The following is a 144,179-nucleotide window of genomic DNA, read 5'->3' on the forward strand; positions in this document are numbered from 1 at the left end:
TCAGGTAGTTTGCCTATTTCTTCTTCATTTATTTGGACTTCTGTGTTTCTAGTTTGTTCCTTCATTTGTGTAGTATTTCTCTGCCTTTTCATTATTTTTTTAAACTTATTGTGTTTGAGGTCTTCTTTTCCCAGGCTTCAAGGTTGAATTCTTTCTTCCTTTTGGTTTCTGCCCTCCTAAGTTTGGTCCAGCTTTCTATATTGTGAGGTTTGTGCTGAGTTTTTTTTTCCCTTCTCATGTGCAGGGCTGAGTGAGGTGGTAATCCTGTCTGTTGATGATTGGGTTTCTTTTTTTGTCCTATTTGCTGTTTGGATGAGGTGTCCTTCACTGGGTGTGACTGGTGGTTGGGTGATGCCAGGTCTTGTATTCAAGTGGTTTCCTTTGTGTGAGTTCTCACTATTTGATACTCCCTAGGGTTAGTTCTCTGGTAGTCTAGGGTCTTGGAGTCAGTGCTCCCACTCCAAAGGCTCAGGGCTTGATCTCTGGTCAGGAACAAAGATTCCACAAGTGGTTTGTTATTGGCATTAAGTGAGATTAAAACAAATACCCAAAATGAGAAACCAAAGATGAACCCCAGACAAATGGCAGTTACAAAATCAGGCAAATAATAATTAAAATAATGGAATATACACATATACATATACACCCATAAGCAAAATCAAAACAGTCCAACAAAAATAAAGTACAATAGATTGACCAGTGAACAAAGGAAACCAAAAATTATATCTACCAGTTAAGACAAACTAACTAAAGCACAAGTTAAAAAATGAAACTAATGCAATGTGCCATGTGGGGGATAAAGCAATGAAAACAAAACTAACGAACATGTTGAGAGGAGAGGAAATAAAGAAAAGAAAGAAGAGATATGCAAAGTTAAATAGAGGTAGATAAAGAAGATTTATATACATTAAAGATTAACTGCAAGGGGAAAAGAAAAGTAGGAAAAGCAAACAAATTGATAAATGTAGAAAAATATAATAATATGCTTAAAAATTTAAAAATTAAAATTTAAAAAAGGGAAAAAAAGAGAGGAAAACTCCACAAAACTGCAAAAGGCCAATGTAGAGGCAGAGGTTTATAGCAATGATATAAAGTGTGATTAAAAAAAAACCCTCAAAAGCTTAATTGTGTTTCATAGTGCCTATAAAATCGACAACTACAATAGAGGGGGGAGAAAAAGAAAAAGAAAAAAAATCTTAAAGAAACTGCAGAACAAGTCAAAATATAAGAATAGTAAATATTTTTCTTGAGTCACTGCTGTCAGTGTCCTTTCCCTTGCTGGGAGTCATAGTCCACCTCACCCCCCTAGGGTGCCTTCCAACACTGTGCTGGTCTCTGGACCTGTTGTGGGGCAGCTCAGACTCTAATCTGGTCCTACTCCTGTGTGTTCTTGCCTCCAATGTCCACAGCTATCAGAACTAGTGTGTTTTCTTTTGTGGGAGCTCTCAATGTCCTTTTATATATTCCATAGACACAGAGTCTGCCTAGTTGATCATGTGGATTTAATCTGCAGCTTGTACAGCTGGTGGGAAGGTTTTGGGTCTTCTTCCTTAGCCACACTGCCCCTGGGTTTCAATTGTGGTTTATTTCCACCTCTGCACATGGGTCGTCCACTTGGGTTTGTTCTTGAGGCTGCCCTGGGGGACTTAGGTCTGCCCCAGTGAGGGCCAGCTTCGGAGGTGGTGTACCTGCTTCGGTCACAGGGTTTCTGGAGGCACCAAGTACTCAGGATAGTTGGAAGTTAGGGCAGCAATAAATACAGTGCTCTAAAAGGGCACTTGTATTTATTACAAGGCAATGGCAACCCACTCCAGTACTCTTGTCTGGAAAATCCCATGGATGGAGGAACTTGGTGCATTGAAGTCCATGGGGTCACTAAGAGTTGGACACAACTGAGGAACTTCACTTTCACTTTTCACTTTCATGCATTGGAGAAGGAAATGGCAACCCACTCCAGGGTTCTTGCCTGGAGAATCCCAGGGACGGGGGAGCCTGGTGGGCTGCCGTCTCTGGGGTTGCACAGAGTCGGACACAACTGAAGTGACTTAGCAGCAGCAGCAGAAGGGTATGGCAACCAATTTTGGCCAGTACACTCCAACATTCTTGCCTGGACAACCCCCCTGACAGAGAAGCCTGGCAGTCCACAGTCCACAGGGTCACAGAGTTGGACACAACCGAAGCAACTCCATGTGCATAGATGCAAGATTTTTTCGCCTGTGACAGCTCTGCCCCAGTGAGGGTTGAGCAAGAAGGTGGCTCAGCTGCCTGGGTCACAGGGGCCATGGCGGCACCAAGTGTTCAGGGACACGGACTGCCTCCGCTGTAGGAGTTATGGCCCTATCAGAGTCTTTTCTGAGCCTCTTGTAGCTGGCGATCAGAAGACCTCTTTGGCTAGTCTTTCTCTGTAGCTCTGCCCATTCAGGCACTTAGTGATCTCCCTTGCCTGAGGTCCTACTCTGTAGTTCAGTGCATCAGTCACTTCGAGGAACACCCTGGATAGGGTCCGGCTCTGTAGTTCAGTGCAGTCAGAAGTTTGATGGGTCAGCCTCTCTATTGTTCAGCTTCCAGTGCTGGCGTGTGGGGAGAGAGAGGCTGTGTTGATGGCTCCAGCAGTATTGTCTTGCTTCCATGGCTGTCTGGCTTTCCTCCACAGGCACTTTCCACCACAGTTTCCTCCCTCATGTCTCCTAGGTCAGTCTTGCCACAGTCAACAGAAGCTCTTGCCCTGGAATTGCTCCACAATCCCGGAGCTCCAGCTTCCAGCTGCTGTGCCTTGTAGGGGACCTGCATCCCTGTCTGGGGTATGTATGGCTGTGGCAAGGACTGTCTGATTCTCATTCCATTTAGGCTGCCACAGATCAGCTGTTTCACTCTCAGCCTTAAATGTTTCTCCTCTGACTCAGACAATTGCCCCAATGTGGGGATTGGACCCCTGCTTCAGTTCCCCCACCCACCAAGGGAAGGTCCAGTCCTAGTAACACTCCTGTTTTTTCCCCCTAATTGTTTCATCCTACTGAGTTTTTGCATGGTTCTATTAGAAATACCAAGGGAAAATTTCATGCAAAGATGGGCTCAATAAAGGACAGAAATGGTATGGACCTAACAGAAGCAGAAGATATTAAGAAGAGGTGGCAAGAATACACAGAAGAACTGTACAAAAAAGATCTTCATGACCCAGATAATCACAGTGGTGTGATCACTCACCTAGAGCCAGACATCCTGGAATGTGAAGTCAAGTGGGCCTTAGGAAGCATCACTATGAACAAAGCTAGTGGAGGTGATGGAATTCCAGTTGAGCTATTTCAAATCCTGAAAGATGCTGTGAAAGTGCTGCACTCAATATGCCAGAAAATTTGGAAAACTCAGCAGTGGCCACAGGACTGGAAAAGGTCAGTTTTCATTCCAGTCCCTAAGAAAGGCAATCCCAAAGAATGCTCAAACTACGGCACAATTGCACTCATCTCACACGCTAGTAAAGTAATGCTCAAAATTCTCCAAACCAGGCTTCAGCAATACGTGAAACTGTGAACTTCCAGATGTTCAAGCTGGTTTTAGAAAAAGCAGAGGAACCAGAGATCAAATTGCCAATATCTGCTGGATCATCGAAAAAGCAAGAGCGTTCCAGAAAAGCATTTCTTTCTGCTTTATTGACTATGCCAAAGCCTTCGACTGTGTGGATCACAATAAACTGGAAAATTCCGAAAGAGGTGGGAATACCAGACCACCTGGCCTGCCTCTTGAGAAACCTGTATGCAGGTCAGGAAGCAACAGTTAAAACTGGACATGGAACAACAGACTGGTTCTAAATAGGAAAAGGAGTACTTCAAGGCTGTATATTGTCACCCTGCTTATTTAACTTACATGCAGAGTACATCATGAGAAACGCTGGGCTGGATGAAGCACAAGCTGGAATTAAGATTGCTGGGAGAAATATCAATAACCTCAGATATGCAGATGACACCACCGTTATGGCAGAAAGTGAAGAGGAACTAAAAAGCCTCTTGATGTGATGAAAGTGAAAGAGGAGAGTGAAAAAGTTGGCTTAAAGCTCAACATTCAGAAAACTAAGATCATGGCATCTGGTCCCATCACCTCATGGGAAATAGATGGGGAGACAGTGGAAACAGTGTCAGGCTTTATTTTTTTGGGCTCCAAAATCACTGCAGATGGTGACTGCAGCCATGAAATTAAAAGACGCTTACTCCTTGGAAGGAAAGTTATGACCAATCTAGATAGCATATTAAAAAGCAGAGACATTACTTTGCCAACAAAGGTCCATCTAGTCAAGGCTATGGTTTTTCCAGTGGTCATGTATGGATGTGAGAGTTGGACTGTGAAGAAAGCTGAGCACCAAAAAATTGATGCTTTTGAACTATGGTATTGGAGAAAACTCTTGAAAACCCCTTGGACTGCAAGGAGATCCAACCAGCCCATCTTAAAGGAGATTAGTCCTGGGTGTTCATTGGAAGGACTGATGCTGAAGCTGAAACTCCTGTACTTTGGCCACCTCATGAGAAGTGTTGACTCATTGGAAAAGACCCTGATGCTGGGAGGGATTGGGGGCAGGAGGAGAAGAGGATGACAGAGGATGAGATGGCTGGATGGCATCACCGACTCGATGGGCATGGGTTTGGGTAGACTCCGGGAGTTTGTGATGGACAGGGAGGCCTGGCATGCTGCGATTCATGGGGTTGCAAAGAGTCAGACACGACTGAGCGACTGAACTGAACTGAACTGATAAACTCTTTTTGAGTCATTGGGTACTCCTGTCTGCTCTCAGCTGGTGTTTTGCAAGCACTTCTGTGTCTGAATGTGTAGTCCTGATGTATCCATGGAGAGAGATGTACTCCATGTCCACCTACTCCTCTGCCATCTTGTTCTACACCGCAAATCAGATTTGAAGCAATTACTGACAGTTGCTTTAGCAGTTGTTCAAATAGTAAACTATTTTGTTCTTTGCACCACAGTGCCATTAGAAGTGAGTAGCTGTGCAAGTCTGAGTTGATCTACTGTGAGCATGGCTAAGAGTCTCTCAAGAAGAGTCCTAGAAGAGTGATTGGCTCAAATGATTGGCTCAGTAACCAGATCCCTAAATGAATATCCCTGTTTTAGCTGTAAGAAACTAGATACAGTTGGCCCTCCATATTAGCAGCTTCCACATCCAGGGATTCAACCAACTGCAGATCGAAAATATTTGAAAAAAAAAATTTCTAGAAAGTTCCAAAAAAGCAAAACTTGAATTTGCTGTACATAGGCAGCTATTTACATAGCATTTACATTGTATTAGCTATCATACATTATCTAGAGATGATTTTAAAGTACAGAGGAGAATATGCATAAATTTATGCAAATACTGTATGATTTTGTACAAGGGACTTGAGCATCCTCAGTTTAATAACCGTGGGGGAAGGGGGACAGTGGTCCTGGAACTAATCCTCTGAGGATACTGAGGGACAACTGTATGATCGTTTATGTGAGATCCTGAGTGAATTTCAAAATTCAGGAATTATCTTAATAACCATACAGCCTGCAAAACTCTCTTTTCATAATACCTAGCATTCTAATGTTTGACTGACTGTTAATGACAGTTATAGCTAACTTAGTAAAACACAATCTGAAACATATAGAAGCAAAGATCTGCTGACCACTGACAGCCAAATTATGTCATAATTAAGTAGTTAAGACTCTTATATTTCTACTTACCTGAATTATCAGAGTACTCCTGAATTATCCTGGTAAATGTCATTCCTATATTAGGCTCCTGAAATCTGTGTTTACAACCACTCTATACATGGATTGTCACTCAACTATTTTAACATCTTCACCACAGATGTAGAAGTCATGGCCTGATGGTCTGATCCCTCAGTGCCTGAGCCCTATTGAGCTTACATAATGTCTCTTTGCTTTCCTTAAGAAGGAAAACAGCCAATAAGATAAATATTTGCTTCAGAAACTCTTCAGACTCTCAATTTTTTTGAAATTAAGACCCCTTAAAAGAAACAAGGATAACTACAGCCCTTTAGAGAACACATTCTTATTGCTGGTTCCAGAAAGGAGAACCTCCTATGTCCTGGTGTGAACATTTCACTGCTTGCCTGAAGACACTCCCCTGGGTGAGACCATCACATGGAGGGTGTACGTACAAATGGACTGACCATGGTTAGTGCCGAAGGACTGCAGTGAAATGGTGGGGAGGGGGAGAAGAGAGATTTCAAGGAAAACAGGAGCTAGTTGACTCCAAGTTCTACCTTTCTCGTGGTATCTTGTATGCTTTCTCTTAGAAAGGACTATGGGAAATTTATTACAGTTAGTCTAAAGTTGCACTGCGTGACCAGGAGTCCAGTTTTCTAACCGTGGTCATCTTCTCAGTATGGAGAAGCCAGGCAGCTAGACTGTCATCATCCCATCTTTCAATGAGATGAGTCATCCCAGTCTCCTACTCTCCCATTCTTATGACTGGGAATCTCGCCGGCCTGAGGAGTCTGGAATCAGTGATCCGTTTCCTCTTTTTGTCATCTTAACTTCTGTTAGCCCACTTAGGAGTGAGTGTAAAGCATCCCAAGGCATACCTTTGCTGCTTAGTTTTCCGAGGTCCTTTTTTGTCTCCTTCCCAAAGCAGTCAGGTGATCAGGACTAGGCAGGCAGGGAATCATTCCACTTCCTTTATTGTCTGTATCTCAGGTTCAGCCCCTGAGTACAGTGGGGATATGCCTCTTTTCACCATCACTGTTCTGGGGTATGTTGAAGTGTTAATCACTCAGTCATGTCCGACTCTTTGTGACCCCATGGACTGTAGCCCACCAGGCTCCTCTGTCTGTGGAATTCTCCAGGCAAGAATACTGGAGTGGGTTGCCATTTCCTTCTCCAGGGGATCTTCTGAACCCAGGGATCAAACTCAGGTCTCCTGCATTGTAGGTGAATTCTTTACCATCTGAGCCATCTGGGGACTACTTTAATCAAATAGACAACATAATTTGTTCCTAGAAACTGTTCAGTTTATGGGGTTCTGTTCTCCACTGTCCATAGGAAAAAACAGCAAAACTCCTCCTTTACAAAAATATAAAACAATTATAGGATTTTAAGCCAATATATATTACAGTTATAGAATTTGCATGCAACTGTATGACCTAGCCTTGAACTCTAAATTATTCAAATTGAAAGCAAATTATTCAATTTACTGCTATTATGATGATCAAGATATTTAGAGCAGTCATTCTATACAGTCCTTTTTTCCTTGTTAAAAAACAAAATTCAGCTGCTGTTGTTCAGTTGCTCAGTCATATCCAACTCTTTGCAACCCCATGGACTGCAGCACTCCAGGCTTCCCTGTCCTTCACCATCTCCTGGAGTTTGCTCAAACTCATGTCCATGATTCAGTGATGCCATCCAATCATTTCATCCTCTGTCATCCCCTTCTCCTCTTGCCTTCAACCTTTCCCAGCATCAGGGCTTTTCCAATGAGTCCGTTTTTTGCATCAGATGGCCAAAGTGTTGGAGTTTCAGCTTCACAATCAGTCCTTCCAATGAATATTCAGGACTGACTTCCTCTAGGATGGACTGGTTGGATCTTCTTGCAGTCCAAGGGACTCTCAAGAGTCTTCTCCAACACCACAGTTTGAAAGCATCAATTCTTTGGCACTTAGCTTTCTTTATGGTCCAACTCTCATATCTGTACACGACTACTGGAAAAACCATAGCTTTGACTATATGGCTTTGTCAGGAAAGTAATGTCTTTGCTTTTTGTTCAGAGTCAGCTGAGTCAGTTTTAAAGATTAGGCTTTATTCAGTGACTCACAAGTCCAGCAGGATCCCATGTAGCAGATTGAAAGGAGCTCTGAAGAGCCATAGAAAATGGAAGCCTTTTACAGGTAGAAGGAGTCAGGTCAAGGAAGTTATTCTAAAAGAGACAGGATTGTTTCAGGCAAGGTCACCTTCCTCTGGGGCACAACAACGTTCTGTCAGTTGGATTACCTCACTAATGCTGACCAGGAAATTCCAAACTTGAAAGTAATACATGTACTTTTTTGACTAGTTAAGATTACCTACCTGGAAAAGGCTGAAACTAAAGTTAGGCTATATATTATATCTCAGGTGATGTGGGTTTAGCACAAGTGACTCCATTTTGGACCTCTTGTCTCTGTCTCTCTCTCTCTTTTTTAATATTTATTTGGCTGCACCATGTCTTAGCTGCGGCATGTGGGCTCCAGCTCCCTGAGCAGGGGCTGATCCCACTACCCCCTGCACTGGGAGCGTGGAGTCCCATCCTCTGGACCACCAGGGAAGTCCCTTGTCTTTTTTTAACACCCTGAAATTGGGGTTTTATGAATCTGCTGTCATATTTCCCACCTGTCTTTCTCATTTAATTTCTATAAACCATGACTATTATATTTAGTTTCAGAGACCAAATTTTAGACCCTTGATATTATATATTACACACTATATGTTATATATTCTTCTATCTTATATATTATAGATAATATATTTATAGCTAACCAAGAAAAATCATTCTTTCTATTGGTTTATATTTATGAAAGCTGTATGGTCATGATGTATCATATTTAGGTGTACCTTAGTTCAGGCAAATGTAGAGTTTTTAGTGGAGTTTTATAAATCAACATTTCCAATTACAGTCTCATATAAAATAACTATTTTTATGCTGGAGAGGGTGTGGAGAAAAGGGAACCCTCTTACACTGTTGGTGGGAATGCAAATTAGTACAGCCACTATGGAAAACAGTGTGGAGATTTCTTAAAAAGCTGGAAATAGAACTGCCATATGACCCAGCAATCCCACTTCTGGGTATACACACCGAGGAAACCAGATCTGAAAGAGACACGTGCACCCCAGTGTTCATCGCAACACTGTTTATAATAGCCAGGACATGGAAGCAACCTAGATGCCCATCAGCAGACGAATGGATAAGGAAGCTGTGGTACATATACACCATGGAATATTACTCAGCCATTAAAAAGAATTCATTTGAATCAGTTCTAATGAGATGGATGAAACTGGAGCCCATTATACAGAGTGAAGTAAGCCAGAAAGATAAAGACCATTACAGTATACTAACACATATATATGGAATTTAGAAAGATGGTAATGATAACCCAATATGCAAAACAGAAAAAGAGACACAGATGTATAGAACAGACTTGTGGACTCTGTGGGAGAAGGCGAGGGTGGGATGTTTCAAGAGAACAGCATCGAAACATGTATATTATCTAGGGTGAAACAGATCACCAGCCCAGGTTGGATGCATGAGACAAGTGCTCGGGCCTGGTGCACTGGGAAGACCCAGAGGGATGGGGTGGAGAGGGAGGTGGGAGGGGGGACTGGGATGGGGAATACATGTAAATCCATGGCTAATTCATTTCAATGTATGACAAAAACCACTGCAATGTTGTAAAGTAATTAGCCTCCAACTAATAAAAATAAATGGGGGAAAAAAAATAACTATTTTTAGTCACAAAATTTGAGATTTATTATTTCCCAAAGGTAAATATAATAATATAAAATAAGATAGAATATAGCTGTGCATTGAAATGTCAATTATCTGTTTAGTTCCATAAATGATGACTTGACAAAAAGATATGGCCTGGATACTCCTTGGCCCTTTTCAGTGTTATCTGTTACACTATATCAAAATATGAAGTCCTTTGTAAAACTTCTTCAAGCTTTTACAAGAGGAAAATTTTTTATTATAGACTTTATAATAAAGATGTGAATTGTAGCAACACAAATGATATGACACATTACTGCCACCAGAAGCCATTTGCAGGCTTCCTACTGAAGTTTCAAAGCTAATTTGAGAACCTAATACTGAAAGCTTGAAAACTAAGTTGGGACTGTTCATTAAAGAGGTTGGTATGCTATTCTTTCATCTAATCCATGCATGAGATATCTGTTGCTTTTGATCACACAAAATGGATAATTTTTTAAATGTCTATACTATTATGAATATATATGTTTCTATGCTTATAGGGTATAAAATTATTAATATATTTATGAAGTTCTTCATTAAAAAATTTTTTTGCATCAATTAGTTTACATAATTATGGTATATATTTGGAAATATTGACTTATTTTCTCTTCACTTAAAATTATTCCCCAAGTCTCCAGGAAACGGGCATGGGTATCTGCATATTGAATAGCTCCCAAGTGAACTTGAGAACCACTCTTAGAAGATGATCTATAAACTTGTATCAAAAAGTTCACTGTTGAGGCTCTTTTCTGACCATCTATTAAAAATTTTTTTTAACATTTTATTACCTCTCACTTTCTGTTGAATTTTGCATTTTACAACCTTTCATTTTTCTTAATGAGTAACCAGATCTTTTTTGCTTTTTTGACATGCTGCCTTTGTAATACAGCTTTGAAGACTTGAGTCTGTATTGTTTTTCTTTGCTCTTTCTGCTTTACATCATTTTAAATAGCTAAATGTCAGTGATAAATTGGAATATGCCTGTGATTTTGTATACACATGCTTTTTTTGGCTGTGGCTATTTTGCTTTGTATAAACATGCCATTTCTTTCATTTTAGATAATACAAGAAGACCCAATGCATTCTCCCTGGATGAGCAGCATATTACATGTATTTTGTGCAATTAGTGGTTTGTCAAGTGACCGAAGTTATGGTTCCCCAAGATACACTGCTGAAATATGAGGACATGCAGATGTCAAGTAACAACAAGACTGAACTTTCTCAGGAATATTTGGAGCTGTGCAAATGTTAAAAATTTAAAGATTTGTTATACACAGAGTGTTTTTTCCTGACACCAAAATTTTCATGCTTTCATACAGGGTGCTTACATATTTGTAAATATTTAAGTAACTTGAAAGTGCCTGGAAAATTGCACCACTGTGCTTAGTTTGTACTTTTTAGGTAAATCTATATACTGAGAAGTAGAGCTCAAAAACTTTAATTTGATTTGCTTAATTGTTACTTATGGCACTGTGTAAAATGGTATAATGGAACTCAATAAAAGGTAAAACTTCTTTGTAATTAGAAGTGAAGGAAATAATACTTTGAAATTACTGTTTTTCTTGACAGGAAGCTAAATTCATTATTATACTAATCCTTGGAGAAAAAATTGATAAAATTTTCACAAAACATGAATGCTTCCAACTGAGGAGATAATTTGAAACCTTGCCTTCCAATGGTCTAGACTGGGCTAAAGGAAACAAAAGCATTATGTGAAAAGGAAAATTTCACAAAGAAAGGATATATATCGAAATACAAGGCTTACCAATCCTTCAAATTTTGATCCAATGATGCTAGGTATTCCAGTCAGTGGTCTCTCTAACATACAAGACAAGGGATTCCTTTGTGGCCTATGTTTGCCTGGCAAGCAGTCTTTGTTGCCAAAGCTTCATTAGCTGAGGCTGTCCATAAAGCTAAACAAACATCTCTGAGATATGCAGTCACTATATACTATGCAACTTCAAAGAGTTAGCAGCAGAATCTGAGGGTAGGGATTTTGTAATGATGATTGTCTTCAGTTTACAAGGTTAATAAGGATTTTGATAGAACTTGATGATCACAGCATTTCTTGGGTCAGTATACATAACCACCACTTAGCAGCTGCTGGCTAAGGATTACATCTCTAACTGTGAAGAAACCTCAGATTAACTAAATAATTCAGGAGAAACCAAGATGTGAAGGACATTTTTAGCTTAAACTATCCATAAAATTTTGGCTGCCTTTCATGTAAACTTTAGTCCTAGATTCATTTTTCATATGTAGTTTAGCCTATTTTATAGACAAAAAAGGAAAAAACAGACACTGAAATATAAGTGGATTGCATGGAGCTTTGGCTTTTTATATACTCTGTGATTAAGTAAATCTTAGAGCTTATTATGCACCTGGCTTAGCCATTTTTCTTTACATGTCATTTTTAAGCTTTCAGGAGAGCACTAAATTACTTATGAAAGGTTAATTTTGTATTTTAATAAGGGGTTCAGAAATTCCAGAAGCAGTCTGTAATTTCTTAATATCTTGGAGTAACATAAAGAGTTAGTTTCACCTTTAAAACTATTATATGTGGCACATATATGTAAAAAAACTCACCCAGAGAGAGTGCTGCCTTTTGAGAATGAGGTGTATTGGGGAAACGAGTGTTCTTTTGTTAATAACCAGTCCCTATCTTATCCCTTAGCATGGCATTGTGCCCCGTGGGTCATTTTAAAAGGTATAACAAATGACCCCTGCCCTCAAGGAAGCTGCAGTCTAGTTGAGGAGGCAAGATAGACATGAAATTAAATAATACAAGAATTAACAATATAAGACAAGATAAGTTGTCTCTGAGGACTGCCAAATGAATGACACTGTTCATAACTCAGATCATATTCAAGGGATGAGAAACTGCTGTGAGTTTCAATGTTCAGGGATGACTTTATGGAGAAAAGTAAGCTTTGAACAGGCTTTCAAAGATGAGAAGCTATTCTAGGCAGGAGGACCATCACAAGCAAAGGTGCAGAAATAATTTGTAAAAGTTCAAGGGATGGTGAAAGAGGCCAGTTTTGTTCAAGGGAGTAATGGATTCTGCATCTAGAAAGAAAATTCACACCTAGATTTTGGAAGGCCTTTAATACCAGGATAATAGTATTTGGACTTTACTCGATAAACAGAAGGAAACCAGTCAAGGTTTTTGAATGGAGAGATTACTTGACTAAACATTATTTTTATAAATGTAATCCTTTATATTGCTGCCAGATGCCTTTGAGTCCAAGAGAGATGGACATATGGAAACCAGTTAGATAGTTATTGCAGTAATCTTAATTATGAATCCATAAGCCCATAGATGTGAACAAGAATGGAGAAGAAAGGATAAGTGCAAGAGATACTGTGTTGAAAGACTGGACATGATTCATTGATGGCCAAGGAGAAGAAAGGAAAAGTTAAAGACAATTTTGTGTCCTGTGGCCACAGGCCTCCAGGTCATGGCACAATTTCCCTAGGTTTTTTTCACCAGCTTCCAAACTTTCTGAGGGTAGAAAGGTATATAGAGAGAACACGGTAGGTTAGACTAGAGAAAGCCAGCTAAATATGCTTTGAAACACTGTGTATGTTAGGTATTACTGTTTATATAGTTTAAAGATTCCATGGCTGGTGCACTGGGATGACCCAGATGGGTGGAATGGGGAGGGAGGTGGGAGGAGGGCTCAGGGTGGGGAACACATGTAAACCCATGGCTGATTCATATCAATGTATGGCAAAAATCACTACAATATTGTAAAGTAGTTAGCCTCCAACTAAAATAAATAAATTAAAAAAAATAAAGATTTCATGAAGTGATCTGGCCTCTACGGATGAATTCATATCAAAGAATACATTTCTGGTATAATGATTATTTCTGCAATTAAGCTTGACTCCAGGTTTCCCTGGAAACTACTGTTTTGATAGTCTTTGAACAGCTTGTAAAATGGGAATAAAGTCACCATTAGTAGTATTAGTTTATCACGACAATGGTAACCGATAGAGAAAGTAAGCAATTCCATGCAGATTTTCTGAGTAACCAATGCACCAATGGCATCATGTCCATGATGTTATTGTTATTGTTACCATATTTATATGAATTGACTACATATATAAATACTGTAAATATCTTTTTAGGGAAATTTCTAAGGAAATCCACTAGACCAGTCAGGTATGACCTAAATCAAATCCCTTATGATTATACAGTGGAAGTGACAGATAGATTCAAGGGATTAGATCTGATAGAGTGCCTGAAGAACTACGGACAGAGGTTCATGACATTGTACAGGAGGCAGTGATCAAGATCATTCCCAAGAAAAAGAAATGCAAAAAGGCAAAGTGGTCCTCTGAGGTGGCCTCACAAATAGCTGAGAAAAGAAGAGAAGCTAAAGGCAAAGGAGAAGCAGAAGATACTAAGGAGAGGTGGCAAGAATACACAGAAGAAGTATACAAAAAAGATCTTAATGACCCAGATAACCATGATGGTGTGATCACTCACCTAGAGCCAGACATCTTGGAGTGCAAAGTCAAGTGGGCCCTTAGAAAGCATCACTAACAAACAAAGCTAGTGGAGGTGATGGAATTCCAGTTGAGCTATTTCAAATCCTAAAAGATGATGCTGTGAAAGTGCTACATTCAATATGCCAGCAAATTTGGAAAACTCAGCAGTGGCCACAGGACTGGAAAAGATCAGTTTTCATTCCAATCCCAAAGAAAGGCAATGCCAAAGAATGTTCAAACTACTGCACAATTGCACTCATCTCACATGCTAGCAAAGTAATGCTCAAAATTCTCCAAGTCAGGCTTCAACAGTATGTGAACTGTGAACTTCCAGATGTTCAAGCTGGATTTAGAAAAGGCAGAGGAACCAGAGATCAAACTGCCAACATTCATTGGATCATAGAAAAAGCAAGAGAATTCCAGGAAAACATACTTCTGTTTCATTGATTACACCAAAACCTTTGACTGTGTGGATCACAACAAGCTGTGGAAAATTCTTCAAGAGATGGGAATACCAGACCACCTGAATTGCCTTCTGAGAAATATGTATGTGGGTCAAGAAGCAACAGTTAGAACTGGACATGGAACAACAGACTGGTTCCAAATCGGGAAAGGAGTACGTCAAGGCTGTATATTGTCACCCTGCTTATTTAATTTATATGCAGAGTACATCATGTGAAATGCCAGACTGGATAGAGCACAATCTGGAATCAAGATTGCTGGAGAATTATCAATAACCTCAGATATGCAGATGATACCACCCTTTATGGCAGAAATCAAAGAACTAAATAGCCTCTTGATGAAAGTGAAAGAGGAGAGTGAAAAATTTGGCTTAAAACTCAACAATCAGAAAACTAAGATCATGGCATCTGGTCCCATCACTTCATGGCAAATAGATGGGGAAACAATGGAAACAGTGACAGACTTTATTTTCTTGGGCTCCAAAATCACTGTAGATGGTGACTGCAGCCATAAAATTAAAAGATGCTTGCTCCTTGGAAGAAAAGCTATGACCAACCTAGACAGCGTATTAAAAAACAGAGACATTATTTTGTCATCAAAGGTCCATTTAGCCAAAGCTTTCCAGTAGTCATATATGGATGTGAGAGTTGAACTGTTAAGAAAACTGAGCCCCGAAGAATTGATGCTTTTGAACTGTGGTGTTGGAGAAGACTTGAGAGTCCCTTGACTGCAAGGAGATCCAACCAGTCAATCCTAAAGGAAATCAGTCCTGAATATTCATTGGAAGGACTGATGCTGAAGCTGAAACTCCAATACTTTGGCCATCTGATGTGAAGACTGACTCATTGGAAAAGATCCTGATGCTGGGAAAGATTGAAGGCGAGAGGAGAAGGGGATGACAGAGGATGAAATGGTTGGATGGCATCACTGATTTGATGGACATGAGTTTGAGCAAACTCCGGGAGTTGGTGATGGACAGGGAAGCCTGGTGTGCTGCAATCCATGGGGTCGCAAAGAGTTGGACACAACTGAGCGACTGAACTGAATTGAAACATCTTTTTTAAAATGAAACAAAAAGCAGCAGTGGTAGCAACAGCCTTGGAACCGTGACCAACATATTGTAGAACTAGAGATGACTCACTAGTTAATTAACAAACTAAATAGGTCAGCATAATAAAAACCCAAGCCTTTGATTATAAATACAAGTTTATCTGAAATGCAGAACCTGAGCAATGTATGGGAATCATAGAAATTTCCAAACTCTTGAAAATCTTAGTAATGAGATATATGTTTCAGGCTTCTCATACACAAAATGGTGGGCTACCTTCAGTCTTATACTAACAGTACACTACTTCAGCTATCAAAACACAGGGAAAGGAGTAGAGTAAAAGATGATTAAGGGTGGGGAATGGGTTTATATCACAGGACTATTCCCCGTCCTGGGAATTGGCCAGTAAGAGTGCTTTGTTCATCTTGCTGCAGTGACAATGCTTTCTTTCTAGTCCCTAGCCACATAATGGTTACTCTAAGAAAAGTGTGTATGTATGTTTATCCAACTCTGGATTGACGTTGTGACTAAATTCTTCAAAGATTGTGCCTCTATGTATGACATCTTAAGACTTTTTCCAACATACTTTCTTGTCTTCTCTTTTCCTCTTTGTTAAGCTGTAATTTGTACACCATACAATTAACCCATTTAAAATGCACAATTCAGTGGGTTTTAGTACATTCGCAGTTGTGTGACTATCACCACAATTAATTTTAGAATATTTTCATCATTTCCAAGGGAAATCCCATACTCATAAGCGGTCACTCCCTATTGCCCACCAACCAGCCCCCAGCCCGTGACAATCAGTAATCAACTTTCTGTATCTATAGATTAATATTTTAGACATTTCATATAAATGGAATCACATACTGTATGACCTTTTGTGACTAGCTTCTTTCATTTAGCATGATGTTTTCAAGGTCCATCCATGTTGTAACTTGTATCAGAACTTCACTCCCTTTTATGGCTGGATAATAACTCTTTTTGTATGAATATGTCATATTTTGTTTTTTTTATCAGTTAATGAACATTTGGTTTATTTTTGCTTTTCGGCTATTGTTGATAATGTTGCTATGAACATTTGCCTACAAGTTTTTCTATGGATATGTTCATTTGTCTTGGGCATATACCTAGGAGTTGAATTACTGAGTCGTATGGTAACTATGTTTAAACTTTTGAAGAACTGCCAGACTGTTTTCCACAGTAATTGCACTACAAAGAGGAGAGTGTAAAAGTTGGCTTAAAGCTCAACATTCAGAAAACTAAGATCATGGCATCTGGTCCCATCACTTCATGGCAAATAGATGGGGAAACAGTGGAAACAGTGGCTGATTTTATTTTTCTGGGCTCCAAAATCACTGCAGATGGTGATTGCAGCCATGAAATTAAAAGACGCTTGCTCCTTGGAAGGAAAGTTATGACCAACCTAGACAGCATATTAAAAAGCAGAGACATCACTTTGCCAACAAACATCTGTCTAGTCAAGGCTATGGTTTTTCCAGTAGTCATGTATGGATGTGAGAGTTGGAGCCTATAAAGAAAGCTGAGCACTGAAGAATTGATGTTTTTGAACTGTGGTGTTGGAGAAGACTCTTGAGAGTCCCTTGGACTGCAAGGAGATCCAACCAGTCCATCCTAAAGGAAATCAGTCCTGAGTGTTCATTGGAGGGACTGATGTTGAAGCTGAAACTCCAATACTTTGGCCACTTGATGTGGAGAGCTGACTCATTTGAAAAGACCCTGATGCTGGGAAAGATTGAGGGCAGGAGGAGAAGGGGACAACAGAGGATGAGATGGTTTTGGCATCACTGACACAATGGACATGGGTTTGGGTGGAGTCTGGGAGTTAGTGCTGGACAAGGAGGCCTGGCTTGCTGCAGTTCATGGGGTCACAAAGTGTCGGACACGACTGAGTGACTGAACTGAACTGAACAGTCCCAGCAGCACTAAATAAGGATTTCTAATTTCCTCATATTCTCAACAACACTTGTTATTATCTGCCTCTTTGATTATACCTTCCTAGTAGGTGTGAAGTGATATCTCATTGTGATTTTTGATTTGCATTTCCCAGATGGTTAATGAAGTTGAGCATTGTTTCATGTGTTTGTTGACCACTCTTATACGTTCTTTGGAAATACGTCTATTCAGATTCTTAACCCATTTTTAAACACTGGTTTGTCTTCTGATCGTTGAGTTGCAAAAGTTCTATGTATGTTCTAGATGCAAGTTTCTTATCAGCAATGTGATTTCCATATATTTCTGTGGTTGACTTTTTACTTTTGTAATGGTGTTCTTTGAAACAGAAGTTTTTAATTTTGGTGTAGTCTAATTTTTCTATGTTTTCTTGTCATGTGTGCTTTGATGTTGTACCTATGAAGACATTGCATGATCCAAGGTCGTAGAGGTTTATACCTATATTTTCTTTGAGTTAAAAAATTTTTTTTAAATTTTACTACTTACCCATACTCTATTTACAAATTGCAGTTCTTCTTATGGTACATAAAATGTTTTCTGTAGTTCATCTCAGCTTTGTTCACACTGAAGTGAGTTGTTTTCTATGCTCAATTGCTGCTGCTGCCATTGATTTGTTTTCTTTCAGGATCAAGATGGGCACTTTCATATAAAATCTTGTTTTTAATTCCTTCTCTGGCAAGTCTTTCCTGGATTCTTAGCTTTGCATAATTATACCTACAATGGAACCAGCATCCTAAAGTCACCAAGATAAATCCTCCTACTCCAATGTCACATAATCTTCTATTTCTACCTTCCCATTCCCAGGGTCCTAAGGCTCCAGAGCAGCCGCCATGGGGACTATCAGCACCTCTGAGTTTTATAGTTTTAACTTTTACTTTTAGGTATTTGATTCATTACAAGCTGGATTTTGTATATGGTGTGAGAAAGGGGTTCAAATTCATTGTTTTGCATGTGGATATCCTGTTGTCTTTGTACCATTTGTTGAAAAGACATTTTCCCCCTTGAATTGTCTTGGTACTCTTTTCAAAAATCAATTGACCATAAATGTATGGTTTTATTCTGGGCTCTCAGTTCTATTCCATTGATCTATATGTCTGTCCTTATGCCAGTACTACATTGTCATGATTAATGTAGCTCTATAGTAAGTTTTAAAATTGGGAAGTGCAAGTCCTCCAGCTATGTTCTTTTTTAAGACTGTTTTGGATATTCTGGTCCCTTGCATTTCCATATGAATTTTAGATTCAGATTGTCAGTTTTTGCAAAAAAAAAAATATAGCTGAGATTTTGATAGGATTTGCTGTGAATCCATAATTTAATTTGGGGAGTATTGCCACTTTAACAATTTAAGTTTCAATTCAAGAACATAAGATGTTTTTCTGTTTAGTTTGGTTTTCTTTAATTTCTTCCAACTGTATTTTGTGGTTTTCAGTGTAGTATTTCTCTTCCTTTGCTAAATTTATTCCTTGGTATTTTATTCTTTTTAATGCTATTATAGAGGGAGTTTTAAAATTTCATTTTCCAGTTATTCTTTGCTAGTTTATAGAAATACAACTGACTTTTGTATATTGGCCTTGTATCCTGAAAACTTGCTGAGTGCATTTATTAGCTTTAATAGTTTATTTTTTTACTGATTCTTTAGTGTTTTCTATTTAATATTGTGTCATCTGGAAATAAAGAGAATTTTACTTCATCCTTTCTGATTTGATTCTTTTCATGTTCTCATTTGGCACTTGGCTAGGACTTCCAGTAGAAAGTTAAATAGCAGTGGTAAGAGCAAGACATTCTTGTCTTATTACTCATCTTTGGGAGAAAGCTTTCAAACTTTCACCTTTAGGTGTAGTTTTAGCTATGGGTTTTTCATAGATGCTTTTTATCAGGTTGAGGAAGTTCCCTTGCAACATGATTTGCATCTGTTTTCCGATTCAATCAGTTCCCCCAGTAATCTGTATGACGTATAGGGAAATAGATGACAAATGTACCCTATTAAGAAAGAGTACATTTCTTAATATTAATATGACATGACTGTATAACATATAGGGAAATGGATGACAAATGGTTAAGAAATGTACTCAAGATACACATCAAATTAGAAATGAAATCACAGCATCCTAATTCAGAGTCCAAACTGTTTTCAGCTATTACATACTATTTCCTACAGTCTCCTGCTGCAGCTTTGTACGGAGACCTAAAAAGTTTCCTCTCTTCCACTTTTTTACTAAGAAGGTAAGCCCTTTAAGGGTAGAGTCTCTTCTGATTTTTTGTCTCTGTTTCCCTGAAACATAAAAGCACCTGCCAAAGAATAAGCACTTGAGCAGTCTCAAGAAAGCCAGTTAAGATAAGCAGATCCTTCTAGAGCTTTTAGTATGGGCAAGGCAGTATGAATAATACCCCAGCCCTCAAAGAGATTGTGGTTGAGGAAGATAAGACATAGTCACATAAGGAGATATAAGAAGGTCTGATAATAGCAAATCAGTGGTCATGACAAGTGCTTGAATAGGCAGAGCTTTTTTAGATGTAGAACAAAAAAGGCTTCATGAAGGACGACAGCCTTGAAGGATGGGTAGGAACCAGCATATGTGTGTTAAGGAAGGACCTTAGGCAGTTTAGTTAAAAACTTCATTTTAACTATTATATGAATGCTGACCATTAGAACCAATCACTATAATAAGAGCCATGCAAAGGAAAAATAATAATAGAATACATATAAAAGCAGGTAACATTATCTTGTTCTTCTGACCCCCTTTTGCCTTAGACTCAAACTCAGTAAAGCAGGTTTTTATTTTTTTGTCAGAACATTTGCACTCTAATTGCTTTGTCCCCATGAAAAAATTTGAAGCCAACCTCAGTCAAATTCTGACCAAAAAGTCTTGTTCTTTGTGTATTGCAGCATTTTGTAATAATCACAGATTCTGTAGATCGCCTAGGGCTGAGAGTCTTACAGGCTCTGGACTTCTCATCTGGCATGCTGAGTGTGTGCCTCTGATAGGAAACCAAGGGAAGCTATCATATGAACTGTTGAGGGCTATAATCTGGGAATTGTTGACCATCTGTCACAATTTTTTGATCTACCATTGTAAGCCAGCTATATGGACGATCAAGGCTGTATTCAGTGGGTAGATACACAGGTGCATGCTAAGTCACTTCAGTGGTGTCCAACTCTGCGACCCCATGAACTGTAGCCTGCTAGGCTCCTTTGTCCATGGGATTCTCCAGGCAAGAATACTGGAGTGGTTGCCATCCCTTCCTCCAGGGGATCTTCCCAACCCAGGGATCCAACCCAAGTCTCTTGTGTCTCCTGCATTGCAGGCAGATTCTTTACCTACTGAGCCACCTGGGATATACAGGTAAGAGATTATAATTATAATCTAGTAGTTATTCCACGGGTGGCCTTTTTCTGTCATTAACTGAACTGGGTCTTCTGGATTCTGTATCCGTTTGAGAGAGGTAAGTAATAGTGCCTAGCACTGTTATATTTGGATGTTTGATACTGAGAAGCAAAAGCAGAGCTAATATAGACGTGGAGTTTTGTTCAGTGCAAAGCTGACCAGGTCCTATAGTGCTCATGCACTGAATATTTCATAATTCTTCCTTGCCAAAGTCAAGATTTGAAATGCTCCCAGAAGCACTGTAATATGAAGATAGTACTAGATCTTCCCTCCGTAGCCCAAACTAAATCTAGATACACAAACACACAAAACGAAAGAGGTTGAGTGAAGGGAAAGGGCTGAGCGGCCAGAATTATCCCTACCAGAACAAGTACAATGAAAGTGAAAGGCTTCTGGGAGGAAACTAGGCTTCACTTTGTTCCACCGGAACACCAAGTAGGTACAGGGTCAGCTGAATACAATTCAGGTCACATGCAAGAGAAATTATGTTCAAGGAGGTAATCGGGGATATTTACACAGAATGTTTTGTTTTTGAAAATAAGGTAATCCCAACACCACCACCACCACATCCTCCTTTGTTATGGAAAGTGAAAGTCACTCAGTCATGTCTGACTCTTTGCGACCCAATAGACTGTAGCCCACCAGGCTCCTCTGTCCATAGAGATTTTCCAGGCAAGAATACTGGAGTGGGTTGCCATGCCCTTCTCCAGGGGATCTTCCCTACCCAGGGATCGAACCAGGCTCTCCTGCATTGCAGGCAGACTCTTTACCTATCTGAGCCACCACGGAAGCCCACTGACAAAACATACAAAGATGCTGGCTGATAGCAATCAACACTGCCATACTGGCACAGGCTGACTGCATATGAACCCTGCCCTGTGTCTGTCTTCCTGAACAGTAGCCAGTTATTGATCGTTGTAGCTTCCGCACACATCTGAGCATCGACCATCTGTCCCTTATGCCCCCAAACTCTCGGGCCTCTCTGCTTACCTCCTCTGGCTTCCTTCCACTATCAGAATGACACAGAGGTGGTTTTCGGTTTGCGATTGAGCTGATATGAGTTACTCCCTCAGTATTTCCTCTCTAGAGAGTCTCTAAAGCCAAAGCCTCCTTCAGTTGAATTTAATGTATGTTTCTCATTTGGATTTCTCTTGTCAACGTTCACAGATAACTGGCTCTCTTAAAAAAGATGAAAATGTTTTCAGATTCCCTCCCCCATTTCCTACCCATTTCTCTGCAGCTATAGAAATCCTTTAGGGGAAAATTCGCCCAACCAATCTAGTTTAAAGACATTTCATCCTCACTTCGGGTGATGGACCTGGAGTGGAGGTCTACAGTCTCTGTGTCTAGCAGTCAAGTGCTGGTCCCTCCCTCCCTAGGAAGTCAGCTACCTCATCATCCCAACCCCTCTTCCAGGAGGTAGCAGAGTAGGGTGGGTATCTTACACTTCCTCTTTCCAGGAGGCCAGCAGGCCACCACATCTTTGTAATTGTGACAAGGTACACACACGCACCTCCATTGATTCAGGACTTTATTTTTATGTCTTTCAGTAGATAGTCTTCTCCACCTAATGCTTTTTTCCTTCAGGGCTAATATCTTAGAAGTCTTGGGTCTTATTAGAGGAATTAAACTGCTTTATACTTGGCAGCAGTAATAGAACTGAAATTGTTTGTCCAAGTTAGCAAGTTGGAGGCTCACTAGTAGTGAGAAAGACTTCACCAGGAAGTGGAAAGGACAGCTACAGGGATGGTTAGGCAGACCTTGAGCATCCTCAGATTCCTAAACATAGCCTGCCTGTAGACCAACTGCCAGGTTAGAAATGAGGGTCAGGCTGCCTGCTCCTGCTTGTGGTATGCAGGTATGTGTGTATATACCTTGACCTTCCCCACCATCACCCTGCTGGCCAACCTCACACATGCTCACTTCTTTGGTTATTCCTTTGTTCCCTGGTCCCTTAGATCTTAGAACAGTGGTTCTTAATTGGGATTTATCATTGGGCAGGATCAATGCCAAGACATTTGGCAATGGCTGGAGACATTTTAGGAAGTGGAGTAGAGACCTGGGGTGCTGCTCAACACCCTACTGTGCACAGGCAGCACCCCACAACAAAAATGTACCTGAGCTCTAAGGTCAGGAGTGCAGAGTACCACTACCACCTGCCTCACTGGACTCCTTCAAAGCTGCTCCACCGGCTGGTTCATCCTCAAGGACCCTTTTGCTGGTCATCCCATCAGTAAGTCCACTGGGAGCTGTTTCCTACTAGGGGTTTTTTACCCTCAACTGCAACTGTTACCCACTTGTGTTCCTGCATACTGGACTTTCCAGGTGGCGGTAGTGGTAAAGAACCCGCCTGCCAATGCAGGAGACGTAAGAGATGGGTTCGATCCCTGGGTCGGGAAGATCCCCTGGAAGAAGGCATGGCAACCCACTCCAGTTTTCTTGCCTGGAGAATCCCATGGACAGAGGAGCCTGGCAGGCTACAGTCTATAGGATCACAAAGAGTCAGACACAACTGAATGGACTTAGCATGCACACACACACGTACCTGCATATCACAAGCAGGAGCAGGCCTCCTGACCCTCATTTCTAATCTGCCACTTGGTCTACAGGTGGGCTTTGCATACACGAGCTCATTTTATACTAACTGCAACTTTGTGAGGCAATTACTAATATCACCCACCACCTTATGACTGGGGAAACTGAGGCACAGTGAAGCTAGATAAGTTGTTTGAGATCACACAATCAGTAAGTAGTGAGCTAGAATCTGAACCCAGGGAGTCTAGTGTAGAAATTCACACTCTGAACCACCACATGGAGATGAATCAAGGGAAAAAGAGGACAGATGCAGGAGAACAAAATGATGAAGAAGGAAGGAAGGAGGAAGAAAGCTTCAGTTCCCTGACATCGGAAGGCAGGTGCTAGATGGTACCCAGCCTCTTTTTCCAGGCCCTTGGATCACCCACTTCTATCTCTTTACCAAAGCTTCCTAAGTACATCGGACTTAGGCAAGAGTTCAAATCAATGAAATAAATGGTGTCCAGAGGAATCAATGTTTTCTTTCATTAAAAATTTTTTATTGGAGTACAGTTGCTTTATAATGTTTTGTCAGTTTCTGCTGTACAGCAAAGTGAATCAGCTACATGTATACATATATCCCCTCTTTTTTGGATTTCCTTCCCATTTAGGTCATCACAGACCTAAATCATCTGAGTAGACCTCTATCATCTGAGTAGAGTTCCCTGTGCTGTACAGTAGGTTCTCATTAGTTATACATATACATATACACATACATATATATAGTAGTGTATATGTGTCAATCCTAATGTTCCAAATTTATCCCTCCCCAACACCAGCTTCCCCCCAGTAACCATAAATTTGTTTTCTACATCTGTGACTCTATTTCTGTTTTGCAAATAAAGTTCATTTGTACCAATTTTTTTTAAGATTTCACATATAAGCAGTATCATATGATGTTTGTCTTACTTACTTCACTTACTATGATAATCTCTAGGTCCATTCATGTTGCTACAAATGGCATTATTTTCTTCTTTTTTATGGCTGAGTAACATTCTAATGTTATTTTTATATAGTGAAAAAAAAAAGCAATGGTTTTCCAAAGGAATCTGAATTCAGGAATAGAAAAATGCTACACTTTGGTTTTGCTTTTCACCTCTCTGCCAAAGCACAACCTAGGACAACAAAATCAAAAGATCCATTTATGTCCTCCCTCACCATATAGCTGTAATTTCAACAAGTGTGTGCATGTGTGCATGCCAAGTATCATCAGTCGTGTCAGATACTTTGCAACCCCATAGATTGTAGCCCACCAGGCTCCTCTGTCCATGGGATTCTCCAGGCAATAATACTGGAGTAGGTTGCTGTGCCCTCCTCCAGGAACTGAACCTGAGTCTCTTGCGTCTCATGCATTGCAGGTGGATTCTTTACCCACTGAGCCATCTGGGAAGCCCAGTTTAAACAAGAACAGGCCTTAAAATCCTAGGAAGACTGGAGACAAACTAAAGATCATTCCAATTCTCAAATAAATTCTCAAAAGCCCTCTCGTCTTCACCTTCACCTTGCCACATCTTTAGGGTTCTAAAAGAAATGACAGCTTTATGGCTAAAGTAAACACTGGCCCTGAGAACAAACCTGGAACTCTCAGCTCCTTACCCAAAGAGTGGGAAGAAGACTATGGGGTTTGCCGTGTTTACTTTGATAGGTAGAACCGGAAGGGTATCAATATTCCCCGGCTTGGCATCCAGCTCCAGCCTCTCTCCTAAGTTCTACAGCCTATACCCAGTTGCTTGCTGGGCTTCTCCTCTTGGAGACCCATGGGTACTTCAGGCTCACCATGCCCCCACCTGGCCTCCTGCTCTTTTCTGGACACCTGCTCCTCTTCTTGTGTTCTCCATCTCAGTGATGACAATATCTCCCATCCAGTTACCCAGGCCAGGAACCCATGAGCCACCTAGGTCAGCGTACATTTTCTGTAAAAAGCCAAATGGGAAATATTTGAAGCTTGGCCAGCCATACAGTCTCTGTCGCAACTAGTCAGCCTTGCTGTTGCAGAATGAAAACAGTCATTAGACAGCATGTAGCAATTGACTGGGCTGCGTTCCAATCAATCTTCAGTTAGGTGCACTAAAAAGTTTTCACATAATTTTCATAGGTTCCAAAATGATACATTCCTTTTGACTTTTTCCCAGCTATTTAAAAATGTAAAATCCATTCTTAGGTCGTGGGTCATACAGAAATAAACCGGCTGGATTTGGTCGGTCTAGAATCCTCATGCTCCTTCCTCCCCACGTCTAATCGGGCAAGTCCTACAGAACTCACTTCCTGAACACGTCTCGGATCTGCCCCACTTCTTCATCCATACGTACACCATGTGAGATCTTTGTCCATATCTACACCACTTGTCCACATGGCTTCCTGACATAGACAGTTAAACAAAATTGAAGACTGCAAAGAAATATCCTTTTTGACTATGGTAAGCAGAAGTACATGTCCCTCCCAGGTTAAGTTCCTCACAGTGTGAAGGATAAGCTAAAGAAGAGTTTGCTTCTTTCTACATCTGGCACTGCAGAAAAAAATCTGTTAATGACTGCCAGTGTTTCATGAGGTGGCCTGGGAAGAGTGGGGAAACGATGCTCTGTAATCTAGTCCATGTGAAAGGGACTATGAAGCAGAGAATGGGAGAGAGCTCCTGAGTACACGCTGGCTCTGTCTAACCTCAGGGACTGCCTGGCCAAGGTCGGGCCCTTATCTCCAGTGATCTTCAGACTGAGACACTCAGATCCGCTTTGGTTAGGGGCCATGACATCTTTAGGTGGCTAGAACTCAGCTAATCTGCCCAAGACAGCCGAAGCATTGCTCCTCAGTTCCTAGTCCTCTGTCCTGTCTACACTTTCAGCGAAGCATTGTAGAGCAGCAGTATTCTTCCCTGGAAAGGGGACCAGTGGCCAGACATCCCTGGAGTTCACCCTGTCTGTAGGATGACAGTCAACAAGTCCTGGTGGGAGCAAGAGACTTAGGCAAATCACTCTTTGATGTCACGCCTCCCGTGTGAAGAAAGGGGAAAGCCAATTCCATTTGGATTTTATTCATATGCTGGAATTTAAGAAATATTTTAGACTTTTTTTTCCATTTATTTTTATTAGTTGGAGGCTAATTACTTTACATCATTACAGTAGTTTTTGTTCATCGCAGCACTGTTTATAATAGCCAGGACATGGAAGCAACCCAGATGCCCATCAGCAGATGAATGGATGAGGAAGCTGTGGTACATATACACCATGGAATATTACTCAGCCATTAAAAAGAATTCATTTGAATCAGTTCTAATGAGATGGATGAAACTGGAGCCCATTATACAGAGTGAAGTAAGCCAGAAAGATAAAGACCATTACAGTATACTAACACATATATATGGACTTTAGAAAGATGGTAACGATAACCCTATATGCAAAACAGAAAAAGAAACTCAGATGTATAGATTTTTAAAAATATTATTGAAGTGTGATTGATTTCCAATTTTGTGTTAATTTCTGCTGTATAGTAAAGTGATTCAGTATACACACACACATGTATTTTTTCATATTCTTTTCCACACAGTTTACCATGGGATACTGAAAAAACTTTCTGTGCTATGCAGTAGGACCTTGTTGTTTATCCATGATATATATAATAGTTTGCATCTGCTAATCCCAAACTCCCAATCCTTCCCTCCCCCACCCCGCTCCCTCATGGCAACTGGAAATCTGTAAAAAAAACATTTTCAATTTCTTATTGTTTCTTTTTTTCTATGTTGCCAAGGATAGGATGATTAGAAGTAACTACATGTCTTTTTCCTTTCTATAAAAGTGAGCTACCAAGGCAAACTACTCCTTGAATGACACAAAACTCTGTTCCAAAACAAACACCTAAAAATGTTGTATAAAATACATCACACATAGGTATTTCACACTGTCTCCCCTCTCCTCAAACCTCCAGTTTCTTCTCTACCATGTCACTCTCAGCAAATGATCTTTCTTCTGATTTCACTGAAATATTAAGAGTCAGAAGAGGATGTCCCCATCTTCCCTACTGCCAATTCTCCCAAACTCTGTGCTGTCTTTCCTCCTGAACTCCCCCCATTTCATGGCCACGTATGTGCTGATGACTCCCACAGGCATGTCTCCAACCCAAATATCTCTAAACTTGCAAATGCTATGCCCAACTGTATCACCTCTCCCTTTGCATATCTCAAATTTAACCAGGTCTCTTGATTTCCATCCCCCAAGCCTGCTTGTCTCCCAGAATTCCTCATCTCTGTAAATGACATCACCACTCAATGTTTGCTCAGGCCAGAAACCTAAGACTTGGTTCTATCACCTCTCTCTGTCTCACACACACCTTGTCTTGATCCTTCAGCATATACTTTTGGCTGAACCTTCATAATATACCTGTAATTTTACCCTTTCTTGTCACCCCCATTCTGCTGTGCTGTGCTAAGTCACTTCAGTCATGTCTGACTCTTTGCAACCCAATAGACTGTAGCCAGCCAGGCTCCTCTGTCTGGGATTCTCCAGGCAGGAATACTGGAGTGGGTTGCCATGCCCTCCTCCAGGGGATCTTCCTGACCCAGGGATTGAACCAGGTCTCCTGTGTCTCCTACATTTGCAGGCAGATTCTTTACCACTGAGCCACTGGGGAAACCACGTCCATTACTACCATCCTAATCTGAGTGACTTTCATCTCCTGCCTGGCCAACCACAGTAGTCATCTCACTTACCTCCCCCCATCCACCGTGTACTACCTTAGAGTCTATTCATAACTCTACAACTGAAGTGGTCTTCATAAAACTTAAGGCAAGGTCTTCCCTGGTGGTCCAGTGGTTAATACTCCATTCTTCTGTTGGCAGGGGGCACGGGTTTGATCCCTGGTTGGGAAACTAAGATCCACATGCAGCGTGGTGAGGTCAAATAAATAAATAAAATGTCAGTCAGATCGTGGCATGCCCCTCTGTTCAAACCCTCCAGTGAATCTCTTCTCACTCCAATAAAAGCAAAAGCCTACTATGCTCTGGCTGATCTGGTGCTTTGGCATCTTTGGTGTACCGCTGATCTCTTTCTCTCTCTCCACTTTCTCACCATGCTCCAGCGACACACACCCTATTGTTGTTCCTTGAACATACAGTGTCCAATTCCACCTCAGGGCACTTGGTCTTACTTCTGCCTGAAATACTCTCACCCAAATGCTGGTCTTCCCTGAAATAATAACCACTCGCTCCACTCCCAGAAGTCCTCATCCCCTTAGTAAACATGCTTTACTTTTCTCCATCCCAATGCATACCCTCTGACATTACAGTATTTCATTTTCTGGTTTGCTTGTGGTCTGCCTCCCTCAATTAGAATGTAAGTTTCATGCAGGCAGGGCTTTTGTCTTCTTCACTGGTGTAAGTCCTGCTCAGAAAACAGTTTCTGGCTTCATAGTAGATGCTCAATAAATAATTATTGAATGACTGTCTGAAAGGCACAGTTGAGAGTACAAGAAAATAAGGTACCAGAAAGGATGAGAGAACTAAAAACTAGAGTGGTATATGGGCAACTTGTCATCTAATGGCTTGAGATTTGATCTCTGTGGCCAAGACTGTTAGCCCCCAATATACATTCTCCTGTGTATCTAAAACCAAACTCCTAATTTTCAGTTGGACACAGTCACCCAGAATAAAGACCACCATGACTAAATTCTGACCAATGGGATATGAAAGAAAGTGTCATTTGGAAGCTACTGAGAATCTTCCTTAAAAGATAGCTGCCATGTCCCTTTTTCTTGACCTCTTGCTCGTTTTTGCTGGCTGGAATGTAAAAGTGAAAGCTAGGGCCTTCTTGGACTATGAAGTGACCTGAGATACAGAGGCCACATAGACTAGAACAACAAGAGAGAAAGAGTTTGGGTCGCTGAAGACATGGTGAAGATAAACACTCTATGCCAGCGTGGACTGCCTTTCTCTGGACTGGTATATGAGACAATTTTCCTCTTATCAATGTCTCTATTATTTTGGAGTATCAGGTTCAGCTCACAACTGAACCTAATACTAACCAGTTCAATGTACATACAGAGAGAGGAGCCAAGGTTTTGGGACCAAGACCCTCATATTAAACATGGACCATTAATTAGTTATTCCCTCAGTGAAATGGAAAATTAGGGAAAAACATGTGTCCACTGGCAGAGGAGACTAAATGAAAGATTGCCTACCTAGGCCTGGGTTCTGTCCAGAAAAATAGAGTTCTTTTGGGGATTCATAACCACTAATAGGGAAGAATACTGGAGTGAATTGCCATTTCCTTCTCCAAGGGATCTTCCTGATCCAGGGATCAGATCCTCCCTCAAGTCTCCTACATTGGCAGGTGGATTCTTTACCACTGTCGCCACCTGGGAAGCCCCGCTAATAGGGAAGGATTTTTTAAAATAAGATACAAAAAGCACAACCCAAAGGGTGAAATGATAAATGTGAGTATATTAAATTAGAAAACATAATTCTGAATGACAAAAGACACCATGAATGAAGTTAAAGACATGCCGAAGAATACATAAGAAACAAAGGATTAGTGCAAGAAAATACAAAGAATCCTGTAAATCACTAAGAAAAAGGCAATCTAGTAGAACAATGGGAAAAAGACATGAAGAGGTACCTTACAGAAAACTTTTAATGACCAACAACAAATGAAAAGGTGCCCAACCCATATTGATTATCATACTGATTATGGATATGGTCATTAAAATAGTAACTCACCCTTACTCAGACCCTACTATGTGCCAGGCAAAATTCTATGTGCTTTCCATAAGATATCATTTCACATCCATCAAACTGGCAAAACTTTTAAAAGCACAGCACATATCAACTTTTGACAAGGATGTGAAGCAATGGCAAGTTCCTGGCACTGCTGGTGAGAATAGAAGTACTTTACAGAGAAATTTGGCAATATCTGGTCAAGTTGAAGATGGAAATATCTCTTCTAGATGGACATTTAGAGAAATCTATACATAAACTAGCAGCAGCAGCAGCAGCATACACATACCCAAGAATTTTCAGAGGAACCCCATTTGTAATAGGGAAAAAATGGAAAAGATATAAATGTCCTCCATCAAAAGAAAGGATAAATAAACATAGACACTTCTGGAATTCTCTACAAAATGGAAAATGAGCTAAAGCTACGTGTATCAACATGAAGGAGTCTCAGAAAGTGCTAAATGAAAAAGGTGTTTCAGAATGATACATGTACAGATTACCATTTGTATATAGTTTTTTTAACTTTTTATTTTGTATTGGGGTATAGTCAGTTAACAATGTTGTGACAGTTTCAGATGAACAGCAAAGGGACTCAGCCATATCTATACAAACTTCCCCCACCTGCCTCCAGCATCTAAGCTGCCACATAACACTGATCAGAGTTCTATGTGCTATACAGTAGGTCCTTGTTGGTTATCCATTTTAAATATAGCAGTGTGTACATGTCCATTCCAAACTCCCTAACTATCCCTTCCAACCACAAGTTCGTTCTCTGTGTATATATTTTCAAAATATGCAAAAACCCTATATTATTTATGAATACCCTCACTGTAGTAGTAGTATAAAAATACTCAAGATAAGGGCACTTCTAGGGAGAGACGGTGTCTGAGAGGCTGAGAAAAGTGTATACAGGGTGTCAACTCTGTAACGTTTTAATTCTTAAGAAAGGAAACTCAGGTACACTAGGCATAAGGTTACAGTTTATATTTACTTATTTTTTAAAGTGAACTTTTATTTACTAGTTGCTTTTATTTACTTAAAAGCTCCAGCCATACTTCTTATTATATTTCAAAATGTTTTAAAGTTTATTTATTGGGCTGAGCCTGGTCTTCATTGCGGCACAAGGAATCTTTTCCTTTCTTTCCTTTTAAGCTGTGCAATGTAGGATCCTCAGCTGTGGCATGTAGGATTTTTTAGTTGTAGCATTCAAACTTTTAGTTGCGGTATGTGGGATCTAATTCCCTGACCAGGGATCAAACCCTGAGCCCCCTGCATTGGAAGAGCAGAGTCCTAGTCACTGGACCACCAGGGAAGTTCCTAGGGTTACAGTTTAACAAAGCTAAGTAACGGGTATATGTGTGCTCAGCATGTTCAGTTCATTTCATTTCAGTTGCTCAGTCGTGTCCAGCTCTTTGTGACCCCATGGACTGTAGCATGCCAGGCCTCCCTGTCCATTCACCAACTCCCAGAGTTTACTCAAACTCATGTCCACTGAGTCGGTGATGCCATCCAACCACCTCATCCTCTGTCATCCCCTTCTCCTCCCACCTTCAATCTTTCCCAGCATCAGGGTCTTTTCCAATGAGTCAGTTCTTTGCATCAGATGGCCAAAATATTGGAGTTTCAGCTTCAGCATCAGTCCTTCCAATGAACATTCAGGACTGATCTCCTTTAGGATGGACTGGTTGGATCTCCTTGCAGTCCAAGAGACTCTCAAGAGTCTTCTCCAGCACCACAGTTCAAAGGCATCAATTCTTCAGTGCTCAGCTTTCTTCACAGTCCAACTCTCACATTCATACATGATTACTGGAAAAACCATAGCTTTGACTAGATGGACCTTTGTTGGCAAAGTAATGTCTCTGCTTTTTAATATGCTGTCTGGGTTGGTCATAACTTTTCTTCCAAGGAGTAAACGTTTTTTTATTTCATGGCTGCAATCACCATCTGCAGTGATTTTGGAGCCCCAAAAATAAAGTCTGCCATTGTTTCCATGGTTTCTTCATCTATTTGCCATGAAATGATGGGACCAGATGCCATGATCTTTGTTTTCTGAATGTTGAGCTTTAAGCCAACTTTTTCACTCTCCTCTCACTTTCGTCAAGAGGCTCTTTAGTTCTTCTTCACTTTCTGCCATAAGGACTCAGCATGTTAGTCTCTATATATTTCTGTGGGCTTGAAATATTAATAATAAAATATATAAAAAATAAAGGTAATCCAGTCATTTTGAGAAAAAATTAGAAAATGGCTAAAAAATGACATAATTGCATCATACAAAATGTTAGCATTTTAATCTAAGTTTTTTCTTTGAATTCTAATATTTATTGAGCCTGTACTTCATGCTCAGTTAGGATACGGGGCATTGTAGATGTCTTGAGCCAATAAAACTATGACATCCTGAATGACACCTGCCATATGTGTTGCCAAAATCTCCAGCATAGGGTTGCAGCTCTGTTAAGAAATGTAGGTTTACATTTTTGTAAATCTTTGAAATGTAGGTTTAAAACTTTTCACTGCCCAAATATTCAATATTCATCAAAGAGGTTACCCACAGTTTTCTGGAAATAATAGTAACTAATACTTTCATTGAGCATTTACTATGTGCGAGGATCTCTTCTAAGCACTTTATCTGTATTAACACATCTAATCCTCACAATAACTCTCTGAAGTAGGCACTGTTATTATCACAATCATCTCCATTTTCAACAGGAAGATGCTGAGGCACAGAGAAGTTAAGTAACTTGCACAAGGTCACACAGTTTGTAAATGATGGAGCCAATGAATATGAATCAGACCAGACAGTCTGGCTCCAGAGCCCTTGCTCTTAACCACTGTGAAATCTTATTTTCAGTATCACTAATTTTACAATAATAATGCTTTCAGTTTGTTGTGTGTGGCAAATGGACATGAGTCAATAATTGAACTCCAATGTGGCACTGCCTTAATTAATTTCATTTCATGTGTGTATGGCTTGTCTCCTTAATCAGAGAGAAAGCTTCTGAAAGGCAGACACCATGTTTTAAGACAATATTTTTTTTGTAGATCACTAGGTCATTCAATAGTGTTATTTGCCCACAGAAAATTTGCAGTAAATATTTACTGAATGATTGAAGGGAAATACAAGAAAATCTATGAACCTTTCCACATGGAGGCATAAAAGGTTAATTTCCTAGGTCAGTCAGGAAAGATATTCCTCAAGAGACTTTTCTATGATTTTGGTTTTTATTAATCTTTTTGTTAACAATTGAGATATAAAGTGAATTTAATGATTTTAATGCCATTGAGCTGTATGATCATCACCACAATCAAAACCTTATCATCACTCTGCCTCAAAAAACCCTGTGTCCATTAACACCACTTTGCAGCCTTTCCTCTTTTCTTCCCACATCTCCTCTCTGCCCTAGGCAAGCACTAAACTAGTTTCTGTCTCTAAGGACTTGCATCTTCCAGACATCTTTCAATACGTGTTTTCTTGTGACTAACTTCTCTCACTTGGCTTAATATTTTTAAGGTGGTTGTTGTTCAGTTGCTCAGTTGTGTCCAACTCTTTGTGACCCCATGGATTGCAGCATGCCAGACTTCCCCGTACTTCACAGTCTCCAGGAGATAGCTCAAACTCATGTCCATTGAGTCGGTGATGCCATCCAATCATCTCATCCTCTCTCGTCCCCTTCTCCTTCTGCCCTCAAGACTCAGGAACAGAGTCTTTTCCAGTTAGTGGGCTCTTCACATGAGGTGGTCAAAGTATTGGAGTTTCAGTTTCAGCATCAGTCCTTCCAATGAATATCCCTACAATGTACTATTATTTGGCAATAAAAAGGAATGACTCACTATTTTATGCAACCAACTTACTAACGTATTGCAAGATTCCAGACATATTTATACTTGGTTTTAAAAATAGTATTTGGTAGTAAAATATTCATAGCACAAATTTTTTCCATTTTAAGTGTACAGTTCAGTGACATTAAGAATATTCACATTGCTGTACAACCATCACCAATATCCATCTTCAGAACTTTTTCATCATCCCAATCTGAAATACTGTGTGCATTAAGTAATAGCTCCCCACTCTTCCCTCCCCTCCAGCCTCTGGCAACCACCACTGTTCTTTCTGTTTCTAGAATCTGACTCTTCTAGATAACTCAGATAAGAGGAATAATACAGTATTTGTCCATTCGTTACTGGCTTATTTCATTTAGCATAAAGTCTTCAGTGCTCATCATTGTTTTAGCATGGTCAGAATTTCCTTCCTTTTTAAGACTGAATAATATTCCACTACATTTTCATAATCCAGCCATCCGTCAAGGGATGTTTAGGCTGCTTCCATGTTTCAGCTGTTGTGAAAAATGCTGGTATGAACATGGATGTACAAATGCCTGTTAAAGTCACTGCTTTCAATTCTTTTAGATATATATCTGGAAGTAGAATGTGTGGATCATGTGACAACCCTGTTTAACTTTTTGAGGAACTGCCAGACTTTTCACAGTAGCCAGTTTTCCACAGTAGCTGCATCATTTTATATTCCTACCAGCAGTGACTCAGCATTCTGATTTCTCTAGATCCTCATCAAAACATGTTGTTTTCCTTTCTTTTTAAAATAATAGTCATCCTGATGAATGGGAAGTGGTACCTCATTGTGGTTAGGATTTGCATTTCCCTAATGATTATACCATATTTTTCCTAAGCTATATTATCCAAGAACTACCTTACGAGATTGAAAAAAAAACTGTATACAAAACAAATAATCCCCACACACATTACTAAATTTACTTCTTTGAAGTCAAGTATATCCCTTACTGAGGAAAGTAAATTGCATGAATATGGTAGTTCCTGGGATGGACACTTGTCATAGGTTAATCTTCCCAGGAAGTGAACTCTGAGGTAGTTCAGAGTGCAGGCTGTTAAGGAAGGAGTGCCCTTGGGATGAACACCTGTGGGAGATGGGGAAACAAAGTTGAACTGTGGTTCCCAAAATTTTTAAGAGTTTAAAGCAGTTCTGCATACACACCAAGGAAACCAGATCTGAAAGAGACACGTGCACCCCAATGTTCATCGCAGCACTGTTTATAATAGCCAGGACATGGAAGCAACCCAGATGCCCATCAGCAGACGAATGGATGAGGAAGCTGTGGTACATATACACCATGGAATATTACTCAGCCATTAAAAAGAATTCATTTGAATCAGTTCTAATGAGATGGATGAAATTGGAGCCCATTATACAGAGCGAAGTAAGCCAGAAAGATAAAGACCATTACAGTATACTAACACATATATATGGAATTTAGAAAGATGGTAACGATAACCCTATATGCAAAACAGAAAAAGAGACACAGATGTATAGAACAGACTTTTGGACTCTGGGAGAAGGCGAGGGTGGGATGTTTCAAGAGAACAGCATCGAAACATGTATATTATCTAGGGTGAAACAGATCACCAGCCCAGGTTGGATGCATGAGACAAGTGCTCGGGCCTGGTGCACTGGGAAGACCCAGAGGGATCGGGTGGAGAGGGAGGTGGGAGGGGGGATCAGGATGGGGAATACATGTAAATCCATGGCTAATTCATGTCAATGTATGACAAAAACCACTACAATATTGTAAAATAATTAGCCTCCAACTAATAAAAATAAATGAAAAAAAAAAAGAGTTTAAAGCAGTTCTGAGATCAAAAAATTTGAGAGCCATAGGCCTAGAACATATTAGGGGAGGTAAAACGCCCTCAGAGTCACTTCAAATCAAATTCTTACCTGACTACTAAAACTGAAAGACCCAGGACTTCCCTGGTGGTTCAGTGGTTAAGATTCCATGCTCCCAATACAGGGGCTCTGGGTTCGATCCTGGGTCAGGGAACTAGATCTTTCATGCTGCAACTAAAATAACAAGAAAAACTGCATGCCACAATGAAGGTCAAAGATCCCAAGTGCTGCAACTAAAACTTGATGCAGCCAAAAATATAATTCTAATACCCACTCTCCCATTTCCTCCCTCTCTCTCCTCTATTCCCTTTCCTACTTTTTCCTAAAACTCTCTCACGTTTCTAGGTGTATTTCACTCGGCACCAGGTCTCCGGCACATATTTTGGGGTTTTATTGTTTTTGGCTGCACTGGGTCTTCATTGCAACATGTAGATTTAGTTGCCTAAGGGCACATAGGATCTTGGTTCCCCAACCAGGGATGGAACCCATGTTCCCTGCATTGGAAGGAAGATTCTTAACCACTGGACCACCAGGGGAGTCCCCTCCACCATATGTTTATCTCACCACCTTCCCCATATCTTTCCTGTGGATTTCAAGAAATTAAACTGCTCCTATTTTCCACACTGGCAGAAGCATTCACTTTGGTGAAGACAGTTATAATACATTATATATAGTTTGTATTTTTAGAACTTCTAGAATGGCAGAGAGGCCTTTTGTTATTGTACATGCCAACAAGGATGTATAGCATCTCATTCACATTGTAAGCTGATATTGCAATTTTGGAACAAATTTCAAAAAATACTGACAGCATCTATTTAACGTTTACTATGAAGAATAAAAGTATATACAAAATTGCTATCAAGAGATTATGAGATGATTTGAGAGAATAGTATTGAAACATGTACATTACCATATGTAAAATAGATGACCAGTGCAAATTCGATGCATGAAGCAGGGCACCCAAAGCTGGTGCTCTGGGACAACCCAGAGGGATAGGGTGGGGAGGGAGGTGGGAAGGGGGTTCAGGATTTGGGGGGACATGCAATACCTATGGCCGATTCATGTCGATGTGTGGCAAAACCCATCACAGTACAGTATTGTAATTATGCTTCAATTAAGATAAATTAATTTTAAAAAGAGATTAGACTCTCATATTTGTGTGAAGCCCATTCAAAATACAGATGTTCAACACCTCAGTTTATTTCAATCCAAGCACAGAAACCACCAGAGAACAGAAAAACACCTAAAACTCCACCAAGTTCCAATGTTCCCCTAGTGATATAATCTCATTTGAAAGAATGTCATGCTACACAGGACATAGAAAAACCGAAGACATGAAATAAGTGGGGTGAGGAATCGTCATGGCAATCAAATACCAGGTAAGAAGAAGCCTTTCTTTTTGGTCTGGGGAGATTTTGTTTTTTGGAAACATAATGTGTTATTTTCTCCAGGCATCACACATGTGCACATGCACACACACAAAGTACGTAGCTTGCTAAATTTAGCTGCAGTTCTGTCACAACAATGATGACAAAATTTTCTTCTGACCACAATGTGTTTGAGTACAAATGGTTCCTCTTTCCAGGCTCTGCTTAGTACATATACAAATTCCTAGTATGGTGACACCCACACTCTCACAGCAGGACAACATCTTGAGAGCAGACAGCCAGGATCCAGCCATCCTCTCTAGGAAGAGACACAAGGAATTAAACTGTTTCCTAGCTGGTGGGTTCTGCGGCCTTATAACCATTTCACAGAAACTGATAATCGCAGCTGATTCAGTTTAACTGTGGCCAGCCTAGAATGACATGCAAATGAAGCCCTGTGTTGGGGGGGGACCTCCATCACCTTGTGGAATGGGAATCAGTCAAGGTGCCACTGTCTTCTCCCGCACCTACTGTGCCACAGAGCCACAGCACACAGACTGTTCCCCAAAGGGCTTCACCACGGAGCTGCCTTAGGGATTGAAGACTGAGCAGAAACAGGAAATCAAATGGCTGGAAAGGAGAAATGAAAGAAAAGGGACTGAAAACAAATGGGATATTGTCAGCAGAAAGGAGAACAACAGAAGCAGAACCGCAAGATACAAGGGAACACTAAAGATGAAAGAGTCCTAAAACTTCTAATAATAGTTCCCATTTAGGAGTGCTCACTCTGTGTTAGGCACTGGATAAGCATTTCATGTGAGTTTGTTCATCTCATTCAATACTGATAAGAAACACTGTGGTATGCATATTTTACAAAAAATAAAACATGCTCTTGCAATGAAGAGCCCCCCAGCCACACACATTTAAAAGAAATCAAAAGAGAAGGTGATAAAAAGAAACAGAAAAATTGGCACAAATGGAAAGCACAAAACCAGATGGTAGAAATAAGTTTAAACATATTAGAACTAAACTCTACAGTTAAAAGACAATGATTGCCAATAGGATAGAAAAGAAAGAAATTTGCACTCTATGCTGTTTCCAAGAGCACATCTAAAACATAGTAGCAGAAACAGGTGAGTAAGGATGTGTGGAAACATACAAGGTACACACTACTAACCAAAAGAAAGCTTATGGAGTTAGACCAATATTAGTCAAAACAGACCCTGAGGCCAATAACATTCACAGATTAATGAAACCTACTTCATAGTGATTAATGACTTGGCTGTCTATGTGCTTAATCCATCAGTCATATCCAGTTGTTTGTGACCTTTTGGACTGTAGCCCACCAGGCTCCTCTGTCCATGGGATTCTCCAGGCAAGAATACTGGAGTGAGTTGCCATGCCCTCCTCCAGGGGATCTTCCCAACCCAGGGACTAAACCCATGAATCTGCATTGGCAGGCAGATTCTTTATCACTAAGCTAATGGGGAAGCCCTCGATGGTTCACTATGAAGCTATAACAGTTCTAGATTTGCATGCTGCTGATGAAATAGCTTCAAAAATACATCTTTGTAAAGCAAAAACGAACAGAATTATAAGGAGAGCTTGATAGATCCACGATCAGAGTATCATAGTGGGAGATTTTAACATGTCTCAATGACTGACGGGTTCAATAAGAAAACAAAAAACTCAGCAAGGGCATGGATTTGACCAACACGACCCATAAACTTGATATAATGTAATCACACAGAACACTGGGCTCCATAATTGGAGAATTGTTCCTCAAACACTCATGGGACATTTACAAATATCAACTATGCATTGTATCATAAAGCAAACCTAATCAAATCTGCAAGGCTTGGTACCATCCTGGGAAGTGAGGATGCAACGGAGTTAAGTGTTGGCCTTGGCTTCTGTGACTTAGAAGTGGGGAGGCTGGCCCAGAGAGCCCAAGGCCACGGCCCGGCACCAGGAATGCGACCCACAACGTGGTCTAGCTGCAGTCATGCTGCTTTAAGTAGCAGAGAGTCAGAAAGAGCAATCCAGGTAGGGAGCTGTGGGTGATATGGTGTCATTTCATTGGGGAACTAAACCAAGATAGGTGTTGCTGCTCCCCTGCCCTCCCCCAAGCCTGGTGTTTTCCAAGTGAATAGTGAGACTTCCATTCCTTTCTTGCTGAAGCAAATGTCCAACAGCCTGATAAGCAAAGTGACCTCTAAGTTCAGTTCAGTTTAGTCACTCATTCGTGTCTGACTCTTTGTGACCCCATGGACTGCAGCATGCCAGGCTTCCCTGTCCATCACCAACTCCTGGAGCCTACTCAAACTCACGTCCATTGAGTCAGTGATGCCATCCAACCATCTCATCCTCTCTTGTCCCCTTCTCCTCCCACCTTCAATCTTTCCCAGCATCAGGGTCTTTTCAAATGAGTCAGTTCTTCGCATCAGGTGGCCAAAGCATTGGAGTTTCAGCTTCAACATCAGTCCTTCCAATGAATATTCAGGACTGATTTCCTTTAGGATGGACTGGTTGGATCTCCTTGCAGTTCAAGGGACTCTCAAGAGTCTTCTCCAGCACCACAGTTCAAAAGCATCAATTCTTCAGCACTCAGCTTTCTTTATATAGTCCAACTCTCACATCCATACATGACTACTGGAAAAACCATAGCTTTGACTACATGGACTTTGTCAGCAAAGTAATGTCTCTGCTTTTTAATATGCCATCTAGGTTGGTCATAGCTTTTCTTCCAAGGAGCAAGCCTCTTTTAATTTCATGGCTACAGTCACCATCTGCAGTGATTTTGGAGCCCAAGAATAATAAAGTCTGTCACTGTTTCCATTGTTTTCCCATCTATTTGCCATGAAGTGATGGGACGGGATGCCATGATCTTCATTTTCTTAATGTTGAGTTTTAAGCCAACTTTTTCACTCTCTTCTTTCACTTTCATAAAGAGGCTCTTTAGTTCTTTGCTTTCTGCCATAAGGGTGGTGTCATCTGCATATCTGAGGTTATTGATATTTCTCCCAGCAATCTTGATTCCAGCTTGTGCTTCATCCAGCCCAGCATTTCTCATGATGTACTCTGCATATAAGTTAAATAAGCAGGGTGACAATATACAGCCTTGAGGTACTCCTTTCCCGATTTGGAACCAGTCTGTTGTTCTGTGTCCAGTTCTAACTGTTGCTTCCTGACCTGCATACAGATTTCTCAGGAGGCAGGTCAGGTGGTCTGGTATTCTCATCTCTTGAAGAATTTTTCACAGTTTGTTGTGATTCACACAAAGACTTTGGCATAGCCAATAAAGCAGAAGTAGATGTTTTTCTGCCACTCTCTCACATTTTTTGATGATCCAAGGGATGTTTGTAATTTGATCTCTGGTTTCTCTGCCTTGTCTAAATCCAGCTTGAACATCTGGAAGTTCACGGTTCATGTATTGTGAAAGCCTGGCTTGGAGAATTTTGACCATTACGTTATTAGCGTGTGAGATGAATGCAATTGTGTGGTAGTTTGAACATTCTTTGGCATTGCCTTTCTTTGGGATTGAAATGAAAACTGACCTTTTCCAGTCCTGTGGCCACTGCTGAGTTTTCCAAATTTGCTGGCATATTGAGTGCAGCACTTTCACAGCATCATCTTTTAGGATTTGAAATAGCTTAACTGGAATTCCATCACCTCCACTAGCTTTGTTGATTGTGATGCTTCCCAAGGCCCACTTGACTTCGAATTCCAAGATGTGGTTCTAGGTGAGTGATCACACCATTGTGGTTATCTGGGTCATGAAGATCTTTTTTGTATAGTTTTTCTATGTATTCTTGCCACCTCTTAATATCTTTTGCTTCTGTTAGGTCCATATCATTTCTGTCCTTTATTGTGCCCATCTTTGCATAAAATGTTCCCTTGGTATCTCTAATTTTCTTGAAGAGATCTCTAGTCTTTCCCATTCTATTGTTTTCCTCTATTTCTTTGCATTGATCACTGAGGAAGGCTTTCTTATCTCTCCTTGCTATTCTTTGGAACTCTGCATTCAGATGGGTATATCTTTCCTTTTCTCCTTTGCCTTTTCCTTCTCTTCTTTGGAAGTGCAAATTGGCACATTGATGCCCAGAGCAGTATCACAGCTTTGCAAAGAGCCCCCTCCTCAGAGAAACACCTTGGATAGAGGGGATGGAGAAGAGGCAGAAGGGATTGGAGATTTTGGTGTTCAGATGTAAATAGCAACTGCCCTACACATTCTAGACAAACAATGGAGACTTTTCAGGGCCAAAAGCTGCAGGAAACTAACATGCAAATGATGCATTTGCATCTTTAAAGTGAAGAGTCCTGAGTCCTGCTGTACCAGCACAGATGGAGTTGTTGAAGACTTGATGGTGTGTACAGACTGGTCCTGCCTGGGTCAGGGAAGGGGACAGGACCTGAATAGGGCTTACCTGCAGGGTGGAGAGTGCAGTGAGAAGGTGGCAGGGGTCCTGCCTAAGACCTGGGCTAGTGGCTGCAATGACAGCACCCCAACCTGAGCCCAAAAGAGAAACCCTGGACTAACAATGAGGCACAGAATCCCTGAGAAAAGAAGAGAAAAGCTGAGAGAAAAAATAGCTGAGAAAAGAAGAGAAGCTAAAGGCAAAGGAGAAAAGGAAAGATATACTATTTGAATGCAGAGTTCCAAAGAATAACAAGGAGAGATAAGAAAGCCTTCTTCAGTGATCAATGCAAAGAAATAGAGGAAAACAATAGAATGGGAAAGACTAGAGGTCTCTTCAAGAAAATTAGAGATACCAAGGGAACATTTCATGCAAACATGGGCAAAATAAAGGACAGAAATGGCATGGACCTAACAGAAGCAGAAAATATTAAGAAGAGGTGGCAACAATACACAGAAGAACTATACAAAAAAGATCTTCATGACCCAGATAATTGCAATGGTGTGATCACTCACCTGGAGCCAGACATCCTGGAGTGCGAAGTCAAGTGGGCCTTAGGAAGCATCACAATGAACAAAGCTAGTGGAGGTGATGAAATTCCAGTTGAGCTATTTCAAATCCTAAAAGATGATGCTGTGAAAGTGCTGCACTCAATATGCCAGCAAATTTGGAAAACTCAGAGGTGGCCACAGGACTGGAAAAGTTCAGTTTTCATTTCAATCCCAAAGAAAGGCAATGCCAAAGAATATTCAAAGTACCACACAATTGCATTCATCTCACACGCTAGTAACATAATGGTCAAAATTCTCCAAGCCAGGCTTTCACAGTACGTGAACCGTGAACTTCCAGATGTTCAAGCTGGATTTAGAAAAGGCAGAGGAACCAGAGATCAAGTTATCAACATCCATTGGATCTTCGAAAATTCAAGAGAATTCCAGAAGAACGTCTACTTCTGCTTTATTGATCATGCCAAAGTCTTTGACTGTGTAGATCACAACAAACTGAAAAATTCTTCAAGAGATGGAAATACCAGACCATCTTACCTGCCTCCTGAGAAATCTGTATTCAGGTCAAGAAGCAACAGTTAGAACCAGACATGGAACAACAGATTGGTTCCAAATTGGGAAAGGAGTACATCAAGGCTGTATATTGTCACCCTGCTTATTTAACTTATATGCAGAGTACATCATGAGAAATGCTGGACTGGATAAAGCACAAGCTGGAATCAAGATTGCCAGGAGAAATATCAATAACTTCAGATATGCAGATGACATCACCCTTATGGCAGAAAATGAAGAAGAACTAAAGAGCCTCTTGATGAAAGTGAAAGAGGAGAGTGAAAAAGCTGGATTAAAACTCAACATTCAAAAAACGAAGATCATGGCATCCAGTCCCATCACTTCATTGCAAATAGATGAGAAAACAATGGAAACATTGAGAAACTTTATTTTTTGTGGTCCAAAATGACTGCAGATGTTGACTACTGCCATGAAATTAAAAGAAGCTTGCTCTTTGGATGAAAAGCTTTTGAAACCTTTTACCTCAGATTGGGACTTGTACCCACATGGCTGGGACTTGAACCCAGCCAAAACCCTGCTTGGGACTTGAACCCATGTGGCTGGGACTCAAACCCAGCCAAAACCCACAGTACCTGGTTTCAGGACCTAATGAAACTCAGGTTCTTGATGTCTCATCACAGAAAGAATTCAGTGAGAGACAAAGTGATAGGTAAGAAGTGGATTTATTCAGATTCAGAGAGAAGCACACTCCACAGACAGAGTGTGGGCCATTGCAGAGGGTGAATGCGGCCACCAGGAAATGTGGCATGGTCACAAGGGAGAACAGTGTGGAGAGTCCTTAAAAAACTGGAAATAGAACTGCCATACAACCCAGCAATCCCACTGCTGGGCATACACACCAAGGAAACCAGATCTGAAAGAGACACATGTACCCCAATGTTCATCGCAGCACTGTTTACAATAGACAGGACATGGAAGCAACCTAGATGTCCATAGGCAGATGAATGGGTAAGAAAGCTGTGGTACATATACACAATGCAATATTACTCAGCTATTAAAAAGAATGCATTTGAATCAGTTCTAATGAGGTGGATGAAACTGGAGCCTATTATACAGAGTGAAGTAAGTCATAAAGAGAAAATATCGTATAATACTGCTTATATGTGGAATCTAAAAAATAAAAGGCTACAAATGAACTTATCTACAAAAAAAGAGTTACAGAGATGGTTACTGGGAGGTAAGGAAGAGGGGGATAAAATTGAAAATTGGGATTGACAAATATACACTACTACATATAAAATAGACAACTAATAAGGACCTACTGTATAGCACAGGGAACTCTACTCAATACTCTGTAATGGCCTATATGGGAAACAGAATCTAAAAAGAGTGGATATATGTACATGTATAACTGATTCACTTTGCTGTACACCTGAAACTAATACAACATTGTAAATTACAACCCAATAAAAAATTTTTAAAGAGTCAATTTAATCACTACTGTCAAGTGTAAAGACATAGAGATCAATGGATTTCAGGATATTGATGAAGACACTGCTCAGCACCTTGCTACTCTGCCTAGGGTTAAATTCAGAGGATCCCATCACAGTCCTCTTGTGTCAACAGCATTGCCTTGAGTGCACCCCCTGCAACATTTCTAGATGGAAAGTACTTTCTGAAGAGCAAAGAACCTATGAGTTAATTAAACCCAGACTGATCAGGTTACATCCATCTTTATAGTCTCCATGGTGCCACACTGTGTCTTCCCTCTAGCCACCACAAATAAACTTAGAACTTAAGTAAGATTATTGTGCTTGCATGCTATACACACGGCTTCCAGAGAAGCCCCTGGTTGTTGTCCCTTCCAATCAGATTGCTGGCCCTAAGCTCCTTCTAGGTGGAAATCCTGGAATCACCCTGAACAGTCTCTGGCTTCCAGAAACCTGAAGCCAGTGGGAAAAATGGACATGCCTACAATCCTCTGTATTGTTTTCTACAGTAGAGGAATTTGTCAAGTGCCATGGGTACTCAGGGGCTTTCCAAGTGATGCTAGTGGTAAAGAACCCGCCTGCCAAAGCAAGAGATGCAGGAGAAGAGGGTTTGATCCCTGGGTTGGGAAGATCCCCTGGAGGAGTGCGTGGCAACCCACTCCAGTATTCCTGCCTGGAGAATCCCATGGACAGAAGAGCCTGGTGGGCTGCAGTCCAGTGGGTTGCAAAGAGTCAGACACGACTGAAGTGACTTAGTGCACAGCACACACACACACACACACACACACACACATGACCTATAAGGGTGAGGCAATAAGGACCTGAACAGAACAGCACAGGTGAGGATGGGAGGAGAGTAGATCTGAGAGGTGGTTTCCCATCTAAGTGTTCTGGTTGAGTTGCTCAGTCGTGTCCGACTCTTTGTGACTCCACGGACTGCAGCACGCCAGGCTTCCCTGTCCTTCACCAACTCCTGGAGCTTGCTCAAACTCATGCCCATTGAGTCAGTGATGCCATCCAACCATCTCATCTTCTGTCGTCCCCTTCTCCTCCTGCCTTCAATCTTTCCCAGCATCAGGGTCTTTTCCAATGAGTCAGCTCTTCACATCAGGTGGCCAAAGTATTGGAGCTTCAGCTTCAGCATCAGTCCTTCCAGTGAATATTCAGGACTGATTTCCTTTAGGATTGATTGCATTTAAGTGACTGCATGGCTAATCGGTGGAATGGGCAAACTATATACACTGGATCCAGGGAAGGGAGGTGTCAAGGATAAGTTTTAGCATTCATGTCTCACTGATTTTTAGTGGGCAGGGGGATGGTAGCTGGCTAAGGATAAAGTTCAAAAGGTAACAGAGTATCCTAGCTCAGAATTTCTCAACTATTGTCTTTTTGCACTGGGAAAGTCTACTGTGGGTGATGGTCCTATGCCCACTAGATGCTGGTAGTACACGCCCCCACACTTCAAGTCATGTCCTCCCAAAATATCTCCAGACCATGCTGCCAAACGTCCCCTGCAGAGGCAAAATTGCCCCTGTTTGGGAACCACTGCTCTAGTGACAGGAGGGAAGTTCCCTGTTTGCTATTTCCCTTTTTGCTTCACATCAAAGTGGTGATGAGGGTCTGTGCTGGCTTTGTTTAATAAAATGTAGAAGACCGTTTGTGAGATCTTTGCCCAAGGAGCCAGAATTCTTGGTTAAGCCCTTGGTATGTGCTGGGGTCTTGTCCTTTATGAGCTTTGGAGGTGGCGTCTAACTGGCTGGAAGGAGATTTGACGGTGGAAAGAAGGATATCATTCTCTCCTCCCAGATATTTTCTTGTGCCCTTTTCTAGGGCTTCCCTGGTCGTAGCAGTAAAGAATCCACCTGCCAATGCAGGAGATGCAGGTTTGATCCCTAGGTTGGGAAGATCCCATGGAGAAGGAGATGGCAACCCACTCCAGTATTCTTGCCTGGGAAATCCCATAGACAGAGGCGCCTGGAGGGTTACAGTACAAGGGGTCACAAAGAGTTGGGCATGAGTTAGTGAGTGGCCAACAAGTCCTTTTCTAACTCCACTTACAGAAAAGAAGAAAACCCTAGGGAGAAGGGTAAAGATCAAGAAAGCCAACTGGATGCACCAGTCAGCCCAGAACTCCAGCCCCACCCAGTCAGAGCAAAAAGAGCTGTGATTGGGAGTCTCACACCCAAGTCATTAGGGCTCAATGGATTAAAGGTTAAAGCTCAACTTGATGTTGACTCATCAGGACCTTGATTACACAAAACCAAAATGAGAACTCTGTGTTTATTGCAGTCCCTGGAAAGTCTTCCTTTTGTCTTCATCTTCTTGCAGACCCAGGCAGTGGCCTAACTCAATCCAATATGGTCTTTGAATAAATGTACACAGAGATTACAAATAAGAGTTTGATGCTGAAGAAACAGCCTTCCTAACCCTTGCCTAGCCCTACCAAAAAGTTCTTTTTTCAAATGTTGCTTGATGTTTAGGATCTAGAGGAAATGAAACTGACTTATATATAAGACTCTTACTCAGGACAGCAAGCCAGGACTACCTTGGCAGTGCCACTGCCTGGGGTTTTTTTTTTTTTTTTACTTACAGTGCTCACATTTTCAGGGCCTTTTCTGGAGGCTAATGACAAGTCATGATCTTATTTTCCAATCATTTGCTGCCATTACTGCTCATTTCATTAAGTACTCGCTCAGTCTATGCGAGACAGTGCCCACGGTGGCACTCAGCCAGTCTCCAGGGACTCCTGTTCCAACTGGAGACTTCTTTAAAGGCAGAAAATATAATCATTTTGGAAACATTATTATAAACTTATTTATGTTATGTCATAAATGTATAATGTTTATAGCAAAAGTCAACAAGTCTATCTGTGTGGTGATGGGGGAGGGGGTTCTTACATTAGAGGGTGACTGGCATATTTGTGGGGGGATTTAGAAATAATAGTAATGTCTCAGTTCTGCTGGTTTTGATAGTTTACATAGTGTTTTCATAAACATTATTTTATACAGTACGCACGCAAGGGCTTCCCAGGTAGCTCAGTGGTTAAAAAAAAAACCACCTGTCAATGCAGGAGACACGGGTTCAGTCCCTGAGTCGGGAAGATCCCCTGGAGAAGGGCATGGCAACCCACTCCAGTATTCTTGCCTGGGAAATCCTATGGACAGAGGAGCCTGGCAGGTTACAGTCCATGGGGTCCCAAGAGTCAGACACAACTTAGCTACTAAACAACAACAACAAAAATATACTGGCAAGAATTTATTCTGAAAATTGAACCACAAGACTCAATATCTCAAGATTCAGAGCAGGCAGGCCTGCCTTCTGGAAGACTCTCCTGCCTCTGCTCTCCCATAAGTTGTCCCTTCTTTGTGTCCCACAGTTCCCTGTTCTTGCCCTTATGATCTCCCCTCACAATGGCTGCAACTTTCTGTTGGCAGGGCCTGCTTTTAATGACTGTCTACCTCAGTTTACTGAACTTGAGGGTCTTAATACCAAGAGTGAGGCCATTGTTTTGGATAGGTTAAACATTCCCATGTCCTTTGAGTAGACTCTTCATGTGTGCTAAGTCACTTCAGTCCTGTCTTACTCTTTGCTGCCATTTTCCAGGCAAGAACACTGGAGTGGGTTGCCATGCCCTCCTCCAGGGGATCTTCCCAACCCAGGGATCAAACCCATGTCTCTTGTCTCCTGCATTGGCAGGCAGGTTCTTTACCACTAGCGCCACCTGGGAAGCCCCTGTGTAGACTCTAGGTGTACTATCAGTATTTTTATTGCTATACTTTTTGCAACAGACTTTAGGTGTGTAAATTGGCTTAATTCAACCAAAATACATCCCATTTAGTGGGTCTCATCATCCATCCAGACAAGACTCTTTTTTGTTTTTGTTTTTTGGCAGGGTGGGGGGAGCTTCCCAGGTGGCTCAGTGGTAAAGAATCCTGCTGCCAATGCAGGAGATGTGGGTTCAATCCCTGGGTCAGGAAGATCCCCTGGAGAAGAAAATGGCAACCCACTCCAGTATTCTTGCCTGGAAAATTCCATGGACAGAGGAGCCTGGCTGGCTACAGTCCATGGGGTCACAGAGTTGAACACAACTAAGCACATAGCACATAATGACAAAATAATCCCCTCTCAATGGTGTCCATGACCTTATCCCAGACAACTGTGCATATGTTTGTTACCTTATGTGGCAAAAGTGACTTTGCAAGTGTGATTAAATCAATGATTTTCAAAAATTAATTTTTATTGACATATAGTTGATTTACAATGCTGTGTTAGTTTCTACTATACAGCAAAGTGAATCAGTTATACATATACATATATCCACTCTTTTAGATTCTTTTCCCATATAGGTCATTACAGAGTATTGAGTAGAGTTCCCTGTGCTATACAGTAGGTTCTTATTAATATAAATCAAGGATTTTGAGATAGGAAGATGATCATGGATTATCTAGTAGGTCTATTTTTTCCCTTTTACACTAAAGATATTTTGTACACAAACTTTAAAAGATTACACTCAATTTACAGTTATATTGGCTATATTCCTCGTGTTGTAGAATACATCCTTGCTACCTATCTAACACCCAGTAGTTTGTACCTTCCATTCCCCTATCCCAACCACTAGCTTCTCTATATCTGGTGGGTCCAATCAAATCACAAGGATTTTTTTAAATGAAAAAGGAAGGCAGGAGGGTCAGAGTCAGAGAAAGAGATGTGACAAGGGAAGCAGAGGTCTGAGTGGTGCAGGAACCAGTCAAGGAATGTAGGCAGTCTCTAGAAGCTGGAAAAGGCAGGGAAATAGATTCACCCACAAAACCTCTCAAAACCTCCAGAAGTGAACACAGGTCTGCCTACAGCTTGATTTTAGTACAATGAGACTTCTGACCTACAGAATTCTAATATGAAAATAATAAATCTGGGTGGTTTAAAGCCACTAAATTTGCGATAATTTGTTACAGCAGCCACAGGAAAACTAAAGGGTTCTTCCTCCATCGTCATCATCCTTAATCCTCACAATCATCCACTTCCAACCTATTCAGTGCATATTTTTCCAGCTCACCTTCCATCTCCCAATATATATCTATGAAAAAGAAGTGTGTAGAAAGTTGGCTGTGAGTTTTGAAAAATCCAAGTACATAGTATGGTACTCTGTTGTGCTCAAACGCTCAGTCCTGTCTGACTCTGCGACCCCATGAACTGTAGCCCGCCAGGCTTCTCTGTCCATGGAATTCTCCAGGCAAGAATACTGGAGTGGGTTGCCATGCCCTCCTCCAGAGGATCTTCCCACCCAGGGATCGAACCTGGGTCTCCTGCATCACAGAGAGATTCTTACCAACTGAGCCACCTGGGAAGCCCAGTATGGCACTGTCTCTCATATTTAAAATTTAGCTTTTTTCTTTCTTTCTATGTTCAACTTAGCATTATGTATCACCAGCATTCAAATATACCTTCCATCAAATATACCTTCACATAACGCGCTCCCACCAAGGGCCCTCTTTGGTCTTCCAAGCGCACCGTGTGAAGTCGGGCCTGGGATTTCTAACCCTGGACTCAGAGTTTAGGAAACAAGGGCTCAGAGGCCAACGATTGCACTCTGAGACTCCAGAAGTCCAGGTCAAGTCTCCTTCCCGGAGGCCGCCCTGCCCTGCCCGGGTGATCGGCTGGGCATGTCCGAGGTTCCTCTGGGCTGCCCACCGTTCGCACCGAGCCCGGCGGTGCCGGGGCCGGGCCGCGACGAGGTCGGGGCCGCTCTGCCTGGCCGGCGATCGAACTCCCGGGGCGCGACGGAGGCTCGGCTGCCGCGGGGCCAGGTGTCGCGCCTCGGAAGCCGCTGCTGGAGCCGCGGGCGCCCCGCCCCTCCGCCGGCGCTGGCCCCGGGGTTACCTGCGGCCGGTGGGCGGGGCGGCCCTTCCCGTCTGCGCCGGCCCCCCCCAGCCTCCAGGGCGGCGGAGCCGGGAAGTGGGAGAGGGAGCGAAAGAGGCGGAGACTGCGGAGGCTGCAGCCCGGCCGGGCTCCGAGCGAGGGGCTGCATGGAGCGGCCGGCGCGGCTCTGCTGGCTGTGGGCGCTGCTGCTCTACGCCGGCCGTGGCGGCGTGGCTGCGCCCGCGGGTGAGTACGGTCCCCCGGCCGGGGCAGCGGGAATCGCGGCCGAGAGGCCCGCCGGGGCGCCTGGGGCCGAGGGCCGCGGCGGGAGTCGGGGTCGAGGGCCCTCTTCGGGACAACCCGCGGCCGCGGCAGCAGGCGCCTCCCGCGCCCGGCTCGACCTTGGGGGACCCGGGGCGACCGGGCTTTCCCGGATCCCGGGCGGCGGGGGCGGCGGGGCGGGAGGACGACGGCTTGTCGCCGCACTTCCTAACTTGGCCGTCGGGCAGCGCCGAGGAGCCTGGCGCCAAGGCCTGGGGCCCGAAAGGAGTTCGCGGGGTCGGCGGCGGGAGTGTCGCCCGTGGCCCGGAGAGGGGATGAGGGGCCGGGAGCCCGCGGGGACGGCGACCAAGGTCCGGGAAAGCGGGTGACGCACCAAGGCTCCTTGCGCGGCGGGTCCAGCGAGGTGGCGGCAGTCGAAGGGAACCTCTGAAGCGCTTAGTCCCTGTAGGCAAAGGACGTGTCTCCTCTGTCGTACAAGAAATCCATGGGAAATCCAGAGCACCATCCGCGTGGATGCCTTTTTCTTTAGTAACCTTTATATTTTGGAATAATTTTCGATTTACAGAAAAGTTGCACAGATGCGAGTTCTCATATACTCCTCACCTGGTGCGGCCATTTAAATTAATCAACCAGAGTTACTGTGAAAACTTGGAGGGGGGGGCACTAATGAATTCCTGAGGGACAGATTTTGGCCTGAGCGACCTTCTGGACCTTTTTTTGGTGACGATAGTAGCTCCAGAGTTGATAGGTTTTATTGTCACGTTGACACAAACACCCACAGTTTGTTTATTGCTTTTTCAACCGGTGCTTTGGGCTTTGAAATCCAAGTTGAAATGTTGATTAGGAAACTTGGATGCCCTCTATTGATTCAGTCAACAAAACGTATGCAGACTCTGTGTGCCCTGTGCCAGGCAGTGTTCTAGGGGCAGAGAATACAGTGGTGAGCAAAACAGATCAAGTCCTTGCCCTTTGGAGCTGGTATGCTATTGGTAGAGTCGGAATAAGGGGGGAAAAGTAAAATATAAAGTATGTTAGAGGGCAATAAGTGCTATGGAGAAAAACAAAGCAGTCCAGGGGTTTGCCATTGTAAATAGGGTGGACTACGTAGACTGCCACTGAAAAGGCGGCATTTGAGTAGAGACTTGAGGGAAGTTTGTAGTTTGCCAGTCATTCATTCAAGTGCCTGCCTTCTTTAGTACTGAGCCAGGTTTTGTGCATTGGCTTAGAGCCGTAGAGTTTATTGTGTAATCGTTGTGCCCCCCATGCTCCTAGTTCACTTGGGGGGGGGGATCTGATTTCCATAATCATGGGGCAGCTACAGTCCAGAGAAGGGAGGAGGGTCACCCATCCCCTTGGTTGTTGTCATTTAGTTACTTGGTCACGTCCGACTCTTTTGCGACCCCATGGACTGTAGCTCTCTAGGCCCCTCTGTCCATAGGATTTCCCAGGCAAGAATATTGGGGTGGGTTGCCATTTCCTTCTCCAGGGGATCTTCCCGACCCAGGGATCAAATCCACATCTCCTGCATTGCATTGTACTGCAGGCGGGTTCTTTACCGCTGAGCCAGCAGGGAAGCCACCCATCTCCTTTGTCTCCTGATTTTCACAGTGCTACTCCAGTCCCCTCCCTCCTCCAGACTCCCTCTCCCACACGCCTCACACCTGGAACAACAAACAGCTGACTCTAGCTAATACTGGCAATCCCCAACTTAATCAATTTTGTCACAGAGGTTCATTGGCGACTTAGTTACTTAGAAATACAGAAACTTTTTCCCATTGGAAATATTGATACAATTGCATTAAGATATGGTGGGGGGAAAAAAAGCAAAACAAAACAGGGGACTCGACTATTATAATGGTCTGACCTTTCCCAGCTGTGGGACTTCAGGACTGGTCATTTCCCTCCCTTATGCAACAGGGTTCTCTGTGAAAGGAGATTGAACTCTCTAAGTTTTAAGGACTCCTTCAGCTCTAATCTTTTGAGTGTTTATAAAAATGATTAGGTTACCAGCTTAGTTTTAGTCTGTTTAGATTGGTAAGCCCACATTTTGGCATTCTTAATAACAACTAGCATTTATATAGTGTTTACTCTATGCTGGGCAGTGTTCAAGTTTTCCACTTGACCTATTTTATCTTTCCACAGAACCTCTCCTGTTGGTGCTGTTACCATTCTTGTTTTGTATAGGAGGAAACTGAGGCACAGGAAGGCCCAGAGGCTTGCTCAGAGTCTCGTAGGTGGTAGACTGTAGGAGGGAGCTAGGCTTCTGACCCCAGCAGTTGCTTCCAGAGACCATGCCCCTAACCGCTGCATTCAGTGCCTCTCTCTGCAGAAATGAGGGGAGTCCTTGGCTGGGAGGGGAGCTGGGCCTCTCTCAGAGCAGCAGGGCAGGACTGGTGGGCATTCACGCAAGTATGTACAGGCCGTTGGTAAAAAGCGAATGATCATGTATTGGAGACTTGCTTAATGACTGCCAGACTGTGTAGTCCAAACAATAAGTACCATAGGCATTCAGAAGAGGGGAAGCTGAGGGCTGGGAATTCTGAGGAAGAAATAAAATTTGACCTAGACTTTTAGGGTGGGTGACATTTGAGTTGGTGGAGGAGAAGTTATTCCCAGTTCAGGAGGAGAGCAGGAGCAGAGGCCCAGAAGTAATGGTGGTGGTGCCGCTGTGGGCTCAATGAGGAGTCCGGCTTGGCAGGAGGGTGCATTGGCCAAACCAGTCAAGGCAGAAGGGCTTCATTTGCCCTTGAAGCTGAGTTGGGGTGCAGAGGGAGGGAAATGACACTGAAAGGGAGGTCAACAGGGAGATTTGACTGAGTGTGGGGCTGGGGGGTGCTCACCAGAGTGCAAAGCTCTGCAGGAATCTAGGATTGGAGGTGGCCCCTAGAAAAAGATGGGTCATGCACATCTTCTGTCCAGGCCCGGGCCTTACTGCTGTGTGTTTGCCTGCCTCACGAGACCCAGCAGAGCACCTGAGTATGATCAGGATAATTAAGAGAGGTATTGCAAGGAAAGCACTGAAAGAGGTTGATGATTAAGATGTAAAGGAAGGAGATGGATGACTCACGTATGACGCGTGATTTCCTTGACTTTTCCCGACACATGCATGCTTCTGCCAGCTCCTGTGACTGAATGAGAGAGAGCACAAGCTTTGAGTTAAGCCTTATTATTAGAGACAGCATTGATCGTATTCATTCGGAATTAGAATGGGATCTTGCACTAAATGACCATACAGACTCACTTGAGGTTTGAAGTTTAATCAAGGGTAGTTAACTTGAGTCCCCCTGGCCTTCCCACTCCCTTTTCCGGTCAGTGATCAACCCTTAAGAAATGGTTGGAATTAGGTGCCTAAGAAAAGTTTATCAGGCAGATAAGCTTGTTCTGTCTCTAAGGCCATGGGCAGATATCAATTCCATAGAAAACCAAAGCAACTGTTCAGAACTGTTGATCTCTTCAAAAAGAAAGCACATAGCACGTATTTACATAGCCCTTGTTCTGTGCCAGGCACTGTTTGGGGCTTTTCACCTGTAGTAACTCATTTAATCTTCATAATAACCATTTTCTTTGGTTATAATTATCATCTTCATGTTATAGATGCAGAGAGAGGCAGAGAGGTTGGCTAACTTGCTGGCTAGTAAGTAACAGAGCTGGCATCTGAGTTCAGGCAGCCTGGCTCCATAGTCTGTGCTCTTAATCACTATACTATGCTGAAATGAAATGTCTTAAGATGAAGAGCTGTTAGAGAGCTTTACAAGAAGCACAGTCTCCACTTGTTTATGAATTTGTCTGGATGTATTATACCCACATACATGTATTCAGATACGTTTAAACATTTGCAGATTGTATTTAAACTTTCTGTGAGTGTGTGTTTTAAAGTATAGGAAGTAGAAGAATCTCAAGAGAAATGGAAGGAATTATTAGGGGAAAAAAGGATGGCAGAGAGCCACAAGTACCCTAAAATGCAAACGAGTTAGAGAGTCTGACTAAAGGATGTGTGTTTGTGTCTGTGTGTTAATTGCTCAGCCGTGTCCTACTCTTTGCGACCCCATGGACTGTAGCCCCCCAAGCTCCTCTGTCCATGGAATTCTTCAGACAAGAATACTGGAGTCAGTTGTCATTCCCTTCCCCAGGGGATCTTCCTGAGCCAGGGATCTACTTCAGAACAAATGGGCAAAAAAGAAATCCATTTGAGAGATGGGAAATAGGGGAGGCTAATAATGTTCTATTAAAACACCAAGGTTAAAAGATAGATTTTAAAAAGTCTTAAACTACCTTGAAAATTGGGGTATGATTTAAAGCGAACCATAAATAGGTAATATTTTTATTGTGAGGGCTTTAATTTCTGTGTGGGAGTGGGAGGTGGGTGAGAAGGCAATAACTATGTCAGGAAGGGCTGAACCAGCTCTCCTGGACTTTTGGTGCAGTGCGTTTCTGGAAACTGCACAGTAAGGGAGATAATCCTAAAGTAGAGTGTGGTCTCCAGTAGGAACAAAGTTTTCATTAAAGGCTGTATACCTGATAAACTATTTGTCTTCAAAAATATCATTGATGTGATGTCAGAAAGGCCAAAATGGAATAACTGTATATTAAGTCCTAACTTAAATCCTAACTTTTAATCACTTAAAATCTTAACTTAAACTCATTGTTGCCTGAGCCATTGGTGCCCCCTGGCACCATCTGGGTTTTAATGCAGTGCAGTAGGAACTCCCTGCTTCTACAAGGACTTGGCCTGCTATGGGCTGCCCCTCCCCACAGCTGGGGCCCTTGGTCTACCTTTCAGAAATGCTAATGGTAGTTGAGTCAGGAATGGTGGGCCGAATATTGAGAATTCAGGGCCGGTGCAGGCCGCCGTGTAGAAAACTGATTTTGGGGGGAATCACAACTACATAGTGCCTGTCAGGTTGACGTTTTGGGACAGATGGCATTTTTTTGTTCAGTTAAAAAGGAAGGTAATGCTGTAAATATTGCATATCATGTAAGAGGCCCAGAGTACTCCAAAGTGTTGGCATAGAGTATAAAATATAACTACCTATTGATAAGTTAATATAGCTGTAGTTCTTAAGTAATTAATAATGATTAAGTTTCCATTAGTTTAAATAATTGAGTTTTGGAATAATTTGAGGCTTATAGAAAAGTTGCAAAGATAGTACAGAGAAGCCCTTATCCAGTCTCTGGGGGTTGATTTTGGTAGTCCTGGCCTCAGGAGAAGTTCTCAGGAAAGTTTGAAATGATATTTCCTTTCCCTCTCTGTTTCCTTCCCTGCATTTGGCAGAAGCATGAAAACTCCTTTCCCTGGTCTTAGAGCTGAGTCCAAAATAAGAGTCAGTAAATACTTGGTGGAAACAGTGGTGGGTTTTCTCCAAATGAAACGCATTTTTCAAGACATTGGTTCACTGTTTCTCCTCTTCTCTTCCCTCTTCAGATTCGCCAGAGCTACAGTTCCAGCTGTTTAGTGTCAGACCTCAGGGGAGCAACCAGGGCTGTTAAATCTCTCTCTCAGTACTTCTTTGGAATAGTCATTAAAAAACAATTACCAGGTCACGTTAGCAAGCACAGTTAAAGATGAGCTGCTTCAACACATTCATAGAACTGCTGAGAGGGAAGTGTCTATATCGAGTGCCCTTTGGTGAGCGTGTAGGGGACCCCAAATACCCACAGGAGGAAAAGTTGGATGTTTAAGAATATACTGTCCTCTGGGTTTACCCTATGGCAGGTGATGTGGCATGGGAGCCACACTTCCTGGGTTTGCATCTCAGCTCTGTCATTTACCAGCCATGGGATATGGGGCAAGTGACTCAAAGCCCTTGTCTCGGTCGCCTCATCTTTACAAGCTGATAGTCCCTGTCTCCTAAGGTTGTGAGGACTGAGCAGATTTATTTGTGGAGAGTACTTAGGATACTACCTGGGTCAGTAAATGTTAGCTCTCATTAACTCAGTTTTATGTTTCCTGGCCTCTGGGACTTGGAGGAAAAATGAAATGAACCATTGAAAACACTGGCTGCTGTTGATAAATGTGTTTCCTGTGCTTGATTTGAACAGAATCTCAGCCACCTGTGACAAATTTGAGTGTTTCTGTTGAAAACCTCTGCACCATCATATGGACATGGAATCCTCCTGAGGGAGCCAGTCCGAATTGTAGTCTAAAGTATTTCAGTCATTTTGGCAACAACCAGGATAAGGTAAGTTTTCTGGAACAGATCACACTGATAAGGTAAAGTGAACAACTGTGAGTTGGAGCTAAGAATGAGCCACATTCTAACTTCAAAGTGGGGTTTTTACTTTGAGTTGTGTCCAATTTTTTTAACTGGGAAAATTATGGAAACAACTATGTCCAAAACTGAACATCAGAAAATATTTGCTAATCAAATACAATTGAGGTTATTACTGTCTTAGGAAATATTAGGTATCATTGTCTAGTAGGCACTCCATAAATAATTAATTATGTTAAAATTGGTTCCTATAGGCACTCCATGAATAATTAAATATGTTAAAATTGGTTTCTGTGTTGCTGCCTGAAGCATTGTATTTATATAAGACTCTCAGTATCTCAGGGAATTTTCTCATTTACCATCTCATTAATCACATGCACAGGTAGATATGCAAGATCTATGTGATGCCAAAGAAAATGGCCATATGGAAAGTGAAAAAAATAAGATGTCCATGAAAGGTGGGATTGGCTAGAAGATTCCCTGATGTTTGAGGAAAAATGAGAGAAACTTTCAGCTTTTCCCAGTCAGATGTGCAACCGATTTCAGTGAATTTTTGTTAACAAGATTTCGGATTCTTTTTGATAATCGTATTTAATTTAATTTAATCGTATTTAAGGCTCTTAAGAGCCTTATTGGTTTGTAGCCCCTTATAATTGACAGGTTCCTCAAAGCATCATATTTTCTGTTCAGAACTGTTTTATACCTGTATACACTCTTTGGTTTCTGCATCTGCAGACTCAACCAACTGCAGGTGGAAAATATTCAGAAAAAAAAATCCCAGAAAGTTCCAGAAAGCAAAACTTGAATTTGCCACATGCTGGCAACTATTTACATAGCACTTACATTTTATTAGGTATTATAAGTCATCCAGAGATGATTTAAGTATAGGAGAGGATGGGCAGAGGTCATATGCAAACACTAGGCCATTTTAAATAAAGGACTTGAACGTCCACACATTTTGGTGTCCACAGGAGGCCCTGGAACCAATGCCCCTCCCATGTAAGAGGGGTGACTATCTTCTTTCAGTGTGTGGGTGGGGAAGATAGAGGATGTTTGGGGTTGAATTTGCCCAGGATTTTGAGGAGGCCAATGAGAAGTTGTTATTAATGACAGTACTTCGGCTCAGTGAACTGTGGAATCATCATGTCCAGGCAGTTTGGTGGCAGGAAGAGTCTGGAGAACTAGTTAGTGCACCATGCAGCTAGCTCAGTGGCCTGGGGTAAAGTCCTTAACCTCTCTGAGCCTTCATTTCCTTGTGTGTAAACTGTGGCTTTACACTTCTCTGGCTTGCTAGGACACCAAAACTAATGAATGGGAAAGCTTAATGAAGTGAGGATGAAATGGGCTCTCCTTCCGGAGGGGAATTTGCTAATCTGCCTTCCCACAGAGGTGTTAATTGTAGTTTAGATGTCGATTGATAAGAGGCTGGTCAGTTCCAAGTATTTGCCTTTTAAGAGAGGTCCTCCAAATGCGGAAGCCAGTGAAACTCTGGTAGACCAGTTCCCCTTTTCACACTGTTGGCTTCCTCTTGTTCCTAAGGATGGGCCTTAGACAGTTGGAGTCTTAGTGACAGCTTCTGGTAGTTCAGCCTTGAGAAATTACAGGAAAGACCCTTTTTAGTGTGTCACCTAAGTAATCTAACTGAAACCCCCAGGAGAGATCACCATCTTTCTAACAGGGCCTTGTTCATTAGCCTGTCAGCCATGCTCAAGGATCAGTCAGCTAAATATGCTGATATGCCAGCCTAGAAATGGGGCTGACTCCTCAGTATAGTTACAGAAAGTTAGACATAAAAGTAACTTTAGGAAGCAGTAGAATCAGAATTGGGTTGGAAATTTTGTCTCTTCCCCTTTCAAGTCTTGTGGCCTTAGGCAGGCAAGTCATTTAACTTCTCTGAGCCTGAGCCTCCATTTTCTTGTTTGTAAAATGCTGGGGGGTGGGGGAAGTCTAGTAAAAATACTTACTTCATATGAATGGTGTACATTTATGAAAGGAGATAATGTTTGTGATATACCTGGTACAGAGTTAGTGTTCAGTAATTGTTAGCTTTTATTATGAATACTGTTAGATCGGATCATGTAAAATTGTTTCTTTTATAGGTCATATGTATGGTTCAACCAGTATTATTGTTTAATATTGGTCCCTCCCTTTTGCTCCCAAAGAAACCTATAAAGGGTGGCCTCTGCCTAAGGCCTACTCATTTATTGCAGGCATTTGCAGCATTGAAGGATACCAATGTCAGGATTGTGATAAACACAGATTATCCCTTCCAATCAGTGATGGGGGATTTCCTGTCTGGTCCTTTTGAAGTTTACAATCCTGAGTCTGAGAATCAATGGCAGGAGAGATTTTCTTCCCCTCTCTCTGTACTTTGAATATAGCATTAACGTTGTGAGACTACACTGGGATGTATATATTGTTATTGTTTAGTCACTAAGTCATGTCTGACTCTTGCAACCCCATGGACTGTAGCCTGCCAGGCTCCTCTGTCCATGGGATTTCTCAGGCAAGAATACTGGAGTGGGTTGCCATTTTCTTTCTCCAGGGGATCTTCCTGACTCAGGGACTGAACCCACATCTCCTGCTTGGCAGGTGGATTCTTTACCACTGAGCCACCAGGGAAGGCCCATGGGGTGTATATATGCTTTGAAGCATATTGATGCAGTGGCATTATAATAGCATGTATGTGTTATGGTGTTTTTGTGACCATCTAATGGTCCCAGATTGCTAAATGAGGTAAATCATTGAGGTCATTTTCAGTCTTCAGATTGGAGAAACATTAAGATGAGACATAGAGAATCGTAGATAATTTTTTTTTTAAATAGAAGACTAGTTCAAGTGGCTGCCCTCCACCAGTGTTTTAGCGATATCTAATCTGGCAATTAGAAGGATCTGGCCTCAGATTTTAGATTTCTTTCATCACCAAGAGACAGGTGAGTCTCACTCGGTGAATAAATTAAAAGGCTGTTGTTCTGTCTAGGAATCCGAAGAGGCTAAAGGTCAAGCTGACCCCCCTTTCCTTCTGAGAAAGGATTAGGAAAGCTGCAACCTAGCCAAATGAACATTGGTCTTGAGGGGGAGGGATCGGCTCAGGACTCTGGCCTTGATTTCTGATAAATTTTCAAAGCCCAGACTCTCTGAGGGGTGGAGCATAATGTCATAGAGCAGCAGCTACCAGTAGAATGAGTCACCAGAGCCGAAAGTCACGTGGGAGCCATCAGACACACTTCATCAAGATCTGCTGGGAGGGATTTGGTTCCTGGTCTGATAGAGAGAGGCACACTTGACTTGGCAGTCATTGACAACTGGGATTCCTACTTTATTCATGCCATTTTAGTATTATTTGCTTTGAGCTTCAGAAGAGAATATTTTTTTAAGTATTTTATCTTTTCCCCTACCATGTCTTTTCTAAGTTATTTTGTTATTCATATGCCCAAAACAAAAGATTCAGATTTAGGTACTAAAGTATGTTTTTAATTTAAGAAATTCTATTTATTAAAAATATTTGTGTAATAAAACTCCCCAGCCCACTCACTGGAACAATATCTAGTATAATAAGAGAACTGAGATTTTTCATTGATGATTCTCACTGATGGCATTTGACCATACATTTTCCCCTGGGTGTCCTCAAAGGGCAAACTCAAAGAATTATCAAGGATTCTTGGTCAGGGCGGCTCCTTCAGGGGTATATTTTTTGCTCTGTAAAATAGTGTGGCTGGTGCACAGAGCTTCCTGTGCATTCAGAGCTTCCCTGCCATCATCACCAAAAACCCTGAGACTGGTCGTCAGCTTCACAGGTTGAGAAACCTCATTTCCTCAGCACACATTCATCAATCCAGGGTCAGTTCCTTACTTCATCATGGGAACAATAATGCCAAAACATTCTCAAGAGTCTTTTGAGAAACCTCATTTCCTCAGCATGCATTCATCAATCCAGGACCAGTTCCTTACTTCACCATGAGAACAATAATGGTGAAACAGTCTCGAGAGGCTTTTGTTGGCACAGCTGGTATGTTCCATCCCTGTAGGCAGCAACTATATGGAAAGCCAAATGATAAGTAGGTTCCTTGGCAAGGAGTCAGGAATTTGTTGTGAAAATGTCCTTGGCTCAGAATAGCTGGAAGCACCACTGAGGGTAGGCATGGCTTTGCTGCTGGGACAAACCTACTCAATGTTCATGGACCAAATCACTTTTTCTCCCCATCACAATTTTGTTTGCAGACATTTTTTTTCTTTTCTTCCAGGGCTGACCAACGAACTCCTCTTTTAGAGTGCTGTCTTGCTTAGTCCTTAGAGCTATTCAGTGTCATAAAGTCTTGTTTTTTTTCCCTGTGCCTTTGCTATGGTTTGTTGATTGATGATTGGCTGGCTACCTCTCAGAGGACATCCTTGGGTCCTCATTTTGAGAGTCTCTCACAGTTGCCTTCATGCTCAGCTGCTGGCAGGCGTGTGAAATGGCAGAGTAGCCCCTTTAGAGTGGTAGATAGAGGTAACACTGACAAAATTTCCCCTTCATGGCTCTCAGCACGTATATAAAAGGAAATGCTGTCTCCAACTTGAGTCAGAAACTATTACAAAACAGGAAGCGCCTTGGAACTCTGATTAAAAGCAGCTCCGTTCTTAATAATTCCAACTCTGTCACCTTGGAAAATGTGAATTTCCTGAAGAGTCCTTCAATCTCATTATTCTAAATCATAACAAGATTTGTGATTTTTATCTGTAGGCTGTCTATAAGTTGGCTTTCTGTGATTCCACGAAGCTTACCTTTCAGAATAAGAATGTGCTGCACTCAGTGCATATAACGTCAGCCCTTATCATTCCTATGTTTATGTGAGATTGTCAAAATGGTCAGTGCAGAAAGATGTTTGGTGAAAAGTCATTCCTCAGCCCTCAGGTTCCCCTTATTTACTTCCTCTCCTCAGAGGTGACCAGAGTTGCCGGATTCTTAGACCAGTTCATTTGACCTTAGTCTTGATGTTACACTGCGTCTACTTGGAATTGAATTTTGATAATCTCACTGGGTTTCCTTTGAGATTGCTCTTAGACAGTTGACATGTTAGCATGGTAGGTTTATAGAAAATGTCATGATGTTTATACATGAAAATTCGAGGAACTGTCTTTTATTTCTACCAGGGTTTCTCAGTGGTGGCATTACTGCCATTTGATGCAGGATAATTCTTTGTTGTGGGAGGAGGGAAGGCTGTCCTATGCCTTGTAGAGGGTTTAGCAGCATCCTTGGCTTCTGCCCACTAGATGCCAGTAGCAGTTCACTCTGCCCCCTGACCCCCCCCCCCCCACCAGTTATGGCAACTAACCATGTTTCTAGACATCAATAAATGTCATCAAGGGGTGGGAGAACAGAATCACCCCCAGTTGAGAATCACTGAACTGCATACCATTTGCTAACTTTTCATTTTCTTTACACATTTCAGCATGCAAATGTTTTATTACATAAATGTATTTCTGTGCATTGGCTACAGCAATACCAAATTTCTTTACCTTAGAAAATTGCTCCAGAAACTCATCGTTCAAAAGAAGTGCCCCTGAATGAGAGGATCTGTCTGCAGGTGGGGTCCCAGTGCAGCACCAATGAAAGTGAAAAGCCCAGCATTTTGGTGGAAAAGTGTATCTCTCCCCCTGAAGGTAACAACTGAAAGCACTATCTCTTGGCATTTAGAGAATACATCCAAATTATCTACCTGCTTATGTTCAGTGTTCATTAATTCTTTCCATTTTCAAACACTTAAGTCTAATAAGTGTCAGGCACTTGTACTAGATGCTGACAACACACTGATAACTGTGAGATGCTCACAGACAACTTGAATGACCATGCCTGGTAGTTATAGAGTACTGAATAATTTGGAAAGTAATACACAATGGCACACCCTCACACGCACACACACACACGCCTTTCCCCTGAATCGAGCTTTTTAAGCTTATTCTGTGAAATGACGAAGGTGTGTATTATTATCCTGATTCATTTTATGAGGAAGAAGGAAACTGAGTGAGTTGCTGTAGATCTTCAGATCCTAGGTCCAGTGCCTTAAAAAAATAACAAAAATATTATTCAGTGTGGGTAAGAGGCTGGGATCATGGTTTATAACAACTTAACCTCCCCTATTCTCATTTCCCAAGGAGTTTAATAATCTGAATAAAGCCTAAACTGTATTATGACCAAAAAGTGATTGGTGATGCCAAAAATTGTATTATGACAAAAAGTAGCCTTTTAAGGATCACGAGAGATAGCAGGTGTGAATTTTAAACAAAGGCGTTTAATTTAGAGATGTTATATCTTAACTTAAAAGGCTTTCTAAACAGAGAGATTTCAGATCAATAAGATTTTCTGGCTCCAAAGACCATAACACACAATAGGCAGTGACTAATAGTTATATTTTGCTTACCTTTCCCTAAATTGCTTCAAGAGGAATGTTTTTTTAATTTTTAAAACAAGATGTGTCAATATTGCTCAAATGATAGGAAGGTAAATTATAACTCAGTAAACGTATTTTTTTGTAACGACAAGTAGATCTAATGGTTGTTTATGTTTTCACATTCATTTGGGAAACTTCATAGTCATTTCCTATGATTGAAATATTGTTTGACCTTTAAACTCTGTCTCCAGTTAGGAGTACAAGAGTTAGGGTCCCTTGATAGTAAAGATGTCTTCTTAATCTGAGATGAGAGAGAAAGTTGTGAGCAAATTAGATTTGGGTTTTCTCCCTCCTGGGTGCCTTCTGGGTCAAATGGGAGTGAGAGGTTAGGGGTCAGTTTTCTGGAAAAGTACCCTGAAGCACCCTCATCACCCCCCAGCCTCAGAGTGATTGGCTAGCTGGCACTACAAGGAGAGGACAGTCGTAAACTCTTGGCTGGATGTTCTAGGTGATCCTGAGTCTGCTGTTACTGAGCTCCAATGCATTTGGCACAACCTAAGGTACATGAAGTGCACTTGGCTCCCTGGAAGGAATACAAGTCCTGACACTAACTACACTCTATCCTACTGGTGAGTATGGACAGTACACTTACTGCAGAGGAACCGACTGTGATTGCATTGGGATCCTTTGGAAGTAACGTAGTTAAAACATAAACAGAATACCCTATTCCTTTCTACAGTTTGCTCCAATGAAAAATGCATCTGCTTTTGGTGTGTCATTTAAAAAAAACACCTTAAAAAATAATTATAGATCCCATCTACCCTTTACCCAGTTGCTTCCAATGGTAACATCTCATATATAGGGTACAGTATTAAAACCAGAAAATTGACATTGGTACAGTCAATCCACTGACCTTATTCCAATTTCACCAGTGTTCCATCCAGTCATTTGGATGTGTGTGTAGTTCTATGCAGTTTTATCATATGCAAAGATGCAGAACAGTTCCATTACCACAAGGATCCCTCTAGTTGCCTTTTTATTTATTTTTTAAAATCAGTTAATCAGTTTGGCTGCACCTGGTCTTAGTGGCTACATGAGAGATCTTTAGTTGTGGTATGTGGGATCTAGTTCCCTGACCAGAGATTGAACCCAGGCCCCCTGCATTGGGAGTGAGGAGTCTTAGCCACTGGACTACCAGGGAGGTCCCAAGTTGCCCTTTTATAGCTACACCCACCTCTTTCCTGCACCCCCTCTCCCCACACTCTTCTCCCCCAAGTCTCTAACCTCTGGCAACCACTCATCTGTTCTCCATCTATAACTTTGTCATTTTAAGAATGTAACAGGAACAGAATCATACAAAATATATTCATAACTGTCAGAGGCTGACTATATTTTTCAGTCTCTGCATAATACTCTGGAGATCCATCCAAGCTGTTGTATATATCAATAGTCCATTCCTTGTTCTTGCTGAGTGGTGTTCTATGATATGGATATATCAGTTTGTTTAACCTTTTATTCACTAAAGGATATCTCAGTTATTTTCAATTTTTTTGCAAGTATGAAGAAAGCTGCTATAAATATTCACATTCGGGTTTTTATGTGAATATCACTTTTCAGTTCTCTGGAACAAATGCCTTAGGGTGTAATTGCTGGATCATATGGTAATTGCATATTTAGTTTTATTAAAAAACTGCCAAATTATTTTCTAGAGTAACTATATTGTTCTACATTCTCACCAGCAATGTATGAGTGATTGGTATTTCTCTTTCAAAAGGAAAATTATATCATCCCCAGAGTTTAAAAAGTAGTTTAGTGCCCCAGACAATAACTTGTATTTCCTATGTGTGACTGTATCTACAAAATTTGTTAACTTTCTAAATTAATCTTTCATTATTTCCTTTCCTTTGGAGCCTGGAACTGAATAACAACAGAACAGGGAAGAAAGAACCAGGTTAATCAACTGAATTTAGTAAAGCCTGATCATACATAGTGGGTAAAGCTCTGAATGGTGAGCAGAGATAAGAAACCTGTCTCTTTACTCCTGGAGCTTCAGTGTAGAGGTGACAGCGCTGGACACAGTTGTTTATATAGAAAGAAGAGTGCACAATGGAGGCTTGCAGAAGTGTAGACAGGCTCTGTGAGAAGTGAGGGTGGAGCTTGGCATGGTGGTGGAGCGAGGTGAGAGGCATTGCTGAAGGGATGGGCTGCCCAGATGGGGAAGTGTCTCTGAGGCTGGAGGCTGGTGCTGAGGCAGAATGGTCTCAGGACTGGGAGTATTTAGTTTATGTGATTCTAGGTAGGGAAGCAGGAGGTCTGATGTTGGCAGAGTGCCCTGCACGTGGCCTTGTTCCCCCCTCTATTGTTCATTCAGACTGTTTCTGAGAGAGTGGTGTATGGAGGGCCACATCTAGAACTTCTGAAGTTATAGGATGAGCAGGGCCTTTATCCTGGATTGTCCATTTTGCCCAATGACTGGATGAAAAGTATGAATATTTTTGGTATGTGACAACCCTCGTGGCTCTATCATGGAGTAGGACACCAAAAAAATCACGTGAATTTTTTTTAACAGAAACCTCCCAGGTGGCCTGGGGGTTGGCATTCCCTCTCTTCCCCTGTCCCCAGAGATGCTCCCAGGCAAGCTGAGGGGCACTGTGGGTGAAGGCAGACAGCATTGAATTCACGTGGTTCAGTCTGGAGTCCCCTTGACTCCCCAGTACAGATCATTCTCATGTGAGGTTTGCAGTTTCACTCGCCTGCTGGTGGTACCTGTTGCTTCTCCTTTAAGCCCTTCAGTGGTTCCTGGCGCCTGTGGTCTAAAGTCCAAACTCATCAGCAGGAGCAACAAAGCCTTTTATGCTGGCTCTCCTAACTGGCTCTGTCGCCTCAGTGTCATCCTGCACCCACCACCCAGCCCACACTGAACTTCTTTCAGTTCCTCAAACTCACTCTTCAGACACTCAAACAGAAGAGTGGCATACAGACCCAGCATTCAGGCAAAATAGCAGAAGCACTCTGCATGCCCTTGTGGCCCAGGCCTCGCCTGTTCACCTGGACACTTCTAACTTGTCCTTCTTATCTCAGCTCAGGCATCTCTTCCCCTCCAGAAAGCCTTCCTTGACCTCTCTAGCCTAGGTACGTGTAGTCTTCTACACATGTACCTAGGTAGTCTTCTCTCTAGCCCAGTTGTCGTGTACCATGGTACCTTGTACTTTCCTGTGTCATAATACTCAGCACATTGTGTTGTCATTTCCTGTTTACTTAGTGGTCACCCTCTCCAGGCTGCCGTCTCCCTTGAGAGCAGGGGCTGTGTCTTATCCCTGCCCCCCACCCCATGCCTGATACATGGGAGGTGCTCTGTGAATAGGTTTTTGAACGTTTGGTAGTATCCAAAGTTAGACAACATTCAGGATTGGGGTGAGGACTTAGGGGGCAAGGTTAAGCAACTCAGGAGCATTATAATTCAGGAATAAAAAGAAAGAAAGATAGAATAGATCTGCCTCCCCAAGAACTAAGCCTTTAAAGAAGCAGCCTGGCCCTGGTGATATTTTGGTGAAGTCTGGAGAGAGCTGTGACTATAGTTTGAAGTCTTATAACTTGTAGGATCCCTGAGTTTATTATGCTATTAATTCCCCTTGGTTTTCCTAGAGTTGTAGTTGGTAAAATCACAGGGAAAACCTTCAAAGAATCTATCTTTAGCAGGGGCAGGGAAAGGAAGGGAAGAAGTCTTAAAACTTTATCTCAGTCCACGGCAGATTGTGCAGGAAAGTAACCCAAATATAGAAATTAGGGTAGCTCTGGATAGCCTAGCTCTTGGAGTTCTTAGTAGACAAATTTAGGGAAGCGCCTTGGAGCATGTGTTGTTATTTAGTCGCTCAGCTGTGTGTGACTCTTTTGCAACCCCATGGACTGTAGCCCATCAGGCTTCTCTGCCCATGAGGTTCTCCCAGGCAAGAATACTGGAGTGGGTTGCCATTTCCTCCTCTAGGAGAACTTCCAGACCCAGAAATCAAACCCACATCTCCTGCGAGTCCTCATTAGTTATCTGTTTTATATATAGTAGCATGTTGTGCTCAGTCACTCAGTTGTGTTTGACTCCCTATGGCCCCACTGACTGTAGCCTGCCAGTCTCCTTTGTACATGGAACTTTTTAGGCAAGAATAGTGGAGTAGGTTGACATTTCCTCTTCCAGGGGATCTTCCTGACCCAGGGATCAAATCTGCATTTCCTCCATTGGCAGGAAAGCCCCAACTTGGGGCATATACCAGCACAAAATCAATCTTAGTGCAGATTATAAAACTAGCATCCCCTCTGGATGAACAAATTATCAAAAACTGGCCCAACCAAATAAGAAGGCATTCTTCTTCCTCTGGGCTGAAGTGTTCAGTCAGTACTTACCAAAGCTGACCGCAATGGTGCTTGGGCTGGTTGGCTGGCTTTCAGCCCTTAGCTCCTGCTGTGGTGCAGGGATAAGCTACAATCATGGGATAGCATCCATCCCAAGAGAGTGGGGGTTTGCTGGTACGCAATGGTGGGGGGAATGCAACAGGGACACCAGTTCTTGTTATGCACATTCCTGAGTTGGTCATTAGCATGGATTCTTCCTATAACATGGACCTGTACTGTCCAATACAAGAGCCACTAGTCACACATGACTGTGTTTACATTTTAATTTAAATTAATTAAAATTAAATTAAAACTTAAGTTGCTCAGTCTTACTAGCCAATTTCACATATGGCTAGTGGCTCCTGTACCAAACAGCACAAACTTCCATAATCTCAGAAAATTATATTGGACAGGCTGGTATAAATTCTGTATCTTTTGCCCTTACCACCTTATTCTCTTTTCTGGAGCCATACTGCTTGGGTTCAAATCCTGACTCTCTTTCATACTAGCAGCGTGATTTGGGGCAAGGCACTTCTCTCAGCCTCAGTTTTGTAATCTGTAAAATGGGAGTAGTAACAATAGTGCTGCCTCTTAAGGATGTTTTGAGGGCTGTTATACGAAGAGTGTTTGGAATTGGCCTAATTGCTAACATCTGTAGAGTTATCATGCAATACATGAAGCCCCAGGGCGACGACTTCCAGTCCTTCAGGGATAGTCTGGCATTGAAGGGATCCTGACCTTAATAGCTACAGACTAGCCAAGCCAATGAATTTTAGGGAATTTCTTAACAAACTTATCATCTTTAGAGTGCAGGAAATAGTCTTTAATTTGTCCATTTCCTCCTTCTGTCCTCAGGGTGATTGTGTGGATTTCAGTGTGTGGTTTTTAACAGGAAGCACTCAAATGCCTCCTATCTAATCTTTCACAAGATTTCAGAAATTTTCTCTTCAAAATCAGTATTTTCCCTTTTGTTATGGTTTATAAAATACAACAAAAGATTTTTTAAAAATTTCTTATCTGGAGTCCATGAGAATATGTGAAATACTCAGGGTACAATGAAAAAGGAATCTCAAGGTTACTCATTAGAGGAGTTCCTTTCATTATTGAAAAAAAATAACTTTCTACATAGTTCTCTTTAGTTATGTAACAATAATGTCATAAGTTTCTTCAGTTTCTATTTCTGTGAGGGTGCAAAACATTTCAGGCCTGTCTAATCTAAGAACTAGTCATGGCTGTAACTTAGTTTTTTAAAAACTGTTTTCATTCATGAACCACAGGGGCCAACAACTAGGAGAAAAAATTTATATACTATCTCTTAAAGGACAAGGTCACTTTCTATATTGAAACATTTCTTTAAACAGCCTTTGAAGAAGTAAATACTTTAGATATGAATTAAAAAATTTTTTTTGTTTTCATTTTTTTAAAATGACATTTTTTAAAGCAGTTCTAGGTTTACAACAAAATTGAAAGGAAGGTACAGAGATTTTCCATATACCCACTGTTCCTACAGTTAATAGCTTCCCCCATTATCAATATCCCTCACCAATAGTATATTTGTTACAACTGATGAAGCTACACTGATATACATCATCACCACCAAAATTCTATATAGTCTATATTAGGGGCACACTCTTGGTCTTCTACATTTTATGGGTTTGGACAAATGTATGACATATATCCATTGTTATAATTACCATGCAGAGTACTCTCATTGCCCTAAAAATCCTCTGTGTTCCACTAATTCATCTCTCCTCTACCCCAATCCCTGGCAACCATTGATTTGTTTATTCTCCTAGCTTTGTCTTTTCCAGAATTTCGTCTGGTTGGAATCAGACAGTATGTAACATTTTCAGATGGGTTTTTTTCACTTAGTAATACACATGTAACATTCCTCCATATCTTTTCATGGCTTGATGGGTCATTTCTTGTTTAGTGCCTAATAATATTCCACTGTCTGGATGTATCACAGTTTATTTATCCATTTAGCGACTAAAGGACATTTTGATTGCTTCCAAGCTTTGGCAATGATGAATAAAGCCGCTTTAAACTTTTGTATGCTAGTTTTTGTGTAGATGTAAGGTCTCAATTTCTTTTGGTAAATACCAGAGAGCACAATTACTAATCATATGGTAGGGACATTTTTGGTTTTTAAGAAACTGTCTTCCAAAGTGGCTGTACCATTCTGTATTCCCACCAGCAATAAGCGAGAGTTCCTATTGCTTCACACCCTCATCAGCATTTGATATTGCCGATGTCTGGATTATGGGCATTCTGACCAGTGTGTAGTGGTATCTTGTTGCTTTCATTTGCATTTCTCTGACGACATGTGCTTATTTGCCATCTGTATGTCTTTGGTAGAGTGTCTCTGAAGATCTTTGGCTCATTTTTTAGTTGAGTATTTTGCTCTATTGTTCAGTTTTAAGAGTTCTTTGTATATTTTGGCTAACAGTTCTTTATCAGATGTGTCTTTTGCAAGTATTTTCTCTCCTGCTCCTCCAGTGTTTTGCTTCTTTTCTTATTCTCTTGACATTATCTTTTGCAGAAGTTTTTAACTTTAATGAAATTCAGCTTATCAGTTATTTCTTTTAAAGATCATGCCTTGGATGTGGTATCTAAAAAGTCATCACCATACCCAAGATTGTCTAGGTTTTCTCCTAGGAGGTTTATAGTTTTGCACTTTACATTTAGATCTGTGATCCACTGTGAGTTTAGTTTTGTGAAGAATATAAGGTCTGTGACTAGATTCTTTTTTTTTTTTGCATGTGAATGTCCAGTTGTTCCAGCACCATTTGTTGAAAAGACTGTCTTTGCTCCATTGTATTGCCTTTGCTCCTTTGTCAAAGATCAACTGACTGTATTTATGGGAAAGATATGCTTTTTATAAGACTGGATTTGTAGCACAGTCCCCTGGAGAACTGCTGTCAAAATGCTTATCTTAGTCCCTGGGCAAACCTTCTAAGTAGGATTCTCTGGGAGAGGGGTGGAGGGACCTGCATTTTTCAAATGACCACAGATGATTCTAAAGTAAACAAATCAAGGGTTTGGGACTCTTTCCTCTTAGTTCATTTTCTAAATTGTCTTCCTTTTCTGCAGAACATTTGTACATCTCCCTTGTGACTGATGATGTAAGGCTTAACTCTGTGTCTTCTGCTAGTTACTATAAAACAGAATCCTTTGATAACCTAAACAAAAAGTATAATGAGCACATTCTGTCTGCCTGTACTGTGCTGGATGACCATTGGGGAAAGGTCTATGTAGAGGTTTTTGGAAATGAGAAAGAAGATATCAGAATTTAGAGCCACACAGTAGAGTAAGACACTTAGAACGACCTCGTGCTATGGAACATTGATCTGGCAGTGGTTCAGTTCAGGTCAGTTCAGCTGCTCAGTCGTGTCCGGCTCTTTGTAACCCCATGGACTGTAGCACGCCAGGCTTCCCTGTCCTTCACCATCTCCCAGAGTTTGCTCAAACTCATGTCCATCAAGTCGGTGATGCCATCCAACCATCTCATCCTCTGTCATCCTCTTCTCCTCCTGCCTTCAATCTTTCCCAGCATCAGGGTCTTTTCCAATGAGTCAGTTCTTCGCATCAGGTGGCCAAAGTATTGGAGCTTCAGCTTCAGCATCAGCATCAGTCCTTCCAATGAATATTCAGGATTGATTTCCTTTAGGATGGACTGGTTTGATCTCCCTGCAGTCCAAGGGACTCTCAAGAGTCTTTTCCAACACCACAGTTCAGAAGCTTCAATTCTTCCATGCTCAGCTTTCTTTATGGTCCAACTCTCACATCCATACATGAGTACTGGAAAAACTGTAGCTTTGACTAGATGGACCTTTGTTGGCAAAGTAATATCTCTGCTTTTTAATATGCTATCTAGGTTGGTCATAGCTTTTCTTCCAAGGAGCAAGCGTCTTTTAATTTCATGGCTGAAGTCACCATCTGCAGTGATTTTGGAGCCCAAGCAAAGAAGTTTCTCACTGTCTCCACTGTTTCCCCATCTATTTGCCATGAAGTGATGGGACCAGATGCCATGATCTTTGTTTTTTGAATGTTGAGTTTTAAGCCAGCTTTTTCACTCTCCTCTTTCACTTTCATCAAGAGGCTCTTTAGTTCCTCTTTACTTTCTGCCATAAGGGTGGTGTCATCTGCATATCTGAAGTTATTGCTATTTCTCCCGGCAATCTTGACTCCAGCTTGTGCTTCATCCAGCCCAGCATTTCACATGATGTACTCTGCATATAAGTTAAATAAGCAGGGTGACAATATACAGCCTTGATGTACTCCATTTCCCAATTTGGAACCAGTCCATTGTTCCATGTCTGGTTCTAACTGTTGCTTCTTGACCTGCATACAGATTTCTCAGGAGGCAGGTCAGGTGGTCTGGTATTCCCATCTCTTTAAGAATTTTCCAGTTTGTTGTGATCCACACAGTCAAAGGCTTTGGCATAGTCAGTAAAGCAGAAGTAGATTTTTCTGGAACTCTCTTGCTTTTTCGATGATCCAACGGATGTTTGCAATTTGATCTCTGGTTCCTCTGCCTTTTCTAAATCCAGCTTGAACATCTGGAAGTTCTTGATTCATGTACTGTTGAAGCCTGGCTTGAAGAATTTTGAGCATTACTTTGCTAGTGTGTGAAATGAGTGCAATTGTGCAGTAGTTTGAACATTCTTTGGCATTGCCTTTCTTTGGAATTGGAATGAAACTGACCTTTTCCAGTCCTGTGGCCACTGCTGAGTTTTCCAAATTTGCTGGCATATTGAGTGTAGCACTTTCATAGCATCATCTTTTAGGATTTGAAATAACTCAACTGGAATTCCATCACCTCCACTAGCTTTGTTCATAGTGATGCTTCCTAAGGCCCACTTGACTTCACATTCTAGGATGTCTGGCTCTGGGTGAGTGATCACACCATTGTGGTTATCTGGGTCATGAAGATCATTTTTGTATAGTTCTTCTGTGTATTCTTGCCACCTCTTCTTAATATCTTCTGCTTCTGTTAGGTCCACATAATTTTTGTCCTTTATTTTGACCATCTTTACATGAAATGTTCCCTTGGTATCTCTTATTTTCTTGAAGAGATCTCTAGTCTTCCCCATTCTATTGTTTTCCTCTATTTCTTTGTATTGATCACTGAAGATGGCTTTTTTATCTCTTCTTGCTATTATTTGGAACTCTGCGTTCAGTTGGGTATATCTTTCCTCTTTACCTTTGCCTTTAGCTTCTCTTCTTTTCTCAGCTTGTAAGGCCTCCTCAGACAGTCATTTTGCCTTTCCTTTTCTTCAGAATGATCTTGATCACTGCCTCCTGTACAATGTCACAAACCTCCGTCCATAGTTCTTCAGGCACTCTATCAGATCTAATTCCTTGAATCTATTTGTCACTTCTGCTGTATAATCGTAAGGAATTTGATTTAGGTCATACCTGAATGGTCTAGTGGTTTTCCCTACTTTCTTCAATTTAAGTCTGAATTTTGCAATAAGGAGTTCATGATCTGAGCCACAGTCAGCTCCTGGTCTTGTTTTTACTGACTGTATAGAGCTTCTCCATCTTTGACTGCAAAGAATATAATCAGTCTGATTTTGGTATTGACCATCTGGTGATGTCCATGTGCAGAGTCATCTCTTGTGTTGTTGGAAGACAGTGTTTGCTATGACCAGTGTGTTCTCTTGGCAAAACTCTGTTAACCTTTGCCCTGCTTCATTTTGTATTCCAAGGCCAAACTTACCTGTTATTTCCAGTATCTCTTGTCTTCCTACTTTTGCATTCCAGTCTGCTATGATGAAAAAGGACATCTTTTTTGGGTGTTAGTTCTAGAAGGTCTTGTAGGTCATCATAGAACTGTTCAACTTCAGCTTCTTTGGCATTAGTGGTTGGGGCATAGACTTGGATTACTGTGATATTGAGTGGTTTGCCTTGGAAATGAACAGAAATCATTTTGCTTTTCTGGGATTGCATCCAAGTATTGCATTTCACAACTCTTTTGTTGACTGTGAGGGCTACTCCATTTCTTCTAAGGAATTCTTGCCCACAATAGTAGATATAATGGTCATCTGAATTAAATTTGCCCGTTCTGGGTCCATTTTAGTTCACTCATTCCTAGTATGTTGATATTCTCTCTTATTGTTTGACTACTTCCAATTTACCTTGATTCATGGATCTAACATTCCAGGTTCCTATGCAATGTTGTTCTTTACAGCATCAGACTTTACTTCCATCACCAGTCACATCCACAACTGGGGTTGTTTTCGCTTTGGCTCTGTCTCTTCATTCTTTCTGAAGCTATTTCTCTCTACTCTTCTCATAGCATATTGGGCACCTACTGACCTGGGAAATTCATCTTTCAGTGTCATATCTTTTTGCCTTTTCATACTGTTCATGTGGTTCTCAAGGCAAGAATACTGAAGTGGTTTGCCATTTCCTTCTTCAGTGGAGGATGTTTTGTAAGAACTGTCCACCATGACCTGTCCGTCTTGGGTGGCAGCAGGCCACTGTCGACCCACGCCTCTGCTAGAGACTCCTGGACACTCACAGGCAAGTCTGGCTTAGTCTCTTGTGGGGACACTGCTCCTTTCTCCTGGCTCCTTGTGTGCACAAGGTTTTGTTTGTGCCCTCCAAGAGTCTGTTTCCCCAGTCCTGTGGAAGTTCTGTAATCAAATCCCACTGGCCTCCAAAGTCAAATTCCCTTCTCCAGTGGACCACGTTTTGTCAGAACTCTCCACCATGACCCATCCGTCTTGGGTGGCCCTACACAGCATGGCTCATAGTTTCATTGAGTTAGACAAGACTGTGATCCATGTGATCAGTTTGGTTAGTTTTCTGTGATTGTGGTTTTCATTCTGTCTGCCCTCTGATAGATAAGGATTGTGGTTAAAGGACACTAATAATGTCAGAGAGCTCAATCTGGAGAAGACATGAAGCCTCAAGTGATTAGGGCATGAAATAGGGTGAGGGGAATATCATAGAGAATCCCAGAGGGTTTGCAAAGAAAGAAGTAACTGAATTTGGTGATAAGATATAAAAAAGGGGGGAGGGGTGATTTCAGAGGCTCTAATCTAATCAAGGAGCCCAGAGAAAATGAGCTCTGGCTGATGGCAATTGGGATGGTTGGAAGAAAAGGCAGTTTGTCCAGGAAGAGGGGGCATCTGTCTTGGCTGTTGAATTTGAGGCAAGAATGGAACTCTAAAGTGGAGCAGTTAGAAATCTGGGACTGGCTCCAAGGCAGTAGGTCAGGATTAGGAATCCTCAGTGAAGAAATTCTAGTTGAGGAGTGGAAGTGATAAATGGGCGAGTGGATGAGGGAGTAAGAAATAGAGAGGAACACACAGAGGGCTGAAGACTGGATGTGAATTCTCTGAGGATAGAAGAAAGGAAAGGAACAAGCCAAGAGAACAAGGAAGGAGCAGACAGAGGGACTAGGGAAACTTGGAATTGAGCAGATAAGGCATTTTCAGGAAGCATAAAATTTCTCATCCTGGCCTTGTACCATTTCCCATACAGAAGAGGAAAAAGAGTCAGGACTCCTGTGGTTTCCGTAGCTATTGAAAATACCATATTCATGAAAAAGGAACATTCATTTTTTCCTCAAATGTGAAATGGAGCCGTATTATAAAATAGGGCTTTAAAAAAAAGCTACCCTGCCAGATTGCAAATATGGCTTTTCATGGACATCTTTAATCATTTGAAAACAAACAGACATCTGTATTTGTTTCTTGCATATGTAGTTAAAAAATAATGCAGAAGGTTATCTCGTTTTATCTTGTAGGCACAGAAGCCTAGGAAAAACTCTTCAGTGTGAAAACATCTACAGAGAAGGCCAGCACATTGCTTGTTCCTTTGATCTGACTAAAGTGAAGGATTCCAGTTTTGAACAGCACAGCGTCCAAGTAATGGTTAAAGACAATGCAGGAAAAATCAGACCATCCTACAATATAGTGCCTTTAACTTCTCATGGTAAGTTTTAGAAGTACTTCACGACAGTGTGGATCAAAGTATTATGTCATCAATACGAATGATAAAAAATGATGATTTTGGTTTGAAGATCTTCCCAGAAAAAAGGGACTATATTCATGTATCTTTTTCTTTGTTCCTTGTTAAAAGTAGCAAGCTTGTAAATTCTCATATTTATTGTGCACATGTGCCACATGCTTTATCCATGTTTACTTATGCATATGCTGAGCCTTAGAGCAAGCAGTTAGTTATAGAACTGAGATTGGGACTCAGGCTCTCTGACATTTTTTTTAAACAATTTTAAATGTTTAGTTATTTATTTGACTTCACTGGGTCTTTGTCGAGGCATGTGGAATCTTTGATGTTCATTGTGGCAGACAGGATCTTTAGTTACAGCATGTGGGATCTAGTTCCCCGACCAGGGATCAAACCCAGGCCCCCTGCATTGAGAGCACAGAGTCTTAGCCACTGGACCACCAGGGACGTCCCTCTCTGACTCTTAAGATCTGTTCTCTTTTACTTACACTCCAGAGGATGCTGCTGCAGAATAAATGTGATTTAATATAGTTCCTGAATAACCTGTCTCTGTTTAACAACAACAAAAAGCTTAGACTAGAGATGGAGTGATCAGGAGTGATATTCAAACTATCTAACATTCTGAATAACCCAGGCACAGATCAATGAGAACAACCAGTGCAGCCGAGTTTCAGTCCATTACTAAGAGCCCTCAACTTGAAAACAAAGTACCCGCTTAAGGTCTTAGCTTCGTCACTTGGGATATGGCATATACACTCTAATTTCCTCTTCATTTATAAAAGGGGATACACAGTCCCTCTTGAACTCAGAGGATTGTTGTAAGGTCTGAATGATGTGACATGTATAAAAGCATTTTGTAAATCTCTAAAGCAGAGTTGTATGTTCTTAGTCACTCAGTCATGTCTGACTCTTTTGCGACCCTATGGACTGTAGCCCACCAGGCTCCTCTGTCCATGGGATTCTCCAGGCAAGAATACTGGAGTGGGTTGCCATGCCCTCCTCCAGGGGATCTTCCCAACCCAGGGATCGAACCCAGGTCTCCCACATTGCAGGCAGATTCTTTACTGCCTGAGCCACCAGGGAAGCCACATTATATTTATTTATTTGCTGTAGTATCCCAACAGGGAGCTCCGATTCTAGCTAAAGTGGTACACAGAAAATTTACAAGAAAATAATCATGAATTGACAAAGGTTCCCAAGTCTGTGAGCAGAACACTATTTACTGCCCTTTCAGACAGTTATGGAAGTGAATTCTAATAGTGCACCCAAGGCAGCTTAGTTTGTAAGCCAGGGGAGTGAGGTTGAGGCAACTTGCCAAATGGGATCATTTGAAGCAAAACCCTTCTTTCTCCTCCCCTTTGCTTGGAAGCTTGTCCTTGATGGACCTTTTAAAGCTCATTTTGCTGCTCTTCTACCTAGAGATGAGTGGTGATGTAAGAGATGAGTGGGAGATTCTTGTTAGCTAGAAGGGGATGTTGTGAAGTTGTTTTCTGTTAATTATCCACTCTCTTTTGTTGCTTGGTCTTAAGCATAGTTGACTCCTGAAAAACTGAATTGACTAGGCCAATTTCTTTTTTAATTTCTTTTAAATCATGATTATAATTATATAACATTAAATATGCCATCTTAACCATTTTCAAGTGTACAGTTCAGTAGTGTTAAATATATTCACATTGTTGTGCAGTAGATCTCTAGAACTCTCTCATTTTGTAAAACTGAAACTTCATGCCCATGAAATACTAATTCTCCTTCCCCCACCCCTCCCCCTTCCCCCAGCCCCTGGTAACCACCTTCCTACTTTCTGTTTCTATGACTTTGACTCCTTTAGATACCTCTTATAAGTGGAATCATACAGTATTGGTCCTTTTGTAATGGACTTATTTCATTAGCATCATGTCCTCAAAGTTCATCTCTGTTGTATAGTCGCTCAGTCATGTCCGACTCTTTGCGACCCTATGGGCTATAGCCCGCCAGGCTCCTCTGTCCACGGGATTTTCTAGGCAAGAATACTTGAGTGGGTTGCCATGCCCTCCTCCAGGGGATCTTCCCAGTCCAGGGATCGAACCCACATCTCCTATGTCTCCTGCATTGGCAGGTGGGTTCTTTACTACTGCACCACCTGGGAAGCCCTTCATCCCTGTTGTAATCTATGACAAAACTGTGCTGATGTTTTCATTGTGGTCTTTGATTGGCATAAATGAGTGCTGGCTGGGGGAACCCCTTGTACCTGATGCCCCTCAGTACATCAGGAAGAGTCACATCTGGACCCAAGCACTTCTTTACCCCACCCTCTTGTTGTAGCTAAATGTCTGGATTATACCCCAGCCATGCCCTAACCAGATGCAGGTCAGAATCTGCGTCATCTGCCAGCCCCAAAGATGTTCCTTAGATCTGTTTTACTAGGCAGTTTAAGCTTCCTATAGGGGACTTCCCTTCTGGTCCAGTGATCAGGACTCTGTGCTCCCATTGCAGGGGACCCAGGTTCAATCCTTGATCGGGGAAATAAGATCCTGCATACTGTGGGGTGTGGCCAAAAACACGAAAAAGAAACAAAGGAAAAAAAAGCTTCCTACATTAATTGTGATTAATCAGAAATTCTAGAACTGTATGTCTGATCATGTAAGGCCATTAAAAGCATCAGACCTGTTTTGATTTACCTTTGTGACCTTCATTGTCTCTACACATAAGTGCTGTGTTGTGTTTAGTCGCTCAGTCCTGTCCAATTCTTTGCGACCCCATGGACTGTAGTCTGCCAGGCTCCTCTGTCCATAGGGATTCCCCAGGCAAGAATACTAGAGTGCGTTGCCATGCCCTCCTCTAGGAGGTTTTCTCAACCCAGAGATCGAACCCAGGTCTCCCACATTGCAGGTGGATTCTTTACCATCTGAGCCACAGGGAAGCCCAAGAATACTGGAGTGGGTAGCCTATTCCTTCTCCAGGGGAACTTCCCAACCCAGAAATCGAACCGGGCTGTCCGGCACTGCAGGTGGATTCTTGACCAGCTGAGCTATTAGGGAAGCCCATATGTGTATCTCATCAAAATTAACTCTGAAAATTAATTTGTATTGTTCTGTTTCTGTTTTTCAGTGAAACCTGATCCTCCACATATTAAAAATCTCTCCTTCCAAAATGGTGACTTATACGTGCAGTGGAAAAATCCACAGAATTTTCAAAGCAAATGCTTGTCTTATGAAGTAGAAGTCAATAACAGCCACGCTGAGACACATGATATTTTCTATGTAAGTTTTTTTTTAGATAGTTGTTATTTAGAATTTTTTCTTGCATTTCTTACAGTGTAATAAATTGAAATATCAATGAAAAGTAGCTCATAGATTTGTCACCTGATGATGATGGTTTCTCTGAAATAGCGTGTGGTGGAAGGTTTGACAGTTTATGGTAGTATGCTTACAAGAATTCAGTCATTCATTAATTCATTTGCTGAAAAGTTTTTTATTACATGTCTATCATGTACTACCAGGCACTATTTTATGTTCATGTGACACCTGATAAAAAAAATTTTTGCCCATGAAGCTTACCTACTAGAAAATAAGTGCATAAATGAGCAAACTAATTTTAGAGAATGAATGCTATGCAGAAATTCAAGTGGGGTGATGGCAAGGCCTGAGGGAATATTAGGTAGGGTAGGTATCCACAGTGATGAGATTTGAGATGAGACTGGAACTATGAGCAGGAGCTAGTCATTTGATGATCTGGAGGTGGAGGGGACAGCATGGTCAAAGACTCAGGCAGGAATGAGCTTGGCATGTGTGAGAAATAGGAGACTGGCATGACCAAAACATAGTAGGAAGAGGTGTCTGAGCCTAGAGCCGTGATCAGATTATGTAGCTACTTAGAGGCTCCTGTATGGTCGTTCAGTTTTTTTTGGAGCTTGTAGCAACTAGAGTAGTCAATACTGAGTAGTTAGTATTTTTTGGATCATGTACATTTATGCTGTTTGGAATCTAATATAAAACATGCTGATAAGAGGTCCCTGTGGAGTAGGAAATGGCAACCCACTCCAGTAATCTTGGCAACCCACTCCAGGAAATTCCATGGACAGAGGAGCCTGGCAGTCCATGGGGTCACAAGGAGTTGGACTCCACTGAGCGACTGAGCATACACGCATGCATTGGAGCACTGGGCCTAACAGGGTGTGGCATAACCTCAGGGCCCAGTTGCATTGTTATGCTTTAGAACAGAGATCTCAAACTCAGGCCTCAGACATTTTTGTTTGGACCACAAAACAAAGTGGGGTTTTGTTTGCTTGTATATTACATTTGAATTTTCTGCCCAGATTGAAAACTGTGGTACCTGAGGGTGTAATTGCTATAAGGTGGTGCCTTAGGACCACAGGGACTGTGCCACTCACTTGTGTTACCTGCCTGGGCCCTGTGTCCATTTGAGTTTGAGAGATTAGAAACCATGGGCTTTTACAGGAGTCCTGCAGCTCACATGTGGGAAGATCCCTTGGTTCACTTGTTTTAGCTCATCATGGGAATTTCGAAAACTAAAGTATTTTATTTACTAAAATAAGCCGCTGTTGACAGGCTGTAACTCTGGAGGGAGCGACCATGTCCCCAGCTGAGCAGAGCTCTTCTGGGCATTTGCAAATAAAAGCGTTTGCTGAAGCAGAATAATCATTCTTCATCCCAGAAATCAGGGTCCCCAAATAATGCCACAAAAGGAAAAAGCAAAGGGCTTCCAAGCGGGGAGGGGGTGAGGCTTGAATTTACAACTAAGTGAGTTATCAGAAAGCCGAATATGCTTGACTATTCCAGCCTTGACTGCTCTCTTCTGTCTGAAATCCAGAGACACATGCCACTTGTATTACTCACTTGGCACTAAATGATGTCCTGCTAGTTACCCATGATCTTGACTAAAAATATAAACTCCTGTAACGGGGAGGAATTAGGTGGTATTTAGTTTGTACTGTTCTGGCTACTAATACCAACTAATATGTATTAAGCAATTGCTGTGTATTAGCTATTTTAATTGGAGAAGGAAATGGCAACCCACTCCAGTATTCTTGCCTAGAGAATCCTGTGGACAGAGGAGCCTGGTGGGCTGCTGTCCATAGGGTTGCACAGAGTCGGACATGACTGAAGCGACTTAGCATGCATGCATGCATTGGAGAAGGAAATGGCAACCCACTCCAGTATTCTTGCCTGGAGAATCCCAGGGATGGAGGAGCCTGGTGGGCTGCCGTCTGTGGGGTCGCACAGAGTCGGACATGACTGAAGTGACTTAGCAGCAGCAGCAGCAGCAGCAACAATAGCAGCTATTTTAATAAGTACTTTATCTGAGTTGTCTCATTTAGTCCTCACAATGACCCCAAGGATCTAGGCCTGTTACAGATGAGAAAACTTCAGTCTCAAAGGTTATTCCTAAGGTCACATTTCTAGTAAGGGATAGAGTCCAAGATTTCAGCAAAAGTCTAACTCCAAAGCTTTTATTCTTAAACCCCTGGGGACTACCTCAATACTTCCTCTTGCTAGTAATAGCCATCACTTATTGCTCATGATGTATTACAAATACAGTCTTCTATGTACTTCTTATATAGTTGCTCATAGCAATCCATGAAATCGGTTCCTTTTTAACCTATGTTTTAGTGAGAAACTAAGGCTCAGAGAGGTTAAGTAACTTGCTACAGGCCACACAGCTTATTAAGTATGACTTCAGAGGTTGGTCTCCATGTATTGCATTTTAACCAAGAACTCTGGGTATAAGACCATGTGTACAGTTGTCACTTAATAAATTCTAATTGAATTGTTACCTTTAAAAAAAAACTTTTTTTTAATTTAATTTAATTTTTTTTTCCATTTATTTTTATTAGTTGGAGGCTAATTACTTTACATCATTACAGTAGTTTGTGTCATACATTGAAATGAATTAGCCATGGATTTACATGTATTCCCCATCCCAGTCCCTCCTCCCACCTCCCTCTCCACCCGATCCCTCTGGGTCTTCCCAGTGCACCAGGTCCGAGCCATTAAAAAAAAAACTTCTGAACTGAAGAGAGCACATATACTGTGGAATTTATCCATCAAAACCAGAACTGTAGTCAATTTGGAATTAACTCTGTTTATACACTTGAGTTTAATGTTCTCTCTCTTAGCAGATGTTCACCAGCTGCTCCATCCCCTGGATTGTCATCAGCTTTTTGTGTGCTCACTGATTTTGAGCTCAGCTGGTTAGACCCTTTCTTGGTTCTTCTTGCAAGACTTTTTGAGGAGCTATTTGGCCTGGTGTTCTAGTTAAGAGGGGGAAGTAGGCTGGAGCATGAACTGATGCCATCCATGGCTCTGGGTCAGGGTTGCTTATGACAGAATCATAAAGCATGAAGTGACTTGTCTTTGGGCATGCCCATCCCCGCCAGCTCTACACTTGGTGATCTGCGTCCTTGTTTCCCTTTTCTCACGGAAGTATCTGAGCAGCTGATAAACTACACAAGGAGATTTACATTTGAACACGAGCCCAGAACCATCAATTTACACAATAATTTGCTGACTTTGGAATATATACATCAGGGAGATGGTCCAGGGGAGGGGGGTACATCAGCCTGCAGCCTGGTCCCTCAAGGGGTAGTTGCCATTTGTGATTCCCCAGCAGGCCTCTGACTCCATATAGCCAACACTGGGGTACAGTAACCCCTGAGTAGCTTTTTCTCTGACCTTATATGAAGTATTGATAGGATGGCTCATCATCATTCAGTTGGCCTTTCACTCTTCACAAATGCTGGTAGGAATCATTCAGTGAATGACATTGAATGCCCAAAATCATAGCATGTGTTCTGGTCTTTGTCCCATGTTTAAACATCTCTGATAGAAGTTGACTATTTTTTCCATCTGTACTGAGGTATGATTGGCAAGTAGAAATTATATGTATTTAGGTTGTACAATATTATTTTAAGGTATATAAGGTTATAATAATCATATACATTATGAGATGATTATCACAATCAAATTAACACATTCATCACCTCACAGACTTAGCTTTTTTTGTGGTGCGAAAACAAGATCTCTCAGCGAATTTCAGGTATGCAGTACAGTATTATTAACTGTAATCATCATGTGAAAGTCACTCACTCATGTCCAGCTCTTTGCAACCCCATGGACTATATAGTCCATGGAATTCTCCAGGTCAGAATACTAGAGTGGGTAGCCTTTCCCTTTCCAGGGGATCTTCCCAACCCAGGGATTGAACCCAGGTCTCCTGCACTGAAGGTGGATTCTTCACCAGCTGAGCCACAAGGGAAGCCCAAGAATACTGAAGTGGGTAGCCTATTCCTTCTCCAGTGGATCTTCCCAACCCAGGAATCAAATCAGGGATCTCCTGCATTGCAGGGAGATTCCTTACCAACTGAACTATCAGAAAAGCCCCATTAAATCCCCAGAATTCTTAACTGAAAATTTGTACCCCTGACCAACATCTTTCCATTTTCCCCACTCGCCAGCCTCTGGCAATTACCATGCTGCCCTGCGCCTCAGTAAATTTGACTTATTTGAATTCCACATAAAAGTGAGATCATGTAGTATTTGTCTTTCTGCCTAACTTATTTCACTTAGCATAGTGCCCTGAAGTTTCTTCCATGTTGTCACAAATGGCAGGATTTCCTTGGGGTTGCTAGATCATATGATAGTTCTATTTTTAATTTTTTTAAGGAACCTCCATACTGTTCCAAAGTGACTGCGCTGGTTTATATTCCCATCAACGGTGCAGGAGGGTTTCCTTTTCTCTACACCCTCTCCAGCATTTGTTATCTCTTATCTTTTTGACGACAGCCATTCTGTTATTGGCAGTGTAAGATGATTGTGATTTTGATGTATATTTTGCTAATGATTAGTGTATATTTTATACACTAGTGTATATTAGTGTATAATAGTGTATATTAGTGATGTTGAACGTCTTTTCATGGACCTGTTGCCAAAAGTAGACTATTGAAATGAAGCAAGAGACTTTCATGTGTTGATTTTGAAATATCTGCATTTTAGGAATTGATTATTCTCTTTACATCATACAACAAGTGACTTAAATTGTGTAGAGGAGAAATTTGCATTTTCTTTTCTTTTCTCTAACTCAGTCATTTAAAAACAATAATTTTGTTTAACTTTTTTATTTTTGGCTGTGCTGGGTCTTTGTTGCTGCATGGGCTTTTCTCTAGTTGCAGCAAGCAGGGGCTACTCTTTCTTGTGGTGTGCAGGCTTCTCATTGCTGTGGCTTCTCTTGTTGCGGAGCATGGGCGTTAGGGCACAAGGGCTTCAATAGTTGTGGCACATAGGCTCAGTAGTTGCAGTTCCTGGGCTCTAGAGCACAGACTCAATAGTTGTGGCTCATGGGCTTAGTTGCACCCCAGCATGTGGGATCTTCTTGCACCAGGGATTGAACCTGTGTCTCCTGCATTGACAGGTGGATTCTTTACCACTGAACCACCAGGCAAGTCCTAACTCAGTCATTTTTTGATATATTATTGAGCTTCCCAGGTAGTGCTAGTGGTAAAGAATCTGCCTCCCAATGCAGGAGATGCAGTTTCGACTCCTGGGTCAGGAAGATCCCCTGGAGAAAGAAATGGCAACCCACTCCAGTATTCTTGCCTGGAGAATCCCATGGACAGAGGAGCCTGGTTGGCTACAGTCCATGGGGTTGCAAAGAGTCAGACATGACTGAGCATCTGAGCACATATTCTCAACAAGGGAGCATAATATTTTTAAACTATGTATTGCTATGTAGTATACTATAGAAAAATTGCAGAAGTCATTATGGACAGCTCAGTGATTCTTCACAAATGATTTGTCAGTTACAAAGTCAGCTCCCCATAAACTCAATCATAACCTCTTTTGGTCACTGCTTTCTCAAAGAGCAATTATTATCTGGACTTCTAATCCCACTAGTGCCACCTGAGAAGCCCTTTATTGGGGTATAGCCAATTAACAATGTTGTGATAGTTTCAGGTGCACAGCAAGGGACTCAGCCATACATACACATGTATCCATTCTCCCCCAAACTCCCCTCCCATCCAGGCTGCCACATAACATTGAGCAGAGTTCCCTGTGCTGTGCAGTAGGTCCTTCCTTGTTGGTTATCCATTTTAAGTGTAACACTGTATACTCGTACATCCCAAACTTCCTAACTGTCCCTTCCCCCTATCCTTCCCCCTGCTAACCATAAGTTCATCCTCTAAGTCTGTGAGTCTGTTTCATAAATAAATTCATTTGTATCATTTTTTTTTTTAATTTTTATTTTTAATCGAAAGATTATTACTTTACAATGTTGTGTTGGTTTCTGCCATACAAAAACGTGAATCAGGTATAAGTGTACATATATCCCCTCATTTCTTTTTTTTTATTTTTTTATCCCCTCATTTCTTTTTGGATTCCACACAAAAGGGGTATCCTATGATATTTCCTTTCCCTGTCTGACTTACTTCACTCAGTATGACAATCCTAGCACCATTTATTTTTTAAAAAACCTCCCTTTTTCCCACTATACCTGGTCTTCTGTTAATGGTATAAAAGAAAACTTGTTAAAATGGTTAAATGATATAAAATGTGGTCTTTAATTTCTTTTGAATTTATGTATTTTTTTATATTTTCGAGGTTGAAGAGGCCAAATGTCAGAATACAGAATTTAAAGGAAACCTAGAGGTCAGTAAATTCAACTTGAGCTATTTGGACTTAAACTCATATGGTAATTGGTGATGAGGCAGGGTAAGCATATCCTAAATTTGAACTGCTTTGAGGAAAACAAACTACTTTGTTCTGTGGATTATTGCTAATTTTCTTTTACAAGAGTTAAAGTCAGATAATTTGCATTGCAATACAAAATCTTCGTCATATACAGAACTTGGCAGATAATTATATTTAGGATTCAGAAGCAGAGAAAGAGAATAAACTGGTAATATTCCTTGTGTTTTTATCTTGTATCTAAGGGTACAATTTGTTTCATGATTCCCGGTATTCGTTCTGATGCTTTGAACACAGTCAGAATAAGAGTCAAAACAAATAAGTTATGCTATGAAGATGACAAACTCTGGAGTAATTGGAGCCAAGCGATGAGTATAGGTAAGAGAATGGGATTTTTCATTAAAATTTAAACCATTGATGCATGGAAACTAAATTGAGGCAGAAAACATTATGGGAAAGGACTGTTCTTCATTCTTGACATCAGCCAGAGAACACTTACAATTGAAATGTACTTTCTGTTTAATTATTATCAAATCACTCAGAGTTAATTTACATTATGCAGCTCATTGAAAATTTGCCATCCAAATGATGTTATTCTCTCTTCTGTCCTGTTTCCATCTTTGTGAACAGCCTAAACAAAACTACAGAAGGCAGGCATGATTAAATCTGCAGATTGTGCAGTGCTAGAGGACTATCCTATGTGCTGGTAACAGAATCAAGAGTACAACAATGACCTTGATGACATTTTATAGAAATAAACCTGTATCTGGGCTTCCCTGATAGCTCAGTTGGTAAAGAATCCACCTGCAATGCAGGAGACCCTGGTTTGATTCCTGGGTTCAGGAAGATCCCCTGGAGAAGGGATAGGCTACCCACTCCAGTATTCTTGGGCTTCCCTTGTGGCTCAGCTGGTAAAGAATCTGCCTGCAATGTGGGAGACCTGGGTTTAATCCCTGGGTTGGGAAGATCCCCTGGAAAAGGGAAAGGCTACCCACTCCAGTATTCTGGCCTAGAGAATTCCATGGACTGTATAGTCCATGGGGTCACAAAGAATTGGACGTGACTGAGTGACTTTCACACTTTCAGGTTTGAAAAAAAATCAGCCTCACTTATTAATTGAGAGACTGTACAAGCTATGTGCTAGAATCAAGTATAGGAGTGGAAAGACATGTGCCTTATGGATACGTGTATTGTGGGGTGGGAGCTAGGGTTTTATTAGATGGTAAGCTCAAAGTGACTCAACATCAGATCCTTAAATGTCCCCCAAAGACATATATAGTCATGGGCAGCAGTGATAGTACAGCACCCAGAATAAGGGAATGCTGCAGCGTGTGGCACAATGTCCTGGCTACATCAGAAGTGTGCAGCATACCATCCTGGGCACCACATTGTAAGAGGTGCATTAGGAGACTGGAATTTTTCCTTGAAAGCATAATCAGGATGTTGAAGAATGTTAAAATTTTGGGAGGCACATTTAATGAAGTAAGCCTAGGGAGTCACGATTGCTGAATTCTAATATTTGAGGTAGTGTCAAGTAGAAGAGAGAATAGGCTGTCTTTTTTTTTGTGGCTCTATGGGGCAAAACAGGACCAACTTAAGAACTTCCTAACAGCTACCTAACAATAAGAGAAACAGGCTATTGAAGTAATCAACCCTTTTAATTGAGAGATTGAACAAGCTATATGCCAGGCTACATTATATTATTGCATAAGAAATTATGTCTTAAAAACAGATATTCACTATCTCACAATTTCCATGGCTCAGGAATCTGGGCACAACTTTGCTAGGTACCTGTGGCTCAAGTTCTCTCATAAGGTTCCAGTCAAGCTGTTGACTGGGACTGTGGTTCCATCTGAAGGCTTGACTGGGGCTGGAGAATCCACTTTCAAGATCACTTATATGGTCATTGGAAATCCTCATTTTCACACTGGCTGCTGGATGGAGGCTTTAGGAGGTTTCATTTTGTACCTCCAAAAGGAGGTTGTCATTCAAGTTGCCATTCCTTGTACCTATGAACATGACCTTATTTGGAAATAGAATTTTTACAGATATAATCAAGTTAAGAAGAGGCCATAAGGGCTGAGTGAAGAGTGAAAAGTGAAAGTGTTAGTCGCTCAGTTGTGTCTGACTCTTATGTGTGACCCCATGGACTGTAGCCCGCCAGGCTCCTCTGTCCATGGAATTCTCCAGGCAGGTCTTCTCAGTTCATGGAATTCTCCATGCAAGAATACTGGAGTGAATTGCCATTCCCTCTCTCCAGAGGATCTTCCCCACCCAGGGATCAAACCCAGGTCTCCTGCCTTGCAGGCAGATTCTTCACTATCTGAGCCACCAGGGAAGCCCTTAAGGGCTGAGTGAAAAGTGAAAGTGAGATCGATCAGTTGTGTCTGACTCTTTACGACCCTGTGGACTGTATCCCACCAGGCTCCTCTGTTCATGGGATTTCCCAGGCAAGAATACTGGAGTGGGCAGCCATTTCCTTCTCCAGGGGATCTTCCCGACCCAGGGATCAAACCCAGGTCTCCCACACTGCAGGCAGATGCTTTAACCTCTGAGCCACCAGGGAAGCCCTCCAATGACTAGTATCCTTATCAAAAGAAGAGAGAATATACGGAAACAGAGAAGGCCATGTGAAGATGAAGGCAGAGATTTGGAGTGGTGCAGCTACAAGCCAAGGAATGCTAAGGATTCTTGAAAGCCACCAGGAGCTAGGATTTTGGCCTTCTGGCCACCAGAGCTATGAGAGAATATATTTCTATTGTTTTGAGTCAACCAGTGTATGGTGATTTTTTACAGCAGCTCTAGGAAACTAATATGGAGGTCTCTCAGTCCCTTGCCACTTGAACCTCCCCACAGGGCTACCTCATAACATGGCAGCTGGCTTCCCCAAGTGAGTGGTCCAAGCAAGAAAGAGCATATTAGAGAACACCCAATATGAGAACCGCAGCCCTTTATAACCTCGTCTCAGAGGGACATTCCAAGGGTCATTTAGAGTCATCTTAGAGGCTGCCTAACACAATGCTTAGGCCCTCATGATGTTTTCCAGATGTTCATGCCCTCATGGAAAAGATGAGCATATAAATAGACATATGTCATTCTAAGTGTTAGGTGTAGCAAGGCAGTTAATGAAAGGCTTTGGAATTGGACAGTGCTGGGTTTTAGGCTTGACTCCATTACTTATTAAACCCTCTGGACAAGCCATTAAACCTTTCTCAGCCTTATACTTCTCATCTGTATAAATGGGAAATAATATTATCTATCTCTAGAACTTCCCTGGTGGCTCAGCAGTAAAGAATTCGCCTGCCAGTACAGGAGATATGAGTTTGATCCCTGGATTGGGAAGATCCCCTGGAGGAAGAAATGGCAACCCACTCCAGTGTTCTTGCCTGGAGAATTCCTTGGACAGAGGAGCCTGGTGGGCTGCAGTCCATGGGGTCGCAGAAGAGTCAGACACGACTTAGCGACTAAAGCAATGACAACAATAATGCTAAGCAACCAATAAAACAAGATAGTGTTAATGAGATGACATATTTTAAAAATATAACTTCTTTGTTAATAGTGTCTAAAACCAATTAAGATATCCTGGTTTCAGATAATCCTTAAAGTGCTTATTTATCCATGGAATTTTAGGCACCAGAGCAGGACTTCCCCCCAACCCCACTATTAACAAAAGACAAGATAATTGAAGAATTTAGGGGAATATGTTGGTGTAGAGGGCAGAAATAGCTGTAATCTCATTAGTCTAATATAACAAGATTGCTTAGTTTATTTCTCAAAAGGTTTATTTCTCATGTCTTTCTGTTTGCTTTCCATTTTCCAGGTCAGAAGGCCAATCTGACATTTTACATAACCACATTACTCATCATTCCAGTCATCGTTGCAGCCGCAGTCATTGTCCTTCTGCTGTATCTGAAAAGGTAAGGCAGCTGCTCAGGCAGGCCTGACACTTTCTGCTAGCCTGGCTGCTATGGTTATTATTCTTTGTGGGTGTGTTTGATGTCTGCCCAGTGTGTTGGCAGCATTTTGGCTATACCTGGTTTTTGGTAGGATGGCGTGGTAAGTATTACTGTGCCCGCTTTCTGGTGAGGAAAGTCTTGGTCTTCCAAGGTGCTGCTCAGGCAGTGCTCTGTTTGTACATTTTTAGAATGTTGATAAGACTTATGTTCACTCAACTCTCTAAAATACCTAATTTGTCAACCGTTAGTTGCTAGTTCATAAGTTTTAGAAATGGAGATCATTAGCAATTAAATGACTTATCTAATGTGAAGGCAAAATGGGTTGCTACTTAACACTACAGGATAAAGTACTTCAAGGTCTAAGACATGATACTCATTCTTGGAGAATTTTTTACTTTCTTGATTTCATCATAGGGACTAGTCTGGTGCTATTATTTGCTCTTTCAGGAAAATACCTAAAGTTGGAATAAGTTTACTAAGCTGGTTCTAGAATCAATATTTTATCATTATTTCAGTATTCTTTAAACATGCATGTGTTGAGTGCCCATTTATGTGCCAGCTCAGTTCAGTTCAGTTGCTCAGTCATGTCCGACTCCTTGCGACCCCATGGACTGCAGCATGCCAGGCTTCCCTGTCCATCACCAACTCCCAGAGCTTGCTTAAACTCATGTCCATTGAGTTGGTGATACCATCCAACCATCTCATCCTCTGTCATCCCCTTCTCCTCCTGCCTTCAATCTTTCCCAACATCAGGGTCTTTTCCAATGAGTCAGTTCTTCACATCAGGTGGCCAAAGTATTAGAGTTTCAGCTTCAGCATCAGTCCTTCCAATGAATATTCAGGACTGATTTCCTTTAGGATAGACTGGTTTGATCTCCTTGCAGTCCAAGGGACTCTCAAGAGTCTTCTCCAGCACCACAGTTCAAAAGCATCAATTCTTCGGTGCTCAGCTTTCTTTATAGTCCAACTCTCACATTCATACATGACTACTGGAAAAACCATAGCTTTGATTAGATGGACCTTTGTCGGCATTATGTGCCAGGCACTGTTATAATTGCTAGAGTTGTGGTGCTGAACAGGACAAAGTCCCTACCTATGAGTTCACATAGTGAGTAGTAAAGTTATGGAGTTGGGCTGGGGAGAAAGGCTAGGAAGTGATATGAGGCTAATCTTACATGGAATGCCAGGGAAGGCCTCTCTGAGAAAGTGACATTTGAAGACAGACTTAAAGGAGTGAGCCAGTCAGATATTCAAAGAAAGAACATTCTAGGCCAAAAGAACAGCAAGTGCAAAGGTCCTGAGGCTAGAATCAGCTTAGTGTGTCTTGTTAGAGGAGAGCATACAAGGCGGGAGAACAAGAGGATATGAGGCAGGAGAGGCTGGCAAGACCAGATCATGTAGGCTGTGGCATGGAATTGAGTTGTTATCCTAAGCGTGATGGGAAAATATTAGAGAGTTTTAAGCAGGAGAGGGATGTGATTGGATTGACTGTCATAAAGGATCATTGTATTGCTGAGTGAAGACTTGACTTGGCAAGAGTAAAAGCAGGTAGACCAGTTAAGAAACATTGTAGTGTTTGGGTGGAAAGATGAGAGTAGTGTAGGCCAGGAGGTTTGCAATGAAGGTAGTAAGAAATATTCTGATGTGGGATGTATTTTGAAGATGAAATTAATAATAGCACTTGCTGATGGCTGCTTGTTTTTGGAGGTGTAAGAGTAATTGAGGATTCAAGGGATAACTCTTAGATTCTTGGCTTCAGCAACTGAGTGAATATTGCAGCGTTTTACTGAGATGGGAAAGATTGGGAGGAGATCTGGCTTTAGGGAAAAGGTGAGGACTTCAGTTTTGAACATGGTAAGTTTGAGATGCCTATTAAATATCCAGATAGAGATGCTGAATCATTACCTGTATACATGAATCTGGAGTTTAAAGAAGAGGTTTGGACCAGAGTTAGAAATTTGGGAGTCCTCAGCATATAAATAGATTTAAAGCCCTTAAGACCAGAAGAGAGTGCTTATAAAGTGAGGGAGATAAAGAGGACAAAACACTGAACTCTAGGACACATCAATATTTAGAGACCTAGGAGATGAGGTAGGTCTACCAGAGGGTACTGTTGGATTGGCCAAAAAGGCCGTTCAGGTTTTTCCACACCATCTTACAGAAAAACCTGAATGCACTTTTGGGCCAGTGTAATACTATCAGATGCAAAAACAGAATTCAGACAAAATGGTAATTCAAAAAGATACATGCACCCCTATGTTCATAGCAGCACTATTTACAATAGCCAAGACATGGAGACAACCTAAATGTCCATTGACAGAGGAATGGATAAGAAGATGTGGTATATTTATACAGTGGAATATTATTCAGCTATTAAACAATGAAATAATGCCATTTGCAGTAACATTGATGCAATGGGAGATTATCATACTAAGTAAGTCAGAAAGAGAAAGACAAATGTCATATGATATCACTTATATGTGGAATCTAAAATATGACACAAATGAACTTATTTATGAAACAGAAACAGAATCATAGACATAGAGAATAGACTGATGGTTGCAAGGGGGAGGGGTGTGGGGAAGGGATGGATTGGGAATTTGGGATTAGCAGATGCAAACTATTATGTATAGAATGGACAAACAACAAGGTCCTATTATAATAGTACAGGGAACTATATTCAGTATCCTGTGGTAAACCATAGTGGAAAAGAATATACATTTATGTGTATAAGTCACTTTGCTGTACAGAACTAATTAACACAACATTGTAACTCAATTACACTTCAATTAGAAAAATTGAAAAAAAAATTAAAATAGAGAGAAGATAAATTAGAAAAAGAAAAGAAAAATTAAAGAGGAATGTCCCCTGTTCTCAGAAGAATTTTTTTTAAATTATAAATAACAGGCTCCCATCTGATCTGTGATAAAGTAAAACACCATTTAAATGATAGGGTATAACACACACACAGACCCCCACACACAATTATAAGTATGTGAGGTGATGGATATGTTAATTACCTTGATTATGATGATCTTTTCACAATGTACACCTACATAAAACTCACTTTGCACACCTCAAATTTATACAATTTTTGTGTGTCAAATATACCTCAATAAAGCTAGAAAAAAATTTAAATGATAGATTATAAGGAGTCTGCTACTGATGGGTCCTTTGCTTTACCCACACTTGATATTCTTGAGACATTGATTTCTCAGCCTGCTTTAGAAATTTCTTCACAACTGCATTATCACTAAAGATGACTTGTGTACCATGTCTTTTGTCTAAGCCCTCTTTTACTATGGCTGTATTTAAGAGGAACATTTCTTTGGACTGGAAGATTTGATCAGAAATGTCCCTGTTTTCTTAAAGGCTCAAGATCATTATATTCCCTCCAATTCCTGATCCTGGCAAGATTTTTAAAGAAATGTTTGGAGACCAGAATGATGATACCCTGGTAAGTTCTGACTCAGTGGGGTGTAAAATTGATTTTTTGAGGGGAGGCTATGGGATTAAAAATTTTTTTTGGTAAAACATATATAACATAAATTTTACCACTTTAACCAGTTTTAAGTATACAGGTCAATGACATTAAGTACATTTACAATGTTGTTGAACCATCCTCAACCATCCTCACTATTTCCAGAGTGTTATCATCATCCTAAACAGAAACTGTACCCATTAAACAATAATTCTCCATTCCCCTCAACCCCTGGTAACCTCTGTTCTGCTTTCTATCTTTATGAAGTTGCCTAGTCTAGGTACCTCATATAAATGGAATCCTACAATATTTGGCCTTTTGTGTCTGACTTCTTTCCCTTACAAAATGTTTTCAAGATTCATCCATGTTGTAGCATGGGTCAGAATTTCATTTCAAAATTGGTTATTTTAAAGTATATTTTGTCTAAAAGATTAAAGATCTGATTTAAAATGTTGTATCTCAGGCCAAACATACCATTTAAGAAATCCCCAGAATACTTCATCCAGCTCGTATCGCTGGGCTTCATTCTCTCTCTGGGGAAGAGAATGTATTTGATCCAAACATGCAGGGGGAGGAGCCTCCTTTAAGAAACTAAACCAATAGGTAGGTCTTCTGACTCTTGGATAATCTTTCAAATTTCATTTGGGGAAATACAAACATAAAATAAGCAGTCAAAGGGCTTCCCTGGTGGCTCCGTGGATAAAGAATCTGCCTGCAATGCAGGAGACACAGGAGATGCAGGTTTGATCCCTGGGTCAGGAAGATCCCCTGGAGGAGGAAATGGCAACCCACTCCATTATTCTTGCCTGGAGAATCCCATGGACAGAGGGGCCTGGTGAGCTACAGTCCATGGGGTCGCAAAGAGTCAGACATGACTGAGCTACTGAGTACACATGCATGCAAACAGTTGAAATAGATTTTATTCATGCTATTGCCTGGAAGGCTGGCCTCAGAAGACATGGAACTAGAGCAACCTCTCACCCCCCGAACTGTTAAGAGTTATGTGGCTACAGACATTCCTGCTGGAATTTGTGGCTGGGAAAGCTAAGACCTTGTGGGAACAACAGAGTTTGTGGTTTCTCTGATAACTATATTCACCCAAATAAGATAATAAAGACACTAAATAAAATAAATATCAATATTATTGTATATATCTTAAAGTAATCATTTCAGGCATAAGACACTTAATTCGGGGAAATAGTAGAGCATAGTAGATAATAGCCTGTGCTCTGGAGTCAGATTGTCTGGATTTGGATCTCTGCTCTGTCATGTACCATCTATTTGACCTTTGGTAACTTCCTTAACCTCCCTGTGTCTCAGTTTTCTCACTTATAAAGTGAAGGTAATAATACGTGGCACTAGTGGTAAAGAACCTGCCTGCCAGTGCAGGAGACATAAGAGATGTGGGTTCGATCCCTGGGTTGGGAAGATCCCCTGGAGGAGGACATGGCAACCCACTCCAGTATTCTTGCCTGGAGAATTCCATGGACAGAGGAGCCTGGCAGGCTACAGTCCATGGAGCTGCAAAGAGTCGGACATGACTGAAGCAACTTAGCATGCATAATGTTGTTATGTGGATTAAATTAATACATAGAAATTCCTTAGTGTGCCTGGCAGTTACTTTATAGGTGCTTAGTAAATATTAGTGCTTGGGGCTTCCCAGGTGACTCAGTGGTAAAAGAATCTGCCTGCAATGCAGGAGACCTGGCTTCAATCCCTGGGTTGGGAAGATCCCCTGGAGGAGGGCATGGCAACCCACTCCAGTATTCTTGCCAGGAAAATCCCATGGACAGAGGAGCCTGGCAGGCTACAGTTCATGGGGTCGCAAGAGTCAGACATGATTCTTTTATTAACTCTTTAGTTAACAACTAAACAACCACAACAAATGTTACTGCTTAGTATTACTATTGATAATACTTTCCATTTCTCTTTAATGCCCAAACAGTTCTTGTAATAACGGGTGGTTCACAGTGGCAGTGATGCTACGTGGCTAGGGAAGGAAGGCACAGAGGCTCGCATGCTGTCAGAGGAGAAGTCATCTGGATCTTTTTCACCAAATCAGGGTCATAGACAGTGGGTAACTCTGCTATATAGGGCACCACTAGGCAGGGAGATCCAGAAGCCAGGTGCCTGATGAAGGGCTCATATATTGTGACCGAGGTGGTTGTGGCAATCAGTGGTTCTTTGCCTTTGAGTCACAGTTGACTGGAATGCTTGTAAGAATATAGAATCCTGGGCCCTGCCTCGAGAAGTTCGAACTCACTGGGTCTGGGATGGTTCCTGGGAAACTGCATACTTAACAGGGGCCCAACAATGATACCTCTCCTGGCAAGATCATTCACAGACCACACTTTGAAAATCACTGTTACAGACATTTTCCTTAGGATTACCCCTCTGTCTTCATTTTGCCAGCTACTGTGATAAATGCTGGAGGCTAAGAATTGTGCAACTATTCTAACAACACCTGTAACCAGTGACTGGCAGTCACCCATGTGTACACAGTGTATTCAGTGCTCCATCTTCACACCCACTCTGTGGTGTCGGTGCTCTTAGTAGCATTTTGCAGATGAGGAATTGGAGCCTCAGTGAGGTTAGATAACTTTACTGCAGTCACACAGCAAGGAAATAATAAGGTGGGATTTGAGCAAGAACTGTCTGATTCTAGGGTTCTTTCTTTCCACCATGCTGCAGGGCCTTTTGTAAGACAGGATGTTTGTCTTCAAGAGCCTCACAGTCTCCTTAGAGTTCTGTGTGGTAGAAATACTGGGTTGGGATAGAGGAGTTCCCAGAAATAGATTTGGAGTCACATTTTGGTTGGTCTCTATGAGAAGGTAGTAGGAATATCATTCTTTGTTTTTTTTAACTTTTCATTAGCGTGGCCAATGATGCTGATGCTGGGAAAGATTGAAGACAGGAGAAGGGGATGACAGAGGATGAGATGGTTGGATGGCATCACTGACTCGATGGACATGAGTTTGAGCAAGCTCTGGGAGTTGGTGATGGACAGGGAAAGCCTGGCATGCTGCAGTCCATGGGGTCGCAAAGAGTCAGACATGACTGAGCGACTGAACTGACTGACTGACCTGGCCAAAAAGTTTGTTCAGGTTTTTCTGTAAGATGGGATGAAAAACCCAAATGAACTTTTTGGCCAACTTAATAGTTAAAATTGGAGTATAGTTGATTACAATGTTGTGTTAGTGTTCAGGTGTACAGCAAAGTGATTCAGTTATACATATACATGTATCTATTCTTTTTCAAATTCTTTTCCCATTTAGGTTGTTACATAATATTGAGCAGAGTTCCCTGTGCTATACAGTAGGTCCTTGTTGGTTATCCATTTTAAATATAGCAGTGTGTACACGTCAATCCCAAACCCCAATCTATCCCTCTCCCCCACCCTCCCTGCCCCTGGTAGCCATAAATCTATTCTGTAAGTTTGTGGTCTATTTCTGTTCTATAAATAAGTTCATTTGTATTATTTTTTTTTTTTTAGATTCCGCATATAAGCAATATATACAATATTTGTCTTTGTCTGACTTACTCCCAGACAATCTCTAGGTCCGTCTATGTTGCAAATGGGATTCTTTTTAATGGCCAAGTAGTATTCCATTGTATAAATATACCACATCTCCTTTATCCATTCCTCTGTTGATGGACATTTAGGTTGCTTCCATGTCTTGGCTATTGTAAACAGTGCTGCAGTGAACACTGGGGTGCATGTATCCTTTTGGATCATGTTTTTCTCCAGATATATGCCCAGGAGTGGGATTGCTGGATCATATAGTAGCTCTATTTTTAGTTTTTAAGGAATCTCCATACTGTTCTCCATAGTGGCAGTACCAATTTACATTCAGTGTAATACAATACACCACATTATAGTGGTGTAAGAGGGTTCCCTTGTCTCCACACCTATCATTCTGACAACAACCTGAAGGGAATGAATTAGAGACAGGAAGTGCTAGACAGTAGCAAACTGATAATCTAGTCCTGAATTTGTCCCACAGATGTTTTGGTTGGCCAGTGTGGTGTATTTAACATTTTTCAATTTGGGATCTTAAGCAGGGCATGGACTACCAATTCATCTCAGGCCCTACCATTCCCACTGTGGTTTCACACATTGAAATGTGTGAAATTGAAATGCCCCTGAAAGGCATTTGAGTTTGCTACCAGTCTTAGCAGAATGAAGACAAAGTGCCATGACACAAATGCCCAATGTCTGTGAAAACGTGTTTGGACTCACTGATATATACGAGACATATAACCAAAGATATATGAATTTCTAGCTTATTAAATTTTTAAAAAGTGATAATATCCAGTGTTAACAAATGGGTGGGGGACTGTCACTCTTCACACACCTCTGGTGGGCCTGTAAAATGCCCTTCTTTCCAGAGGGCAACTCAGTAAAATGTAACCAGAATCATCTTTGATCTTATAATTATTTCTTTAGGAATTTATTTTAGGAAAATAATCCAACAATGACATAAGGATGGCCAATGCAGAATTTGTTTCTAACACAAAAAATTAGAAGTTAAGGAGACATCAACAATCAAGAATAAATTTTTTAACAAATTAGGTTTTCAAAGCATTTAGTGTCCTAACAAAATACTTATGACATAAGTATAAAAACGTACCATAAATGTGTAGTGTATTACAATCCTAACTTTTATAAAAATTCATCAATATATACATAGAACAATGAGTGGAAGGAAATAGGTCAAAATAATCATCTCTGGGCAGTAAGATTGTGGATAATTGATATTATTTTGTCTCTCCCTCTATGTTTCTGAAATTTCCAAATTGCCTGTAATGAGCATGCATTACTTTTTATAATAAAGAAACTCCATACAAGTCATTAAGGGAAAAGAGAATATCATGGTTATCCAAGCCTGTGAGATAATAGGGATTTGAACTTAGGTGATAGCAGAGGAGATGGATGCAAGAGACATTATTAAAGGAAACTCACTGCAACTCAGTGACTCTGTGTGGGTGATGAAAGGTGGTGAGAGTAAAAAATAATTTCAGGGTTTCAAGTCTGGGTGATAGAGTGAATGATGATAATATTGACAGCAAAATCAAATCACTTATCTTTCTCAGAGACGGGAAAGTTGCTTTTTTTCAATTTGCTGTCTAGAGGATAATATGTTGTCCTGATGAGTCAGATAATTCTATAATTTAGTGAGGCAGATATACTGACAAGATGGACCACTAAAAGCATAAGATGTTTTTGTGGTGGCTGCAGACCATTAAATAAAGTCAGTGTTTAAAACTAAAAGTATAATAAAAATGCCAGGCAGGGGAAAGAGTAATAGAACAAATCTCCATGTTTGCTTTTTAACCGGATGACTAATCTACTTTCTCTACATGGCAACAATCCTCACAAATTGAATTGCATATGCTAGCAGAAAGACTATCCTTTTACTTCTAGAACCATGGAATTATGGAATGAATAATTACGGAATGAACATTGCCCTAGAGGTCATCTAATGAGGTATATGTTTACATGTTTAGTTGCCTTTAATTATAAATTTTCAAAACTCTAGATTCTAGTCCAGCCCCTCACTTTTAAGATGGAGACACTGGGGGCCACGGAGAAATTTCTCAAGGACTATCACATAGACAGATAATTCCAGAACCTGCACTAAAAGTCATTGTAGCCCAAAGTGACCAGCTTCTAATCCCAAGAAATAATCCATGCCCTTTCAAAACACTTTCTTCTTCCATGCTGTACCATCAGTAGTGGTACTTAAAATGTATTTAGGTGTGGCTACCAATAAATTAAATCTTCTGTATAGTTTTCCTTAAGGTTTCTAGTGTTTTGACAATGTTTTGTTTATCACTGTAGTAACATTTTGGCCAACAGCATTTTTTCCTGTTGCTTTGCTGTTTGCCCTTTCTTTGTGACTAATTGGGCCGCGGGCCATATTTGGGGGGTGGGGGCTTTGCAGAGGGAATTGCTTTTCTTCTGCATCTGCATTTCTTTTTCATCCCTAAAATATTATCTATTCTTCCCCTGCTTCTTGGAAACCAATTTTATTTTCAGTCCTGTGCCAGTTTTGAATTCCTGATTAGAAAACAGCCTTTTAAACTTGAAGTTGACTTCCAAATACTGCTGACTTTTTTTTAAACTTCAGTATGTATCTTTAAAAGCTAAGGTGGCCTAACTTTAAAAATGATTATTTCCTTAATATCATCTAATATGGGCTTCCCAGGTGGCACTAGTGGTAAAGAATCTGCCTACCAATGCAGGAGACATAAGAGATGCAGGTTCAATCCCTGGGTTGAGAAGATCCCTTGGAGAAGGAAATAGCTAACCCACTCCAGTATTCTTGCCTGGAGAATCCCATGGACAGAGGAGCCTGGTGGGCTACAGTCCATAGGGTCACAAAGAGTCAGACACAACTGAAGCAACTTAGCATGCATGCATATCATCTAATGCTCAGTCCATATTTCAATCTTTCCAGCTGTCCCGGGTGTCAGGAGACAGATAATATCCAGTTGTCCACCCATAGTGAGGCTAAGATTGACCACTCTCTTTAAGGTGATAATAACATGTCCCCTCTTGCCATCTACACGTTGCCTCCCCTTGTCACTGGAAGATAATCTGTGTGGTGTTATGTTAGCACCCTGTCAACTCTTCAGCTGATGCTTTTTATTAGCCAGTTAGTATCCTTGCTTGATTCAATAATCTCATTAGTGGTTGTGAAATGATGATGATTTTTCTCATCTATCATTTAATCTACATTTCTAAGCTGAAACTTTTCTATAAGCACTGCTCTCAATTATCAGCTAGGCTCCTTTTAATTGTTCTCAAGTTCAGTTTCTGCTAGAAAGGCAGGAAACGTATTTAATTCTTTCCCTTTAATTATCAATTTTTAAAGTGAGGGTTTGAATTGATAACCACCTCAACTGTTATCAAATTAGTCCCCTCCACACCACATTCAGCTAGTTCTTTCTAAGCTACGGTGATTTGAAGGCATGGGGATATATGATTCATATTGTACAATTTTCTATTGTGAATGTTGCTCTGAAGAAGACAGAGGCATGTAATCCGTTGACTTGCACATAAAAGTCCAGTGTTTTGTGTGATGCTGAGGTTCATGAAGCCCACTTCACCCCTGTGGGTAATTCACTGCAGGAAATAACCAAATCTTGAATGTATTCTTCAATTGAGATTTGATGTTCCATTATTCTATGACTTTTGTTTCTTTCTTTAAAAAAAATATTATTACATGCATGTATTTTTCTAGGATGACTAACAACTAAAAACTAGTTGTGTTCACCACCCAAACACCTATTATTTTTTCACCTAGGATGTTTTTCATCTTTGGCCATTATTCTGTTGTTGATTATCTTATTTAAAAAAAATCAATTGGAAAAAAAATCAATCGGGTAAGAATTGAGTCGTGGACTGTAATTTTATGGATTTAGGTTTTTTGTACAAGTAATTTCAAAATTAGACTGACATATAATTGGATAATAGGTCAGAGCTTTTGTGTTTGTCCCTTTAACCTTACATGAACATATTCGCAGACATAGTGCTCAAAGGCCCTGATGCTGATGGTGGGTAAAAATGAGAGTAATCAAAGTTTCAGGAATGAAAAAAGGCAATTAAAAAATTAATGTATTTTTAGAAGCTATTTCTGCTGCAGTGTGCTGATTGCTTTTTTCCTGTCCAACATAGTTTAAGCATTGGGTCTAATGAGCAGAAACCAATGAAAAGGTAATATTCAGGTTACTTTTTTTAATTAAAATCATTTTTACAGTCATCCCTTGGTATCTGTGGGGACTGGCTTCAGGACCCCCTCAAATACCACAATTCATGGATGTTCAAATCCCTCCTATAAAATGGTGTAGTATTTGCACATAACCTATGAATATCCTCTGGAGGACTGACTGCACTTTTACTGGTAAATGGAAAAATAGTAACAATAAAATAACAGTTCATACTTATTGAACTTTTGCTATGTGTCAGACACTTGTCCAAGCGTTTCCTTCATTAATTTGTCCCTCTTCTGCAGTAGGTTTTATCTCCACTCTCCAGATGAAGAAAATGAAGCACCAGAGGGATTATGTGTAACTCATTTGAGGTTACACAGCTGCTACCTAGCAGAGCTAGGATCTCAACTAGCGAGTGTTAGAGCTGGGATCTGAACTCAGGCATTCTTATCCTCTAGTCCACAGTTTTCAAAAAATATGTTTCTTTTTTTTTTAACTGTGCTGGGTCTTAGTTGCAGCATGTGGGATCTTTTTAGTTGCAGCATGTGAACTCTTAGTTGTGGCATGTGGGATCTAGTTCCCTGACCAGGGATCAAACCCAGGCCCCCTGCATTGAGAGTGGGGAGTCTTAGCCACTAGACCACCAGGGAAGTCCCCTCTAGTCTACACTTTTAACCAATCATATTATATAACATGTTTTAATAAAATGCTCATATCTTTATTTGAATTTAACAGATGAGAAAGAAGCAGGTGGAACTGAAGGAATTTCTGAACTTTTGACAAAGCTATAAAATAATTTTTAATGATTATCAAAAATAGCAAATTTTCCATATGTTCTTCCCATTCTCTCCCCATTCTTGAAGTTATCTAGTATCTACATGTCCAGTGCATAAGGTCATTATGTACTATATTTTCTCCCTTATAGCCCTTTTTAGTGGAGAAGGCAATGGCACCCCACTCCAGTACTCTTGCCTGGGAAAATCCCAGGGACAGAGGAGCCTGGTGGGCTGCAGTCCATGGGGTCGCTAAGAGTCAGATGTGACTGAGTGACTTCACTTTCACTTTTCACTTTCATGCACTGGAGAAGGAAATGGCAACCCACTCCAGTGTTCTTGCCTGGAGAATCCCAGGGATGGGGGAGCCCGGTGGGCTGCCATCTATGGGGTCACACAGAGTCGGACATGACTGAAGCGACAGCAGCAGCAGCAGCAGCAGTCCTTTTTAGTCTTAATTCTGTATGGTATGTATTTGATGCTAACTCCCAGTCTTTCTGTTGATGTCGTTCCAGTAATTTTGGTTTTATGAAGCACCAAAAGTTTTCTCAGGATTCATGAGACCAACATTTCCTGAATTATTTACATATTGATGGAGTTTCCTTCATTAATAATTGAAAGTCATTTTAGCTAGATATAAAATCCTTGACTTACATGTTCTTGCCTTGGGTGTCTTAAATATGGCATCCATTTTCTTCTGGCATAAATGTTGTCAAAGTCTACTGACAATTTTCTCTATTGAAACACTTGGTCTTTTTTGCCTGGTTGTCAAAAGACTTTTTTCCTTCGAGTCTAACAATTTTATTAGGATATGTCTTGATGTTAGTCATTCTGGGTTGATTTTTCAAGGTATATAGTGTGCGTTTTCAGTATGCAGTTTCAAATCATTTTTTAAAATTTCAGTAAAAATTTCTTTGCTTATAGACTTTGTTATTCTGTCCCCTTATTTTCTTTGCCTGTCTTCTATGTTTGTCACATCCTTTTGATAACTTTCTTTTTGATTATTTTAATCTCATTTCTTTTTGATTTAAAAATCATCATCCTTTTAATCTTCTGTTTCTCTTAAGGTATTATCTGTTGTGTTTATTTGCCCATGTTTCCTCTAGCTAGTCTTCATTTCTGAGATGATTATTTTCTTTTACTTCTAACTATTTCTTGGGTTTTACCATATAATTTCTAAGTTGCTCTTCTTTTGAATTTTTATATTCTTTGATATCATGTACATTTTTCCATATCATATAACTTTTTCTTAATATCTTTTCACTAGTTTTAAAACATTAGATTATAATTTTCATCTTTTTTTGGTGGACATCTTTCTGGCCTACTTTAATTCTATAACAGTATTATTCTGTTGCTTATTTTTACATGAAAGTAGTTTCCCTGAAGTTTTAGAAGGAGGCTTGATTTAGGATAGTTTTTTTTTTCTAATTTCACAGATATAGAGTTCCATCTTCTATTATTTTTGCCAATTTAATTATAGTAAATTCCTTTCTGAAATCTGATTCTGCCTGTTCACCTCCTCTACTTTTATCTGGACTCTAGTTTGTGTCTCCTGACTCTATCCTAGCCAGTGTGGAGTTTGTTTCCATCAGTTTCTCTTCAGAGTGGACTTGGCCCAGGAAGGGAGCTTTGGGTGATTTTGAGAGCTCAAAGGGCCCAGGTGGCTCTCAGGCTGTCCCATGGTCTCCTTGCATTTGGTCACGCTTGGACAATGCAGACTCCTACCAGACTCCCTCACTTCATACATCAGCTTGCTGACGTTTCAGTGAGTTGTCTTCGAGTCCTCACATCTACCAGAGGCCCTGCTGATTCTGTCTCCAGACTCTCCTGTAACTAATACCATCCTGCTCTTGTAGCATCTCTAATTTGGCCATCCAGTCATATTTCAGAGTTCATTGGAGTATCACTTTGATCTGGTCTTGTTGCAGACTGTGTCTGTGGATTTTGGCTTTGCCTTCCTACTTAGACTGCAGACTCACCTTTCCTGCTTGTGCTTTTTATTGTGGCATTTGGGGAAATAGAAGAACTATGCTGCCTTGAAATATATACACTACCATGCATAAAACAGATAACTAGTGGTAAGTTGCTAGATAACACAGGAAGCTCAGCCTGGCACTCTGTCAGGACCTAGAGGGTAGAAGGGTGGGCAGGATGGAAGCGTGGGATGGGAGGAGAGAGACTCAAGAGAGAGGGGATATGTGTATATTTATAACTGACTCATGCTGTCATTAACAGCAAAAACCAACACAACATTGTAAAGCAATTATCCTTCAATTAAAAAAATATATGCTGCCATCCACGACCCTCCTCATAGGATTTCTCTGTAAACTACAGACCATGGGCCAACTCCTGTCTGCCAGTTGTTTGCATACAGGCTGCAAGCTGCAAATGGTGTGTATACTTTTAAGTAGTTGAAAAAAATCTAAAGAAGAAAATTATATGAAATTCAAATTTCAGTATCCATAAAGTTGAGTTGGAACACAGCCATGCCTATTCATCTGTATATTGTCTATGGCTGCTTTCATGCTACAGCAGCAGAGTGTCAATATCATGATGCACTTGATCAGTTCCCTATTATTGGCCATTTAGATTAGTCTAAATTTTATTAGAGGTATCATTTCACAGCTAATATTAGCATATACATTTCATTACTTTCTTTGGATAAATTGTTACAGTTAAGATTCCCAGATTAAAGGAGATTATATTCATTTTAAACTCTTGAATTGCCATTGACAAATTGTCATCCAGAAAGGATATACAAGTTAAATATCTATTAATATTAAGGATACTGGTTAAATAAATTATAGTGCAGTCATACAATGAAATATTATACAGAGGTTCAAGAAAATTAGGAAGGTCTATTTTACTGATGTATAAAAATATATAATATATGCTGTCTCATTAAACACTCTGGTTCAATATCTAGGGTATTATTCCTTCATATTAGGGAAATGGTGGCATTAGAATACACATACTTAAATTTTTCACAAGAAGCACTGATTACAACTAGGTTGTACTGACTTACATAGCAACCAGTAGTGTGACTCACTGGTTGTTTGGTCATGCTTTTGCCAACAGGAATGTATCTAATTTAAAAAAAAAATATTCTTCCCAATGTGATAGATGAGGAAAGGGCATCTTATTTTAAATTTACATATCAAAATTTTTTTTCATTTATTTTTATTAGTTGGAGGCTAATTACAATATTGTAGTGGGTTTTGCCATACACTGACATGAATCAGCCATGGATTTACATGTGTTCCCCATCCTGAACCCCCCTCCCACCTCCCTCCCCATCCCATCCCTCTGGGTCATCCCAGTGCACCAGCCCTGAGCACTTGTCTCATGCATCCAGCCTGGACTGGTGATCTGTTTCACACTTGATAATATATATGTTTCAATGCTATTCTCTCAGATCATCCCACCCTTGCCTTCTCCCATAGAGTCCAAAAGTCTGTTCTATACATCTGTGTCTCTTTTTCTGTCTTGCATATAGGGTTATCGTTACCATCTTTCTAAATTCCATATATATGCGTTAGTATACTGTATTGGTGTTTATCTTTCTGGCTTACTTCACTCTGTATAATGGGCTCCAGTTTCATCCATCTCATTAGAAGTGATTCAGATGTATTCTTTTTAATGGCTGAGTAATATTCCATTGTGTATAGTACCACAGCTTTCTTATCCATTCGTCTGCTGATGGGACATCTAGGTTGTTTCCATGTCCTGGCTATTATAAACAGTGCTGTGAAGAACATTGGGGGTACATATCAAATTTTATATTTTTTCATGTGTTCATTGACTTGAATTAATTCTTCTGTGAAATTCTTGTTCATTGCTTGTTTTTGCCCTGCAATATTCTTTACCCTGGTGGCTTGTAAAACTGTTAATATATCAATTAGTAATCCTTTGGTTTGTCATCATGTTTGCCTTTGTATTGTATTTAGGGTGATTAACGATGTACAAAAGGTTTTTCTTTTTTGCAGTCAAATCTCCCTTTATTATTTTTTAAATTTATTTATTTTTTAATTGAAGGATAATTGCTTTACAGAATTTTGTTGTTTTCTGTCAAACCTCAACATGAATCAGCCATAGGTATACATATATCCCCTCCCTTTTGAAACTCCCTCCCATCTCCCTCCCCATCCCACCCCTCTAGATTGATACAGAGCCCCTGTTTGAGTTTCCTGAGCCATACAGCAAATTCCCCATTGGCTATCTATTTTACATGTGTAAGTTTCCATGTTACTCTCTCCATACATCTCACCCCCTCCTCCCCTCTCCCCATGTCCATAAGTCTATTCTCTGTCTGTTTCTCCATTGCTGCCTTGCAAATAAATTCTTCAGTACCATTTTTCTAGATCCTGTATATATGCGTTAGAATATGATATTTATTTTTCTCTTTCTGACTCACTTCACTCTGTATAATAGGTTCTAGGTTCATCCACCTCATCAGAACTGACTCAAATGTGTTCCTTTTTGTGGCTGAGTAATATTCCATTGTGTATATGTACCACAACTTCTTTATCCATTCATCTGTCGATGGACATCTAGGTTGCTTCCATGTTCTAGCTATTGTAAATAGTGCTGCAATGAACAATGGGATACATGTGTCTTTTTCAATTTTGGTTTCCTCAGGGTATATGCCTAGGAGTGGGATTGCTGGGTCATATGGTAGTTTTATTCCTAGTTTTTAAAGGAATCTCCATACTGTCTTCCATAGTGGCTGTATCAATTTACATTCCTACCAACAGTGCAAGAGTGTTCCCTTTTCTCCACATCCTCTCCAGCATTTATTGTTTGTAGACTTTTTGATGGTGGCCATTCTGACTGGTGTGAGGTGATATCTCATTGTAGTTTTGATTTGCATTTCTCTAATAATGAGCAATGTTGAGCATCTTTTCATGTGTTTGTTAGCCATCTGTATGTCTTCTTTGGAGAAATGTCTGTTTAGGTCTTTTCCCCACTTTTTGATTGGGTTGTTTGCTTTTCTGGCATTGAGTTGTATGAGCTGCTTGTATATTTTGGAAATTAATCCTTTGTCAGTTGTTTCATTTGCTATTATTTCCTCCCATTCTGAGGGTTGTCTTTTCACCTTGCTTATAGTTTCCTTTGCTGTGCAAAAGCTTTTAAGTTTAATCAGGTCCCACTTGTTTACTTTTGTTTTTATTTCTGTTACTCTAGGAGGTGGTCATAGAGGATCTTGCTTTGATTTATGTCATGAGAGTGTTCTGCCTATATTTTCCTCTAAGAATTTTATAGTTTCTGGTCTTACATTTAGGTCTTTAATCCATTTTGAGTTTATCTTTGTGTGTGTGTTAGGAAGTGTTCTATTTCATTCTTTTACATGTAGCTGTCTACATTTCCCAGGACCGTTTATTAAAGAGGCTCTCTTTGCCCTGTTATATATTCTTGCTTCCTTTGTCAAAAATAAGGTACCCATAGGTGCATGGGTTTATTTCTGGGCTTTCTATCTTGTTCCATTGTTCTATATTTCTGTACCATACTGTCTTGATGATTATAGCTTTGTAGTATAATCTGAAGTCAGGAAGGTTGATTCCTCCAGCTCCATTCTTCTTTCTCAAGACTGCTTTGGCTATTTGGAGTCTTTTGTGTTTCCATATGAATTGTGAAATTTTTTGTTCTAGTTCTGTGAAAAATGTCATTGGTAATTTGATAGGGATCACATTGAATCTGTAGATTGCATTTGGCTAGTATAGTCATTTTCACAATATTGATTCTTCCTACCCAGGAACATGGATTATGTTTTTGTTGTCTCCATCTGTTTATGTCATCTTTGATTTCTTTCATTAGTGTCTTATAATTTTCTGTGTACAGTTCTTTTGTCTCCTTAGGTAAGTTTATTCCTAGATATTTTATTCTTTTTGTTGCAAAGGTGAATGGGATTGATTCCTTAATTTCTCTTTCTGATTTTTCATTGTTAGTATATAGAAATGCAAGTGATTTCTGTGTATTGATTTTGTATCCTGAAACTTTGCTAAATTCACTGATTAGCTCTAGTAATTTTCTGATACTATCTTTAGGATTTTCTATGTACAGTATCATATCATCTGCAAACAATGAGAACTTTACTTCTTTTCCGATCTGGATTCCTTTTATTTCTTTTTCTTCTCTGATTGCTATAGCTAGGACTTCCAAAACTATGTTGAATAATAGTGGTGAAAGTGGACACCCTTGTCTTGTTCCTGATCTTAGGGGGAATGCTTTCAGTTTTTCACCATTGAGAATAATGTTTGCTGTAGGCTTATCATATATGGCCTTTACTATGTTGAGGTAGGTTCCTTCTATGCCCATTTTTTTGAAGAGTTTTAATCATAAATGGGTGCTGAATTTTGTCAAAGGCTTTTTCTGCATCTATTGAGATGATCATATGGTTTTTATCTTTCAATTTGTTAATATGGTGTATCACATTGATTTGCATATATTGAAGAATCCTTGCATTCCTGGAATAAACCCAACTTGATCATGGTGTATGAGCTTTTTGATGTGTTGCTGAATTCTGTTTGCTAAAATTTTGTTGAGGATTTTTGCATCTATGTTCATCAGTGATATTGGCCTGTAGTTTTCTTTTTTTGTGTTGTCTTTGTCTGGTTTTGGTATCAGGGTGATGGTGGCCTCATAGAATGAGTTTGGAAGTGTTCCTTCCTCTGCAATTTTTTGAAAGAGTTTTAGAAGGATAGGCATTAGCTCTTCTCTAAATGTTTGATAGAATTCTCCTGTGAAGCCATCTGGTCCTGGGCTTTTGTTTTTTGGGAGATTTTTGATCACAGCTTCAATTTCAGTGCTTGTAATTGGGTTGTTCATAATTTCTATTTCTTCCTGGTTCAGTCTTGGAAGATTGAACTTTTCTAAGAATCTGTCCATTTCTTCCAGGTTATCCATTTTATTGCCATATAGTTGTTCATAATAGTCTCTTATAATCCTTTGTATTTCTGCATTGTCTGTTGTAACCTCTCCTTTTTCATTTCTAATTTTGTTGATTTGATTCTTCTCTCTTTTTTCTTGATGAGTCTGGCCAAAAAGTTAGGTTGTCTATTCGATGTTTTTCTTGTTTCTTGAGGTAGGATTGTATTGCTATAAACTTCCCTCTTAGAACTGCTTTTGCTGCATCCCATAGGTTTTGAGTTGTGTTTTCATTGTCATTTGTTTCTAGAAATTTTTTGATTTCCCTTTTGATTTCTTCAGTAACCTGTTGGTTATTTAGAAATGTGTTGTTTAATCTCCATGTGTTTGTGTTTCTTACAGTTTTTTTTTCTTGTAAAAAAAACCTCATCTCATCTCATAGCGTTGTGGTCAGAAAAGATGCTTGATACAGTTTCAATTTTCTTAAATTTACTGAGGTTTCATTTGTGACTCAAGATGTGGTCTATCCTGGAGAATGTTCCATGTGTACTTGAGAAGGTGTGCTCTTCTGTATTTGGCTGGAATGTCCTGAAGATATCAATGAGATCCATCTCATCAAATGTATCATTTAAGACTTGTGTTTCCTTATTAATTTTCTGTTTTGATGATCTGTCCATTGGTGTGAGTGGGGTGTTAAAGTCTCCTACAATTATTGTGTTACTGTTAATTTCTCCTTTTATGTCTGTTAGTGCTTGTCTTATGTATTGAGGTGCTCCTATGTTGGGTGCATAGATATTTACAATTATTATGTCTTCCTGTTGGACTGATCCCTTGATCATTGTGTAGTGTCCTTCTTTATTTCTTATAATATTCTTTATTTGAAAGTCTACTTTTTCTGATATGAGGATTGCTACTCCAGCTTTCTTTTGCTTTCCATTTGCATGGAATATATTTTTCCATCCTCTCACTTTCAGCCTATATGTGTCTTAGGTCTGAAGTGGGTTTCTTGTAGACAGCATATACATGGGTCTTGTTTTTGTATCCATTCAGCCAGTCTGTGTCTTTTGGTTGGAGCATTTAATCATTTACATTTAAAGTAATTATTGATATGTATGTTCCTAATGCCATTTTCTTAATTGTTTGGGGTTTGCTTTTGTAGATCTTTTTCTTCTCTTTTATTTCTTGACTATATAAGTCCCTTTAACATTTGTTGTAAAGCTGGTTTGGTGGTTCTGAATTCTCTTTTAACTTTTGCTTGTTTGAAAAGTTTTTGATTTCTCCATCAGTTTTTTTTTTTCATCAAAATCCTTTAATATACTGATACATTTCACAGCATCATATTCTATCCTGCTTCGAGGAGTTCAGACTGAGACATCCATAGGATTCAAATTATTGCAGCATTACTGAGAAATGCAAATAACAATAATAAGTAACATTGGTTGCCTGCCAACCATGTGCTAAACTCATTATCTCCTAATGCCCACCCTAGTCCAGCAAAGTGAATACTATCAAAAATCTCAATTTAAAGAGGAGCAAAGTCAGGTACAAAGGTTATGCAACTTGCTCAAGGACGGAAAACTTATAAGTGGCAGAGGTGAGATTTGAAATCAGGACCTAATTCCAAAAATCCATAAATTGACCACTATAACAATGTGTCTCAAGTACACCATCAGTGGATCATAATTTTAGGTAGAATAAATGGGATCATCTCATTTGAGTATTTATATATGATAAAATACCAATGTCACAACTACGTAAACTTTTCTTCTCCATCAGTTTTGAAAGAGATCCTTACCAGGTAGAGTAATCTTGGTTGTAGATTTTTCCCTTTCAGTACTTTAAATATATCCTGCCATTCCCTTCTGGCCTGCAGTTTCTGCTGAAAGATCAACTGTTAAATGTATGGGGTTTCCCTTGTATGTTACTTGTTACTTCTCCCTTGCTGCTTTTAATATTCTTTCTTTGTGTTTAATCTTTGTTAGTTTGATTTATGTGTCTTGGCATGTTTCTCCTTGGGTTTATCCTATATGGGACTCTTTGTGCCTCTTGGACTTGATTGACTATTTCCTTTTCCATGTTGGGGAAATTTTCAACTATAATCTCTTCAAAAATTTTCTCATACCCTTTCTTTTTCTCTTCTTCTTCTGGGACCCCTATAATTTGAATGTTGGTGTGTTTGATATTGTCCCAGAGGTCTCTGAGACTATCCTCATTCTTTTCTTTTTACTTTATTCTGCTCTTCAGCAGTTATTTCCACCATTCTATCTTCCAGCTCACTGATCCATTCTTCTGCTTCAGATATTCTGCTATTGATTCCTTCTGGAGTATTTTTAATTTCAGTAATTGTGTTGTTTGTCTCTGTATGTTTATTCTTTAATTCTTCTAGGTCTTTGTTAATTGATTCTTGCATTTTCTCCATTTTGTTTTCAAGGTTTTTGATCATCTTTGCTATCATTATTCTGAATTCTTTTTCAGGTAGTTTGCCTATTTCCTCTTCATTTATTTGGACTTCTGTGTTTCTAGTTTGTTCCTTCATTTGTGTAGTATTTCTCTGCCTTTTCATTATTTTTTTTTAACTTATTGTGTTTGAGGTCTCCTTTTCCCAGGCTTCAAGGTTGAATTCTTTCTTCCTTTTGGTTTCTGCCCTCCTAAGTTGGTCCAGTGGTTTGTGTGAGCTTTGTATAGGGTGAGATTTGTGCTGAGTTTTTTTGTTTGTTTGTTTTTCCTCTGATGGGCAAGGCTGAGTGAGGTGGTAATCCTGTCTGCTGATGATTGGGTTTGTATTTTTGTTTTGTTTGTTGTTTAGATGAGGCGTCCTGCTACTGGTGGTTGGGTGATGCTGGGTCTTGTATTCAAGTGGTTTCCTTTGTGTGAGTTCTCACTATTTGATACTCCCTAGGGTTAGTTCTCTGGTAGTCTAGGGTCTTGGAGTCAGTGCTCCCACTCCAAAGGCTCAGGGCTTGATCTCTGGTCAGGAATGAAGATTCCACAAGTGGTTTGTTATGGCATTAAGTGAGATTAAAACAAATATCCAAAAATGAGAAACCAAAGATGAACCCCAGACAAATGGCAGTTACAAAATCAGGCAAATAATAATTAAAATAATGGAATATACACATATACATATACACCCATGAGCAAAGTCAAAACAGTCCAACAAAAATAAAGTACAGTAGATTGACCCAGTGAACAAAGGAAATCAAAAATTATATTTACCAGTTAAGAAAAAAACTAACTAAAGCACAAACTGGAAAACAAAACTAATTCAAGGTGCCAAGTGGGGAATAAAGCCGTGAAAACAAAGCTAACCTATATGTTGAGGGGAAAGGAAAGAAAGAATAGATATGCAAAGTTAAATAGAGGTAGATGAAGAAGATTTATATACATTAAAGATTAACTGCAAGGGGAAAAGAACAGTAGGAAAGGCAAACAAAGGAATAAATGTAGAAAAATAATAATAGGTTTTAAAAATTAAAATTAAAAGAAGAGAAAAAGGAAAACTCCACAGAACTGCAAAAGCCCAATGTAGAGGCAGAGGTTTATAACAACAATAAAAAATGTGACTGAGAAAAAAAAAAAAAAAAAAAAAAAACTCAAAAGCTTAATTAGATTTCATAGTGCCAATAAAATCAACAACTACAACAGAGGGGGAAAAAAGGGGAAAAAAAAAAAAAAATCCAAAAGAATCTACAGAACAAGTCAAAACATAAGAATAATAAATGTTTTTCTTGAGTCACTGCTGTCAGAGTCCTTTCCCTCGCTGGGAGTCACAGTCCACCTCACCTCCCTAGGATGCCCTCCAACACTGTGCTGATCTCTGGACCTGCTGTGGGGGCAGCTCAGATTCTAATCTGGTCCTACTCCTGTGTGTTCTTGCCTCCAATGTCCACAGCTATCAGAACTAGTGCATTTTCTTTTGTGGGAGCTCTCATGACCTTTTATATATTCCATAGACACAGAGTCTGCCTAGTTGATTGTGTGGATTTAATCTGCAGCTTGTACAGCTGGTGGGAAGGTTTTGGGTCTGCCTCTGGGTTTCAATTGTGGTTTTATTTCCACCTCTGCATGTGGGTTGTCCACTGGGGCTTGAGGCTTGCTCCTGAGGCTGCCCTGGAGGACTTGGGTTTGCCCCTGTGAGAGGTGTGGAGGTGGTGCAGCTGCTTGGGTCGCAGGGGTTCTGGCAGCACCAGGTACTCAGGGGAGTTGGTGGCTAGGGCAGCAGGAAATATAGTGCTCTAGAAGGGTATGGCAACCAGTATTGGCCAATACACTCCAGTATTCTTGCCTGGAGAACCCCCTGACAGAGAAGCCTGGCAGGCCACAGTCCACAGGGTTGCAAAGAGCTGGAAACAACCAAAGTGACCCCGCGTGCATAGACAGAAGATTTTTTTTTTTTTTTTGCTTGTGGTAGCTCTGCCCCAGTGAGGGTTGAGTGTGAAGGTAATGCAGCTACTTGGGTTGCAGGGACCCTGGTGGTGCCAAGTGTGCAGGGACATGGACTGCCTCAGCCTCAGGAGTTATGGCCCTATCAGAGTCTTTTTTCAAGCCTCTTGTAGCTGGTGATCAGAAGGCCTCTTTGGCCAGTCTTTCTCCATAGCTCTGCCCATTCAGGCACTTAGAGGGCCCCCTTGCCTGGGGTCCTTCTCTTGTTCCACGCATCAGGCACATAGAGGGCCCCCCTGGCTGGGGTCCTACTCTGTAGATTGGTGTGTCAGGCACTTAAAGGGGCACCCTGGGTGGGGTCCTACTCTGTAGTTCAGTGCATCAGGCATTTGATGGGCCAGTCTCTCTATTGTTCAGCTGCTGATGCTGGCATGTGGGGAGAGAGGCTATGGTGATGGCTCCACCCCCTATGCATGACTCAGCAGTATCGCCTTGCTTCCATGGCTGCCTGGCTTTCCTCCACAGGCATTTCCCACCACAGTCTCCTCCCTCACATCCCCTCGGATCCATCTCTCTGCAGTCAACAGCAGCCCTCACCCTGGGATTGCTCCACAATCCCTAAACTCCAGCTCCCAGCCGCTGCACCTTCCAGGAGACCTGCATCCCTGTCTGGGTATGTATGGCTGCAGCAAGGACTGTCTGATTCTCATTCCATTTAGGCTGCCACAGATCAGCTGTTTCACTCTCAGCCTTAAATGTTTCTCCTCTGACTCAGACAATTGCCCCAATGTGGGGTATTGGACCCCTGCTTCAGTTCCCCCACCTGCTGAGGGCAGGTCCAGTCCTACTAACACTCCTGTTTTTCCCCCTAGTTCCTTCATCCTACCAAGTTTTGCGTGGTTCTATATATTTTTTTTTTTTTTGGATTTTTTTTCCATTTATTTTTATTAGTTGGAGGCCAATTACTTTACAACATTGCAGTGGTTTTTGTCATACATTGAAATGAATTAGCCATGGATTTACATGTATTCCCCATCCCGGTCCCCCCTCCCACCTCCCTCTCCATCCCATCCCTCTGGGTCTTCCCAGTGCACCAGGCCCGAGCACTTGTCTCATGCACCCAACCTGGGCTGGTGATCTGTTTCACCCTAGATATACATGTTTCGATGCTGTTCTCTTGAAACATCCCACCCTCGCCTTCTCCCACAGAGTCCACAAGTCTGTTCTATACATCTGAGTCTCTCTTTCTTTTTTTGCATATAGAGTTATCGTTACCATCTTTCTAAATTCCATATATATGTGTTAGTATACTTTAATGGTCTTTATCTTTCTGGCTTACTTCGCTCTGTATAATGGGCTCCAGTTTCACCCATCTCATTAGAACTGATTCAAATGAATTCTTTTTAATGGCTGAGTAATATTCCATGGTGTATATGTACCACAGCTTCCTCATCCATTCGTCTGCTGATGGGCATCTAGGTTGCTTCCATGTCCTGGCTATTATAAACAGTGCTGCAATGAACATTGGGGTGCACGTGTCTCTTTCGGATCTGGTTTCCTCAGTGTGTATGCCTAGAAGTGGTATTGCTGGGTCATATGGCAGATCTATTTCCAGCTTTTTAAGGAATCTCCACACTGTTTTCCATAGTGGCTGTACTAATTTGCATTCCCACCAACAGTGTAAGAGGGTTCCCTTTTCTCCACACCCTCTCCAGCATTTATTGCTTGTAGACTTTTGGATAGCAGCCATCCTGACTGGAGTGTAATGGTACCTCATTGTGGTTTTGATTTGCATTTCTCTGATAATGAGTGATGTTGAGCATCTTTTCATGTGTTTTTTTGCCATCCGTATGTCTTCCTTGGAGAAATGTCTGTTTAGTTCTTTGGCCCATTTATGGATTGGGTCATTTATTTTTCTGGAGTTGAGCTGGAGGAGTTGCTTGTATATTTTTGAGATTAATCCTTTGTCTGTTGCTTCATTTGCTATTATTTTCTCCCAATCTGAGGGCTGTCTTTTCATCTTGCTTATAGTTTCCTTTGTTGTGCAAAAGCTTTTAAGTTTCATTAGGTCCCATTTGTTTATTTTTGCTTTTGTTTCTAAAATTCTGGGATGTGGGTCATAGAGGATCCTGCTGTGATTTATGTCGGAGAGTGTTTTGCCTATGTTCTCCTCTAGGAGTTTTATAGTTTCTGGTCTTACATTTAGATCTTTAATCCATTTTGAGTTTATTTTTGTGTATGGTGTTAGAAAGTGTTCTAGTTTCATTCTTTTACAGGTGGTTGACCAGTTTTCCCAGCACCACTTGTTAAAGAGGTTGTCTTTTTTCCATTGTATATCCTTGCCTCCTTTGTCGAAGATAAGGTGACCATAGGTTCGTGGATTTATCTCTGGGCTTTCTATTCTGTTCCATTGATCTATATTTCTGTCTTTGTGCCAGTACCATACTGTCTTGATGACTGTGGCTTTGTAGTAGTCTGAAGTCAGGCAGGTTGATTCCTCCAGTTCCATTCTTCTTTCTCAAGGTTACTTTGGCTATTCGAGGTTTTTTTTGTATTTCCATACAAATTGTGAAATTATTTGTTCTAGTTCTGTGAAAAATACCGTTGGTAGTTTGATAGGGCTTGCATTGAATCTATAGATTGCTTTGGGTAGTATAGCCATTTTGACAATATTGATTCTTCCAATCCATGAACACAGTATATTTCTCCATTTGTTTGTGTCCTCTTTGATTTCTTTCATCAGTGTTTTATAGTTTTCTATGTATAGGTCTTTTGTTTCTTTAGGTAGATATACTCCTAAGTATTTTATTCTTTTTGTTGCAAGGTTCTATATATTCTTTTCCTCTGGTCAGGTACTCCTGTCTGCTCTCAGCTGGTGTTCTGCATGCACTTCTGTGTCTGAAGATGTATTCCTGATGTATCTGTGGAGAGAGTTGTACTCCATGTCCACCTACTTCTCCGCCATCTTGTTCTCCCTCTTCCTTTATTTGTTATGTGTAGAAAGCTCTTTCCTACTACAGATTTATATAGTTGCTCCTTAATACATTTTTCCAGGACTTACTTCATTTTGTTTTTCACATACAGGTCCTTAATCCATAGAGCGTTTATCCATATGGGCTGTGAGGTAGGGTTTAACTTTGTTTTTCAAATGTTTAGCCAGTTGTCTTAGTGCCATTTATTGGATAAACCATTACTTTAAGGTTATATGTTTTTAGATTTTTATTAGGTATTTGTGCATTTTTTAAATTTAGTGTGTTAAGATTTTACTTTTAAGTATACAGTTACAAGAGTTTTAGCGAATGTATGCAATTTTGTAGCTACCACTCCAATCAAGATATAGAAAACTTCATCATCCCTCCAAGTTCCCTCATACTCTTTTACAGTACACCCCCTTCCCTGATCCTGTACCCTTGCAACCACTGATCTGTTTTCTATCCGTAAGATTTTGTCCTGAATATTATATAAATGGAATGGTGAAAGTGTTAGTCACTCAGTTGTGTCTGACTCTTTGTGACCATGGACTGTAGCCTGCCAGGCTCCTCTGTCCATGGGATTTTCCAGGCAAGAAATACTGGAGTGGGTTGCCATTTCCTTCTCCAGGGAATCTTCCCAACCCAGGGATCAAACCCAGGTCTCCTGCATTGGCAGGCAGATTCTTTACCATTTGAGCCACCAGGGAAGCCCCAAATAATCATGCAACCCACAGATTTTTGAGTCTGGCTTCTTTCACTTAGCATGATGTTGCTGTGTTGCTTTGTGCCATTGCTTTTATTTTTATTTAACCATTTACTTGTTCAAGGACATCATGACTATTCCTGATTTTTGGCTTTTATGAATAAAGCTGCTATAAACATTCATATAGAGGTCTTTGTGTGGACATATTTTCATTTCTCTTTGGTCAGTACCTGGGAGTGAGATTTCTGGGTCATTCAGTAAGTGTATATTTTGTTTTATAAGAAACTGTCAGACTGTTTTCCATAGTGATTGTGCTATTTTACATTGCCACCAGCAATATATAAGAAGTCCAGATACTCTGCATCCTTATCAGCACTTGGAATTGTCAGTATTTTTTATTGTAGCCTTTCTACTAGGAGTATCACAGTTAAATATTTAGAATAATTTGGATATTTTAAGCAGTGTTTCCCAACTCATCCCTCTATATGTGCTCTAAGACTGGATGCTCCTGACTTGCTGGGTCCATCTCCAGTTGCACAACATGAGGCAGCTGAATCATCATTGTCACTTGTTTTTAGTTTTTCTTCTTTCCATTTACTTCTCTATCTTACAGAACTAGAAAACAGAAGAGCAGAAAGGAGCTTAGAAATAATCTAGTGCAGGGATTGACAAACTTTTTCTATAAAGAACAAGATAGTAAACATTTTTGGTTTCACAAGTCATTGGGTCTATTACAGCAACTCAGCTCTGCTGTTGTAGCATGAAAACAGCCATAGATGATACAGAAACAAATGGACATGGCTGTGTTCTAATAAAACTTCATTTACAAAAACAAGCAGCCTGCTAGATTTGGCCCTTAGAACATAGTTTGCTGTCTCCTGGTTTAGTCTAACAACTGTGTTTTACAGATGAGGGGACTGAGCTCACATTTCACCCTTTCCTCTGACTTGGAAGGAAAGAAGGAAGGCAAGGACTAGGATATTGGCTTTCACCATAAGAGACACACTTAACTTGAGTTCAAGATGTGCTTACTTTGTATATACAATTCCCTGTTCTTGCAAATGATGTTCCATGAAATTGTTAATGCAAGGTCTTTCAAAACTTTTAACTGCACTGTCTTCTAGGATATTTTGTATATTGCCCTAAACCTTGATGCCCTTCTGAGCCTCTGACAGCTCTGGAGCAATGGTCAAATTTGAGCAGTAAAAAAATAAAGATAGAAACAGTTGAAGTAAGAAAAACATGTCACTCTTTCATTCTTCTACAAAATACTTTGTTTCCAGTTTTGGAGATGTCACATAAGCTTACCTTCTGAGATAGCTATTAAACATCATGTAACAATCCCATGCTTTTTTCTTGATCAATTCGTTCAGTTGGCCAAACAGATGAAGATTCTTGGGTCAAAACAACAACAACAAGAAAACCTGAAACAAACAGGAAAACATACACTCAGGGTTCCATGCACACAAATCTAAAAATAGGCACTTACTGTGGGTACTCAGGAAAAGAACACTGTTTAGAAAATTCATCATGTGTTTTTTCTTCCCTTCCAGCACTGGAAGAAGTATGACATCTATGAGAAACAAACCAAAGAAGAAACTGACTCTGTAGTGCTGATAGAAAGCCTGAAGAGAGCCTCTCAGTGATGGGGATAATTTATTTTAACCTTCAATGTGACCTTGTGAAGATTCATTCCGTTCTCCATTTATTATCTGGGAACTTGTCAAAGGGAAACTGAAACTACTGGACCATTTTAAAACAGGCAGCTCATAAGAGCCACAGGTCTTTCTGTTGAGTCGTGCACCGAAATAGGCCCTTTGGAGAAAAGAACGGAGTCATTTTTGTTGAATTATAAAAGCAGACATCTTTTGCGAAGGCTTCACACTAGGGGGCAAAAGCTAGAAAGTGATGATGGCAGTTGAGTTAATCTTATCAAGAGTTGTGACAACTTCCTGAGGGATCTATGCCTGCTTTGAATTCTTTTTCTCAGATAATACCAACACATATTATTTGTAGGAGAACTCATTTTGGGTGTAAATGCTGAAGTCAAACTTGAGTCATAGAGAACATCTAACAAAACAGAATTGATAGAATCTGTTATCTATTGTTTGGGATCCCATTGAGTTGGGGCTACGGCTATTAAAACTCTTTAATAGTCTGTAATCTTCGTCCCCTCCAGCAGCATTTTCCTCTGCTTTGAAAGGCCCAGGCATCCATGTCAGCCAGCTGTGACTATAGAAAAAGCAGAGGCAGCTTCTTTACTGAGAACTTTTGAAGCCACTGCAGGCTTTTAATGGCAGTAGAGGCAGAACAGCTTATTGGATATTAGAGTTTGAAGGACACAATCTCTAATGATGAATTTCTTCTTCACCACTGCTATTCAGATCAAGTATTCAGCACATGTCCAGATTGTATTGGGCCTCCAGCTGTGAAGTGCTGACTCCCTCAAAGAATTCACAGTCTAGTTGGGGCTCAATCAATTTTTTCTCCCCAACAACATTTTTCAGATGTTTCAGTTCCCCACTCCCCACCCTGATTTTCCCTTTTGCATTCTCCCTCATCTCTCTGTGTATTCTTTCACTTCTCCTTAGCAATTAGAATATAAATCTGTTCACAGCACCTAGAGGAGCAGGGAGTAATTTGCATCTCAGGAAAAGTGTGAGTAGATTGACAAACAATGACTAATTCTCGCATATTTTGTAACTTCTATGTGAGTTTGCATTTATTTGAAGGTTTTCAGCATTTACTGTTTATGCATTTTCTACACAGAAAAGTATTCTCTTCACTTAGAACTTTGATATTTGCTTGAGAAAAAAGAATAGTTGTATCTTTCTCTTTTCCCTTACTCCCCCAAATGGTTATTAGCAGGCTTCGTTTCTAATACTGATAGCTAGCCATCCCAGGCTCCAATGTTAGTCCTTTGTGGGTTTTTGTGTGTTTTTTTTTTGCCTATGTTAGGGCTCCATCCTCACCCATCCCCACAAATATTCATATGTGTATATATATATTCCCTCTATTTCTACTTCCTCTATATTCAGAGTATGGAAATAAGAAGTCCCCCTCCTCACATAGACTCAGATTACTGGTAGGAACTTGAGAACTCTCTGTCACAAGTTCTCCAAACATTCATTCATATTAATAAGATAGTGCTAGTTCCAATTCCTGCTCTTAAGGGGAAGGGAGATAAGACATCCCTACTCTTTACAGGTTTGGGCGAAAGTGGCAATGTCCTTGCACCACAGTGAAGGAGGAAATTGGGGCTCATGGCAATGGCCGATGTCAAGATGTTTCCTCCCTGCACTTCTATATTTGAGGTCAGGTTGAGGCTGGAAGACAGGCGTGGATGTTCCATTCTGCCCTACTGTTCTCTAGAAAGAATATCTGGTGTTCCTGTGTAGGGAGGGGATTATTATTTCCTAGCCAGATCTTATACTTCCAGAAAATACAACACCTAAATGCCTCACCCAAAGCCATTTTTCCTGTCATCCTACTTAGATGGCAGTGGTGGGGGTTGCTCTAATATTATGATGATCTAAGGAACTACTGATGCCAGACAGTCCTGCAGCCTGAGAGTGGGAAAATCGTGTTTTGTTTCCATCTTGCTCTTTTAGTAGCAAAATAGTTGGGGGGAAAAATGGGGCGGTGAATTATGGGAGTGCCTATGGCTGTTTTATAATTCCTGAAAAGTGATCCCCAGGTCTTGAGAGCAATTGGATACTTTAATATATCAGCTTAATTTCCACTACCTATAGGAAATTAGTAGGTTTATGTACTATTTTGTGTCTAACCTATATGTCTTTTTTTTCTCCACATAGCTAAGTAAACCCACTGTAAGAATGGTCATTCTTATTCTTTCATTCAGATAAGTCTTTTCCTCATCTGTCACAGAAGGGATACATGAAACTATGTTAACATTTTTGGTAATGCCTTCAACTGGGGATCATTTTGTTTAACTTCTTGCAGAAAACTTTGAGTAAAATAAATATTGTTTTTTTGTATGTCACCCAAATGTTTTCCTTTTGTCTTATTTCAAAGAAAGTGTTATGAGGAGTAGGTGGCAGAAAAAAATGGAGTTAAAAGAATGTAAGTTGGGAAAAAATTCCAAGACTGCTAATTTATCTTACAACCATTTATCATGAGCTTCTCTGCTGTTCTTGGCATGCCTGGGTTTTCTGATAAAGGTGTGCATGTGGTTTAATATTAGCACAGCCTTTGCAAACAGTACCTAAAGGGACATAAGTATTTGATAAATCATGGTTCTAACAAGGGAAATAGGGAACTGGTCCTTTCTGATTTTAAGCTTCCAATAGAGTGCAGTGTGGGCTTCCCTGGTAGCTCAACTGGTAAAGAATCCGCCTGCAATTCAGGAGACCCTGGTTCGATTCCTGGGTCAGGAAGTTCCCCTGGAGAAGGGATAGGCTACCCACTCCGGTAGGACCTCCCTGGTGGCTTAGACAGTAAAGAATCTGCCTGCAGTGTGGGAGACCTGGGTTCGATCCCTGGGTTGGGAAGATCCCCTGGAGGAGGGCATGGCAACCCACTCCAGTCTTCTTGCCTGGAGAATCCCCATGGACAGAGGAGCCTGGCAGGTTACAGTCCATGGGGTCACAAAGAATTCAGACACGACTGAGTGACTAAGCACAGCACAGAGTGCAGTGTACTTCAGGAGACTGTCATGGTATATACATGATGAGGGACCTCTAGTTATGAATGAATCACATAAGCAAGTTAGATTTGAGACTAAGAAAATCCATTTTCAAAAGTTTCCCTTTTAAGAGGTAGTAATATATTTCCATGTTTTCTGTAACTACAGCAAAATGGTTTGAATGTCATGGAGAGTTTCTCATTTGTATTATGTTCTAGCAGTGGGTCTTTAACCTGACATTTGTCACTTACCCTGCAACTTTCCAGGATCTAAGCCCTAGGGTATGGATAGGAAGTGCTGGTCTTGGTCAGGTTACTTCTGTAATTATTTAAAATGATGCAGGAAGATTCTGGAAATCCATCTCCAGGTAAGTATAGTTTTGATTAAGAAACTGCCTTTTGATTCTCAACACATCAACACTATTAGGACAGAAAACATTTAACTGGGGACACTTGAGGTTATATATCTGTATGAGATCTATAGAGAACAAATTCCTGTAGCTAAAAAATGTGTTCACCTCATCTCAGGGCAGAGGAGCCAGAATGATCTAAGCCCATTTGCTTTCCAGGATAATTTACCATTTTGTCATTTCCATGCAGTCCTGCTCTTTTACAAGCACAACTTTGTGCTCACATGAGTGGTTTCATGCTACTAGAATATTAATAGTTTTAGAAGAAAGTAATACTTTGGCCACCTGATGCAAAGAGCCAACTCATTGGAAAAGACCCTGATGCTGAGAAAGATTGAAGGCAAAAGGAGAAAGGGGTAGCAGAGGATGAGATGATTAGATAGCATCACCAACTCAGTGAACATGAATTTGAGCAAACTCCAGGAGACAGTGAAGGACAGGGGAGCCTGGTGTGCTGCAGTCCATGGGGTCACAAAGAGTTGATATGACTTAGCGACTGAACAACAACAGACGATTTATTTCAGAGACTATTTTCTTGTAAACCCTAATGATTAGATCAAGCAATAAGATTTTTTGTAAATACTGTAGCAAAGTCTTGGCATGCTTCTACTTCAAGTGAGGGAGGAGTTTTGCTGACATTTGGATGTACTTTTATATCAATCCCCAACATGATTTCTTCCTGAAAGTTCTTTGGCTTTTAGCTGTCTTTTCTAATGGTCACACTTAGTTTGCCATTAGCAACAGGAAAATATTTCACTGTTAGTTTTCAACATTTACTATGTAGACCATTATATAAAAAGAGAAAATTAATAGTTACCCAGTAGCTACTGTCTACCAAGTTACATGTGTTATTCCACTAAATCCCCATATGAGTCCTATGAGATAAATTGTGCTATTATCTTCATGTTACAGATGAAGAAAGCAAGGCATAATGTAATTCAGTTGGGAGTGCAAGATCACATAGCTCGTGACTGGGACAGAATTGGAAAACAAGTCAGCCTGATTTTAGAGCCTGTATAATATAGCCAGTGATGTACTTATTTGTCCTAGGAGGTTAAAGAAGAAACATCTTATTTCAAATTATTACCAGATTTCTTATCAACTGGAAGACTGAGAATGTAAATCATTTCATTGCAAAGCAAACTTTTATACACTGTCTTAAGATTCATTTGTGATTCCTCTATGAGCCAGGCAGTGTGCTAGGCACTAGAAATTTAGAAGTGGGTAAGGTGTGTCCTGGAGAAGGCAATGGCAACCCACTCCAGTACTCTTGCCTGGAAAATCCCATGGACAGAGGAGCCTGGTGGGCTGCAGTCCATGGGGTCGCTGAGTCGGACATGACTGAGCGACTTCACTTTCACTTTTCACTTTCATGCATTGGAGAAGGAAATGGCAACCCACTCCAGTGTTCTTGCCTGGAGAATCCCAGGGACGGGGGAGCCTGGTGGGCTGCCGTCTATGGGGTCGCACAGAGTCGGACACGACTGAAGCGACTTAGCAGCAGCAGCAGCAGCAGCAAGGTGTGTCCCGGTATCAAGTGGTTAGTGGGCTTTTCTGGTGGCTCAGATGGTAAAGAATCTGCCCACAATGTGGGAGACCCAGGTTCAGTCCCTGGTTGGGAAGATCCCCTGGAGAAGGGAATGGCTACCCACTTCAGTATTCTTGCCTGGAGAATTCCACGGACAGAGGATGGAATATAGTCCACAGGGTGGCAAAGAGCCAGACCTGCCTGAGCAACTAACACTTTCAGGTGGTTAGTCAGGGAGAGGCTACTTTGTACAGGGAAAGAGACCTGGATTAGAATTTAGGAGTTTCAAATGACTTTGACAGTTATCTCTTCCTCTCTGCGTCTACTTCCCCATCTAGAAAGTGAAGATGTTAGACAGTGATTTATCATCCCATCCAGGCTCATAACAATGGCCATAAGCTGTAGAGCTCATTCAGAAGTGAAGATCTTTGCTGTGTGCACTAGCAATGCCATGGGCAGCTTCCTTTCTCTCTCTCAGCCTCAGTGTTCTCATCTGTAAAATGAGGAGGTTGGACTAGATTGGCTCTGTTCTGATATCCTGCAAAAATTAAGATGATGACTTTTGTTTTACATATCAAGAGAATATGTTTATAGTCACCTCCTATTCTCACTACAGGAGATAGTTAGCTATCAGCTGTATCTGCCAAAAATAACCAAAGTCAGCCCTTTATACAACAGTAAGAACAAAGGAATTGATACATTGGAAGACTACTGTGATTCATCCAAACCAGAATTTTCCCAAGGGCCCAGCCATGGTTGTACCTAACATATTTCTTAACATGCTTTGCAGGTCTTAAGTCATTTTGCCTAGAAATGCCAAAATGGACTTTGTATAATACAGATTGCTTGTACATCTGCTACTACATCTGACGCATTCTCTAAAATAGCCCCTTTGAATTCAATACTTGGAAATTGGGTCATTGCAATTAACTTTTGGGATTTCATTTGATCAACGTAAAACATGTACCTAATTTTAAAAGTCTTTGTTGACAAAGGTCCATATAGTCAAAGCTATGGTTTTTCCAGTAGTCATGTATGGATGTGAGAGTTGGACCATAAAGAAGGCTGAGCACCAAAGAACTGATGCTTTCAAACTGTGGTGCTGGAGAAGACTCTTGAGAGTCCCTTGGACAGCAAGGAGATCAAACCAGTCAATCCTAAAGGAAATCAGTCCTGAATATTGGAAGGACTGATGCTGAAGCTGAAGCTCCAATACTTTGGCCACCTGATGCAAAGAACTGACTCATTGGAAAAGACCCTGATGCTGGGAAAGATTGAAGGTGGGAGGAGAAGGGGACAACAGAGGATGAAATGGTTGAATGGCATCACTGACATGAGTTTGAGCAAGCTCCAGGAGATAATGAAAAACAGGGAATCCTGGTGTGCTGCAGCCCATGGGGTTGCCAAGAGTCAGAAATGACTGAGTAACTGAACAACAACAATTTTAAAACTCAAAGAGTACCACGGGGCTTGTAAAAAAGATAGTTCCAGCATCGAAACATGTATATTATTTAGGGTGAAACAGATCACCAGCCCAGGTTGGATGCATGAGACAAGTGCTCGGGCCTGGTGCACTGGGAAGACCCAGAGGGATGGGATGGAGAGGGAGGTGGGAGGGGGGACCGGGATGGGGAATACATGTAAATCCATGGCTGATTCATGTCAATGTATGACAAAAACCACTACAATATTGTAAAGTAATTAGCCTCCAACTAATAAAGATAAATAAAAAAAAAAAGACAGTTCCCCTTCCCTGCCACTCTTGTGCTGATTCCACCTCCTAGGAGAGAGGCTCACACCCTAATCCTTGGAACCCATGACAATGTTACTTTACATGGCAAAGTTCAGTCGCTCAGTCATGTCCAACTCTGTGACCCCATGGATTGCAGCATGCCAGGCTTCCCTGTCCATCACCAACTCCCAGAGCTTGCTCAAACTCATGTCCTTCAAGTCAGTGATGCCATCCAATCATCTCATCCTCTGTCGTCCCCTTCTCCTCCTGCCTTCAGTCTTTCCCAGCATCAGTTTCTTTTCCAATGAGTCAGTTTTATGGACTAGGCAAATGTGGTTAACATAACAGAATTTTAAGTGGGGAGATTATCTTGTATTATGAGGGTAGGTTGGGTGTGGTCATTTGAGCCCCTAGAAGCAGAGAAATTTCTCTGGTTGAAAACATAAGAGGAGGAGAGATTCAAAACACAGAAAGGACCCAAAATCTTGTTGCTGACTTAAGGATGGAAGAAGCCATGGACAAAGTGTTAGAGGGAACCGCATCCTGCCAGCAATCTGAATGAGCCTGAAAACAGACTCTTCCCCAGTGCCTCTAGAGAGGAGCCCAGGTTGGCCAGCCTGGTGTGATTTCAGCCTTGTGAGACCCTGAGCAGAGAATTCAGTCATGCTGGGCTGCCCTTCTGACCTGCTGTAAGCTAATAAATCTGTGTTGTTTAAAACTGCTTTTAACATTTGTAGCTGTTTCTCTTGGCATATAACTCTTTACTTTGGAATAATACCCTAATACTTATGCTATTTCTTATTTTTACTTAGGCTTAGAGATTATCTGTTTCTAAATTTCTACTATAGAACCTGAGGAACTAGCTTTACATACACACCATGTGCACCCATAATTCCCTTCCGCAAATGTAACAAATTTGGGCTTAAATATTCAATATTTGCATTATACCATATAATTATTAGTCTACAGTTGATCCAGGTAAAATGCTGTTAACTGCAGTGCCTTTATTTTGTGATTCCCAAATTGTCTCTTTTGCTTTGATTTGTTTTTTTTTCTTCCAGTTTTATTGAGATATAATTGTCATACAGTACTTAATAAGTGGACAGCAAGGAGATCAAACCAGTCAATCCTAAAGGAAATCAGTCCTGAATATTCATTGGAAGGACTGATGCTGAAGCTGAAGCTCCAATACTTTGGCCACCTGATGCAAAGAACTGACTCATTGGAAAAGACCCTGATGCTGGGAAAGATTGAAGGCGGGAGGAGAAGGGGATGACAGAGGATGAGATGGCTGAACTGCATCACTGACTGAATAGCATCACTGACATGAGTTTGAGCAAGCTCCAGGAGATAATGAAGGACAGGGAAGCCTGGTTGCTGCAGTCCATGGGGTCGCAAAGAGCTGGACATGACTGAGCGACTGAACTGACTTACTGACTGACTTCATAAATTTAAGGTGTACAACATAATGATTTAATTTATGTATATCATGAAATAATCTCCACAGTAAGTTTAGCAAACATCCATCATCTCACATAGATACAAAATTAAAAAGATAGGAAAAAAACAGCTTTTTTCTTGGGGTAATAACTCTTAGGATCTATTCTCTTAACAACTTTCACATATAACATACAGCCATGTTAATTACATCAATATTTATCATGTTGTACATTATATACCCAGTACTTGTTTTATCTTGTAACTGCAAGTTTGTACCTTTTGACTGTGTTCATCCAATTCCCCTGCCCCCTGCCTTTGGTAACCACAAATCTGATCTCTTTTTCTATGACTTTATTTGTTTGTTTTTGAAGTGTAATTGACCTATGTTAGTTCCTGTTACACAACATAGTGATTCAATATTTCTATACATTTCAAACTGATTACTACAGTAAGTCTAGTTCCAACATGTCACCAAACAAAGATATTACAGTTAGTGACTATATTCCCCACACTGTACATTTGATTTGATTTGTTTTTCTATAAACCTACTGTGAGTCCAGGCTCAAACTTTTTATTGAAACCATTAAACTCCACTTAGTATGGTCAAGTATATTAGGTAATATATGAGATTCATGTATTTTTCTTAGAGACAACCCTGGTGGAGTTTGCTGCCCTCCTGCTCCATTCTGGAAGGGTTGCCCCCTTTGTCTGCTACCCAGCTGTCATCCCAGAAATTCCCTTTGCTTCTCTTCTGTGTTAGATTCTGTTTCCTAGATCTCAGGTTGTCCTCTCGATTGCTTTATGATCTAGTTTCGCTGGACCATACCCTGCACTAACTTCTTTAGAAAGATTGCATGGGAGGTAATTTGAATAAAACCCTTCTGTGTCTGATTATGTCTTCATACATCATTCAAAGTTTCACCAGTTGAAGAATTCTTAATTAGAAACAATTTCCTGTAAGAATTTTGAAAACCTTATCCCAATGTTCTTGGTTCTAGTGTTGCTTTTGAAGAGTCTGATCTTCTATTGATTTCTTATGTTTTTTGAAAGATTTCTTATTTTTTTGGATACACTTTTTTCCTACAAACTTTAAATGTTCTCTTTTGATTTTTATCTTTAGTGTTTTAACATTAAACAGTAATATACCTTCTTATCCATCATCTTCCATTTATTGGGCTGGGATTTCGTGAGCCCTTTCAATCAAAAAACTTATCTTTCTTTTTTGAGACATTGTATTATTTCTCACATAACATCTTTTTTGTTTTCTCTACTTCTAGAACTCCTACAAATTGGATATTGTATGTCTTAGACTGATTCTCTCATTTTCTCATCTTTCATGCTGTAGCTAATCATCTTTTGGTTCCACTTTTGGGAGGTTTCCTCAACTTCATCTGTCTGAGCTTCAGTTCTCATCTGTAAAATGGTGATAAAAGGACCCACCTCATCAGGTTATTTTGAGATGTTGAGGAAATAAACCATGTAAAGTGAACTTCAATAAAAGATGGCTATAATTGTACATACTGTTTTTCTAGCATCAATTCCTTTTTCCTTCTTATGTGAAAATGACAATCCTAGTGGCAGCAATATATCTTGCTTTTACAATATCTTATTATACTATTAACCTTCATTGTACTGAATTTGTAATGGCATGACATTTTCTAATTGTACTGTTTTAGAAAAATATGGTATAAATCTAGTTAGCAATATTAGAATCTTAGAATGCTAGAATTCAAAGCTTAACTCTTTTGTTTACATTTCTAGAAATGCTTAAGATTAAAAGTAGGTTTGTTATTTTTTCCCTTTCTTTCTTTTTTTTTCTACTTTTCAAGCTGTTGGGGGAAAAAAGACTCCACAGATTCACTTTCTCCCCTCACCCCTGGGGGAGATCAAAAATTGGAAAAATAATGATAATACTCCTTGACAGTAAAATAGGTACTTTGGAGCCCAACTCACCATTTTCTCACTATGGGAGTGCAGTGCAAACCTTGAACGTATGGAGTGATGTACATTCTGCCATGCAGCCCAAAATAAGGCTAGCCAGTGCCTGCGGCACTAAAGAGGCTAACAAACAATCAACAAACAGACCCAAGAGGAGACCTGGATTAGCTATGACCTTCACAGCCAAGAGCCTGCACATAGGGATCCCATGGAGACCAGAACTAGAATTATAGAGAAAGAAGGCCTGTAAATCAGGGATGATCTGACTTTGCTTTCTCTATTTATTTATTCATTTTTTCCAACCAGGAATGGTATTAAAACTATGTGAGCTGGGCACCAACCAATCATATCTGATGCCAGCTGTAATTTCTTGGTAGAGTTATACAGTGTGTATTAGTTGCTCAGTTGTATTTGACTCTTTGTGACCCCATGGACTGTAGCCCTCCAGGCTCCTCTGTCCATGGAATTTTCCAAGCAAGAATTCTGGAGTGGGTTGCCATTCCCTTCTCCAGAGGATCTTCTGGACCCAGGGATCAAACCTGAGTCTCCTGCACTTCAGGCAGTTTCTTTTTTTTTTTTAATTTTAAAAAATATTTTTTTAATTAAAAGATAATTGCTTTACAGAATTTTGTTGTTTTCTGTCAAACCTCAACATGAATAGCAGGCAGATTCTTTACCGTTTGAGCTATAGGGAAGAGTTATACTATGTACCAAACCTGGATTCAACAGACATTTATTGAGTGCCTACCATGTCCCCACACTGTACAATGCTAGGCAACTCACTTCCTTCCTCTTAGTTCCTATTTTCTCTCCTGGGAAAAGGAGTAAGTGATCTACAGGAGCCCCTTCAGGTCTGCCATCCACCATCATTAAAATGGTAACTTTTGACTGTTTTTAGACCAAAAATGGAAGCAAATATAGAAAAATAGTAGCTGACCCAAGACTTGTAGATTTGAAAATGTAGACAAAAACAGAAGATGATTCTATAAGTTACTGTTTGACTTGAGAATTGGACCAGGAGTGAATTCTAAATGCCTTATCTCCATGATGTTTCCAAAGGCACTAGAGGGGAGACAAAGCTAGCTTGACCCAAAAGGTAAGTTTGTTTTACAGCTTTGACATTCCATCTGCATCTCACTAGCCCTCACCAACATGCATACACAGGATCCTTTCCTTCTTTTGAGTTTACTACTTTTTTACAGCATTCTCTCTCCAGCTACTCCCACTCCCAAATGCTCTCTCTCTGTGTCTGGCAGTGGCTTGTCCACTCTGGCAAGAGTCTATGTTCCAGGCCTTTCCCAACTTCCTCTCTTTTCAGATTTATCTGCCTCATTTTATCTTCCTTTTGGCCTCCACCTCCTTTAAGAAATTTGATCAGTTCATATTTGCTAAAGTCAAGGATGGCCAAGATATTTGTGGATAATTGTTCCTGTGATTCATATATTTTTGAAAATCATTTATTATGGAAAAGTTCCAGCATAAAAGTAGAGATTTTTACAATGAATGACCAATCATATACTCATCATCTGGCTTCAACAATTATCAACATAGAAACTCTTGTTTCAGCTAAACCTCCACCCATTCTCTACCCCCCACACAATAAATTATTTTAAAGTAAGTCCCAGGGACTTCCCTGGTGGATCCAGTGGTTAAAACTTCACCTTCCAATGCAGGGAGTGCAGGTTCGATCCCTGGTCAGGGAGCTAAGATCCCACAAGCCTTGTGGCCAATAATAATAATAAGGCAGAAGCAATATTGTAACAAAGGCTTTAGAAATGGTCCATGTCAAAAAAAAAAAGATAAAAACAGTAAATCCCAAACACTATCATTTCATCAGCAAACATATCAGGGCATACATCTCTAAAAGCTGAGGACCCTTTTATTTTAAAAGTAGCAGCAATACCATTATTGCACTTAAAAATGAATAATAATTGCTTAATACTACCAAATATCCAGTCAATGTTCACATTTCCTCAATTGTCTCATAAATCTTTTTTAATTTGTTTAAGTGGAGATCCAAAAAGTCCCATGGTGGAATTTTGAATACTGTTGCTCTGTGATACTCAGGGGCAAGGATTTGGAAACAATCGTTGACCCTCAAACCATATGATGTTGACAACCAGTAAAGAATATGACCCTGTTACCACAAAGTAGCTTTTTTTTCCTTTCCAGATTGCTGTGACTAAACATTAGTTAAATGTCCAATTGGACTCCATAAATTCTTTATAAGAACAGTAAGACACCTGTGAAATAAGTGAAAACTCAAGCTTGGCCTTGAAATAGCAAAGTTCTTCCACAACATTGTTTTCCTTGGGGAAAAAACCAAAAAACAAAAACCCTGCAAGCTTGCATGCAAACACACACATACACACACTCACCCAAATGCCATCTTTTAATATATGTAGAGAATGGCCTTGCAAATGGCAGTACAAAGCATACGTGTGTTGCATCATTTTTTCCCCTCAGGATAATGACCGATATACTCATGTTGGAAATGTGATACTGAAAGAGCACTTCGGCATGGATTAAGACCAAAATAGTGCAACCCCTTTATGGTATTTTTAAATGCACTGAAAATCTGAAAGCAGGGTAGAAAAACAGGTTTATGAGTCTGAATATTAAGCTCAGAAAAGTTAACGCATGGTTAAGTACATGCTCCTTAAATCTGCTGAGTGTACACTTAGTCATGCAGCTTTCAGTAAGTTTCTGCCTTGAATACCATTGGGAAATATTGATATACACTATATCTGTTACCAGCAGGATAGAGTAGATATATTGGAGTGGAAAAAAAAACAGATTAAATTGAACCATAGAGTCTGGGAACAGCATTCCTGCTGCCAGGGTCTGCTCCATTCCACTTTTTTAATTCATTCATTCAAGAAGTCTTTAAATGAGTATAGATTATATTCAAGATGCTATTATTCAAAGAAGAATAGCATATGCTTTCTGTCTTAATGTTTTTCATAGCCCGGGGCAGGGATGGAAAATTTGTTTCAACCTGTGGATCAGTTCTGCCTAGAGTACTGTTTTGAGAAGGATTTTGAGATAGAATTTGGACCCAGTAGGATTACAGCTAGGATCTAATAATGATGTCTCTTATTGGGTGCTGCTGCGGGATGAGTTGAAGAATTTGTGCCACGCAGTTGCCCTCCTGAGCTAAGGGATGGAAGGAAATATTCATCTATATAAATAATAAATATTATGCAAGGCAGAATGCTAAAAATTAGAGCTAGAAAAATAGGTCCAAATAAAGTGCTGTAGACAGGCAGGGTAATGAGTGATATGGGTTATGTGGCTGGGAGGAGAGCCAGAAAAATTTCTTAGAGAAAGTATTGGTTGATCTGCAATTTGAAGTGTGAGTAGAATTTGAAGAGATTATCAAAAGGGACGCTCTTATCCTTGGAGAAATTGGAGTGGAGGCAGAGATCATGGTATCAGGATGGATTGTGGAGGCGAGATGATGGAGACAAACAGATGAGATAGGAGCTCAGGCAAGATGAGATAGGAGCTCAGGCAAGAGGTGCCAGGATCTCCTGTGCCAGCGAAATTGGAGAAGAGGGTGCAGATCTGAAATATTTTAGAGGTGGACTCACCAAGAATGGATGGAAGGTTTCCAAGATGACAGAGAGACGGGACATCCCGGGTGGTCCAGCGGTTAAAATGCCACACTTCAAACCAGGAATGTGGGTGCCATCCCAGGTCGGGGGAACTGAGAACCCCGCATGCAGTGCAGCGCGGCCAAAACAAACAAACAAAAGATGATAGATGTGCAGGCTTGAGTGGGGGTGGGGGATGGGGCAGACGAGAAATAGGAATTCTGTTTTGGACATGTTGACATGGATTGTTGGAGGGAACTACTGGGTCATGATTTCCATCAGGGTGGAGGGCACTCAGGGGTGACAGTGAGAGGAGAGTGACTTCAAGAGTCAGGGTCTCGGAAGCCTAACACCAGGAAGGCCGATGGGGGGCACTCCCAGGAGAAGACACATTGCAAGCCTTCTGGGCACAGGGTGAAGAAACTCCAAACCTAAGCTTACGGTGAGGCAGTCATGGGACAGCCGGTGAGACAGAGCGCTAGGCAGGACCTTCTAGCTGAAGACTAACGCACTGCTGCCCTCTGGGGGCTGTATGGAGAAACTGTAAGGGCGGCTTTGCGGAAACCACTTAGTGAGAGGGGACGTATTTTGGAGCCAGCAAGAAAGACCTCGCCTCTCCAAAGTCTTTTACAGTTCTTCCTCGATTTATTATTTTTTTGGCTGTGCCATGGGGCTTGAGGCATTTTAGTTCCCCTAGCGGGGATTGAACCCAGGCCCTCAGCGGCAAAAGCCCCAAGTCCAAACCACTGGACAGCCGGGGAATTCCCCCTCAAATTCTTTTCCGCCAGATCTATTTCTCTGTCACCAGGGAAGAAACCTGGGGGCAGATGTTCCATAGTATCATTTCTTTCTTGAAGGGCTTGACCTTGACCACAGACTGCTTCCAGTCTGGCATCCCAGCACCAAATTGAGATCTTTCGTGCTGCCCTTGCTGTCTTGTAGCTACTGACCAAAATGCTAGCCTGGACTGCAACTCCTTGTGGGACCCATCGAATTCTTGGTTTTGACTGAATCATTGGCTGCCCTGATTTTTGATACTGTTGTAGAATATCCCACATTTAGCATTCAGGGGCTCCACTTAATTGTTGAATGTTTTCTTTTGCCAGCCTCCTTTTCAGTAATGGAACTGGACCTTCATCTTTTCATTCATTCATTCAACAAACGGGCTATAGCATGCTATACATCAAATTGCCAGAGATCAAATTGCCAACATCCATTGGATCATTGAAAAAGCAAGAGTTCCAGAAAAAACATCTACTTCTGCTTTATTGACTATGCCAAAGCCTTTGACTGTGTGGATCACAACAAACTGTGGAAAATTCTTCAGAGAGATGGGAATACCAGACCACCTGACCTGCCTCCTGAGAAATCTGTATGCAGGTCAAGAAGCAACAGTTAGAACCGGACATGGAACAACAGACTGGTTCCAAATTGGGAAAGGAGTATATCAAGGCTGTATATTGTCACCCTGCTTATTTAACTTATATGCAGAGTACATCATGCAAAATGCCAGGCTAGATGAAGCACAAGCTGGAATCAAGAGAGAAATAGCAATAACCTCAGATACGTAGATGATGTTACCATTATGGCAGAAAGCAAAGAAGAACTAAAGAGCTTCTTGATGAAATTGAAAGAGAAGAGTGAAAAAGTTGGCTTAAAGTTCAACATTCAGAAACTAAGATCATGGCATCTTGTCCCATCACTTAATGACAAATAGATGGCGAAACAGTAGAAACAGTAGGAGACTCTATTGCGTGGGGGGGGGGGGCCTCCAAAATCACTGCAGATGGTGACTACAGCCATGAAATTAAAACACACTTACTCCTTGGAAGAAAGCTATGACCAACTTAGCATATTAAAAAGCAGAGACATTACTTTGCCAACAAAGGTCCATCTAGTCAAGGCTATGGTTTTTCCAGTGGTCATGTATGGATGTGAGAGTTGGATGATAAAGAAAGCTGAACACCGAAGAATTGATGCTTTTGAACTGTGGTGTTGGAGAAGACTCTTGAGAGTCCCTTGGACTGCAAGGAGATCCAACCAGTCTATCCTAAAGGAAATTAGTCCTGAATATTCATTGGAAGGACTGATGCTGAAGCTGAAACTCCAATACTTTGGCCACCTGATGCGAAGAACTGACTCGCTAGGAAAGACCCTGATGCTGGGAAAGATTGAGGGCAGGAGGAGAAGGGGACAACAGAAGATGAGATGGTTGGATGGCATCACTGACTCAATGGACATGAGTTTGAGTAAGCTCCGGGAGTTGGTGATGGACAGGGAAGCCTGGCGTGCTGCAGTCCATGGGGTCGCAAAGAGTCAGATACGACTGAGTGGCTGAGCTGACTGAACTGATAGTGTGCTAGGTGCTGAAGACACACTGAGAAGCAAAAACAGATGGGACCCTAGGACTTCCCTGGTGGTCCAGTGGTTAACTCCACGGTTCCAAAGCAGCACGGTTCCCCTGGTAGGGGAAGTAATCCCACATGCTGTGCAGTCCAACCCCAAATAAGTAAATAAGTAAAATAAAAAATGAAAGGTTTGAATTTGACAGAGAACTTGTTGTTCATAATAATACCAGTAAATACTTAAACAAATGGGACCCCTCAAAAAGTTGTATTATCGTCTAACTATAAAGACAGAAAAATAATCATATAAAATGTGATCATGGCTATGAAGGAAAGTTTCATGATGCAGTGAGAGCAGGTAACAAGGGAATCTGACTTAGTCTTGAAGGGTAGCAAAAACTTTTCTAAGGATGTGACATTTAAGCTGAAATTTGAAGGATTAGTGGAATTAGCCAGGAGTTAACTGTTCTGAAAAATATGGAACCCATAAGGCTGGGCAAAGAAGGAACCATTTTCCTGGTTCCTCTGTCTTCTAGAATGATAGTGCAGTAGGGAGATTCCAAGCTTTACACAATCCTAAGGAGACACTTTAATCCTGAGCTGGCATGTCAATTAAAGTGAAAAGTATGAGTCTAAAATCAAAATAATAATTACAGCAACAATCAGAAAATCAGGAAACATCGTAGAGATAAAAAGTAACTACAGACTAGGCTGCCCCTTTCAGAAAAGAATAGATATAAGTAGGTAAAGAAATATTAATTTTTTTGAAGTCTTGAAATACTAGATTTTGACTTCTTTCATTTTTATTTTTCTAAGAATTAAACCAATTTTAAAAGTCTCCATATACACTCACTTGAACTAGAACATAATGTCTTAAGTGTTCTAGCACATTGAACTTGAATCAAATTAAGATATCAAAATCTATTTGAACTTCAGATTCCTTGTTGTTAAAATAGGGCTAATAATAAGAGCTGCATCGTGGGGGGGGGCGGGTTTGGAGACATAATGAATTAACATATCCAAAGTGCTTACACCAATGCCTGGCCTTAAGCACATAGAACATGTTAAGTAAGACTGTTAATAGCCGCAGTAGGGAGGCCAGAAGTCCCCAAGCAGCAGGAGGAAATAAAACTGCAAGTGGCAGGCATTTTTTCCTTTTCTCTTCTAGTCCTGTATTGTCATCAGTTCACTTCAATTCATCGCTCAGCTGTTTCTGACTCTGCGACCCCATGGACTGTAGCACGCCAGGCTTCCTTGTCCATCACCAACTCCTGAAGCTTGCTCAAACTCATGTCCATTGAGTCAGTGATGCCATCCAACCATCTCATCTTCTGTTGTCCCCTTCTCCTCCTGCCTTCAATCTTTCCCAGCATCAGGGTCTTTTCCAATGAGTCAGTTCTTTGCATCAGGTGGCCAAAGTATTGGAACTTCAGCTTCAGCATCAGTCCTTCCAGTGAATATTCAGGACTGATTTCTTTAGGGATTGACTGGTTGGATCTCCTTGCAGTCCAAGGGACTCTCAAGAGTCTTCTCCAATACCACAGTTCAAAAGCATCAATTCTTCGGTGCTCAGCTTTCTTTATAATCCAACTCTCACATCCATACATGACTACTGGAAAAATCACAGCTTTGACTAGACGGACCTTTGCCGGCAAAGTAATGTCTCTGCTTTTTAATATGCTGTCTAGGTTGGTCATAGCTTTTCTTCCAAGGAGCAAGCATCTTTTAATTTCATGGCTGCAGTCACCATCTGCAGTGATTTTGGAGCCCAAGAAAATAAAGTCTGTCACTGTTTCCACTGTTTCCCCATCTATTTGCCATGAAGTGATAGGACCAGATGCCATGATCTTAGTTTTCTGAATGTTGAATTTTAAACCAGCTTTTTCACTCTCCTCTTTCACATTCATCAAGAGGTTCTTTAGTTCCTTTTCACTTTCTGCCATAAGGGTAATGTCATCTGCATATATGCTGCTGCTGCTGCTAAGTCGCTTCAGTTGTGTCCAACTCTGTGCGACCCCATAGATGGCAGCCCACCAGGCTCCACCATCCCTGGGATTCTCCAGGCAAGAACACTGGAGTGGGTTGCCATTTCCTTCTCCAATGCATGAAAGTGAAGTCACTCAGTTGTGTCCGACTCTTAGCGACCCCATGGACTGCAGCCTACTAGGCTCCTCTGTCCATAGGATTTTCCAGGCAAGAGTACTGCAGTGGGTTGCCATTGCCTTCTCCATATCTAGGCTATTGATATTTCTCCCAGCAATCTTGATTCCAGCTTGTGATTCATCCAGCCTGGCATTTCACATGATATATTCTGCATATAAGTTAAATAAGCAGGGTGACAATATACAGCCTTGATGTACTCCTTTCCCAATTTGGAACCAGTCCATTGTTCCATGTCCAGTTCTAACTTTTGCTTCTTGACCTGCATACAGATTTCTCAGGAGGCAGGTCAGGTGGTCTGGTATTCCCATCTCTTGAAGAATTTTCCACAGTTTGTTGTGATCCACACAGTCAAAGGCTTTGGTGTAGTCAATGAAGCAGAAGTAGATGTTTTTCTGGAACTCTCTTGCTTTTTCTATGATCCAGTGGATGTTGGCAATTTGATCTCTGGTTCCTCTGCCTTTTCTAAATCCAGCTTGAACATCTGGAAGTTCTTGGTTCACGTACTGTTGAAGCCTAGCTTGGAGAATTTTGAGCATTACTTTGCTAGTGTGTGAGATGAGTGCAATTGTGCAGTAGTTTGAACATTCTTTGGCATTGCCTTTCTTTGGGATTGGAATGAAAACTGACCTCCTCTGGTCCTATGGCCACTGCTGAGTTTTCCAAATTTGCTGGCCTATTGAGTGCAGCACTTTCACAGCATCATCTTTTAGGATATAAAATAACTCAACTAGAATTCCATCACCTCCACCAGCTTTGTTCATAGTGATGCTTCCTAAGGCCCATTTGACTTCACACACTCTAGGATGTCTGGCTCTATGTGAGTGATCACACCATTGTGGTTATCTGGTTCCACCTGAGCTTAACTTTATCTCAAACCTTGAGCTAACCAATGTGTTTTTCTCATGGAAATATCTTCCTTAAGCTATGTTAATGAACTATGTATTTGCTTGGAAATCTGCCTTTCTTCAAGATTCATGTCAATTGTTTTATGGCCTGGGATGACTCACCTTGTGCCATACGATCTCAAAATGCATGTTGTGGGTGAAGGGCCTGGTGCAACTCTCTCAGTTTTGAGGTATTTCCTTTCTCTAATTAGCAGCTTGCTAATAGGTATATAACTCCTTGCTAAAAACTAGCAAGGGGCACTCTTTCTCTCCCCTTCTGATGTCTATGTCAGAAGCTTTCACTATCTCTTTTATACTTTAATAAAACTTTGCTACACAAAAAGCTCTGAGTGATCAAGCCTTGTCTCTGGCCCCAGATCAAATTCCTCTCCTCTGGAGGCCAAAAATCCTGGCGTCATCCACAGCTTGTAGCAGCAACCTTTCATTAGTATTATTATTTCAGAGCTGACCTGTTTATAGAACATGTCAGAGGAAATAGTTTCAGGCTAATGGAACACTGAGGTTGCTTCAACACCATGTCATGGAAGAGGCTGGCTACTCCAGCTACACATAGGGCCAACTCTGACACTAGATGAGGAACTTTCCTGGTGGTCTGGTGGTTAAGACTTCCTCTTCCAATGCAGGGGGAATGGGTTCAATCTGTGGTTGGGGAACTAAGATTTTTACCTGCTTCTTGGCCAAAATAAATAAATAAATAAATAAAACAGAAACAATATTGTAACAAATTCAATAAAGACTTTAAAAATGGTCCACATCAAAAAACTTAAAAAGAAAATGGTAAGTGGAAAAAAAGAATCAAGCCCAGTATATTGCATGTAAGTCATCTAGTTTAGAGAAGTACATAGAAGCTTATTCTGTAGCTCATGTTCAAAAGTCATCTCCTCTTCCTTCATTCCTAACAGGTCATCTAGTCTCTACCTAAATACCTCCAACAACAGAGCGTTCCCTATCTTTGGAGAAAGGCCATTTTATTCATTGGTAGACCATTCTATAATCTTTATATTATATAGCCAAAAATTACATTCCTCATATGTCTACCTCTTAATTTCTGCCTTGGGGAACCAAACAGAAAAAAAAAAATCTTCCCTTACAATTGGAAAAACTGGAATAAGAACTGCAAGAGTGTATCACATTAAACTTACTGAATTTGATAACTGGACTGTGGTTATCTATGGAAATGTCCTTGTCCTTTGAAATTATGCACTAAAATATTAAGAAATAAAGTAACATGGTATGTTTAACAGACCTAGTTCAGAAAAAAGTAGCGAGAGTGATAAAATGCCAAAATAGTTTAAATTGGTGGGATCTGTATAATATGGCATATGAAAATTCTTTGTAATATTCTTGTAACTATTCTGTAACTTTGAAATTATTTCAAAATAAACAGTTAATTTAAAAAATCCTCTGTCTTCTGTATGACAGCTCTGCAAAATTTTTAGAACAATTACATTTGTTCATTTCTACTTTGCTCTCTCTTGTTCATTCATTCATTCTTTGACAAATACTGATTGAGTATTTGCTTTGTGGCAGGTGCAAAGCTGGGCACTGTGGCTATAGCAGAGAAGATACTCAATTCCATCTGCTATCATGGAAACTTTGAATAAATCAAAATCATTCCACAAACTAGTTCTATTCTTTCTAACTGTGATAGAATTACAAGGGGTCAATGAGGGCAGAGGGTGGTATAAAAGAGCCTACCCAAAGGTTCTGAATCCAGAAATGGCCTCAGCATCTAAGGGTGTAGGGATGCAAAGGGTGGTGATCCAGAGAGATTGGTGTTCCTTTATGAAAAATCTGTTGACAGGGGAAGGATTTGGGGGCTCAGGTGAGCAGCTTCAGACAAGCATCTGACAAGTTCCAACTGCTTCTTTAAATGTCACAGAACATTGAAAAAAATTGCCTGGATTTGAAGGATAGTCACTCTGTCCCAGCAGTGTAATTGTGAGAGAGATAGAACAGCCTCAGGGCCTCAGTACGGGCTGGAACCCACCAAAAGTAAGAGTCCTTAGCTAATTCCTCAGAACATTGGAGACATCCTCAGGAACAAAGAGCTCCAATTTCTGCCGTGCCTGTGCTCTTGCCCCCAGTGATCACAACCATGCCTGATGCACAGCAATGGCAGATGGGCCCCTTCCCACACAATTTCAAGACTGAGTTTGAGTTGGCCTTAGAAGAGTTCTGAGAAAGCAAACTCCAACGGTAGCTATGCCCATTCCTGTAGCTGGATTTGCCTTATGGCTTGGATAAGAAAACTTTAGTGCCATTAACATATATTTTTTCCCCAAGAAAAAATAGTCACTAAACACAGGGGTGAAGTCAAAGATCAAGCTGAGAATGTGCCTGTAGAAGATAGTGCCAAGGACATCAAAACCCTCAATGAATGGCAGCTCTCATTCTTTTCATGATTGGTACCAGGAGGGCTGCATGAGGGAAAACATAGTAGCGTGAGGACACTGGATATTTAATATGTGTGGGGCGCCACCTTGTCAATAGAAAAGGGACAGGGCTCCAAGTGGAGAAGTGCAAGAACTTATTTTTGTGTATCTCATAGACATACAACAGGGACTCAGAATGAATTTCCTCACCTTATTAAGAACTTGTGTGTGCTCAGTCGCTCAGTTGTGTCTGACTCTTTGCAATCCCATGGACTGTAGCCCGCCAGGCTCCTCTATCCATGGGATTCTCCAGGTGAGAATGCTGGCGCGGGTTGCCCTTTCTGCCTCCAGGGGATCTTCCCGACCCAGGGAAGTCTCCTGACCCAATGTGTCTCCTGCATTGACTGGGAGATTCTTGACCACTGCGCCACCTGGGAAGCCCTATTAAGAGCTTTAGGAAGAAATAGTAACAGATGATAGTTACCGAGCACACAAGACCTTACAAGGGTAGTCTTCTTTAATCCTCACAATAACATTTAAAGCAAGATGGGATTATAAACTCCCTTGACAGATATGGAAACTGAGACAGAGGAGGAGTCAGAAACTAAGTGGCAGTTGCAGAATTTGAACCTAGTTGCTTTGGCTGCAGAGTCTGGATACTTCACCACAATTACCCAGTCTTCAGTGCATTGCTCAGGACCCCCAAGGAGTAGTAGTACTTTTTTTTTTTTCATTTTTTGTACACCTTTTTTATTTATTTTTTAAATTTTATTAATTTTCATTTATTTTTATTAGTTGGAGGCCAACCATTTCACAACATTGCAGTGGGTTTTGTCATACATTGACATGAATCAGCCATGGAGTTACATGTATTCCCCATCCCGATCCCCCCTCCCACCTCCCTCTCCACCCGATTCCTCTGGGTCTTCCCAGTGCACCAGGCCCGGGCACTTGTCTCATGCATCCCACCTGGGCTGGTGATCTGTTTCACTATAGATAATGTTCATGCTGTTCTCTTGAAACATCCCACCCTCGCCTTCTCCCAACATGTGATTATCTCAATAGATGCAGAGAAAGCCTTTGACAAAATTCAACACCCATTTATGATTAAAACTCTCCAGAAAGCAGGAAGAGAAGGAACATACCTCAACATAATAAAAGCTATATATGACAAACCCACAGCAAGCATTACCCTCAATGGTGAAAAATTGAAAGCATTTCCCCTGAAATCAGGAACAAGACAAGGGTGCCCACTCTCACCACTACTATTCAACATAGTTTTGGAAGTTTTGGCCACAGCAATCAGAGCAGAAAAAGAAGTAAAAGGAATCCAGATAGGAAAAGAAGAAGTGAAACTCTCGCTGTTTGCAGATGACATGATCTACATAGTAGTACTTCTTAAGAAAGTCAAATCCTCTTCTTTCTTCCTCAGCCCTACTTCCTGTTCACCTCTATGATGTCTTTGACTCTCACTGACAGTTAATACAGAACTTCTTTTCTTTAAATATCTGGAATGAATAACTTGGCTCAGTCCAACATTTTAACAGTTCAATGTAGTCCACATAAACTCACGTGAATGAATTTAATTTTACTGTTTTATAAAAAATAGGACATTTACATAGAAATGTGCACAGAACACATATGTACATTTTAACAAACAAAAAAAAAATGCCTATGTAACCACCAATCAAGGTCAGGAATAAAATACTGGGGAAGCCCGCTGGAGGTTTCAATAAAAACTCCACCCTCACCTGCAGGGTAAACACTATCCTGACTTTATTTAATATGTATACATTTAATATTTCCTTGCTTTCTTTTAGTTTTATGATCTCTGAATACATGTCTGAGCAATATAGTCTCACCTGTGTTTGAGCTTTATATAAATGGATGCATACCACAAGTATTCTTTTTTTAAAAACAGCTTTATTGTGCTACAGTGTGCATCCATAAAATTCATTCTTTTAAGTTGTACAACTCAATGTTTTTAAAAATAATTCAGAGTTGTGCAATCATCATCACAATCATTTTAGAATATTTTTATATCAGCAAATATTTTTATATTTGCAAAAAGAAACCATGGGGAATTCCCTGGCAGTCCAGTGGTTAAGACTCTATATTCCACTGCAAAGGGCATGGGTTCGATCCCTAGTCTGGGAACTAAGATCCTGCATGCTGCCAAGCATGGCCAAAAAAAAGAAAGAAAGAAACTCATTGACAGTCTCCCCCTTTTTCCTCCTCCATCAACTCCTAGCAACCATTGATCTACTTTTGACCTCTACATTTGCCTGTTCTGAACATTTCATATAAATGGAATCATACAATATGTGACCTTTTTGTGACTGGCTTCTTTCATGGATTAGGATAATGTCCCCAAGGTTCATCCATATTGTAACATGTATCAGAACTTCCTTCCTCTTAACTATTCATCAGTTGATGGACATTTGGACTGTTCCCATTTGTTACTAATAGTGTTGTTATGAACATTCATGTACAAGTTTTTATATTGATATACATTTCCATTTCTCTCAGGTATTCACCTAGGAGTGGAATTTTTGCATGATCTGGTAATTCCACATTTAATGATGTTTTGAGGAAATTCCAGACTGTTTTCCAAAGTGGCTGTATTATTTTATATTCCCACCAGCAGTATTTGAGGATTCAAATTTCTCCATGTCCTTGCCAACACTTGTCTCTTTTTTATTACAGACATCTTAGTAGGTATAAAGTGGTATCTCATTGTGGTTTTGATTTGCATTTCCCTCATGATTCATGATGTTGAGCATCTTTTCACATGTTTATTGGCCATTTCTATACCATCCCTGGAGTAATGTTTACCATATGATTTAAGCAATTTCTAAGAACACTTGTCTACTGAATGCAAGGGACTAAAGTTTTCTCTGAAAGAGTGCATGCTCAGTCACTCAGTCGTGTCCAACTCTTTGCAACCCCATGGACTGTAGCCCACCAGGATCCTCTGTCCATGGGATTTTCCAGGCAAGAATACTGGAGTGGGTTGCCATTTATTTGTACTATATGAACTTGCCCAGTATACCAAGCACCCAGGCTTGATCTTATATCTTACAATCACGCTGAACTAGTTTATTCATTCTAGAAGTTTTTTTTTTAATGGTTTCTGTGGTCTTTTCTATATGCAAAATCATGTCCTCTATAATTACTTCTTTTTTTCCAGTCCAGTGCTGTTTACTTCTTTTTCTTGTCTGATTTCCCTGGCTAGAACTCCAGTTCAAGATAGGACATTCTTGACTTGTTGTCTTTATTGCTTTCTATTTCATTAATTTATATTCTTAATTTTATCATTTCATGTTGTCCTAATTTTGTTGGGCTTATACTTTTTGCTTTCTTAAGTCTTGAAATAGATACTTACCACATGGACTTTTAGCCTTTCATCATTGCCAAAAGATACTTTTCCTTCTAAGCACTGTTTTAGCTACATGCTACAAGTTTTGATAAGAGTATTTTCATTATTATTCAACTACAAATTTTTGTAATTTCACTATGATTCTTCTTTGACCAATCTGTTATTTCAGAGTCAGTATCTTAATTTCCAAACATAGAAGTTTTCCAGTTATATTTTCTATTTATTGATTCATAGTTTATTTGCATTATGATCAGATTTCAATTTTTGAAGTGTATTGAGACTTGCTTTCTGTCCTAGTACATGCTCAAATTTTACAAATGTTCTGTATGTGTATTCTATAGTTGTTGGTGTTCTATACATTGGCTATAGCTCAAAATTATTAACTATATTGTTTGAATATAATATATATATTCTATATCCTCAGAGACAATTTTTTTCCTCTCATTGATCAACTATGAGTGTTGTCTATTTCTCCTTTACAAAAGTTAACTTTTCCTTTATGTATTTTGGGATTTTGTCATAAGTGCAAAATCATTCCTGTTGAATTGAACCTTTTATCATTAAAAATAACCTTCTATCTCTGATAATGCTTTTTTGCTTTTAAGTGTATTTTGTCTGATACGAACACAGCTGTACAAGTTTTCTATCACTGAAATGTTATTTGTATGATTTGTCTCTCTCCATCTTTTCTTGTCAACCTATCTGTATCCTTATATTTTGGATTAATCTCTCCTGAAAAGCATATGGGTGTATTTAGTAATTCCTTCTGACAATATTTTTTTAACTTGAGCATGTAGTATAGAAACATTTATAAAATTATTAATATATTTAGGTTTCTGTACTTGTATTGTTTTCATCTATCTTTTTTCCCTTCTATTCTTTTAACCTCTTCTTTCTTGACTTAAAAAAATTGACTCAGAATTTTTTTATTCAATTATTCTGTCACTATTATTATTATTAACTTTGGTCATGCCATGTGGCTTGTGATATTTTGGTTCCCTGACCAGGAATCAAACTTGAACCGTGCCCAATGAGAGCTCAGAGTCCTAATCACTGGACCCCCAGGGAAGTCCCTGTTGCTATTATTTTAATAGTTACATCCTATTAATTCTTATATAGATAGCTACCTTATCAAAGTATAAATTTAATAAATACCTAAATCACTTCTGATATGACACAAGTCTCTTAGAAAAGTTGAACCCATTTATGTCCCTTCTGAAGTCTTTTCTTACTGTATGGTACTTAAAGTTTATTTTTTAAAAAATAGCATAGACTTTTTTTATGATCCCTTCTGTTGTCAATGTTCCCTTACATTGTCCACATACTATGGCTTTTCTTGCTCTTCATTCTTTCCTGCATTTAGTTCTTCCCAAATCATTTTCCTCCTGAAGTACATCCTTTAAAATTTCCATTAGTGCAGTCTGCTGGTAACAAACCCCCTTAGCTTTTGTTTAAAAATATCTTATTTCACCCTCTTGTTGAAGATTTTCATGAAGTATGCTGCCCCCAGGGTCCCATATGGGCAGGATCTCCTATAAGCACCCTCACCCCAGCTTTGACTTCCAGGGCTGAGTCACAGCCCTGGTGTGAAGTGCCTGTAATGCTCTCAGTCCTTTGATGAGGGAACAGTGTCTATCTCAACAAAGTTTCAGGAGAAACTTAAACAGGTAACAGATGAAGGTAAACAGGTAACAGAGAGGAGTAAGGCTGTCAAAAGTAGCTTATACTGTTTCAACTGAAAGCTTTAACTCCTAACCTTCAGGTTTTAAAAGCTTATGTTTTTGAAATTGGAAAATAAAATGTGGCTTCCTCCGAGCCACCAGAGTCTGAATCTTTGCAATTGGAAGTGTCCCCTGACACCTGGCAACAGGAGACCAGAGATAACACTGGAGACCATGATGCTCAATAACCAACATGCTTCTTCTAGCACTACATGGAGTGACCCTGTCTTTGTTCTAACGACCCCACCCAGGCACCATGATACACAATCCATTTTCTTCCAAC

General features: G+C 40.7%; 2 protein-coding genes and 1 pseudogene across 3 annotated transcripts in view; 2 read left to right on the plus strand and 1 right to left on the minus strand.

The window, feature by feature from the left end:
* The window catches only part of DOCK11 (dedicator of cytokinesis 11), a 214,143-nt gene extending 203,203 nt beyond the window's left edge, over positions 1–10,940 (plus strand). The window contains 1 exon segment of the mRNA XM_070462215.1: positions 10,541–10,940. Within this exon segment, the coding sequence (XP_070318316.1) occupies positions 10,541–10,663 (123 nt within the window). The 3' untranslated portion in view covers positions 10,664–10,940.
* Positions 10,941–18,046: 7,106 nt separating this feature from the next.
* LOC110149950 (cytochrome c oxidase assembly protein COX20, mitochondrial pseudogene) lies at positions 18,047–25,722 on the minus strand (annotated as a pseudogene).
* Positions 25,723–50,065: 24,343 nt separating this feature from the next.
* IL13RA1 (interleukin 13 receptor subunit alpha 1) lies at positions 50,066–119,723 on the plus strand. Of its 2 annotated transcripts, XM_070462226.1 has the most exons (12): positions 50,066–50,210; positions 56,286–56,425; positions 61,960–62,098; positions 63,335–63,455; positions 74,972–75,159; positions 78,280–78,431; positions 84,786–84,833; positions 85,118–85,250; positions 88,693–88,789; positions 92,201–92,285; positions 115,130–115,169; positions 117,274–117,336. In XM_070462226.1, the coding sequence occupies exons 1-11, from the start codon at positions 50,132–50,134 to the stop codon at positions 115,142–115,144; spliced, it is 1,197 nt and encodes a 398-aa protein (XP_070318327.1). In that variant the 5' UTR covers positions 50,066–50,131; the 3' UTR covers positions 115,145–115,169; positions 117,274–117,336. The 2 variants fall into 2 exon arrangements, with proteins under 2 accessions (XP_070318327.1, XP_070318326.1); XM_070462225.1 differs by lacking the exon at positions 115,130–115,169 and having other exon boundaries at positions 50,068–50,210; positions 117,274–119,723.
* Positions 119,724–144,179: the final 24,456 nt, after the last annotated feature.

This window comes from Odocoileus virginianus, unplaced genomic scaffold, assembly GCF_023699985.2.
Source record: "Odocoileus virginianus isolate 20LAN1187 ecotype Illinois unplaced genomic scaffold, Ovbor_1.2 Unplaced_Scaffold_1, whole genome shotgun sequence".
Classification (NCBI taxonomy): domain Eukaryota; kingdom Metazoa; phylum Chordata; class Mammalia; order Artiodactyla; family Cervidae; genus Odocoileus; species Odocoileus virginianus.

Coding starts and splice junctions, on each gene's coding strand:
- IL13RA1 (XM_070462225.1), top strand. CDS start 50,132: ATGGAGCGGCCGGCGCGGCTCTGCTGGCTGTGGGCGCTGCTGCTCTAC. Junction 50,211..56,285: donor CGGCGTGGCTGCGCCCGCGG/GTGAGTACGGTC, acceptor TGATTTGAACAG/AATCTCAGCCACCTGTGACA. Junction 88,790..92,200: donor CTTCTGCTGTATCTGAAAAG/GTAAGGCAGCTG, acceptor GTTTTCTTAAAG/GCTCAAGATCATTATATTCC.